Source organism: Lutjanus erythropterus, chromosome 20 (genome assembly GCF_056507025.1).
Source record: "Lutjanus erythropterus isolate fLutEry1 chromosome 20, fLutEry1.hap2, whole genome shotgun sequence".
NCBI lineage: Eukaryota > Metazoa > Chordata > Actinopteri > Lutjaniformes > Lutjanidae > Lutjanus > Lutjanus erythropterus.
The window spans coordinates 14,629,650-14,773,828 of record NC_139336.1 but is presented as its reverse complement, the minus strand read 5'-3'; the positions used below and the strand labels follow the sequence as shown (position 1 = coordinate 14,773,828).

At 38.1% G+C, this 144,179-nt stretch overlaps 1 protein-coding gene across 2 annotated transcripts; it reads left to right on the top strand.

The window, feature by feature from the left end:
* The first annotated feature begins 72,966 nt into the window (after window positions 1-72,966).
* sfswap (splicing factor SWAP) lies at window positions 72,967-133,022 on the top strand. 2 transcript variants are annotated; one of them, XM_084745521.1, is made up of 19 exons: window positions 72,967-73,252; window positions 75,661-75,824; window positions 79,171-79,302; window positions 81,424-81,500; window positions 85,269-85,494; window positions 85,720-85,820; window positions 86,855-87,005; window positions 90,727-90,988; window positions 91,162-91,314; window positions 91,493-91,586; window positions 99,896-99,965; window positions 100,777-100,880; window positions 100,994-101,123; window positions 106,719-106,915; window positions 115,712-116,088; window positions 118,095-118,226; window positions 118,711-118,851; window positions 126,079-126,151; window positions 132,260-133,022. In XM_084745521.1, the coding sequence occupies exons 1-19, from the start codon at window positions 73,053-73,055 to the stop codon at window positions 132,323-132,325; spliced, it is 2,850 nt and encodes a 949-aa protein (XP_084601647.1). In that variant the 5' UTR covers window positions 72,967-73,052; the 3' UTR covers window positions 132,326-133,022. The 2 variants fall into 2 exon arrangements, with proteins under 2 accessions (XP_084601647.1, XP_084601648.1); XM_084745522.1 differs by lacking the exon at window positions 72,967-73,252 and adding an exon at window positions 74,490-75,208.
* The last annotated feature ends 11,157 nt before the right edge of the window (window positions 133,023-144,179 follow it).

The window sequence follows — 144,179 nt, the reverse complement described above, 5'->3', positions numbered from 1 at the left end:
GCATCTGCAGATTGTTTGATCAGATTGTTGATCAAGCTTTTGAAAAGATATTTAAAAAAAAACATCCTAATCGAAATTATCCAAAATAACTTATCACACAAATTGCAGCTTCAATAACAGGGAATATTGACCGCACAGTTTTCCATTGTTCACTAACAACTTATTTCCCACGTCTAGGTCGATTACTCACTCATACACCCACATCCTTCCCCTAGCAGGGCTTATAAATTCAGACTGGCATTTGACCCGTGGCGTCGTCAATTTCTCCAAGAAGTTTGTTTGTTTACCTTTTTCCTCCGCAGCTTGGTGGGGTTGAGAAGATTTTAATTTGTTGAGCTATCGATGGTGGATGCTTACTGCTCAGACTATTGGATATCAATAACAGTCACAGTCAACAAAACAATGGAAAAGGGCTCTTATTGTAAGGTAGCACCATACTAAAGCTGTTGGTGCTATAACATCTGAAAAAAGGAAAATTTTGTCAAATGCAGAGAGACAGTGGAGGTAACAAGTCCTTCCTATAATCTCTCTAGTACCATTTTACTTTAAATCCCCCTACATAGCATTTATAACCTGTATACTATTTAAAAATGGTTTATAACACATTATGATGTAGTTGTAAACAGATATAGGGGCATTTTTAAGTTTTACTATACTGTTGTTCATTATCTGTGTATACAGCAGCCTCTGCATTTGTGAAAAATAAAGTTGCATTAAGTGATTTTGGGGAAAGATAGTTGATTGTTGATTCTCATTCCCAGATTGTCAAATACCAGCGCTAAGGGTTGGTGGCTTGGACTGACCAGGGAATGAGTGTGGGTTCAGGCCTAAAGACTGGGTTCCTAAATTGAACCAAGGCACAGACGATCCAATTTTTTTTACAACTCCTGTATCAGCTTGCTGAGTGTCTGATACACTTTAAGTTTAGTTGTTTGTTTTCAAAATAATGAACACTGTAAACCATGTAAACCAGACCCTGTTAAACTTACAAGTTAAATTATAATAAATCTTATAAATGTTATAAATGTTGGTCAGTGACTTAAGGGTTGTTGATTTAACTTAATATCCTATGGTTATTGAACATGTTTTCTCATATATAACTGAATTAACATCATGTTTATTTATTTTGAATCATTACAAAATTACCACAACATTTTTTTCAAATTCTGTCTCCTTAAATCTTATGGCATCCTGGACACTAACCTTTTTTCTAAAGTTTATTTTATCTTCACAGTGTAAGGGCACTGGTGGCACTTTTGGAAGATGCAGAGTAAGTAGCGTTAGCAGCATTAGTAGTTGTAGTCATCAAAGTGGAAGAGGTAACAGTTTCTGGCAGTGGCAACAGAGGAGTAAATGTTTAATCACATACTACACACTTTTAAGTAACACAGTCTTTTAGGTCACATTGCAGCAGTAATTCTAGATCACAAAAAGATATTTACGGCAAAATAAAATCCTGTCACCTGAAGCTTTGGCATAAAAACAGCGCCTGATGTCAACATTATAAACAAGATTAGCAGCCTATTTTCAGGGTTTTTATCCCACTCTGGAAACAACATACTGCAGTGTACAACAGGCTAACACAATATGCGTGTTTCTGTCTATGTTGGAATCAATCCAGATGTAGTTGTCTGCCAAGCTTGTACCTAGATGATGCTTTTATGTGGTGCTGGTGCTTTGGAATAATGTTCAATCATAAACTCCCATCTGCCAGCTTCACTCTTGACAAGGCCCTCAATGGTCTTCCACAGCCTCTTTGACTATGATCTACTGCTTAAATGTCTCGTGGAGCATCCCAGCCATTAACAACTTCACAGTTCCATAGCTGGAATCAATAATGCATCGTGTTTTGCTTTACCAACTCCTCCACAGCTCATTACAAAAAGACTTTAAGGGAAACGGGTCCAAGGGCAAACTGTAACACAAGATAGATGGATAGATGAAAAGGAGAAAAACAAAGAAAGAGAACCACAGAAGTAGTGGTAATCAGAGTGGCTCGCCTGAAGAGACTAGTCCAGTGGGAAAAGGGATGACTAAGGTGCCGTATTACAAGCTTCCTGTCCTGATTTGTCCTGCTGCTTTGTGCTGCCTGTCAATAAACGTCACATTATAAGAACCGCTCACACCTGCCAAGCAGCTCCTTTCATATCTCTGAGAAGTATTTTCTTTCACTGCTTGACATTAAAAAATAAGCTTTGTTCCACAAGTAGAGTATTACTTCTTTTTAATATGAAGACATTTCTATGGCTCATACTTTCCACTGCAGCAAAATCAAAATCTTAAAATCACACCTACAACCTCTTGTGAAAGGTAGTGCATCCGATAAAAACAAGTGTCCATAATGAATAGTGACCTCTGCACCACTGGACCTAGGTTGCACACGTCAGCCTCGGTTGCTTTTGGGACCATTTCATTTCACTTGTTAACCTGCTCTCATCAGTCCACTGAGCAGCATTAGAGGAATTACCTCTTTAGCAACGGTGATCCGATCAATTTCTCAGTCAAGCAAGGCCAGATTCACCTTAGAGACAATACCAGAGATGCACCCAAAGTCTGACCTGCTGATTCTGATTTTGTCTGGTTCAATTTTCTTTTTTTCCCCAGGAACAATGTATTATTGACAGAATACACAAACATTTTTGTAACTTTTCTTGAACCATTTCCTTAGATCACCCAATCAAGGGGTGTATATGTCAGATTACTTGCACATATGGGGTAACTCAGTACTTCCCTAACATGTTTTTTCATTTGTGCAACCAAAGTTAGTTTTTTCATATAAAAACAATACGTGAAAAAGTGAAATAGTCAATGTATGAGAAATAAAAATTGATAGAAATAAACATTTCCATTTCCATCAAGTGGATATAACTGGCATTAGACACTATTCAGTCAGCGGAATAATGATAACAGCCAAATTTGGGTTTTTCTGACAAAAAATTACAGCAGTTTGGTCACAAAAAGGTCAACCATGTGGATACAATGGCTGAAAGTTGAACTGCATGTTTAGAATAAAACACTGACTAAAATACTTGAAAAATGATGGAGCATGACATGGTGCAACAGCTTGTTGTAGTAAGGCTTCGCAGGATGAAAAAACAAAAGCAGAAGCAAAATTCTACTGAACTCTTACACAATGACAGTGAGACTCACACAACTGACAAATGTCCTCATGCCACACCTTCATTTTCAACCTTTGTTGTCTAATGCACCCCCATCGTGCCCTATCAGATCAGTGCAAACATGGGGCACCTGGGTAATTCAGTTGGTCGAGCATGCACCCCATGTATGTAGGCTGTGAGTCCTCTGCAGTAGCCGTGGGTTTGACTCCTGCCAACTCTTTCTCTCTGTGCTATTTCTGGCTTTCTAGTTTAATACAATTGAGTTTGTTTGTTTTCTGGACCAAATTATCCTGCCGAATCCACAGTCTTCAAACACTGAAAGTTTTATCCATTATTTACTTTTCATGCAGTGTTACTATTATACTTGCCAACTTTCCTGCCGACTCCATATTTTGACAAGAAATACTCCATAAATTCACTAGATTTCAGGAGAATAGTTTCTCATATGAATAATTTGTGGGGGCAGATCCCCATACAACCTGGTTAGATCTGGTCTCCTTATTTAAGCTATGAAGTTCCAAGGTTGGTGAGTCTGATCAACCATACTTATTCATCATTGACATCAGTACTGTTAGCCAACTATTTCAAACATTTATTAATTACTTTTAGCTATCTACAGTATTTCAACTATTTGTCATTTACTGTTTCAGTGTCATTGCTAACTTGCTAACCATAGTTTTTACTCAGAATTACAACATATCTTTAAATGACTGATTTATTGTCAGTTTGCTGGTTACTGGTTTATGATCATAAATCCATACTTACCATTTTTGGTTCGGATAACTGAGTTTGATTTGCTTTTTCTGTACCCCCCGGCAACTACAGAAATACCTCTAGGGAACGTACCCTTGACTTTCATGCATAAATGTAAATGAGCTTCCATTGATATCATTAGTTACATCTGTGTCTTCTTGCTATGACAAGTCACAATGTCTCCTGTGGTAAAGGTCTACAAGCACAGTGTTCCATTAATTACCATCATTTATTTTATACTCTGATGAAGGTTGAAGCAGGAATGTTTCAGAATTGCCCTTTTGAGCTAATGAAGTCCAGTTTGAAGTGATTGCTATTTTCCCATCTCGACTTTCTGGGATGTGCTGCCTTGCTCTTCTAAGATTGTTGTTTTTGGTTGAGCGCTCATCAAAGTCTTTTATTCACTGAAGCACACTTGTACCTCTACTGAGTCCATGCAATATATTCATGGTTTATGTAATATATTCAGAGTGCAACTGAAACCAGTTGGTATGCCGCAAAGATCAATGACTCTTTATTTGAAAAATACTGAATGCTGATGCCCACAAATTACTCAAAATACTGACTGGTCCTGGTGTTACTTGTGTGTCTGTGTAAAGGTCACATAACAAAATTGTAAATGTACCTGATCAACATGAGGCACCTTATCGACACCCTTTACTGTCACATTTTATCCTTCATCACTAATTTGTGGAAAATGACATGAAATGGTTTGTCTCTCATGGCCTGACACATGTGTGGCATGAATGACACGGAGATAAAGAAACAATTCCATTTGGTTTCTAACTTGTGCGTTTCATGAATTATTAAATGTGGAGCAGCAGTCGCTCGGTAGTCAGGGAGAAGAAATCAGCGCTCAGAGGAGAGTCACCTCAAAAAATGAATTGGAGTTCTGCTCCTAATGAAATGCTCGCTCGGAGAGGAAATGAAGGATGGGAGGTGGAAGTGGCTGAACGAAATTGAGTGTGTGACGCAGCGTGAGGAGCTTGATGCATTGGATCCACTTTTCCTTTGCCCTCTGCTCCGTTTTCCCCCTGCACGGGTGTAACATGCATGAAATTAACATACAGTAGTCTGTAGGGCAAAGGTCCAACACCAAATCCTCTGTGTGCGACAGATAAAGAAGCTCTTTGAGAATGAGGATGAGGGGGCATGAGAGGACATAATTCAAACCTAATTCAAAATGTTGGTACTGCACAACAGCTGAATCACTCACAGACACACACACACACATGAAAACCTCTTTTTATGCTTTGTTTTGTTAGTCCATGTCTAAGCAAAACAGCAGCACCACACCACATTTTGAATCAAGAATTTAAACCTGCCATAACTTCCAAATAAATTTATATATCTTCTGATAAATTACCCCACAATTAAATTAATGTAATTAATGTGTGTGTGTGTGTGTGTGTGTGTGTGTGTGTGTGTGTGTGTGTGTGTGTGTGTGTGTGTGTGTGTGTGTGTATGTGTGTGCGTGTGTGCATGCATGAATGTGTGAGCGAGTGATCAATGGACCTGACGTTTGTCTGTATAGTAAGAACTTTCAGTTTTTAAAAAATGACAGATTATATGAGTCTGGACAGATATGGATGTAAACTGCAACTTGATTGGTTGGTGGAGACATACAACTGTGAGGCAATTAAATTTTTTGACTGTTCTGTTTTATACGACCATTGACAGCTGACTTGTTACTCCTCTTAACCAGCCATTAGAGGTTGCAAATGATCAACAACCGTCTGACATCTTTTTTTAGGTACAGACAACCTACGTGGTTGTCATATTAATATTGGCAAAACTCTACTGAGTGCACTCTTCTAGTTTGGTAATAGATACAAATTAATACTTACAGAAGCCTTTCTTTAAAAAAAGTAACCAGATCAAATTAATGTTATCATCAAATCCCCTCTTGTTATCAAGCAAAGCAATCATTTTGATAATAAAATGGAAATTTTATGCGAACAACATTTGCAGAGCATGAAAACAGCATGGTAGCTTAACTCTTTTTCCATTTTTTCAATAACCATCAGTGAACAGGATAGGCCTGTTTTTGTTCACTGCCAATGCAGCAGTAAAATACAAAATAGTCTCCAAAAATGTAACCACTTTTTGATATTATTCTGACAGTTACTGCAAACCTTCAGCCATCAAAACTTTTTAGGAGAGGTCAGCAGAAGGCTTACTTGACATACCAAATGTTTTATTTTCGGTGAGCTAACTGAAGGCTGTAAGCAACAGTGAAATTCATCCAGACTGAACTCAAATAAACTGACAGAATGAATCTAATCTTATGCTCTGATGCCAGTATATTTTAAATGTGTCAGTTGTCCTGATGTCTAAACTAGGAATTTTGTACAATGTGTCAAAATACAGAAGTGATTTATCTAAACTGCTTCTTCACAAGCTGGATATAGAAATGAGTTTCGTCACTTCCCTTCCTTTCACTCACAGTGTGCATATGAGCTTGGCGTGGACAGCACTGTCTGTCTACAATGACAGTGAACATCTGGTGTCATTCATACTCCAGCTGTGAGTCTCATTCATACACAACTGCTGGTTGATGTTTCTGCCTGTAGCCTGACAGTGTGTTTCTCCTCATCCTTGTTCAGTATTATGCACATCATTTACATAAACACTTTTCTAATTCATTTCATTCACTACGTTTTAAGTGACAGTGTCCATCTGGCCGTGAGTGAATGCACACATTCAGTTTTCCAAGTGTGATTGGAATTCTATTAATTGCCTTAACATCAGGCATTTCAGCTCTTGGAAAGTCGTCCTGCATCCTTATCACCCAGTCTGCCCTGTGGTCAGTCAGCCGGCAGAAGGTCTGGGTATCGATTCAAATAACCCAAGTAGTATCAAAACTTCTCCAGTCAAATGTCACACTGGCATTCAATCCTTTTAGTAACCATATCTAGAAAAAACAAAACAAAACATTTATATTGTTTTACTCACAGCCAATCACTACAAGCGTTCTTCATAAAGAACCTTAAAAAAAATAAAAGGTATAGAGTGAAGTACTCTATAAGTGTTAGTGTAACTTTAAGGGTACTGGTATTGGTACTGGTATTGCCATTTTTTTCAATGATACCCAGCCTCAGGCTACAGGCCCAAACTGGATAGAAATCAGTTATACATGTCTTTATAAAACCTGTCAATCATAAAATTCCGCAGGCAGACACACTGCACAAATCAAGAAAAATATAACTATATAGTTATATAAAAGATAACTACCTAGCTAACATTTGATATAGAAAATTAGCGATGAAAAAAGGTGTGAACATTTTTCCCAAATTGTGAGAAATACAGGTGAATTGTGATCTTGCGAGGAAATAGGGAGATGGCGATGAAAAACAGGAATCTCCTGAGGAAATCAGCAAGGTTGTTAAGTGTGGACGCACTGAGCAAACAGGATATCTAAGTACAGGAAACAGTAAAGGAGAAAGTTTGCTGAGCTTGGCTGTAATGCATTGAGAAGATAGCTCTAATTACTATTGTTCAAATGTCACAAATACTTAAGGCATAATTATAACATGAATGTCAAACTCTTTCAAAGTCACTTTAGGGACCCAGAGCCATTTTTTTTCTGTTTAAAAACATATCCGCCAACTCAGATTAAGTCTGGCTATATTTATGTATGTGACCTGACCCAGTCTGGAAGGCAGTGCTGATGGGATAATGAACACGCAGCTGGGTGAGCCTGATCCGGTATCATGGATTCCTCACTCATAAGTGAAGACAGCAGCAAAGTGGATCCCAAATCAGTCTCAAAAGCTATTTCATCCAAGAGCTAACAAGCACAGGGCACCAGAGACGACTAGCTAGTCAGCCATTTTTGTCACCTCCAGGGGCGTGTTCTTCTGAACTTTTAATAACCTTTAAACTACCATTTGATTGGAGGTCATGGGCCTTTGGGCAGGTTGTCTCTAATGGGCTCATTTTCTCCCTTCCTCATGTTGACATTTTAGGTCTTCACATGTCTGTCACTCTGCCCTCCCTGCTGACTGGAGCCGTCTCTTCCAGCTTCAGAAGCACGGCCCCCACTGAGAAAAAGCATTTGCAGCTTCTGAAATTCAATGGCATTCTTAAGTGCTTGGACGTCATCCTCTCTGGTTATTGAATTATTTACATTTACATTTGCTGTTAATGAGTTTGTGCGCTTGATTTTTTCACATTAGCGAGTGCTGAATTAATTTATTCAGTTGAGGCCAAGGACAATCTCCCACACAAAAAGCAAACAAACTGTTATTCTGATTCATCTACAGGAAGAAAAAAGGTGCCTTCAAGGGCACATACACACACATGATCAGATAAAAAATAAAAGAGTCAGAACAGAGAGGAGAGCCAGACTGAATGCTGAATAAAGAGTAAATGATAAGACAAATGAGTCACCAAACGGTTGACAAAGTAGCCACCCACACGTCAGTGAAGACATGTGTTCTCCATGACTGTAATTAGATGAGAAATAAATTGTGTATCTGACAGGTTATCCACCCACATCTGTCTGATTAGTTTGGACTAAAAGTAAGGCTTACTGCTTGGATACTTACAGGTTCTTTCTGTGAAAACCCAAATCCACAATAGCCTCCTAATTATTTAATTGAGGGTATTATGTCCGTAATAGTCTGAAAAGTTTTATAAAATTAGTTTTAATCCAAATTTGAAATATTTAAATTAAGTTTGTGTTCACCTTTCTGATATTGGGTTTGAATTGGGCCTGATTATGCTTTGACAATTATGACAGAAATTACACAAGTAATTCCGATCCATGTCAGTTGTGCAACAAAACTGACTGCTCCTATTGATCTGCTTATTTGAGTCCAGGCCAACCGAACAATAAGAAACTGAAGCTGTTATATCGCTCCAGACCAGAGGCAGTTTTAGTCATTTTGGGGATGAAGGCCCTCCACATCCCTTGTTCTCATCCCATTTATAATTAGTCATAAAAATAAACTTTTATCTATGAACTGTTTATGTCGCAGATGATGAATTAAGCTGTCTCACAGCAGAAGGAAAGAGGCTATTCTTTCTTTGGCTGTGGTGGGTATTGTTTCTAGGTATCCCTTTTTCAGCACTACTGGGCTAGCTTCGCTTCATTTTTCATAATTGTTTTTCATCATTTAGTGTGTGAATTTTTAGAAAGACATAATTAATTAGTGATTAGTGGCATTATGTGGGGCCCTTGGCAGCTGGAGGCCAAAGGCAATTTCTAACCTTTGCCTAATGGTATGTCCCCTCTTGCTTCAGCCTCTTTTGATAAAAACAGAAATTTCACCTCACAGAACACAGGAGTTGCTGGTCCACCATTGCCTCGATCTGTAACAAGTAATGTTAGTTCAGATCCAAACATGTTAAAACACCAAAGTCACACAATAACACAAACTAACGGATCAAGGCAGGGGTGGACCAGCAACTCTTTTTTTCAAAGGATGGTTGCTTCAGTCCCCCAAAGGTAAGGCCTGTCTGGTGCCAACATAAAGCAGTGAAAATACTCTACATATAGCAACCATCCTGTTATGATTTTTTTAGGTGGTCCTTTTTTGGTTGACTAAAATACATTTTGCTGCTGCCCCTTTCCACAGTGGTCCAGAGCAGTACATTGCTCAGCTTTTGGTACCCCTGAGGGAGATGTCAACCACAACTTGATCTACCATGCCTACACAGTGTTGAGAAATGGTCTAAACGGCAAAATGATCTGGCTTGTGAATTAGGTTTAGCTAAAAAGATATATTTGCACTCATCTTTGATATTATATATGCATTTTTTCCATTTCAGGCCAAATTCCCAGAGACTTTGAAAGAGTCTTACTCCTAAAATACATAAAACTGAATACTGAATTGGGAAAAGGAAGTGAAATAACCACATAAAATTTCCAAGTTCTGAAAGCCACACATCCCACATAGCATGTGTTAGAGACTATCATTTGTCAGTGGCCATTTGCCATCTCTTGTTGTCCAATTGTGTACCTGGCAGGCAGCAACAGGACTTTGCTGTGCCAAGAGGAGGCATTTAGCCAGACATGTCCTTGACTGAGAGCAATAATGCAGCACATATGGTGATAGAAAGGATGAGCACCATTGAAGGCTGAAGAAGCCGTCCCTCTTTGGTCTGGATGTATCACTTGGCTCTGATCAAACCAAATCTCTGTGCGTACGTTTGTGGAAAAACCCCAATCAGAGAACAGACCAGAGTTAATTCATTGGCCTGGAGCAATGTACCAAGAAAGACCGAGTACACATGAAAGACACTTTTTCGCTCTGCACTCCACTTCTATTGCAAAATACTTTCGAACATCACACCCCGAATCTCAAGCTGTCCTCTCTGTTTCTTGTTTTTCATTTTTGTGCCATCGCTTTAACTTTCATTTGTATTTCTTTTTATAGGCAACTTCAGTATTGGGCACAGACTGTCGACTTCTGACCAATTATCTGCCTGGACTAGCACTAAATTTTAGTCAATTTTTTTGTCCAATTAGTGGCCAGGAACAGAGTGAAAAGCAAAAGGAGAAAAGGTTCAAATATGAGTAGTAATGAGTAGCGGTTGGCAGAGAAAAGAATAGTTTTCTGAAAGGATTTTTACTCCTTTCACTTCAGTTATGGCAGTTATGATTGGCCTGGTGCAAGATTTTTATTTTTTTGGTAACATTGATGGACTATGCATAAGACTGTCATGACACTGTCACAACCATATCATGACACCTGCCATGAAAATGAGGGACTTTTTATGAATGTTTATGACTGCTGTTATAAAGCGTTATTCAGTCAATTATGAAATTTTAGTTAACATCGCTTAATATGTCTGTATGTAAAGCTAAACAGTTTCTTTGAGTTTAATGCTGTCAGGTTGTTGTGACAGGTTGTCTTGGTTAAAGTAAAGGTGTCATATGAAACACATTGTTGTCTTGCATAATGTCACGTTGACATGACAGAGACATTACTAGCTTGATTAATGTCAAGTTGCATTAAAAATTGTGTAACTGAATCACTACTAATGACAATAGTTATAAAGATTCATAAAGACTCCTCCATTAACATGAAAGGTGTAATGACATAGTTATGATAGTGTCATGACTCTTCAATTATCATTATTATTATTATTTTTCTACAAATAATTTGTTGGCACATTGTTTCACAGTCACAAAATCAATCCAGCACAACAAACCAACTATTTCCATGTTTACGTAAAGCAAGTCTGATCTGTTTGGTAACAGGAACATCCTGTCAGACACAAAGCTGCACACACATGCAGGATTTTGAACCGCAACAAATCTCGTAATATATGCTTATAGTAATGCTGCTGTTTTGAGCAGCAGCTTTGCCCAGGTCTTATCAAAAACACAGTCGGCAGCAACCCAGCATAGAAATTAGCTGTAACAGGTTGGCCCAGCAGTCACTCAGAAAACACAAAGCCCCTTGGAAACGCAGTCACTCACCGAGGAGCTCGGCATTGTACAAAATCCTCCGCAATTTCCTTTATATCATGCCCCAAGCTGTGATCCGCTCAGTGGATACAGTGGTCAATCCATTCATTCTATCCGGTGCCATGCTGCTGCACAAGTGCCTTTTGAGCAGTTTTGATTTGGAAAAAGATGGCTTTGTTGACAAGAACGTGTTGACAGATGTTAATTTCCCCAGCGCCAGACTGCTGCTTGAACTCCCACAGGAAATTCTTCAGCAGACTTTATGTTCCTTATTACTGATAGGATTGATAAATAAGCTTGAAACATGACAAAAGAGTGGCAGAGAAAGATTGGTCAATACTGTGGTCTACTTCAATCATGCTTTTCACTCACTGTTGTGTACCACACACACGTTTGCTTTCATTCTGAGGGACATTACATGGACTTAGAGTTGTTTCCCAGACTTAGTTACTTTCTAGCACTATCACTTTGTATTTTTTAACCACTGAATCATGAAAACGGTAAGATTGTAACTGTAATACAAAAACACTAGACAAAATGAATATATAACCTGGCATTGTAGAGGAAGTAAAACAAAGACACTTTTGCCATTGTAAATACATCAGTTTTTGACCATATGTGTTTGTAATCATTCTGGAATAAATGGTCAACTAAAGAGGTATTAACACAGGATGTTGAAAAAAAACGTAAGCAGCTGGTTTCTACTCATAGCAAAGTCATGTTAAAAGTAAAATAGAACTTTCTGAAGAGGACTGGTGGGAGCTCAGTTTTCCCCCTCACATAATTCCTGTGGGATCAGAGAGGATCTGTCGCACTAAAATCCGACACTAAAAGAGTGCGCCTCAGTCATATTTCTGTATGAGCAGCGTTAAAGACCTCTGTGCACCTCCCCTTCATACACTCTTGTCTGTCATCTCCACTTTCCTCTGCTCCTTTTATTTTCATTTTATGTCCCCTTTCTCTCATGAATTCACCGGATCGCATAGCTGATATCCTCCCAGCAGCCCCGTTATCAGGACATTTTCAATGGTGTGGTTGAAAATAAAAAAGAAGTGGTTGGCAGGTTGCCTTGCTGTTGTCACCTTTGGGTTACAGATAAAAAATCCTGCAGCAGCCCATGTGACCATCAACATCAAAGTGCAAGACTTTGAGCACTTTATTTCACTGACTTTATTTCTGACTAATAGTGAAGATAACTGTTATCATTTTGAGTTCAGTCAACATTTAACCAAAAAAACCAAGATTCCTATGAAAGCACACTGGGTGCTTTATTTCTACCTCTGATGGAACCACTGAAGGAGACATAAAACTGCTCTCTCAAGCAGTCTGCATGGTCATTTTTCATCTGTTTGTTTAGCAAGACAATTAAGTTTTTTTTAATCAGTTAATGTACTGCAAATATTTATTTTGTGGTGCTGAAGCTGTCTGTATCAGACATGTGACTAATAGAACTCTAACTCCAAAGAGTATGTGTTGTCTTGGCTTATTATCTCCAACAGGCACATTGATGCCTGAATACACAACGATCTCTTGTGGTTTCGGTAACTCGAAATGTTTGAAAAACCTCGAAAGACCTTTTTTTTTTTCATATTGACTGCTGACTCCTCACTTCTCTTAACTGTCCAGGATGGGCTGCAAGTCATTACCAACTGTTAGGCTAAAAACAAGGCTTATCTCGTCTGTTGCAGGCCACATTTTGGCCTTTGTTGTGGCTCAGTAACCAACATAAAAGTTTTGTTTAAACTTAAACCACAGCACTTCAAAAACAAAACAGCATACCCACTGTTATATCACACTTGATGCCATATAGACCATATAGATCTTTTTAAAGAAGAATTTAAAAATGTAAATGACAGTTAGCAGGACATACAACCAATTATCTGTTGATCAAGACTCAATACTCTAAATATAAATATCTAAATAATATATATATATATATATATATATATATATATATATATATATATATATATATATATATATATATATTTGTAATTGGTTCAGCACTGTATATATATATATATATATATATACAGTGCAAATTTATTAGACCACCACCCAAGGTAAGGTTTATGCCACAGCTGCCCTGAATTATATAAAATAAACAGCATTGGTAATTACCAAAATCATTTTTTATGTTTCTGTAATGGTTAATACACCAGCATATAGAACCTCTTCAACCAAAATGATATTTTTAATGCTAAAAGTATTGAAGCACATTATTATTTCTTGATTAAGATGTCAAATTACATTTATTTACTTGCATTCTTGAACAGAGAGATTCATTTTAGTGGTTGAATGTTATGCTTGATTAATTTCTGACTTCCTAGAGAAGCCCAGTGGGCCGGCTCAAATTTAGGTATAAAAAGGTGAATTCAGTTTGAAATTCCTCATTCCTGTTCAAAATGGTAAAACGCGGAGAGCTCACTGAAAATGAAAGAGTCCGCATTAAAACACTTCATGATGCTGGATGGTCTCTGAGACAAATAGGAAAAGACATAAAGTGTTCTCACAGTGTGGTCAAGTATGCTTTGGAGTCAATTTCCGAGACTGGTGCTAGAGATGAAAGTTAACCGAAGCAGATGTCAGACACCTCAAGATTTTAAGTACTGGAGACAGAAGGAAGAGCACTGCTGATCTTCAGGCAGAGATAAAGGCTTCTAGATCAGAGTCTGAGAAAATCTCCAGAATGACTGATGGAACAAGGCTTAAAGGGAGGACTAGCTGCTATGAAGCCATTATTGAGGCCTGCAAACATCCAGAAACGCCTCAGATTTGCCAGGGAGCACAAACACTGGACTGTCGATGACTGGAAGAAGGTACTCTGGACGGACGAGTCCAAGTTTGAACTCTTCGGTCAGCATCGTCGTGTTTATGTCTGCAGAAAAGGTGGAGAACATGTTGATGCCAGATGCATTGCACCCACAGTGAAACACAGTGGAATGGTACGGGGTTCCATTTGTGGAAATGGCGTGGGCAAATTAGTGAAAATCGACGGTTTCATGAACAAAAACATCTACCACAGCATCTTAGTGTATCAGGGAATCCCTTCTGGGCTGAATCTGATTGGTCGTGGGTTCATATACCAACAAGACAAAGACTCCAAGCATACTTCAAAGCTGTGCAGAGATTTGACCAAGAAAAAGGAATCTGGAGTACTGGAACTGATGGACTGGCCAAGTCAAAGTCCAGATTTGAATCCTACTGAAATTGGTTGGATTTATCGTTCAGTTTATTATTTCCTTAAGTTCCTACAGTTAAGTGAACCTAGGATGCTCACTTACAATACCATTACACTATTATATGCATATTTTAAAAACTAAAATCCTACTGTGCAGAAAAACTTTGCAAATCTGGTTGCATCTGACAGAGATCTGTACTCACCCGACTCTTCTAGTTTCAAAATAACACTATCTTAGAAGTTACTTAAACTTTTTTCACATATTTTAAATTTGACCTTTACTTGTGCATTCATAACTGCATGACATCAGTGCAAATTCAGGCCTTGAAATAGATCTCGGTGAAGTGTTTTGAAGCAAAAAAGTGCTTTCTGTGCCATTTGAGAAGATGTCATGTGCTTGCCATTGCATTGCATAACTTTCCTCATCTCAGAAATGATGTATATCTTGCACCTTTGACTGCACAGTCTGAGAAACCGTCCTCTCAAGTGTTGTCATTACTTCAGTACTTCTGAATTCTATACAGATCCACTTTGAATGCTCACAGTGAAAATTCATAATTTTTAGATCACGTTTGCCCTCTTCCTGTTCTTCAAACTGGTGAATTAATTTAGAGTATGCACTGCTGAATTTTAAACACTGTGTTTAAGCAACACTTATAATCTATCTACTGCTCCCTCTCTCTCATTTTCAGTTTAATTCAATGGATGCATTAATGGTCTGACACATAGATTACATATATTAACAAAGCTGAGAAAATGAAATATATGCACTACAGAATTGAGTCACCCAGTGTTTCTACCCATTCGAGTAAAAACTCATTATGCAGCTAAAATCGATAATTAATTCGTCTCACAACATAAATGAGAAATTTGGAAAAAAGTTAGACTCAGGGTGTATTTTCTTTTTTTTCTTTCAAAGTAACATCACAGTGTTGTGGGAAGTGAAAGTCTGTCTCTTTCTCTCTCTGTAGTGGCAAAATGAACACAGCCTGGCAGATCTGCATCTGTCAGCGGATGTGAGTATTTAGTTGAAAACCTGTCAGAAGAAAAAATGGGAAAAAAACATGGTTGTCAACAACAATACCACACTGTCATCAACAAAAAAAAGTCACACATTTGATTGCATGTTTGTGTCCTGCAGTGTGAGAACTGTGGTAGATTTTCTAAAGCAGTTGTTCCCAAACTTCTTCTGGCGCACCCCTCTTCAGAAGCCAAAAAAAGTTAATTTCACCAATCAGTTATGTTTCCCTATGCTAGTTACGACACTTACAAATAAAGAAAAGTCTGCAAGGAAAAAGGAGAATTTAATAGTTACAATTCCATGCAGATTTTTCTTTTTTGACCAAAAGTAGCTCTTGTTTGGTTTGTGCAGTCTGGGCTAATGCAGAAACATTGTAGATTCCGTGGAAGAGGACCTGCCCTGTATATAAACAGTTCATTCAAAGGTACGTGTCAAATTCAAGGCCTGCGGGCCTCATCTTATATGGCCCTTGACAGCTTGCAAAGAATGTAATTTGCACGGTATAACTATGCTGCGTTACGGAAGTATGTTGTCTATAAACTTCATGTCTTAGAATCCATCCAGAATCCACAGTGTCTAGTATCTAGCTAGTAACATTTATAGTAGCAGCTGAGCAAAATGTCAGAAATAAAAGTTTATACAGAGGGACTGCAATTTAATGAGAGATGGAAAAGTAAGTGCATGTTTTTGCTTAATGGAGACAAGCCAGTATGTTTTCTTCATTTTATATTAATTTGTTATATTATATAGCTGTGCACTTTAATGCACATTTGCCAGTATTTATTCTGCTTTCAGATCTAGTTATTGATTATTATTAAGTTATTACTAAAATGAATAATAAGAATCAAATGATATCAAGCAGATATATTTACAGATATATTTACAACGTTTGAGGGAAGACATGATGCTGACTTGGCCTGGGATGAACTTGAGTTTGACAGCCCTGCTCTAAGGCAACAAAAACACAATGATTCTTATTTATTTATTTTTAACTTCTGCCATATTCTGCCAATAAATATGTGTGAATATTAAACACTGGACCTTTAAAATTAGTTGATGAAGGTTGTGCTTTAAAAATGTAATAATGAAAAAGTTACATATTTGCCTAGCTTTTGAGAGTCAGAGTTTATTGTCTTCTCATATTTTATTCAGTGCACATTTTTGGCAAAACCTCAGAAGTGCTTAAAGTTGAAACTTACTCATTTACTTGTTTATGAAGAAAAGTGAAAGTAAGGGTGAGTCTGAAGGAGCTACAGTGTTAAGTATGTTTCTTGCCAATTTCAAAATTTGAATTTATTATTATTAAATTGCTTTAATTAGGTCATGTTTTTTTCCAGCTGGAAGTGTTCTCATTGCCAAAATGTAATTACAGCTTAAACAAAACAACATGGCAGTCTGTCCACACGTATTAAATAATTAAAATCCCCTCATCACAGTAAGGTGTAAGCACCACCTTGTTTTCTTTTGTCCTGACTTAAATGTTTACAACTAATGTTGTTTGACAGAGAAAAAAGCAAATTACAGGAGAAAATGAGATATAGCAAGCTCAAGTAATCAATATAGCAGCACTGACAGCTCAGTTTGCTGCATTTTTATTATTCATGGTGGAAACATCATCACCGACATGCTAGAAAACTGAGTGGATGGGAGAAAAAGGATAGATGAGAGGAGAGAATGATATATCTGTCAGGCCAGCAGACAGCAGCCTGCCAAGTCCTGATCACCGGCTCTTTTCCTCTTGGGGGTCAATTCAAAGCCTTTTCCCTTTAGATACTGAAATATATTATTTTTTTTGGTCCAGATTCGCCACCCAACTGCCTCATCTATGGAGACTTGCCCTGGAGTGTATGCTGACACTGTTCCCAGGTGTCTTGGCTGAGCGATAAGCCTATTGGAGAGTAGGGTACCACTTCCCACCGCGTGCCAATTGTTTCCTGCTCACAGCTTATGGAGAAGGCTGTGAGCCTTTTACTAATCTGTCACACACCGAATCACTGCCGATCAGCATAGATTGAAATCTTTTTGTTTTATTTCATGTTCTCAGAGCAATTTATGAGGAATATCCATGTCACCGCCTTAGAAAATATGTGCAAATTTAATGCAACTGCTAAAAAATGAATTTGATATCTCTCAGAATCAGCAGCAGTGATGGAATATTTATTTTGATGGCAGTTTTTTCACTGTGTTCACAAGCTATGCCCTGTAGGCTCTCTGAATACATTAGTGATTATTATCCGATATTATTATCATGAAATATAGGTCCTTTATCTCTTTACTTCTCTGATAAAAAAGAGAATCTTTAATTTTGCTTTTTTTTTTACAAAGTTGTTTAAGAAATAAAAGCAGGCTAGCCTTCCCTCTGCTGATTTCCCTCCTGTTTCCCACAGCGTCACATTAAGAACATGATATCTGACACATAGATCACATTTGAGGGTAGCATTAAAAGGAACAATCAGTAATATTTTACTACCTCGTTGCACCATAACATCAGCAGGGGTTTAGTGTTGCTAGTCAGCTACTTTTCCACTTTGGCTCAACAGTCTGATCACTGAAAGAATAATTCAAAATCTAGGAAATAAATCAATTCAACCACACGACTGAAAAAGAGCAAACGCACAGTAGCACATACCCTCCTCCTCGATGGATTCACTCGGGGAATGAGTGTGTATCCCCTCTAGGTTAATACATCCACTGCTTTGAAGAGTTTGTTTACTCAAGAGATCAAAAAATGTTTTTGACCTTGATTTATATTCTTATGTACCAGGCCAAGTCTCTATTTCGTAGTTTATTCAGGGTATGTAAGTTTGTCCATCCTACTCAGTGTTTATCTACAAGAGCCCACTCTGGGAGCCAGAACACTGAAATTTGCATGTACTCTCTTGGACAATCAGGACGAGCAAGGATGAGCTAAATATGGCAGATCCTGGCGGGTTGAGCCAGAACCCCCGTGGCTTTTTCGACTGCAGGGTGCTCCTCAAAGTCAGCAGTTGTGGGATTTTCTCAGCAAAGGAGACAGTGAGAACACGATGGCAAAGACATTAACAATCCCCGTGCCACTGCTAGAGGATGTCCCTCAGCTCGTTCTTAAGACTTCATCGTTTCAGGTTTAATTCTTATCACTTGTGATGGATGAAATGGATGAAATTCTGACTGGTTAGCTCATTTGCTGGTGTCTAATGTTGGATACAATGGATAAAGCTAACCTCCTGCTGATGTCTAACACTGGCCATCTTGGTAAGTTTTTTTTTTCAAAAGGAAAATTTGGCCCAGAGCTGCCAATTTGGTAAGCATTAACCAGTTAGCAGCTTTCAGTCCGTCCCATTTTCTATCACCCAGGAAGGAGAAAACTCAAACATTAAAGGTAGAATAAGAGGATTTGCTATACTCCTATATGGAATTCCCAGGACATCAAGTGTAGACTTTTCGGGTTGCTTAAGCCTCCCAAGCACAGGAGAATAATGAGAGAATAAGAAGGGGTGGAGACGGGGTCTCTGCAGACGCAGGTGTCGCCATATACTTCTGAGAAGGCTCATGCCTTCATGCAGAAGGCATGAGCAGAACTATTTCATTTTCCCAGTCTCATTGTCAGTAATGACTCGTTTTAAACGCAATCATCCATTTTGTATTTTCAGGCTAATCATCAGGAGTTTCTGTAGGCTGCACCTGCAAAATTTATGAGCCCTCAGAAAACTCTGGATATGAATTACAAGTGGATTTCTTTGCATTCCGATGCTGCGAGTGTGGTACTTACCATGTATTTAAAATTGTCCCCACAATGAGGACATACTTATCCATGACACTTGATTGGCACGTGCTGCCAAATAATTATTATCAACAAATTATGATACGCTGAAGTGTCGGAATGGAGTAACTAATTCACTGCACGTACTCAAATTAGTTTCTGAAATATTTACACTTGGTGAATAAATAGAGTCTTGATTCCAATCTGAATGCAGAGACTAATGCCAATGTAATGAAGCAAGGGCACATTTACCCAACAAACAACTAAATTACATGGTATTTTACAATCCACAGTGGTGCTTTTTTTTAAATGAAATCACTGCAAAAGTATCAATTTCATCCCCAGTGGAATAAGACATCAAAGTAAGAACACCCAGCTCATCAGAATCTTAAAGCTTAAATCTGAAATGTTCAGCTCATCACTTAATCAGATAATGAAATTTGACCTTCTTGGACATGGTTTTGCATAAGGCTCTGTTTAAGGCTGATTAAACCACAGGAGTGTCTATTTGCACCGAGGTGAGAATAGGCACATAAAGAGCAACAGATTTGCTGTAGATGAAAACATGTAGAGGATGAATAGGTGAAGCTCAAGACTTCTAATGTGAAATTAGAAGTTAGTTTTAATTCAGTTGACTTATTTACAGTTTTTAAATCATGATTCAAAGTTTTCTGTCACGTTATGCTTAAGTTTAGGCAATAAAATGTCTTAGTTAGGGTTTAGGGAAAGATTGTGGTTTAAAGAGCTGCAACAGTTAAACGATTAATCAAGTCAAGTCAAAGTCAAATTTTTAGTTTCTTAAATATGAACTTTATGACAGTAAACTGAATATATTTGGGTTGTGGGCATAAATAGACATTTAAGGATGTCATTTTGGGCTTTGGGAAACAGCGATCAACATTTTTCACCATTTTCTGTCATTTTATAGTTGAAACAATATCAATAAATTGAGAAAATAATGGACAGACTTATCAACAATGAAAATGATCGTTAGTTGCAGCCCTTATGGTTTGTCTTTACTGATGTGGCCATTTACGCCTTTGTGTGCTTGTGTAAATAGTCACATTGGCCATTCCAAACTGGGTGCAAATAGCATCTGTCTTTAACCATCACCCCAGAAACAACAAGAACTTGGGATAGCTCTAAATATTTGACCTAATGCTTTTGACAAGACACTTCATATTACACCAACACCAACAATATCACAATTTATGCTACATTTCGTACATTGCAGAATGTAGAAGCCTGAGCAAAAGATAGATTTTATCTTTTAACACTCACTCACACTATCATTTGACACTATTTATCACACAGTGATAATGGACTGCCCTCAGCAAAGAATTGGCAGCTCTGAGTAAAAAAGAGTTTGGCTAAGTCAAACATAAGGTTTTCAATGGAAGTACAGAAAATTTCTCACCTTTATCAGCAGACACTGGTGTCAGTCATGACTAAATTCTTCTCTTCTCTTACTGTATTGCTCCCTTTCATTCATAGAAGATGATAGAAGGCAAGGTGTTTTACTTTGTAATCAGATCTCAATTAAAAGTATTTAATCCAAACTCCATTTGCCTTGATGACCTAACTGTTGGATACTGGATCTGAAAGCAGATGAAATGCAGCTGTGTGAGCCTCCACGTTAGCAAACAACCAGTTGTGTGTTTTAGCTCAACACGGGGGCTGTAAGCCTGCAGTGATTTAAGAAGGCAACTGTTGAGGAGCAGATAGCGAGTCGAGTCTTCACTTCGGTAAATATCTAAGAGCAAGTATTTTCCATTCGTCCTTTCCTATCTAAAGGTTAGATAATATCTCATTGCAGATATATCTAAAAGTAAGCCGTTTTTATTTAACCTCCTCATATCTAGAAAAGGTCAGCGTTTGGTGGATCTGGTCCGCAGCAGATTGTTGTCGTTTTTAATTTTAAGTCTCCAGTTAATTTTTGTTTGTTTGTTTTTGTTTTTAACTGGTTCTTACTTATTTTCATGTAAAGTGACACCGTGTGGCTTTTAGAGCCAGAGCAGCCAGTTAAGAACAGTGAGAAGTCAGCAATCAATGGTTGTATCAAATTATTATCCTCTTAGATATTTGTGTGTAGTTTTGTCATAATTAGTACATAAATTCTTGAGTTATGGCCAAAAATGTATTCAGTGAGGTCACGGTAATCTTAACTCTTGACCACCAAAATCTGGTCAGTTCATCCTTGAGTTCAAGTGGATGTTTGTAAAAAAATCTGAAGGAATTCCCTCAAGGTTTTTTTTAAATATTGCCTTCATGAGAATGGGACGGACATGAGGTCACAGTGACTTTGACCTTTGACCAGAAAACTATAATCAGTACATATTTGAGTCCAATAGGTCATTTGTGCCAAGTTTGAATTAATTACCATTACAATCATTAGATAGATACTGTGTAACTGAGCTTAACTTTCTTACTCACATACCTCTACTTTGTGATACTATTATGCTACGATTAAGCATTTCACATTATCCCATAGTTGCCTCTTGTGGCTACTGTAGTCGCAATTAGGTAAAAGTCTGACAGAACCTATCTATCTGAAGACATGGCCCTCTGCCTGTCTAAAAACTTAGCCACCAACAGTTATATTGTAGTTAGCACACACACACACACACACACACACACACACACAGGCAGAGCAGAATGAGAGAAGACAACACAGGATGAAGCTTTTGCTTCAGCTGCATTCACACCAAATCGAGTGTTATGCAGAGGTGTTTATTTGTTCCTTAAAGCGTAACCACTGTGAAACAATCTGAAAATAATGTTTTATTTTGTTCTCGCTAATGCTGGTCCATTACGACACATCCTGCATTTTCTACCTTTAAATACACTTCTATTGAATTGCAATTATACACCTTCTTTGTAGCAGGGAATAAATTGTGTGGATTGGATTATTGTGATCAAATACTTATTACAGTAACACTTTATTGGAAGTATTAATTGATGTAGTTTGCAGCAACTTTAATTCCTCCTATGAGGAATCCATAACTGGATGCTAGTACATAAACAGACAACACAGTGTTGCTTGCCAAATAGTGATGGCACATTTATTTGTACTGTTAAGCCTCGGATGTCATTGTTTACAGAGCTTACTTTGTGTTCTCCATCAGCTGCATTTATACCAGTCAGCTTCATCAAACAGTTGTCAATAAGTTACTAGCATTTAACCACTATCAGCATTTCTTAATAGTCAAAAAATTTCATTTGGCATCAAATCAACATATCAAATTACTGGATTCATAAACCAAAGTGTTAGTAATATTATTTACTTTAACATTCATATCATGCACCATTTTGTATTTTACAATAAGACTTGTGCTTTGTCAGTTATTAATGGTAGTAAGTCATTAGATAGATTAATCAATAGTAAGCAGTAACTGGATCTTGCCAAATAGTGAGCCCACACTGATCTATGAAAGCTGTGCTTTAACTTGTTTAGAATTATTTACTAACAATAAACCATAGATTGTCTACAAGGAAAGTCTCATTGTAAAATGGTACTAGTACATTCACATAATGTTAAGTCATTACCAAAAAATCATCAAAAAACAGAGGTTACAATATGATGTAATAATTCAAAGGCCTTGGAGTTTCTAGAGGAAATAAAACTCTGAATCTCTGTGAAAACTCATTGCAATGCGCTGTGTGTGCAACTCATACGCAAATGCACAGCAGTGACATCTGACAATTCATTGGAAAACTCACTCACACTAAAAATAAAGTTCAAACTCCCCCAAATATAAACCTCCTCCCAACCTGCTTGTTGCTGCGCGACTTACTTGATACTTGTCTGGTGACAAGCATCAGATGCTTGAAGCGAACATCACGAGCGGATAAATGTTATAAATATCAAAAAAAAATTACACTGTGAATAAACAACTTTATGTTCTCCAGGAATCTGTCAGCTGACTTTTCTTCATTACAGTCATTGGCTAAAATTATCATTATTTTTTGGGGTGTGCTGAAAAGCTTGGGGAAGCATTGAGGATTAATATTTTCAGAACGCTTCCATCGCTGACATTTTCAGTGAATATCACGGGGATGTCTTGCAGGTCTTTCACTCTTATTGCATGTCTGAAAGTATGTTTATTTATTGCAGTAGAAACTGTTTAGTGTACTTGTAAAATCGACACCTCCTTCGAACTCCACGTCTGCCTCTTCCTTTTCCTCTTTCATCTTCATCACATCCTCCTCCTGCTTCCCGTTGTCCTTGATGAGTCGCGCAGCCCCTCCTCTCATGCGACTCCCGGAGCCTTTGCTGCTGTCTAACCAAGTAAATTATAGGCAGAATTGGGAGGCTGGTTAGCATTGGAGTCAGGATCTGGGCTCGCTTGAAGACCCAGTGCACATAATTCATCAAAATTAACATCGGTTATAACTCTGTGGTACCATAAGCACTCCTAAATTGTTTGCTCTCTCCCACCGTCACACACACACATGCAAGCACACACACACTTTGTCCCTGTTCCAATTCAGGAGCAAAGATGGCGTGATATGAGGGACTTTGTTGGAGTTACAAAGTAGAGTATAAGTTATAGTCTGGCGCTGACATTATGAGACTCTCTCTTGCAAAATGTCAGACGAGCTTGATGTCAGGCAGCCTCATACATCAATGTTTCAGTGTTTATTCTCTCCAACTAAAACTTGAGACTTCCTGAACATTTTCACCCCATGATAAAAGCAATACCTCGTTATATTTAATATCTGCTTTCTCTGAGCTATGAAGATAAGGCTTTGGTATAACTTGCATTAAATGACTATACAGTAGTGGAGTGATAAGATTGCAGAAGACTGTCACTGTTTATTTTTTCCAACATTTCCGCATCAAAACTTCCCTGGCTGTTGCCCAGAGTGTTGATGTAACTTTCAGTCAGCCGTGTCAATCTTCTTCCTTCCTCACACCATTAATATTTTTATTTGACATGCATATACACTAGTGCATCTGTCATGTTGATGCAACCTCTTTGGAAGCAATTTCAAAGCACACATCCATTTCAAATAAGAAAACTGAAACTTTTCTCCATGTTTAAAGCGTGGCAGCTGAAATATTCATGTGTCATTTTACTTTAATCATTGTGGTAATGGCATTTAAAAAAAAACATGTATTCCATTATGTTGTGTTTTTGATTGATGCTAGTCGAAGATATGGCATAAGTTGTGAAAATATCGTATAAACTCCTGGAAACTGCAGGATATAGTTTTTGAAGATGGGGGTTTGAAAGATTGGTTAGCTCAAACTAGATGGCTTGGTCTTTAGAAACTATTATTTGGTCTTTAGATATGGTGACAAGGCTCAGGGTCAGTCTGTCAGTGCACCACTTTGGTCCAGACTGAAATGTCAGGCTATCCTCATTCCCAAGTCGTCAAATACAGATGTTTTGTCACGCCCTTCAGTGAATCAGACAGACTAACAAAGCATCCTTCAGCAGCTGTATGAGAGGCAACAGGCTTTCAAGTTAAACCTATGGAGACCCATCCGCGTGCATCATGTGACTTTCATCTTTCATGTGCTTCACTTACATCACCTGACGTACGTAACATTAGATACTTATTTGAAACTAAAATGTTTTCCTAAACCTTGAAAGGGCAGGATGATATGTTAAAGTTTTCCCACTGACCACTGTCATCCTGGCAACCTGCGGCTGCCAATATATTCATGCAGGTGTGTGCTAAATTCACAAAATGTCAAGAAAGTAAATATTCTTACACCCATTTTCCTTACCAAACAGAAAAATACAAACGCTCACCTTATAAATTTGAGTTTCTCTCTTCTGCCAAACTAAAATGAACTTAATTGCCTTCATCATTACACACACTTAATTCAAACTCAGAAAAACAAAACAAAAACCTCACCAGTTTACACTCCTCCAACAATCACCAACTCTAGTTTGCTTAAAGTAAATCCTTAATTCACAGAATTTGATGCAAAAATATTCTGACTTTTTTCCTCTTACTTGTTCTTCAGATCAGTGGGTGTGTAATATGCTGCTAAATGAGAGCCTGTCACTGAGTAACAATTCTCACCCGTTCTTTGGAGGCAGACCATTAATAAACTAAAGAAAATGACAAAAATTGCACCAAAAATTGCCCATAAAAGAAATCATTGATGGCCAATCACAGGTAGGCAATATATTCGTCCTTTCTGGTAGCGTCTCATACAGACACTAATGGGTACCTTGTGGATCAGTGTGAGGCACTAAGGACTATGATAAAAACAATGAGATGGGATGAAAACGGGTTGGTCTCAGTAACTACTGCAATGACTGGTTCAGACATTCATGTCTTCCTCAGAATGAATTCTAAAAAACTTTGTTTAACCCTTAACTTTTTTTTAGCACCATCATCATGTCCAGTAATTTAGTTTACGACCAAATACTTGTAACTAATGGCATTCCATTACCTATTAGCAAAGTTTAGCATGCTAACAGTCTGAAGTGAAATGGTGAACATGGTAAACATTACACCTGCTAAACATCTGCATGTTGTCATTGTACATATGTTAGTCAAATGATTAATCAAATGAAAGCTGAAAAATAACTCTGGAAGATTTTGACCTGATGTGTTGATAGGTTAGTAGTTAAGGGATCATCACAGTTATAACAGTTCATCATGAGATGGACATGACTGTACAAAAAAAATTAAATAGAAACAAAAAATAATATAAAATATATCTTTATGTACCAATTCATAACATGCTTTTCTGCTCCTCTTGTGTTTCCAAGCTTAGTTTTTTAACTTAATTATGCATTTCCAACCTTATCTAATGGAGAAAAAGACAAAAGGGGATGGAATGAAATACAAACCAGAAATAATGTGGTTATGTGTGACCATCTTAGGTCAAAGGTCACTATGGCAGCCTATGATTTTAAAAGGGGAAATTATACAGATAAACCTCAAAAACTGCATAACTTGAAATACAGAAGAATCAAGTGACCTGTCATCAGTATTACTTGGACAGTTTGAGTGTAGAATATTTACTCTCAAAGACAAACTTCTGTTCTCTTTTCTTCATTCTTTGGTCTTCAGTTCCATAAGCAGACAGCCTCAGTGCCCTGCCCTTTCTGCTCCATTTCACAGCTTTCTAAATCCACATGTAGTTAAGGTGCTCAGCCAAAGTGCCGCCATCATAAAAAACCTTTTATTATGTGGCCTTTGATAGCAAATGTGGTTCCGCAGCAGCCCACAGAGACTGAATTTTTCAAAAATATGAAGGCAGCTTTTGCTTTCATACACCGTTTGATCTCTGTGAACCTTGTGAAATGCAAGCCAACTTCATTCAAATGACAGTTAACCACTTGAGGAAAAACACCTCTGACTAAACTTCTGCTCAGTCCAAGAGATGGTGGACATCAGGATTGAAAGGAGCAGTCATTTAATCTTTTGTAGTTTGAAATGGTGCTGGCCAGGTGGTTAGGTGTCTGGGACACTGACAGTTAAAATTGCTTTGTCCATGTTTGTGACAGTCCAGTTTCCCTCTGTCTTGCAGTCACGACTGTCAAAGATATGGATTTGTACAGGTATATCTCTAAAACAACATGACTGAGTCCTTTATAGGTCTCATAAGAGCTAGTTGAGGGGAGAACTGTTGGTTCAGCAGGCTTCCTCAGTTAAGTGAATTAATCAGAGGTGAATACACAGAGCAACAGCCCGCTCACAGACATTTACTGTGCGGGCAAAGTTACGATCTAACTTTATAAAAACATGCCATCAAAAACTGAACTCTAATGCAGTCTTATTGGCCCAACAAACCGTCTTTCATGGCCACTGATCAGAGGTCTATGAGGGCTGTATTATTTATGTCCTCGTTAAGACTCACTGGCTGTAGAGTGCAGAGGGTAGATATCCAATAAATCTCTTTTTTCTATAAGTTAAACACTTCTGCTTTCTCTTCTTTCACTTGCTGCCCCAATTCCGTTGGAGTTAAGCTTGTCTCATGGCATTACATCCAAGATAAGTATACAATTTAATCATCTTCTGGAGGCTGTGGATATTCTAACAAATGTCATGACTATCTGGCAAGTACTAAAGATATATTGTTCAAGAGTTGGATTGCCAACATCCTCAAATTCACCACCAGCAGGATGAATACAATCCTGTACTTGGCCACATTTACATCTAAAGCAGAGCTGTAAACAGGGGGAAATAGCATGATAGTATCAAACAAATCATTTTCTAACATTTAGGAAATAATTAAAGAGAGCAGTGATAAAGTTACGAAAGGTGAGTCACTGATATATGCGGTAGATGCAGCCCATCCTCACCAGAAAAAATGACCACCTTGGTCAGCTGCGCCAGCAGTTTATTATGAGCATATTTCTGTTTGTTGTTAGGCAACATCGTCTACTGGGTGTAGTAATTGTGACAATTAATCACGACTGGACGGCTAAAACAAACACAGGGGTTTGAGTCTGGTGTGACACAAAAAGTCAATGTGGAGTTGTTTAAGTTTAGTTATGTGCGTGACTTCCATCAACTGACATAGCCGACATACTTCAGCTACAGCTACTCTCCACTGGTCACATATGTAGTTTTGGAAGTCACTGGCAATGGACCTACTCTATCATGTAGGCATGAGGATGTGTTGTTATTATGCCATATTACATACATACAGTACATACATACATACGACATACATGGTAACTCTGCACAACACAGCTGATATTGCTTATACATATATGCTCTGTTGTCACTGTTTTCTCTCTTTACATACTATCCCTCTGTCCCTGCAAACAACACAGATGTAAGACCACCAAATCACATCTACTAGACCTAATTCTCAGTATTTCTCTCTTTTGACTGAATGTTGTTCTTTGCTTTAAGGGCCCGATTATTTGAAAGTGAAAGCAGATTATTTGAAATTTGGTGCTTGTACAACACTTGTTTATACATTTGATCACAGATTTTGCCTTTAAAATACATACCATACAAACATGACAAATGCTGACCAAAGATTTATTTCCTTTTGTTTGATTCCTCTAACTTTAAATCATTTCATCTCTCTGGAGCCTTTTTGACCACCTTTGATTTCCTCCTTCATTACCTCTACCTTACCTCTCGCTGTTTTGTATTCTCTCCAGTGTCGGTGAAGATCCCAGAGATGCTGGAGATGTGCAGTAATGGCCTATTACAAGTCATTTCTCACACACAGTGTCACTGGTTCCCAGCTAGTCCTGTCACACAGTCACTGTGTGAATGAAGCTGCATAATCAACAGAAAATAGCCAATTCTACAGTGAGACAGTGAACACAAGACACAAATAGCACATATAAACACACACAAACACACTTGCAAGAGACAGCTCTTCTGCTGAATTTGTGAATTGGATATTATGATTTCTCTTGTGAGCCAAGTCAAATAATCTATTGAACATTCATCAGCCTCACCAAGAAAACAGAAATAAATCATTTTTATTTGCCAAATCCAAGCAAAACTGGTCATTCTAGTTCCTCAGAGAGGTCTAGGATAGAGGAGTCTGTAATACTGCCATGTACCGTTTACACTATTGCTTAGAAAGTAATATCTAAAAATGCGAGAATATAAATCTTCATGCTTGAGTGCATGGGTGCGTGCATGCATGATCAACGAACCTGAAATATGTCTGCATCTAACCTTGAACACTAGCAGATTAATAAATCTAATTTAAAAAAAAAAAAAAAAAAAACAGCTCCACGCTGGTGACAGCTGTGGCCATAGGCATTATGTTTTCAGGTCACCTCTTTCTCATGAACGCAATATCACAAGAACTCAAGAATGCCTTGAAGGAATTTCTTCAAACTTGGTGCAAGTGACCACTTTGACTCAAGAATGAACTGATTAGATTTTGGTAGTCGAAGGTCAAGGTCATGGTGACCTCATGTCTGTCCCATTTTTCGTGAAGGCGGTATCTTAGGAAGACTAGGAGGGAATTTTGTCAAAGTTGCATAAATGTCCACTTGGCCATAACTCAAGAATTCATACAAAAATTATGGCAGGGTTACACATAAATATGGTATTGCGGTAGATGCTTAAACATCTGTTGTCTGTCGGAGATCTGAACTCGATCTGAACTGAATGGAGTGACCTCTTCTAGTAATGATTTCTCTTGTTAACAAAGTCGAATATCACTTAGAACCGTCATGCGACCGCTTGAGTTTCAAAAAAACCTTTCTTGTGAGCGCGATATCTCAAGAACACCTTGAGGCAATTGCTTCAAACTTGGCACAACTGTCCACTTGGACTCAATAAGTAACTGATTAGATTTTGGTGGTTGCAGAAGGTGCTTCACCACCTTTTACATGACTGGCATCTGCACTGTACTGAGTGCACTTTCCTAGTTATGAGTTCTCCTGTGAGAAAAGTCAAATAATCTATTGAACATTCATTGGCCCCAGCAAGAAAACAGAAAGAAATGAGTATTATATAAACTGAAGCAATACTGGCCAGTCTAGTCCCTCAGAAAGGTCTAGGATAGAGGAGTCTGTAATAATGCCACATACCTTTCACACTCTTGCTTAGAAAGTAATATCTCAGAAATGAGAGAGAATATAAATCGAAAGCCCCCCACACACTTAAGAGTCTTATTAATTATTCATTTGTTTTCCCCTGTGTAAATGGAAAAGGCAACATAATCAAGGCTCGCACAGATTTGTTTAATTTAATATTGAAACCTCATCTTTACTCCGGTTGCTCTTTCTCTCTGTCTTCCCACCCACTTGGTCTCCCTCATATTTATTTCTTCATGTTTATTCTCTTTGTTTCCTCTCTCGCTATGTGACTCCCCCGCCGCAAACCCTCTCCCGTCCTCCTCCTCCTCCTCTTCCTTCCCTACACACTTTAGATGTAATTGAACTCTCATCAGCACGCAGTTCAGTTCATTTTTAATAAATAATTCACGTATTTATAATGGGTGACATCCTCCTCTGGTTTCAATTACATCTCAGCTGACTCTTTTCTTAAGGGAAGAAAGGAAAAACAAACAAAAGCAACTATTTAAAAATGTTTACGTTTCAACGACTCAGGCATCCTGGACCCTTCATGAATATATTCAGCAGAGCCTGCAGGCCACTACAGTATCACACTTACTCAGCTCTTTAAAGATTTACTGGTGATAATTGCTGTCATGCAGAGCAGGATCAAATAACAAACAGCTCCGATACCAGCGCAGAAGTGCATCTCATATCAACATAACAGAAAATTTCATCACCCATTGCAAATTAACATTACAAAAAAAACCACAATCACCTAGCTTAAATGAACATCACAAAACCCCATTATCAAAACGAATAGAGAATCAGCACTGCAGAGTAAAATTCAACTCCGCAGAAGTCGTTGCCTCTGAATTTAATTTCCTTCACAGTCCTGCCTTTATGCCTCTCCCTCCCTTTATTTTCTCAATGCCTGTTATTAAATACGCACCAGTCTGTCATTACACAGTCGTATCGATGAAGGTACATCGCGAGGCTTTATTAAAGTTCCCTCCACACTCTCTGCTCAGGTGCATTTTCTATACAAATTGGAATCTGCTGTAGTGGAATACCATTAAATTAGGATGAATAATTGCATCTCACTTTTCAGCAAGGGAATAAATGACTTTCAATGGGAAATGAACTGAATGGATAGTGACTGTACTCAAGATTTCTTGTACTTGGCACTTTTCCTATGCGCTGTGGCCAGAATTGACAACCTTTTAGTCTCATTCGATCTGAGGAAAAACCCATGTGTAGATGATGTACGTTTAAACAATGTAACATCTAGTCAAAAACTTTTTCTTTAACTGTTATACTCACCAACCACTCCCTTATTACTCTCCCAGTTTCCTCCGGCGTCACAATTCCCCTCTATTTCTCCAAATTTCCGACAACTTTTTACACCATTTTGTTATGACCATGGTGGTGTTCTTGGGGGAGGTCCAAGACTCATTGATTGTTACTTGAGACCTGCTGAAAGCTTTCAGAAAAATGATTTCTATAGAAAAGCCTACAGTACTTATTATTCAAATTGCTAAACATGCATTCACCAATATGAATACAGAAGAATATTGTTAGACATTTGTATCAGTGTAGTCATTTACTGGCATGCAGCTGACATAGAAAGGAGCTGCTCATGCCCGCTGTTTCCAGTTCTCCTTAATACATGCTTGTGCCTTGTCTCTTTTAGTGAGAGAGAAAAAATAAAGAATTCCTGTTTCTTTCAAAAGGTTTTACAGGAAAGAGCCACTTTTTTTTTCTAAGAGCAGCCTAACTAACATGCCCTTAGAAAACCATTTGTAAAATGTTCCTTTTCTGTTATTGTTATCAAATTTGAAATTTTACTAGGTAAGGCTAAAGGCTGTGGTCCCAGCTAATAAGTGTGTTATAAGTCTTTAAAAGTCACCAGAATGCAAGAGATTAGGAATTAAACACAAAACTTAAGTTTTTTGCATCTCACCAAAATAGCTTGCTTCATAACCAAAATATAAACTCAGATCTAAGTAGCCAATAACAATACAGATGAATATTTATTTATATGTTGTCAGATGACTTTATGATGTGATAAATGGTCTTGGTGCAGCAGTGAGGGGACTTTATGAGCTTCGATCCAATTCCATTTTTATTAGCGTTCAATTTCCTGAGAACAGACACCACAGAATCAATGAGAACAACTCAACTGTGGGTTTGGAACAAAGGAGGTGGCTTAATTGAAGTTTAACCTGCTGAGACAAAGCACAGTCACTGGATGATAGCTGAAATGTGCAGAGGAAAGAAAAAGAAGAGAAGATCTAATCACCAGAAGACTGGTGTGGCTGCATGTCATTTGTACATGTACTGTAAACTGTGTTTTCAGATTTTCCTACTTTTTTGGATGTACTGCGAAGGTGAAATGAAACAAAGCACACTTTTGGCTCATCTTATAATAATTTGACAGTTTTTTACACAAAAGTTGGTAGGAAACACCAAATTATACATAAGAAGAGTTTACATTTGATATGGACAAAAACATACCAACAGAAATCCTATAAAAACGTAGCAACCAATACCTTTGTCACGACAGGTCACAAGCTCTGATTTAATTTTTCTGTTTTGCTGCAGACACTTTTGTTGTGTTCTCTGGCTTTGTAGGGCAGAGTTGCACAGTAGATTAATTTTTGACAGTTTCTGAGAAGCATTACAATGTTATTCATGAATTCAAATCCCATTCTGCTGCAGTATTTATTTGCCAGCATGTAAAATGTATTTCTTCATTATTAATACACCTGCTTGACATTTCTATGTAGCCACTGTGCTGTTGTATGATTACAATCAAGCATCGCAAAAGGGCAGAGAGGTCACACTGACAGAGTACTGAGAATGAAACTGCTCTGGTTGAGGACTTTTTTTGAAAGGCAGGAAAATGTTGTGTTGACATCTACTTGGCCCTGTAATTGAAAAGAAAATAACACTGCATGTTCAACGGTACACTCAAGTCAATTATAGTATGTTAAAAGCATTTATGGAGGGAATAATGTACTATTATAGTAAAAATCTATAAAAATATTACAAAAAAATATTATAGTAAAAATCTGCAATGGTCTTTTGCTTTCATTTGTAGTAACAAAGTTGTCTCTGCCTGTCATGTACATGGACTACTGTGCTTTTACTACTGATGGCATATGGTTTATGCAATATGTTTTTATTCCATCATGGGTCTCTTAACAGTGTATCCCATTTCTGCATTTTGTTATGCATAACAACAGTTTCTACCTTATATGTAGAAACTTGTATCAAACATAACAAAATTATTCATACTTTTATTTGACAGGACATTTATTCTGTCGCGACATCATGACATTTATAAATGTTTGTTACAGTTTTGTCATTCAGTCAGTTTTGTCATTTTTAATGCAAGGTTATGACAACTTGACATTAAACAAGCCAATATAGAAACCTTAGAAGTATGTCATGAACATTTCCCTTGGCCATAAGTGAAGTGGTACCTTTTGGAATTGTCATGAAGATGTCATTAAATATTATAAAATATTATAAAAGACATTTACAGGCTATGCTCTCTTGATTAATACCAAGTTGTTATAATACATACTTGCCTGAATGACACTAAATGACAATAGGTGTCAGACATGGTTATGACAGTCTCATAACAGTCCGTAAGCACATTGCTTCAAATAAAGTGCCATAAAGTGTCAGTTTTGTGTGATCCTAACATATTTTGGACTCTTGACTTGAATCCATATTGTTGCTACAACAACCTTGTTCTGTAAGGTTACCAGTACTAATATCTTTGCTGTGGATCTGTCTTTGTGGCTTGTGATAGTCAATTTGTTACAGATCCCGTCCCATTGTGTTCACAGATAAATTGGAAAAGCCAGGGTTGACAGCGAATTGATTACTGCTTCCATGAGACCAGTTCACCATGACTGAAGCAGTTTGGTTGTGTAAAGCCAGATACTGCGAAAATAAGACAAGCCCAAGATGTTGTGACAAGTGACGCAAGCACAGAGAGGGAGCAACAAAGACTTTTCACAAAGTATTGCCCACAATCTCTGCAGCATTGGTATCCTCAGAGTGCTGAAAGACATGTGTTAATAACCACAGCCTTTTGGCAAATCCCTGAATAATTCCGGCCCAAAACACGTACTTAGGAGGAAGAAACCAAAAGATGTTATTTATAAAAAAACACTTTATTTGAAGGAGTGTCCTTATGGTGTTATATATTATATATTATAATGAAATCTTTATAACATGGCAGGCAAACAGAGCCTCCAAGACCAATGGTGGCCAGTTTGATTACAGGTTACAGAGGTGGTTTTCTTGCTGGGTCTGGCTCCTGGCACTCAGGAGCTGAGTTAGCTAATTAGGTGGCTAGCTCAATGGCTAAAAAAGCTAACTAGCTAACAGCCAGCTACAGATAACACCAGACCATTAGCTGACTTTAGTATAAAGTAAACTAGCAAACCGTTATCTGTCCATCAGGTAACTTTGTCAGCTGCATCACCTTAATAATGTACTCTGTTATCAAAACTGGACTTGCATCTTTTCAACAAGTTCAAAATGTACCTCTTTATTTGACGTTAAGGAAAATATTAATTATTATAATGTAATGTAAAAAAAAAAAATACAGCTAAGTTTCTTTAAGTTTGAAAAACTCATGACAGAGACATTGACAGGTTATGTTATCTTGGTTAATGTCGCATTGTCATAACAAAGACATTTTTGTTTCACAGGAAAAAATTGAACAACTTATCCAAAGTGTACACAGAGTTAGGCAAAAAAGTTTACATTCTTCAAATACTTACATTTCGACATATACTGCATCTTCATCCATGTCAAACACACTGGAGGATCACATCCTCTTAAATCACCTCCACCCAATCAGTCACTGATTCAACACAGAATGGAAGTATAGGGAGAGGCTGTCATCACCAATTACCTCAGAAAACAAGTCCACATTATGTAACAGATAATAATAAATTACTCCTATCAAAATCGCTTATATCACAGAACAAGTGAGCAACCTATCTAAATATATCATAAATAGATAAAAACAGGACACTTACAAGACACACACCAAACGGCTCTAGAAATAGTTAGCACACATCATAAATAGCCTGTATCAAGCAGAATTCTGTAAGAAGCAGGGCTTTTTTTAAGGCTAAAAAAGACAAGTAAAGCTATATCCCTTATTAAGATGGACTTAACATCCAGCGTCTTTGAATCTGATGAAATGTCAGAATATTAGTCTTTGAAGGATAAACACTTTTTTTGCCCCAGTCGGTGTGCTCCAGTATTTTGGGATAAGTTCTTGAGACCACAGACAGGCTTGTGAGCCATCTGAAGCTCCTCCTTTATCTAAAGACACATTTGTCTGGTTAATGTCAAATTGTCATGACAAAGACATCTCAAATATGTCAACTTTGTATTAAAAAATGACATAACTGACCCTATAACACTTAATGACAGCAGTCTTAAATATTCACAAATGATGGACCAGAAAAGCACAGGTTATTGGTGATGGCCTTGAAAAGCATTGTATAAATGCAAGCCGGTTTACCATTTACCATTACATTATTATAACAGTGTAATGACTGCTTTATGTCCACCCCTTCAAATTCAAAGTGGTACCAAAAACATTAATGATCCACTTGAGGGACCAAAGAGCAGTGCTGAAAAACTAACTAGTGCTTCTAAAACAACACAACTGAGGTCAACAAGTGTCATCAGGGGACTGTCCACTTGAGATCAGAGACAATGGCAGCTGACCGACCCACCGGACTTTGACACACGTTTTCTCATTCACACTTCTCTGCCTGTCTGCATCTCCCCTTTATCTCTCGGTCTATTCAGAGGTCTCGGTATCACTGTGAGTGCAACCTCTAATCTCTTCATCTCCTCTTCTTCACTGGTGGAACAATGTGTCCTGACAGTCGACAAGACTCTGTCCTCCCAGGGGCATAAACAGCTGTGACTGGTAACCTGATTAAGAGGTCTAAGATAGCATCGCATGTGGAGATTGAAAGAGAGGGAGAGAGAGAGAGAGAGATTGTAACAATAGAAAGAAAAGATAACAGCCAGAATGATAAATGACCGACAGCACCAGCCTTTTTATTCTTGAGTCCTTGGGAACACCAGAGTGACATTGTGTCTTGGTACACATGAATAAGGCCGGAGATATACTTATGATATACCATCGCTCCAAATGGATGCGGGATATGCGAGGCGGCCATGAAGCGCAGGGATGCATAGGGTGCATATGCGAACGCATAGTTAAAACCAAGTATATTTCCACCTTAACAGTACACGTGTGCATATTGACACACATGCTGAGGACACTTACTGTAAACCTATACAGAATACAGCACTTGCACTTTCAGAGTTTGTATTTTAAAATAGAAGGAGCAATATGTCAAACCCTAATGTTCAAAAATGACTACTGCAGTCCAAATAGCAAGCTGGAGCCATAAACAGTATATGAAATAGGTTGAATCTCCATTTAACATTCTATCTATGGTTGAAGCGAGTAGTTTGTCCCTGCCCCCTCCTCCCCGGACTCGAAGCTCAGGCAGGTTGCCTGCAGACTGAAGGGACATTGAGCCTGTTTTGAAAATCTAAGGAGTCAAAAGCACAGATAATCTACTTGAGTACAGTACAAAAGTATTTGACCATTGGTACTTTCCTCTCCTTCAAACTTACTCATGGTAATAGTATTCTTTTATTGTTTGTGTCCTCTAATTCTGCCTTGAGTGTCACATTATTATTCTCAAGGTCATGTATTGAACTGCAACAAAAATGCTGTTGCAGTGTACTTTTTATGACATGAGTTGGCCTGAAACTTCTGCTGCACAAGGTTTCAGGGTAGTTATACAATTAATTTAGCCTGATGTTCAGTATGACTGTCCATGTTTGACCTTTGGGTGAGTGTGTGTTCAGCACCATGTTAAAACAACGTCGTAAAGTGCATAACTTTAAGGTCAAAACCCTTTTTCCAGCCTTTCCGTTGTACTCATTGTTTCATCTTCTTTCTTCCTGTTTCTCTGTCTGTCTTCATGGCTCCCTCAGAGATTTAGCACAATCCCCCTCTCTCTGCTTTTCATCTTTTTTTTTTCCCGCTGCAGGCTTTATTGCGTTTTCGAGTGTTTATTAGTAAAAAGCTTCAGAGGATAGAGACCTTGAGACAAGATGGAGGTGGTAGACCAGTTAGAATGAAAGATAAATCCTCCTTATTTCAGAGTTATGAGCCTCGGCCTAGTTGGTGGGACATTTTAATTACCTAGAAGATAAATCAAAGCAGTCTGCCAGCGACATACATCCATTAATATAAGGGCAGTTTTTTGCCCTTATTTGATGTTAGAGACATTTGAGTGCCGCAGTATTAAAGCTCATTTATGCCCCTGTTTACGTATGGAAGTAGATAGAGTCATTTCAGGCAAAGTAACGGTCATACTTCCATGGGTCCTTTATGTTGGCATGGATGTTAAACAATACATCCACTGGGGGGCACTGCTTAGAGTCAAAGGTTACTCCAAAGAAGAAATCAAAAGGAGTCAAAAGACATCATTTCTAATACTTAAGGAATTTTAAAACTTCTTTGTTGTGTCCTAAGGTTGTGTTGCATGTAAATTTGCATGGCTTCACTGCTCCCACGACAAGTGGTGGTTCTGCTCTGTATCATCTGTATCCAGAAGCTTTCAGAAAACATGCAGAAATATAGACAAAATGAATGCAGAGTATGGAAAGAGGACTCTATCAGTATCTATATCTAACACTGACCATAAATGAGCCTTAACACTGATGCCAAGCTTCTTGCCAGACTCATCTATCAATGCAAGAATCTATCCCAGCTCAGGGGGCCCCGTTGAATTTTCCTCTGCTCCTTGATTTGGAGCCATTTCATTTTTAATTGACAGTATGTTTCAAGAAACACTAAATGTGACAAAAATCAATACTGACAAGTGTTAAAATTTACACACTTAGCTCAGCTCAGTAATTTGCACAATAACCAGAACTAGATTAAAATAAATATTTAGTTTGTCCGTTGCCTTAACTGTAACTCAGAACACTAGGGTTCAAAGAAATACTCCCTTCCTGGCCCCCTACTCATACAAAGAAGACAATATAAGAAAAAAAAGATATTCTCCACAGATCCAAAATAAAAAATAAATAATAATAATAAAAGACAGAAATACGATCGGTTGTTACAGAGAAAGGGGATTTAAAAGGAGGCTCTTTTAAAGGACTTTTCTGAGCTGACAGACACAAAAACTATGAGGCCACTCTCGGAAGTCTTGCTGTTTGAGCTTCAACTAATACGAAGCTACTTCATGTCTTTGTTGCACTGTTTGGCCTTTAAAATTATGCTGACATGTCAATCACTTGTGTGTATGAAAAGGGCTCATGCTGTCAAAGAGTCTTGGATTCATGGATTAAACAATTGCCTGGGCAACACTGTAACTACAGTTATCAAGGGACCCATCAGTTGTCATGACTGTGGCTACCCAACGAGATGGCCTGTTTGGCTATAAAACTAATGTTTTCAAATCCATCCATCCATTTTCTTCTGTTTTTTCCTGGGTCAGGTCGCAGTGGCAGTAGGCTAAGCAGGGTAGTCCAGACATCTCTCTCCCCAGCACTGCTTTCCAGTTCCTCTCAGGGGCCCCCGAGGCATTCCCAGGTCAGAGGGTGTTTGTAATCCCTCTGACAAGTTCTGAGTGTACCCCTAGGTCTCCTTCCAGTTGGACATGCCTGGAAAACTCCAAAAGAAGCAGTCAAGGAGACATTCTGATCAGATGGCTGAACCACCTCAGCTGGCTCCTTTCGATGCAAATGAGCAGCGGATCTACTCCAAGCTCCCTCCAGACGTCTGAGCTCCCTACTCTATCTCTAGGGCTGCACCCAACCACCCTGGAGAGAAAGCTCATTTTGGCCACTTGTATGCATGACCCCATTCTTTTGGTCACACGCAGCTCATGACCATAGGCGAGGGCTGGAGCAAAAGTCATCTGGTAAAAATCAAAAGCCTTGCCTTCCAGCTCAGCTTTGTTTTCACCACAACAGCTCAAGCATTACTGCTGACAACACAACAATCTGCCTGTCAGTTCCACACGCCATTTTGCCGTCATTTATGAACAAGACCTAAACTTCTTCACTTGGGGCAGCAAGTCACTAATCACCCAGAAGGAGCAATCCATTGTTTTCAGGCTTTAAACTTACTCATATGTAGACTTTTTTGCTCTTTATGCTAGTTTGTCATCATTATTTTGAAACACTGATGAGTGCCAAAAAATATTGATAATTCATGTCCATGAGCACAAATCAATATGTCTTTCATGACTATTTCCTAATCTGGCATGATACTGGGCTGACAGTTCAGTGTAGTTCAGAGTGTAATGCGCAGCGTCGAATTACAATCCCACACTAGTTCTTTGTGTGATAAATTTTCATTTACAATCAATCAATACCAATGCACAATATGTACTCCCAACTGTGTGCAAACACTGCATGCTTTTACTCTTCTGCCAACAATAAGATAAAATGGTGTTTCATGCTCAGCGTTTCTGATTTGTTGTAATCCCCAAGGCTCCATCCTGGGTCCCATGATTAGTTTTTCTTCCCTCCTATGAATTACATTTAGGAGCAATACTATTGGCTTCCACACTTATGCTGATGACACCCAGCTTTATCATTAAATCCTCCCACTTTTGCAGTGTTGAACACACATTACAATTATCCAGTAGACATGAAGCACTGAATGTCACAAAATGTCATGAATATTAATGATTGTAAAACTTAGGCCATCATTTTCAGACATTGTGTTTTGGCCTCAAGTTGCACAACATTGTATTCATTTCCAGAGTAGTCTAATGTAATGTGAAGCCCTCCACTAAAACATGCTTATATCTTTGTCAGCTAAGGAATTCCTGTCAATCAAGATTATGAGAGTTATTCATGCCTTCTCATCTCTGGACAAGACTTCTTCAGATCTCTGTACTCCTCTCCCTGCAAAAAGGCAAGCAACTACTTGAAAATGCTGCTGCCAGACATCAAACTAAAACAAGAAAAGTTCATAACATTGACATTATTTTTGGCTCTTAGCCTCTCCAGCTTTTTCTGAATTTTCTTAAGTCCTCTATTCTGCACAAGACTGCACAATACTATGATGCACAGTCAAAACCAAACATGACATAGCCCTACTTTATGGATGGTCCTCATCTTCCATGATATCTTGGCCAAATTTTGGCTTAAAACTTACTTTTATTCAAAAGCATTGATGCAATTCAGAGTTCTGTAAACTTTACCAGATGTTAATGCATTTGAGCTTACTTTTGTTTATTAGCAAAATTCTGTATGTTTTGTTATTTCTTTATTTTTTAAGAATATTTGGTTTGGATCTTTTCCTGATACAATTATTATTTTTTTTTTTTATTTAATTCTCCATCGTACATATTTTAGTTTATTTTTACTAAAGAAATTTTAGCAGATTAACCAATTGTAACATAATTAGAGCTAAGCTGTTCGTTAATAAGTACCAAGAGCTATTGCTTGGTTTGTACAATTAAAACATACCATGGGAATTAACTGTTGCTTCATGTCCCTCTATTCAGAAATAACCAGCAAAGCCATGCCAGACTTTTGCTGGCACAGAATACCACCATGTATTACTCATTCCAAGATCCGTCCTCTGAAGTGGTGAATCATGATTTTACACTTCAGTTGTAGAAGGGATTTTAACACTTTTATAGTTTGCTTGATGGTACGCCCAATAGTTACACGCCAGCCAAAGGTAATTTATAAATTAGCCTAAGCTAATTATTTTGTTGTGTTTGCAGGTGATCTCCCTGGCTTTCCAAACCTATGTTTTTGGCCATTGTTTGGCTTCAGCTTTGTTTTCGATTTGACAGTTCAGCTTTGCCTTCCCGGTCTTCTTGTAAGCCAACGGGATCCTGTGATGGGCAGAATGTGGCCATGCTGGACGTCCTGTGTGGTGCTGTAATGAGTCTGGAGACAGTAAAACCCTACAGTGAGGGCTCAGGGTGCAAGGGTTCCACTTCTCTGCATGCCATCATGTTAGTTGGTCACTAACTGTTGTTACTCACAGTTGCAGTGTAGTGATTTTGCCATATTATACCAATAATCAGTTGTGGAGCAAACTCATGCCAGGCCCAGGTGCAAACTACTCCACTGTGGTACAAACCATGTAATTCTCTTTTTATAGATTGGCACACAGATGGACTTCCTAACAGCCTACCAATTATAAAAGGCAACCATCTTCTTCAGAATAGCCCAGCTAGAATGAATCGGAAAAGATCCCAAAACTAACAAAGGCTGCCAATAACAGTTTTAAAAAGGTGTTGGGCACTGTTGTGGGTGTAATATGCATAAATACATAAATCAATAGTGCATTTCCAAGGCAGGAAAGCATAGGTGTAAGTAGTATAAACACCAAAGTGGCTGCCGCCCACAAACAAATATAATAAAGCAATGAGCCCACACATTTATACACACTACAATGTGCACACATGTAACATTGAAGCTTTAATAAACTTTATTCCAAGTAAGAGACTGTGTGCAGTTCTCTCTTCTCTTGCCCATGGATTTTCCTCCTACGCACCTGTCTGCAAGAAGCTGAAGGTGCGAATGAACCTTCAATTCTATTTTCGAGCCCATTGTGTTCCAAAAAGTTTTTCAGCACTCAACAGTCATAGCAGTGATCTTTAACTGGGATTTTCAAAAATGTCAGACAGCCTGGGCACACTTCACTGAAGGTACAAGTCACTGAAGGTAAAAGTCACCAATAGATGATCCACCATGAGCATTTTAGCCAGATCTCACCTGAGTGTGTTGGCTGGTTCAAATGAGAGGTGCATTAATGTTTAATTAAATACCAAATGTCCACAATGTAGTCACATTCAGTTTTATCCCATTGCATTTTTTATGCTGTTCACAAAGTGCTAATGAAGCTAAAACACCTGAGTCCTGAGCCTGGGTTTTTGCCCATACGGCCAGGCACTTCAACACTGGCAGGAATGCTGCCGAGGTCCTTCTCATACTTTCATCTGTTAAAGGTCAAATTCCATCCCATGAAAACAGTCTATCAGAGCTTGCATTACTTTTTGATGCCGCACAGAAAAAAATGAATAGGCTACTGGGATGTAACCCTACCACTGGTCTATTCAAGTACCTGCATTTTTTCAACTTTTCTTCCTTATTAAAATGGCCACTTCCTCATATATGACACTCCTCATTGTCGCTGGAGTCACCAGCTGCTTTCACTTTCACATGCCTGGCCACCCTAAGAACAACATTTTACAGTGTTGGGATTAAGAAGTCAGGAATGTAAGCTGGGGCGATGTCCTTAATCATTTTACACCTGAAAAGTACAAGTAACACTACACCTCACACACACCACAGTGCTCCACAAAGGCACTGTGACCAACCAGTGATAGCTAGGGCAGCGACATGATCCCTCACCAGCTTCCCATCCTGTAAGTACAGCCTGTGGGCCTGATGGAGCTGCAATAAGCCTTCACTTTTTACCCCATTTGTATCTTTCCATTAATTAAATTAGCAATGTGAAGCATCACCCATCCACTATAGATATGGATACATGCCAGTGTCAAGATGAAGTTTTAAAGTGCAGGCTTGAAATTTCCTTAACTCACCTTATGAACTCCTCAGTGCAAAGAATTAAGGACATCATTGAGGTAATACTAGACAAACACACTATACACAATAATAAAGTTAATTCTTGATTATGTATGTTATATGAAGTAGGCAGTTTAATGGGAGATGCCTGATGTATTGATCCTTTATCTGACTGAAGTTTGTGCAAGTTAGAATCTATGGCCTCAGCCATATTATTCAAGTATTATTATTAAAAATATAGAATCAAAAGAGTTGTTCATTGGCCAGTTTACTAGTTTTTGATGTGGTATATAAATGTGGCAATGATACGTCTACATTTCAAGGTTTTTTTGATTACTGATTGGCCATTCATCAAATTTATTTTCTTCCTATGTTGCATAAGACTGAAAGAGTGCACTCTGTGGCAGGTCACTTTCCTTTCTTTGTAAGATTGTACCTTTTTGGAAAGTTTCTTATGATTGCAGTTGTTGTGTCTCTCAGTTGTTTGAAACTTCCTATTGATGCTGTTTTTTGAAACAGTGAGCCCAAAGCAAATTGAGGATGGGATCTATAAGACATTCTTCTGTACGCTAAAACTGCTTTTTTCAGAGACTTCGAATACAAAAACACACACAGAAAACAACAAAAGGACAGTGGACCATCCAAAAAGCAAAACAACTAAAAAAAGATCCAGGAAGATGCAACAAGGTAAGGTCAGAGGAAAAAGAAGTGGTACATACAGCATTTCAAACACAAAACAGGTGTGTTTACCAGCTGTAGCACCAACCTTAAACAGCCACTAATAAATTAGATTTTTCACTATGATCCAAACTGAAAGCACAAATAATTTAAAAAGTATACCAACAAGACACATGCCTTATTTGATAACCAGCCTTTTTTAATTTAATAAAGGGGTTAATAATATAATGTTAGTGTTTAATTCTGGAAAAATTAAAGATGTTTTGCCCCACATCATAGAAGATTATAGAAGTGGTTAATCACACAGATATTTATCTCTAAAAACAAACATTTTGTTTGTCCTTCTCTGTGCCATTTACTCTATACCTGCTCCAATATACCATCAGCTCATTCCACAAACTACTAACAGTGTTCAAGAACGCTATAGTCCCACATGCTGCACAGAGCCTTTGAATCGTTTGCTGGTGGCAGATGTCCTTTCTGCCTCAGATGAAGGATCGTTCTTTGAATGGTCAGGTTTTTGTTTCAGAGGCTGTCCATCTTCTGAACCTCAGCCTTTGTCCTCTTCAGCCCTGTGCTGACACTGACTGCCACACTGTCATTGAATGCACACTTTCAGTAAGTGCTATGGTAAAGTGACCACAGTTTTAATTACCTCCTCATATTGCTTAAAGATGTCAGTTTGTCCATCCATCTGCCCACCCTTGGTCCAGAGCAAAGTATTCGACATGACCAGACTGTAAAAATGCAGCATAGACATTCATTATTTCCAGAGAATAAAACCTAAATTATGTTCCAATTTCACATTCCATGTTATTGTTATAATAACATCCATGCATTAAAATGTATGTACATGTGTTATATATTTTGTTGAGTTGTGTACTTACTCTGTTTCCAAAAGAGAAACCTATAATTCTATTCAAGATCGTGGTGCATTTCCTGCTAGCCATTGCTACCTAGTAGTAACTTCTGGGAAAACAAAGGATACACTGGACATGTAAGATGAGTGAGGACAGAAGCTGGTGAACATGATTGAATCTAACATGAATAAAACTTTAACAGTACCTTGTCCATTAACATGACGTCTGCCTGAGTCACGTCAGATAGATTTTCATCAGCTATGGTGGTTGTTTAATAATGGAGACAACTCCCATGATCCCACACCACTTCACAGCACCATCAAACTACATCTTTTGTTGTTGTTTTAATGTGAGTAAGAACCCTTATAGCAGAACTCACATATTGTGTGTTTAACTAGAGGGAAAAAATAATAAAACTGACAGAAATATGCATAATCTTTTATTATTCATACTTAGTGAATTTGATTATTCAGTGTGTTTTACACTGATGTCATACCCTGCAGTGTACAAAGAAAATAGAGAAGCTGCTCAACGCTGGAAAAGGTTAAGCACTTGAGAAGAGCTAATTTGTGAGGAGGAGGTTCTTCTGTCCAGCACTTCTGTGTCATTATGTGTGATGTAAACTGCACCCTGTTGGAGGTAATTATAATCATGGTTTTGTTGTTTATTTGTCTGTGTTTCTATGTCTTTTATGATTTTTTTGTCCACCATCCATGGTCCTTATTGAATTCATTTTTAGCTGAATTTATTTATTCATTCATTCTAAAAAAAAAAAAAAAAAAGACAATTGGTGCTTTTTACAGAAAAATAAGAACAAGAGCTTAAGTTGATCACTTCTCACTGTGACAGATGTCTGTTGAAGGGCTGTCACAAGATAGTTAAACAAACAGTGTTTGAAATCCCTTTGAATGAACTGAATGAATAATCTCACAAATCTGCTTAAGCAATTCCTGGCGTCTGGCCATGATTGGGCTGACACACTGATTGCAGTCACTTTATTTTTCTCTTTATTTCATACTTTTATTAATGTTTGACAGCCTGGTAGGTTGATTTAATGGATATTGTATTGTGTGTATTGTGTTTTTTTTTAAAGACTTCATTCTAACTCAAATAACTAGTGATTTTTCAAGGGAAAAGCACAATTAAGCAGTTAATTGTAGATTTAAAATTCTGGGTTCATGACTGTTGCTCTGCAGATGTTCAGTGGATATTAACATCAGTTGAAAACAGAAAGACAGATGCCTGCATGTGGCTAAAGGCCAACAAGGCTGACAAGCCAAGCAAACAGCTTTAGTAGCAGGAGACATTTATGAAGTAGGGATGAGAAAAACAATGGCTCACATGTTTAAATTCATGAGTGTTTGCTGTGTAAACTATAGTTTGTAGCTATCAGGAAGAATCCTGCTATAACCTCAGATTTCCTTTTGAGGGTCTGTGGTCTGTACTTTTAATGAGACACATGTTGTCTCACTTTGAAACTTAAAAGTGAGACTATTTGGGCTCTTTTTGTATAAATATTGACTTTCACTGCCCAGTGTGGCCACTGGAGCCATTTTCTTAAATCCTCCAGAAAGCAAGTAAACCATTTTTGAATGTTGATGCTGTTTGCAGTTTTCAAGCTAATACACTTATATCCCCCGTGGGAGGGAAGGACATCAATACTACCGGACCACTGACTTACAGCTCACTGACACATGACAGCTTGAGTTCTCTCTTGGAGTCAAACATCTCTAACCATGCATTCAGTGTTCCTGTTGAAGAACGACAAGAAAAAAGTTGACATTGTATGCAAGAAAGAAGAAGCCCTTTATCTCAAGTACATTGTGTATCATCTAAACTGTCGGAGAATTATGGGCACCAGCCTTGTAAACATCAAATACTGCAAGAAAAATGAAGACTCAACCTATCATTAAAGAGTAAGGAAATGACTAATTGGACTAAGGCCTTCTAGTATCAACAGTATTTGACCTGAACCCTTTTTCAGTTACTGTTCCTGTTTGTAGGAAACATAACATACAAGATTTATCCAGCCATATGTTCTGGTCTTTTTTCAGAGCATTTTTTGCCATCCTTTACTGTATGTGCCAACCTGTATATACAAGCATCCTTTACCATATGAAACAGCTTATGACAATACAACAAAGGATTTGCAGTTTAAGCAATACTGAACAGCACGTTCAGCATGAGTTTAAAAAAAAAAGTGCTGGCAAAGGCTTCTTCTGCTCTATTTACTATTTACTGGGGTAACTTATACTGTGACTATGCCCATCTTCAGGAAAGGCTTTTGGGTGATAATTTCTCTCATTTTGCATTCCTCGTTGATTTACAAAAGGGAAAACATCAGCATTTTGATGTCACAAAGTTATGCAAATGTTTTTGATTTTCTATAACATAATCCCACGATGAATACTGGCGTTTTAACTGATGTTTAATCACTTAATCCAAGGAATTAACCATTTAAAGCGCAGTGTTATGCAATTAGATTTGACAAAAAGACTCTGCTTTGTGAAGGAGCTCTCAAGGAATCCAAAAAGCAACAAGGATTCTGCTGGTAGAACTAATCCCGCCTTTAAAAAAAGGAGGAGACAGCTACAGAAACCCTGAAAGGCAAGTGAAATTAAGAGATGGTGATCTATTTTTTAACCCATCCGAACTGGGTGTGTGGTGCGAGAGCGTGCGCATGCAAGTGAACAACATGTTGGGAGCTTTAGGAGACTTGGAGTACACCTGATGAGCAGTTATTTTCATTTTCATTTAATTTTAAAAGATATTTTGACACATCATCTTTCATAAAGATGTATCACTAGATGTTTTGCCTCTGAAGGGTTCCATAGATTCCTGTGGTGGTGGTTTTAGTGGTGGAGGCTCCAGCAGCAGACAGCACTGGCATGAGCATATCAGCTAAGTGTCATGTTATAGCGGCTGTCTTGTACACCTGCATGAAAATGATTGGACATTACTTGTCTGCTGGTAGCCAAACAGCTGGTGAATGAGCCAGTGATTGTGAAGCAAGCATAAAGCAGCTGTTATGAATCAGTTAATGTAGGTATAATGTAGTGTAATTAACTTTATGCTGCATTTGTTGCAATTTATTCATATTTACCTAAATGTGATTTCTCGAGGGGACCATTAGCTGTTACATAACCTGTACAGACCACTGCATCACTGATTAAAACTGCAACTGAAAAAAAAAATGTCAGGGGTGGATGGCCTGTAACCCTAAGAGAACCTTACTTGTTACTGATTGTTAAAAATGCTGTTTTCAGAGGCAAGTATGGATTTTCTTGAGCAGCACTTGAAGTTAACTTTTCCTGTGAGACTTCACTGCAATGCAGTGCTTCAAGCTCTGCATCAGTTCCAGGCAATGGTGTCGGTGTTGTTTGACTAGATTTCTTCAATATCTTATGGCCTTCAGCAGTAGATATCTGTCCACTTGGGATAGAGATGGATATATAGACTGTGCTGATGCTACTTCTCATGGTTATGTTTTTCTTTTAACACTAAAACTTCTACACAAACCCAAACTTTTCATTACATTGTGGGTGAATTATTCATCACTAAGCATGTCGCAATATTCCAGTTTGTCAAATTCATTCATGAGTAACATCACAGCTTCTGAACATTAATTCCCAGTCAAAAACCCATTACACTTTACCACCTGCAAGTCTTAACTGTGTTTTTTTTATTTTATTCCAAAACTAACTAATTGCTGTTCTCTGGGGCAAACCTCTAAATATCTCTCACGGGGCTGCCACCAGCCCTCCTCGCAGAGGGAGTTCAGCTTTAATACCATGAACTATTAAATAAGATGCTTATTTTGTCTTCTGGCTTCCTTGGGAGGTGAGCCCAGAGGGTGCTGCTCTCCAGCTGCGCCTCTTACTTGTGCCTCCCCTTTTCCCTCCTTTCCAATTACAGTGATGGGGGTTTCTGTTTACATTTTACCATCAAGTAGAGATTGGCAGGGGCTATGGGATTTAGAAGTCGCACAGAGGGGGTTAGGGGGTTTAGATGTACTGCAGAGCGTAGAGTCAGCGGTGCTGGTTTGTATGGGGCTGCTGGTGACATGAATATTTAGAAATGTGTCTGTGAGCATCCATTTGAGAAAGGCACGGGTGGCTGCATTTGTATCCTAATGAAGGGGCTTTTCCTGTGAAACAGAGCGAGACGGTGGCTCTTGAGAAATTCTACGGAAAGCAAGGACCCGTCTCCTCGGATAAGCTGCAGGTTTGGCTATGGTATAAAAAGGAAGGTAAATTTTTCAAAGGCTGGCACCGTAAATGACTGAAAGACGGGGTTGTAAATGCCAACCTCATCACCTGCCTCTTTTGAACTCATATGGTTTCCATTTGGACATTGAAATCACACCTGGATTCCTTTTCATAATATTTCCTTTCAAACAGCCGTGGCACCCAGACTAGACCCAGTAACTCCTGACAGCCCACTCCTCATTTGAAATCTGTGAAATTTCCCAGTGTGGCAAAGAGAGATGCTGATTTAACAGCATGATTATTGCACTGTGGAGTGGTCACAATAAAAGGACACTCTAAAATGTGCCGTTTGATCTTGAAAAAACACTTGTATGAAGTACTTTCTTCCAGGAGGGCATGTTACTGCCTTAATGTTTTAATGTACTTTACTCTAGACTATAACTCAGTGTGACATGTTTGACTGTATTTGACTGTGTCCCTTAATATTTGCATTGTCCATAGAATTTGACTATGCATTTTCTATTTTTTGTCTTGAATTGTCCACTTTTACTGTGATACTTCATATTGTCTTTTGCTGTCTATTGCTGTGTCTGACAATGTCTTTTTAACTTTGCATTGTTCTGTGTGCTGTCTATTGCTGTCTTGCTTTTGGCCTGCAAAACAATTGTCCTCTGGGATCATAATAAAGTTGAAATTGGAAGTCATGATGCACTATTCTGCCCCTGATTAGCTAGTACTGAAATTGTAATTGTTTTTTAACATAAAACAGCATGATTATTGCACACCTGTGCAAAAAAAATCATTTGTGTTACTTTGACGAAAAAAGGGAGTAAAAAAAGTCTTGTGTTTATACTTTTGTTGAATGTACCATTTATAATATCACTTTCCTTTCTATAATTCTGTGAAAACGCCAGTTACATTAATACTTTATTTACAGTGTTGCCAGTTTACTGAACACACCAGCACTATACAGCCCAGTGTGGTGTATTGCAATAATTCTGCAATAAATCATATCTTGGTGAAGCCTGTGTGTTCAGTTTTTGTTGACATTGTGTAAGGGATTTATTGATACAACTCTGTAGTGCTGTAGAGCTATCTTGCAATATACAGAGAGGTATAGGCAATGTTTGTGTGGAGTGTATCAAAAGGATATCATATCAAACACATCCTGATATTTACTTTACACTGACACCGGTCAGGCAGTCAGAAGGAAGTGTGTTTATCAGCAAGTCACAATTAACTCGCCGTGATGTAACTGACAATATAGAATCAGTTGTTTTTCTGAGAGAGCCTGACCCAGTTTTTGAACCATCTCAGGCATCCATTTATAAATGTTTGATTATGCCAGCAGAAAATTTGCATTGTTCTTGTACTGTCAGATATGTAAAGACATGTTCCAGCACTGACGAGCAGCGATAATCAGCAAGGACTTAGGAGGAAGGCAGAACGGCTAGAAACTACAAAACAACACATCATCACAGCTTCATACTTCCCCAACTCTCTCTTTGCAAAACAGACAACCCATGCTGCACACATTTCTCTAGGCCTCCCCTCCTTTCTTTCTGCCTTTTTTTTTTTTTTTTTTTTTTTTAGCACAGACGAATGCACACACAATCAATAGCTGCTTTCAGCTGCCGTTCATTCTTGCGGTTCGATTTTTGCACACTTGAGTGAAAAACAAAGTCATCTTTTCATTTTGTATTCACAAGAGTGAAATTTCTGGATCCTTTAATTGTGAGCATCACATATTTTTATTTTGTGGTGATCCTTTGTCACAATTAAGTTTTACATTCACCCAAAACCTATGATGTAATGTAGAAGTAAAGTGATGATGTTTTATAACCTGCTCGTTGCAACAGAAGCTCATTAAAGTGATGCTGTGGACGGGTAGAGGGGGATGTTTGACAAGCAGTTGGTTTTGATGGCTTTGACAGGGCTGCTGTTTGATGTTGATGCATCACGGTTGGCATGGTGCCCCTCCATCAGCAGGGTGCCAGCAGAGTCATGCATGTTTGTTTGTGCGGAAACTGGAGACTCCCACTGTTCTGTGCTTCAGCTTGAAGTCGGACCTTTTCATCAGCTGACAAGCACCATTTTTCTTGTACCGCCTTGAGCCAGCTAGGAACTAGTGAGTTACAGTACGCAGCCAAGCAAGGTGGGGCACAGGATGAGGCCTGTGGAGTCTACATCTATTGACAAAACTGAAACCCGACTGCTGCAAGTGACAGATCAGGGACAAGTATTCTAAACCTCATAGACAGCACAGCCTACTGGTCATTTTTCTTGTCAGAAACTACCTTCAGTGAGCAGGGTGTCTTTGCATTTTTCAAGTACACACAAATCATGGCTTGACGCTTCACCTGAGCATGAAAATTTGAACTCTACAGTAAGACTGTCATTAATGATATCAAAAAGGGAGAAAGGCTTCATGGTAAGTGTCACAGATTTTGCCAAACATGACTGCAAACTCCATCTTAGGGTTATTATAAAGTGAGTGGGGTCAGTATTGCAATGATGACCCACTTACTGTCTATTATCTTGCCTATCACATGGATACTTACAAAAAATAATAATAATTTGACAGAAAATACTACTTTGAAAAAATATATTATTGATGTAAAAATGATGATTAATTGCTCCTTCAGAGTCTACTGTTGTGATCAGGTGGAACTTGTAATTACACTTGAAAATCGTGTACATTGTGTTTCTGGAGCAAACAGAAAACTTCCATTTCATGATGTTATGAACATGCCATGAGGGGGGCATTCAAATGGACTCATCCAGTAAGCAGCATAAACACAACACAACAATGATCAGAGCTACATCCATCAATAGTCTGTTCTTCATCATGAAGGTCTGTTATATATAGCAAAAGTCTGTTCTTCATAACAACAGCCTGTTCTTCATGAGAACGGTCAGTTATACATAGCATCGGTCTGCTATTCAGAAATCTATCTTAAAATGTCATGACTGACCAATCAGAATTTAACAAAGCTGTGTAGCAAACATACAGTATGCAGTACGCAGTATACAACTGTCTTTTATCACCTAAAATTACTGTATTGGTAAGGTAAGGGCTGATGACCAATTGTTTGTATTATTTTGAAATGCAGTAAGTGATGAGGATATCTTGATAATCTTTAAGAAGAGAAGGTTAAACATGAGGCTAATTAGCAAATAATAATAAGTAACCCCCAGGGACCTTCTTTAATATGACATTTGATGGATTATTTTGAATGTGTGTGTGTGTGTGTGTGTGTGTGTGTGTGTGTGTGTGTGTGTGTGTGTGTGTGTGTGTGTGTGTGTGTTGTTCTAACTCCCAATTAAAGAAGAATGTAAAAGCTCCAAATCCTAAAAAAGTAGTAGCCAGAAACTGATCCAACTATCGACATTCTGTTTTGTCCAGTGGTAGAATTTGTGGCTTGAGCAAATGAAAACATGCCCTGCATCAGGAACAACAGAACTGAAATGTCAGAAAATTCAGCGGAAACACAATAACACACAGCATGCAAACATACGCTGACAAGCGTGCACTCACTGCTACGCAAGCTCACATGTGCATTTGCATTTTCTGAAAGTCGCTTATGCTGTGACAAGTGAGTCACATCAAGTGACAGTTTCTAAGTTTATAAGCAGTTATAAGTGAATTACCCCTTTCATATGTACACCCAACATGTAATCTTAGTGCCTGAGAATTCATTCAACCCACATCTGATGTTCATCAGTTTTCTCATTATGATCATAGCGTAACTGTTCAAGCATTTAATGCCTTGCTCAACAACTTACGTGTACATTGCCTTATGCAGTTCTTTGTTAAACAATATCACATTAGCTCCAGAGGCTTCTGAGCTAAACTACCATCATAGCTGATGAAAGTCTGTCTGACATAATCATGTTCATGTCTGATGAATCTCGGAAGCTATTATCTTGATCAAATAATGGATTTCTCTGGGTTTCAACAGTGTTGGAAATATTTGTGATAATGTAAGTAGGCAACTCAACAAAATATATTACATATGTCTAGCATTTTTTGACACTTTAATATGAAAATGGTATATTATAGCTTTAATATTGTAGAATATGTTCTAGATTTATTTCTTTTTCTGGATTTCAATGGACGAGATACAGATTAAATTAAATACAAGTGTGCACGATTTGGATCATGGGCACCTCCATTTAAGCTATTGTGCAATGGATGTTCAGCACCAGGGACAGCGACATGGTGCTGGTTTAGCTCAGGTATTAAAGGGGAAATCCTGTCCAAATGTTCTACTTTATGGGATCATGCACCTGGACATACCAGGGACCAGTTCCCTAATTACCCTCGCAGAGGTTTTTAATGACCTCTCTATAGGAGCCAAATCTCTTGGCTCTGGTGGAGCTCAACACTGTGGGGACCAGATATGCTGAGATAAGACACTGCAGCAGTAGGTGAGAGAGCGCATGCTAATCAGCCAAATGAGCGAGGAGATGAGAGCTTTGTGTGGGGTCAGTAACCAACACCTCACTTACAGAGTCTCTCTTTCACCCAAAGCAGTGCTACTCATGAGTTGCAGAGAGCTGCAAAATCACTTCAGTTTGCAGGATCACCGCTCACTCTTTTTTATTCTCTCCATTGTGTGACAATTTAAAGTGAATATCCCAGCTTCAGAACATATTAAGTAAGATAAGTCTTATTCCTGACTGATATTTTCATGAAATATTGGTTGTAAAAGGTTCTGAAAGTCTTATTCTGTTGTGAATAATTTTTCCCACTGGAATAATGAACCCACTGTGGATTCCTCACGGGTTGCTGCACTCCTGTATACAGACAAACAGTAAGCATACCATCACACTTGGGACATGTGTCATTAATTCTTTAGGATGATGTCACAGTGCATACAAACATGAAGTAGTAGTACAAGAGAAGCTCTGGGCTGAGCTTTGGGGATCTGAGAAACTTGTAAGAGTCACATGTAAATATGTAATTGTCAGTGGTGGAAAGTAAGCACTTTTATAGCGCATTTATATATTTACAGTTTATACTTCTTCTGCATTACAGTTCAGCTGTATTTTTTACTCTACTATGTTTATTTCACAGCTATTAGTAAGGAATTATTTTTGGACTAAGTCTCAGATGTCTTTGAATTGTTATCAGTGTTTCTCGGTGTTTAATTTAAAAAAAAAATCAGGCCCTCTGTGGTCAAATGATCTAATATTTATCAAAAAAAAAAAAAAAACACAATCAAAGGTTGTAGAAATCCAATTTTATCTTTCCTCTATTCACCTCTGCTCGTCTTATGAACCCTCAGATTTATCTTGTGACCCTTTGAGGGGCCTGATGCCAAGTTTGGAAATCACTGGACTACACAGTAACAGTAAATAAAGGAGTTAAAAACTGTTCTACCTCAACAAGATACAAGAGTAAAATGCTATTGATGCATCAGTATTAACAATCTAATACTGTCATAGATAATAATATACTTTTCTTGACCTTTGATACTTTAAATACATTTCGTTGATAGAACTTTTACTTTACTGAATGCAGGACTTGTTTTGGAGTATTTCTTTGTTGTTGTATCGGTACTTCTGCTTAAATAAAGGGTCTGAAAGTTGCTATGCATCACAATGAACAAGAACAGGCATAAAGAATGTATGTGTCCTTGTGATTGTTAAACAACAAATGAGCAAATAGGCGATAAAGTAATGGAAAAAGTCCTTTTGCAAAAGGTGCAGGTGCATCACACAAAAGGATTATGATGTAAATTTTCTTAAAGCATAGCAATTTAATCCGAGAACTACTTCAGAAATAAAGGTCTTGCTCATCTTTCTTTCTTTCACATCCTTTTAAAATGCCCATCTTATAAATTTCTCTGTCTGCTGCTTTGAAACAGAACACGCACACACACACACACACACACACACACACACACACACACACACACACACACACACACACACACACACACACACACACACACACACACATCTCACATAGGAATGGAAACCCCAAACTCCTGAAAGTCCTGTGCTTGACATCCAGCCTGACTTCTCCTCATCACAAAAACATATTGACAATACGTGTCCACAAAAATCTATAGATTACATTTTGTGACTATTTCACGGAGTGCTGTCATACTGGGCTGGAAGAAGTGAGAGGAAACAAACACACAAAGAGAGAGAGGGAGAGGAGGGCAGGTCACAAAAAGATAAAGCAAGAAAGAAAATGACAAACAGGAAGAACTGTGGGACGATGTTGACACAACACCTTGTCAGAAAGAAAGAAATGAATGATGGGATGAAACTGTCAGCTGTGACAGTTCACCATGTGGTCATACTGTCAATACAACAACACATGTCCCGGCAGATTTTGTGTACCTGCTGTGATTGAGGTGAGGCAAGTCCAACTGTGAGTGTGTGTGAAGAAATAGTAATAAGGAATAGTGTGTGTTTACTGTAAGAACCCTTTACAGATAATTACACTCACTGCTGTTCATTCTTCATGTTCAATGCTTTAATATTTTAGAATACATTTTAATGATTGTGGTTGTGCACAGTAGTCTACATTTTATATCTTGAGGGCAAACAAAACTTATAAACATTTAAAATAAACTTATGTATTTTTTTTCAGTATGGTTACAGGCTCTTTTTCAAGTTAATAATACATCATTTCTAACAAGTAACCAAAATCAGGTGGAAAGTAATCGTAATCAGCTACAATATCTGTGGTTGTTCAGAAATGTTTCACATGTTTAGGGAGTACATCTTAAGCAGTTTGTTCTCTCATAGATCTTAACAAAGGATAATGAGGAGTTTGCATCTGTGAGCATGTATGTACTTATAAATATTTCATGATAGCAGCAAAGCTGGGAAATACAAAGTAGCCAGCACTCCTGTTCTGATTTGTAACTTAAACAGAATATCATTAAACTTTGTTGTATCTTTTGTTTTCTTCAAAACACATAGTTGTATATCACATTTCCATAATGCATGGCAAGATCAAGCTATTCATGAGACTTAATTACACCATCAAACCAAATTAAAATTCCGCTCTCCGTCTCCAATAATGAGAGGTGTGCCTTCCAAAAAAGCATTATTGACAACAGAAGGAACAAATTGACTCATAAATCAGCTTCTGTGGGGGGGCTGCTGCCATGTCGAGCCTCGGGGCAGATGGTAAGAAAAAAAAGAACGGGATAACAGGTGTCACAAGCGCAGCACAATTGTGTTGTTAGAGAATTCACAGTGAAAAGCAACAGGAGAACCAGGAAAAGAAAGGAGAATGTCGCCATAGTTACCAGATGGCCTCATCATACATGTCTTACATGGCTTGTCCAACAGTCAGGGCTGGCCACTGGCAAAAACACTCAACATGATTAGTGTGACCCTCTGTGACGAAAACGAGCTATTTGAGTGTGATGCAGACTTGCAGCAGAGAGAGAGAGAGAGAGAGAGAGAGAGAGAGGGAGAGAGAGAGAGAGGGAGAGAGAGAGTGAGAGCGAGAGAGAAGTTTGTGTAGACAAGCATGGGAAAAGGAGTGTGCGGATATGGACAGAAGTGTTTACATGATATAAGCCCTATTTGATCATGAATGAGTGTTACTCTACACTTCTGTGGTTTACATTGTAGACCAGTGTCTCTGTTAAACAAATAGCTAGATTTGCATTATATACACTGGTCTTCTGTCTGCTGTGTGCTTCCTCTCCTTATGAAAACCCATTTCACCACTGTAATGAAAAAAGGATTCTGTAAGTCATTATAATAAGAAACTTTCTCAAAACAATGACTTACTATCTCGAAATATGATAAACGTCTTCAAAAAATGACTTAGATAATAAGTCAAGTTTTGAGAAACTAATTTATTATTTCATGAAAGTTTCTTATTATTTTGAGAAAGTTTCTAATTATTTTTCAAAACGTCTCTCATGGTCTGTATCCTCTCAAAAAATTGACAACACACAAGGCCAAGTGGCTTGCTTACTTGCTCACTTTTGATAACTCATTGTGCAGCCATAATAACACAGGTGTATAATGAAAAACACCTCAGCTGAATTTAATGATGCATTCTTTACTTTTTAGCCAGCTTGCCAAGTTAGAATAGTGGTTGTGCTGCGTGTTTTGGGACATAAAATTTTGTGTGGGGCCACCAAAACCCTATAGCCGGCCCTGCCAACAGCATAAGAGGGTCTTTAGAGCAGTCTGGAGTTTGAGACAGACAGACAGATTTTAATCTTATCCTAAATCCATCATTCTGCTTTCATGATTCCCAAAACAATTTGAGCTGAGCAGCAGGAAAACTTTGTTAGCAGGTCACAAAACACAACTGGCAAACATTCTCTGTTTCTGCCCCCTCTTTGGATCATCAGTCAGATCTCAGACTTATTAGATGTCAAACACTGTGTGCTTAATCATCACCACTGGTCTTGTTTTCTCTGTGTCATTTTGACAAATGAAAAACGGAAAATGCAGACCTTACTTTATTCCAGTTGATTAATTTGGCTATTGCTGCTTACGCCAGGCTCAGGATTTGCTGACTGATTGGCTCCCTGTAGGCAGTAGTGATTACAGTATTTCCACTGTTTGCTCACTCATTATATGAGCATACTTCACCAACAACAGTTTATCACTGAAACCAGAGCAAACGTATAAATTAATGGCACTTTCATGTAGACAAAAGAGAAATAAGATATTTTACTCAGTCATTGTCCAAAATGCCAATTCAGTGCTAATTGGCGAGACACTTTTTCAAGCATATTACTCGTAATCCCAACCATAGCAAATAGATGATGCAGGAAAATGTAGCTACTCCCTCCATTTCCAGTAGCCCTGAGCAGATGCTGCTTCTGTAGCCTGTGGGTCCAGACAGAGCCTGGGGACTATGGTAGTTAATGTTATTCTCCTCTCCTCTCCTCTCCTCTCCTCTCCTCTCCTCTCCTCTCCTCTCCTCTCCTCCTTCCAACCCTTTCCATCCCAGTTGGACTATGGTGGAATCATATGCTTATTACTGGCATGTCTTTTTAATGCCTCCCAGCATCCTGCACCAATCCACACCAGTGATCATTTTCTCACAGACTGCGGTGGGAGGAAGAGGAGAAAAAAAAGCAGGAGGAGAAATGAGTGGAGATGGAGGTTTAATTCTTTTCATATATGTAAAATCTGTGCCAATCAGAGCTTAGGGAACAGAAGCAAGGAAAGTAACCACTTTCACAAACAAATGGCCGACTGTAGTTCTGCTACACGTTAAATTAAAAAGTTAAACTAAGTTTTACAGCAACTAAGTGGTGATTTACAAGATTTTCTAAGTTGTGCTAGTGTGTTGCATATTTCCTTTTGAAGCTCATTTAAAGGTTTTTTTTTCAAAAGCAAAACACATGTTGGATACATTTCTTACCAAATGAAACATTTGCTAAGCCTTTTTGAAGCCTTGTTTTGAAACTTGCATTATTTAAATCAGCTAACTTGTCACAGATACTTAACATGCATTATTTAATATCATGTCATGTGTCATATGTCATTTTTTTAATCAAATAAGAAATATTTTTATCCCCAGGTTTAAAATTTCACAAAAAACTGTACAACAATTAGCCGAATCATAGTCTGTAGCTAAATGCACGTGAATCATGTGACTTGTCCTGTCAGGTCTAGCAACATGCTCATTGTAAACTAGAATATTTCATTTGTGATCCTCGTGACCAGTAGCTTGAGGAAAGAAGCTGCTTTGATGCAAATGTCCCAGTACATAAAGGTACATAACCAAAATCTGATCAGATATTGCATGCTAAGGAAAGCTTATTGAATGATGCTAAAATACCACAAAAAAAGCAATTAGCAAATATGTGCTTTAGAACTGGCAGATATACTTACTAGTTAGAAACCACCTTGACTCCCACCTCTAAGATATCCTGATTGGCCTCTTCAGATCTATGATGTGGGAAATTAGCAGAGCTCATCTTTACAATGTAGGGCAAACCTCCAAGAAGTGCTCCACGCTTTGATGCTAATTTGAAATAATGGCCAAAGTGTGTAATTGCATTTCTTGTGATGCACAGCAAAAAGATTCTTTTCCATCTTTTCCATAAGGTTAAATTGTGAAAGAAGCTGCTGTTGAATGCTTTTTTTGTGTGTGTTTGTTAGTTTGGTTGGTTAGTTGGGTTTTTTTTCAGGATCACAACTACTGCAAAATGATTCATTTCATTATCAGAATTTGAATTTTATCTTTATTCTAATTAGCAGGCGAGGGTAATCGGGGAAACATTACCGCACAATGTGCTCTATAAGCAGGACATAACTCAGAAGCTTGAAAACTTTTTGGCCTTTTTTAGGCATCATCTTTGCACACACGATCGAATTAATTAAAATACAGCAAGGCTATGTTTTGGGCTGAGCAACGTTCATAGGAATGAACGAAGCCCCGCCTCCAACACTGCATCCAGTTCTACATCCATGATGTAGGGGGGGGTCAAGGTCAGGCCCGTATTGAGGCGACTAAATGCCTAAAATGTGATAATATTAGTTTGTACACAATGTACTTTTGAATTTTGAAATTACAATTAAATTACTGTTTTCATTAAATTCATTTTCCATACCAGTATTTTGTAGGTTATTTTAACTTTTTTAACTTTTTACTTTTTGATGTATTTGTGTCAGTCTCTGCCAATGCAGATTTGACACTTTAAAGAAAATGTTTACGATGAAGGAGATGCATTTTGCACATTTATAAGATCTCAAATATATGCAATATGTTTTGGTGAGTTGTCCGACACTGAGCGCTAACATAAATTTAGTTTGTTCACAAGAAAACTCCATGGGTCACTTTTAACTCCTGCAACTGCATTTGACAGTAGAATTAAAGACAATCATTTTTCAGTACTCATTAGGCCCCTTGGTCAATCAGTGTAATGTTGAAAGGACAGTCAAACCACTTACATTTATCAAAACCCAATCAGTGGTAATGCATGTGATCACTGATGAATAAACACGTGAATGGATGAAAACAGATCAATCCATGATCCCCTGTCAAATCCATCTTGGGGAACAACAAATTACAGCAACCAACTGAAGACATGATCATGTATAACAAAGCATGTGTGCTGAACAGACTGGGGTTTGAATGAGTCGCATTGTGTGATAAATTAACCAGAGGCACCAAGCCGTAGTTTGCTCTATAAGATGGAAACAAAAAGAAATGCAGGGGGATAAAGACGCGCTTTACACAGAGCAATTGGCTTCCAATTGATTGGGTCTGAAAAGGGACCTCATTACATCTCATATATGATCCATTTGCACAAATACATTGCAGCTATTCAATAGTTGTTGTTTAGAATCTTTTACACTCGGGTACAAAACAAGCTCTCAGGCCTGTCATGGGGACTTGAACCAAAGTGGTGAATTAATTCTTCAGCTACATATTCCCTACAGCAGCAGCTGAGCACAGACGCCATATGTTGGCTGCTTTATACAAACAGTGTAATAGAGTGTGGATGCAAGACAATAAATCATTTTCTATGACACTTTCAACAGGTAGCTATCTAGAGCTGTTTGTGCAGGAGGCTGCCTCCTCCAGTCTTTGTGTGTCCACAGAGAAGGTATGGTGCTCGTTTTATTCTGTACCCTCTGTACGCTGCTTCAGTCGATTAACAAGCCTTTGGTGTTAACAGACATTTTAGTGTTTTTTGTTGGTGGGATTGACTTTCTCAGGATTCGCTATTTACTGCAAAATGATGGCTTTTGAAGAAACACTGAACTCTAGCTCTTTTCAGAAATTAAATCACTACCTGGCAAAGACTTGTCTTATCAGATAGGTCTGATGTTGTGCCCACTGACTGGTGTTTCCATTAAAGAAAAGTCAGTCCAGAGTTTGGTAGACAGGATTAGGAATTGTGACATCATCTTCCCTCATAGCTGGTTAGCTACCTGGCCACGTTCATGAAAATGAATGACAAAACATAGCAATAAATATGGAAGGAGTAGACCCAGCTATTTTCAAATACAGAAATTACAAATCCACATACAGTATGTTGATCAATGTGAAAAACTATTGCCAACCCTTACCGCAGCATTTGTTTTCAACTGAAAAATACATCAGAAAGATGGATATATCTCAGCTACTGATGAGTTAAGGATGAAACAATCAGACAAGAACAAGAAGGCAGTGGAGATGTAAACAATGCCTGGCTATATGAATTAAGTGAAATGAAAGGCCAATTCAGTCTGATTATCAGGCTATCATAAGATGTGAAAAGAAAATTGAGTGTACTCAATCGAGCATCAGCCTCCAGGGCTGAAATGTGAAGCCAACACAGAAGTGCCAAAAACTGCAGTTCCTCACATGGCTGCTTGAGGATGGTTTCATTCCCCATAGACCTTCATATTTTACAGCAAAAATAATTATGTTACAGCTTGGTATGAAAAACATGTTTGGTCTTCCTCCTTCATGACTTTGTTTGTACCTCCTCACCCATTTTAAGACAGTGAGAAGGGCACAAATACAGAAATCACTCATGTGAAGTAAGCAATATGTGTAGTAGGAAATATTACTCAACTACAATTAAAGTTGGTGTACAAATACTCAGGTAAAAGTACAAGTATTCTTTTCAAAAACTACTCAGTTACTTTTAACTGTTTTTAACTAGGAATTCAATCAAAGTAGTGTCTGTTTCTCCAACACTTTACCCCTGAATTAGTTGAAAAATACTCATAAAAGTACAAGAAAAAAAAAAGTTACTTAATTACAGTGATTGAGTAATTATAATTAGTTCCATTCCGGTTATAACTTTAGAGTATGACACTGATTAAGAAACTTTACACAGTTTCCCAGGCCTGTTAATGCTTTACACCTTTTTACAGGACTCTGTGAAGGTACAACAAATACCACTAACAAAGTACTGAACTCAAAACATTTCGCTCCTATATCTGTCCGAACTAATACAAACTGCCTTTTAAAGTTGAGAATTTGCTTTCCCACTCATTAGTCCCACTTTGTGACCCTAGCAAGGGCCAGATGAGCAAGTCAGCAGCAACAGGCTGCGATGCCTTGCTTTGCCACTACTTACGTATGTTGATTAAGACATAAACTGAATGATTGACTTATCCTCCGTGATGTCCAGTATTTGAAATATGCCACTGTTCTGCCCTCCAGTGCTCTCTCTGTCAAAGACTGTCAGGCTGCCATTCCATTAGACTCCAAGCAGATGAAGAATGAGCTCTTTGCAGTGCACTGACCACAGCCTGGTCAGCACCACTGAATTGTCCTATTTGTCATTCGCTCAGGGAAACGCTCACAGTTTTCAATGATTTCCCCCCAGAATTATTCAGTTGCATCTGAACAGAAGCAAATCTCCCCCAGTATCTGTCTGCTGACTGTCCCAGTCTGGTGATCATCCTTTGACTTCTCTCCACCTGTCTCTGTCTGTTTCGCTACCTCTATTTATTTCTCTGTCATTTTCTATTTTTACTTAAGGCTTTTTTGGCAGCAGTTGCAGAGGCAAAAAGTTTATTTTCCTTTCTTGCTCTCTGTCTGATATTCTGTCTTTGTTTTGGTCTTTGAAGCATACGTTACTATAGGATGAAAACCAATTATGCCCCATGACTGATTATACATTGCAGGGGAAATTATTTGCAACAATCAATACATCTCAACAATGACTCACAGTATAAAGAGATGGCACTCCAAAGCATAAATGAAGGCCAAACAACTCTCAAAGCCATTCATAACTTTCTGTTTGTGTATCACCTGTCTCCTGGGTTTCATTAAAAGAATCTGCATTTGAATGCACTGCGCTGTTGAGCAGCTGACTTGGGAGTTATGACTGTTACTTGAAGACCTGAAAACAGCATAATTGCTATAAAATAACTGCAAAACTCCAAAAACTTCAACTACATCCCTAACAAATCATATTCAGCAACTCTTTTCATGAATGCCATGTCTATAATCCATTATAACCAGATTCATAAGACATTATAATGCATTTACAGGCTGACACTGCAACTCTACAATCACAAGCATGGCTAAATATGACTTCCATCCAGCTTTGATTCAAAATAGAGCTAAGTTTTACTCTAGTATTTGCTCTGTGATCAGAGGCAGCAGAGGGTTTGGTCTCCTGTGCAGTCACAGATACTTCCTGTGATTAAATATCTTGGACCTGCAGCTCCATGAGTGAAATGCCAAGTCTGGGCTTCATGGATGCATCTATATATTCAAGACAAGTGGTCAGGATGAAATGGGCTCCACTCCACACTAATTTAATCCTGCCGAGAGCTGCTGTCACACAGCATTTCAATTATTCATGGGAAAAGGCCACAGGAAAAGGTCAATTTACTGAAAGAAAGCCTCTATTGATTGTTGAAATGTTACCCTTAAATAGTTAATAGAATAATAAGTTTTGATCAGTCCCAAAACAAAACTTTAAAGTTCGGGTTTAAGATATGCCGCCTGGTGTGATTTAGGTAGAAGCTGATTTATTTTTGTGGATTAAGCTGATGTATCTGATTGACTCTGACTGTGGAGACCTGATGAGGCCTGATAATTCTGAACTCGAGCCAGGCGCACAAAGTGCAGGCATCCTGAAGGAAATGATATCGCTCTTGATTTTAGCATGTAATTTCATTCTGCTGAGCAAATGTGACATTGTAGGACAAAAATCATTAGCATTACTTAAGAGTCCTTGCAAAAACACTGGCTACTGCTTTCCATAAGTTAATTGAAGTTCAAATATTGGGTGGTAAAATTAAAACAACTGGATGACAACAGCACCCTTGAGAATTCTGAGCCTCAGGGTCTTAACAATTACCAGATTCTTTATTGGAGGGGGAGCAGGTCTGAGAACCCAATTAGGAGGCAGAGGCTTCTATGAAATTATGAATTTATTACCATTTTTAGGAGAAAAAAAAGATAAAAAGCTCTGCTTTAAGCTGTTAGACAGTAAGAGATAAAACACAGAAACTTGGAGAAAAGAGACAAAGATTGAAAATTACAGAAAAATAATGGTCCAGTGTAAAATCTGATTAAGAGACTATAAAAAAAAGATTAGCAAATAAATAATTCAAGACCCACACCAGTAATACTCACCTCAAATCTGCACCATCTTTCCGATACAACTGCAGTCCAAATAGAGAGTTGGAGCCATAGATTGTATATTGAATGGGTTGAATCACTATTTGATATATAATCTATGGTTGAAGTAAGTTGTTCCCACCTGTCCCGTCCTCCCCTGACTTGAAGCTCAGGCAGGTTACCTGCAGGCTGCAGGGACGCTGAACTTGCAACAAAATCTACACTCTAAGTTGATCAGTTATTTTTCTAACTATCAGCTGTCTGTCAATGTAAAACTAAGGCCGTTATTCTGAAAACAAAAGCCCACTGCTCCAAAAATACACACTCTGAAGTTGGAGCTCAGTGACTAACTACTTAATTGCCTACCAGACTCCATTAACATATTACTGTTACAAACATCTACTCCTTCTAAAGAAATTAGTATTTCTTATGACTCATAAACAGACACCAACTCATTCAGTGAGCATTTGGCATTAATTTGAACTCTACATGAAACTGGCAAACAAAAATTTCAAGGGAGAACATGCTTTTAGAACAATGCTTTTAGCGTTGTTGTTGTAAAACCCAGTATTTCAACTTAAGACATGTCCTTTATCTCATATGACATTTCATGATCATTTTAACATTTACTACAATAAACATGTTTCATATTTCTCCTTTAATGTTTATTAATTTTATCTGATAAAAGATGTTATTATTAATGTTTGTTTATTAACTGGCCCCTGCTGTCATTTTGCAAAAGTGGCCTCTGGGCAAACCAGGCTGAGTGTCCCCCTGTCCTCCACCAACAGAAACATATCAGTTAATGTACAAGGTTAAACCACTGCTGTGCCAATCAAATAAACACGTGCCCTGTGTGTAATTTGACAATTACTTTGTCTTTCAATGTCACATTTTCCTTTCAAGCCACATTAACCTGATTGCAACAGAGATCGCACACAGAATATATTAAAGTTGCAAATCTTTGGTGATGACCTAATTTACACCTGTCTTTCATGGCTTGCATTACTTATCAGTGGAAACTCATGGCTTCATGGCTGCAGCTAGACTGTATTGCAAGAAATGCTGAAGTTGTGTATAAGGGGGAGGCATGTATATATGGGGGAATTGGATTTACAGTATAAACACACCATACACACAAAAAAACAGCCCACACAGGGAGATAAGTTGCAAGATATTGATTCATCCTCCCAACAATCTTCAAATCTTTCTTTGTTTTTCATCTTCTCATCATGTGAGTTTGTGTCTGCACACACCTACGCTGGCTCAAATTTCTTTGTGTTTTTATGTACGCCCCAAATCACTTGAAGACAAATCATAAACACCTTAATGACGGCACCTTGGTGGCTAATAAAAGTGAAAAAATCTGTCTGAGGTAAGACTTAATCACAGCATTAATCACTCAGATATTGTGAACAAAGCAGATAAACAGCCCTAAAGGTGCCAAGCTCAAAATATCTCCCCGTTCGAACAAAAAAAAAAATCTTGATGGATTAGCAGGGCCTCATTTGCGAAGGCCATAAATATTCATAAATTAATTTCATACTTTGTTTAACCCCACCTGGAAGGGTTGGCTCCATGTGAAATAATGATAAGAGCCCAGGGGTCCCATTAAGCTTCCGACTAATCCCAATAAATCCACTTGCCTCTGCGGTACAATCCAACCTGACTTGTCTGGCTCCTAAATAAAAGTGACAGCTGCAGCACTGAGACATTTGTCCTTGTTGGCTCATGTCTTGTCCAAGCCGTCACTCATGGGGGGATCACCTGGATTGATTGCATGAACCTTGACGCATGAGACATGTCTGTTCTCCTCTGGGTGTGTAATACTGCATGAAGCAGGTGATAAGGAGAGTCAGAGGGTCACTTCTAACAGCGCTGTCTGACATGACAAGAAGGAGAATGGCTGACTGGGCTTGTCACTGTGTCAGTAAACGAGTCCATGTTTAGTCATAAGAATTGCTTGTTGCAAGAATCATTTCAATTTTCACGCAACCTTGTTGTAAAAATAAAGTATTATTCATATTATTCATTTTAACTTAAAAAATTTAGTGGCCGGGCTGCCTTAAAATTTTAAGTTGAGTGAAATGGAAAGACAAGTTGAGGTAATTTTGTAGTGATTCAAAACAAATAAACTTTTCTAGTCAAATAAACTTGATAATAATAAAGTGGTAACAAAACATGTCTAATAATCTTAAGATATTAAGCTGAACTAAAACAAATAACTCAATTCAAAACAAACATTCATCATGAAATCATTGAAAGCAAGCAACCATGACTTACCTTCAAGTGTATTAGAGACAAACAGCAAGTTTTCATGATATATGGTTTCTTAAAACTACAATGTAAAAAAAACGTTGAGAAAACTTTTCAAGGACACTGCCTTCACTAGATTTTTTAATATTGAATCAAACTAAAACTCATAGGTTTTGAAATAAACTGAACTAAACGTGTGAGCTCTGAACCTGATTTGTCATTATTTGGGTGAAAATTAAAATGTTGCAATTGAAATATTAAATTATTATTTCATTTCAATGAGTTTACTCAGCAATGTTTGAAATACAAATTTTGAGGGGTTTCTAAAACTCAGAGACTGAAGTTTGTCTAATTAAGAAAGTAAACAAAAGTTTGAACTGGACTCAAAAATCTATTGAAGTAAGCATTTTCTCAACTTTTTTGTTAATGCTGTGTATGAACAAAGAAAAGTCTTGGGTGAGTTTTAATTGTCAAGCAATACAAGCTGGGCAGTCTGCTATTATGCTGATCATGTTTCATGAACAACTTCATTTATTGAGCTGATTGAATTGATTGAACTTAGAAGAACTCATGTTCTTCAGTGTGAAGCGAGGATTTAGATGTGCCTTCCCTGTCAGCCGTCTGGATTCTGACATATTGTGCCAAGCATAACAAAAAAACAAAAGTGTCTAAATGTGGAGAGATTTACATTTTTCATTCATGCTGCCATACGGTCGCTTGATGCAAAAGGTTTATGGATCTCACTGTAGGGAATTGGAAGATTTACATTATTCTCCACAGAGTGTGAATCTATCTAATATGACAGTTTAATCCTCTCAGAGAATATTTGGTGGGATTGAAGAATCGACTGAATAGCATTCGAAGTTTCTTCATGTTGTTACTGCAGGTCTAGTGACCTCATTCTTAGAGCTAATTGCAGAGCCATCTTCCTCATTAGGTAGTAAAATATTACTTGGGAGACATTAATACCATTTTTTAGATATATTTTATAGTTCCACTACTCAGATCATGCAGAAAAAAATACTTGAGACAAAATCTAATATTACTGTGAGACAGCAGGTGTCTCATAATAAGTTCTACAGATTTATAGTCAAATTAAAGTAAATTAAATTCAAGCCTGACCAATGCTTTTCTTTCTTTTTAGTAAAAAATGGGGTACACAGACAGCAGAATATAAAAAAACACATAGCCTATGCAGTGATCTTCTGACTGGATTGTTTCAGAAATATAAAGACCTGTAAAGAGAATTGTTAGGTTTTTTTTTCACTCCCAGTTGTCAGTGTTGAGTCACTGCAAAGCCTTGTTACTGAGGCTCTGTAGACTGACTATAAAGAAGAGGCACTTGGCTGCATCCTGAAACTTCGCCATTATAGTTCCTTTTCACTGCTACTGTACCACAGGGTTTAACAAGAAAAATGCTGTGAATGACTTCTATTTATCAATACTTGAGGCTTGAAGTTGTAATCCTCAGGCTTTAATACACTGTGTGAATGTATACAAAGGCCCACATCAAATGAATGATGCACTAACCTGCAAAAGGAAGCAGTAGATATCGAGCTCTGCTGTTAGACCATCGGACAGGAGGCACAATTCACCTGAAAACTAGTGTAAATGTTGAAGTGTTGAGTTTGTGGCTGCATGTCAACAGGTTAATATTTTGTTGGTGCTTGCATGGCTTGCTGCCATCAGTGTGCGTGTGAATGAGAGACAAATTGTAAAGCGCTTTGGATAAATGCACCATGCTCTTCATTTTGCCATTCACAGCTCCTCTCAGCTTCCATGGCCCTTTAACCTATGAAAAGTTACATGAATAGGAGTGTGTAATACAGCTGAATGCACAAAAATATTAGAACCTGGCCTTTTGATGTAATTCTCAAACAAGACAAACAAATATTATAGAATGTAGAATTAAAAATGTATCATTTGTTCATTATTCAGTCTACTTGTGCGATGGACTGTGCTTTGCTATTTGTGGTCACCTAACGCTACCTTGCCAGTCTTTCACAGTGGTTTGCTTTTATTGTTCCGGTGTTTATGCTTTTTTATGTCTGTATACTGTGATTTGTGCATAATAATTTTAACGTTCTTTTCTGATAATATTTTATTGGAAAGAACATATGGTGTACAAATGTAACAAAAATGGAAAAGATTGTCTCTGCACATTTTGATATTTTTCCTTCAGCCCCCTCCCACCCAACCCTCACCACTGGCAATACCAAAGGTTAAAAATAAATAATAATAAATCGGTGATGGATAGGGACGGAAAAAATAAAGAGGGCACCAGCCACCACTGAAAGATGTGATGCATTTTATCACATTTTTTTCTTCTAAAGGGCACTCTGGAGGGCACTTTACTACATTTTGTCTGGTGGAGGGGGACCTTATCAAATTTTCTCTACTGGAAAGGCTCTCAGAATGGCACTTTACCACCTTATGTCCACTGGAAGACCAATCTGAAGGTCAAGTCAAGCCACACATTATGGTGTCATATATATTAACAATTGGAGAAATACATCTGTATTAGTCCATACAAAAAAAAAGCATCCAATTCAAATAAATAAAATAAATATATGACAGAAGTGGTCTTATGCATGGGGAAGCAACTGAAATTTGTTAGTGTATATTTCTATTAACATTTTATTCACATTTCTATTAATTTCTTTTTTTTTTTGCACTTTTACAAACTGTTCAAATAGCTTTTTAAAATATAATATTCTATTTTAGAGTGACTATGTCTGAAGACTACAGATGTGAAATTATGTTTTGGATTGTTCTGGGGCATTTACACCAATGTTTATTAATGTGCACTTTCCCTGCTAAATAAACCAATAAATGAAAAAAATTAAATCTTAAATGGTGTCTCCCTAACTTCAAAGCACCCTGGCAGGTACACAATGCAATACATAATTGAAAATGTAATTTCCAAATTCACTGCAAGGCTCAAACAAAACAGTCAGAAACAGTGTTGTTTTACAAATAAGAACACGAGGAGTGGATGTGATGCGCACCACTGAAATAAAATGCAATGAAAAAATTAACAGTGTTGCAGTCCTCCTGCTGCTCAATCACTAAAACATGTATTCAAGCCCTGACCACTGAGCAGTTCACACCTGGTCTTCCTCACACAGAGTCCACTGACTCCACACAAAGTGATACAACTAGTGAGAGGGAAAGAGGCGTAAATTATCCACATGAAGTGCAGGACAGCGTTGGTGCCTACCAGCCTCCAAACGGCTCTCTCACGACTCTCATGGTTGGGTCTCTGCCATCTGTGAATACAACTTGTAAAGGTATTTAATTACCACCTAGTGATTAAGAGCAGGTTAACACGATGTCTGTGAAGGTAACCCAGCAAGACCTACTGCAGCCCTTATGGACAATGTAGATGTATGTATCACGAGTGGTAATTAGGGCAAATTTGTGTTACTGGTTTTAAACTGGTCAAAGGTGAGAGCAGTGTTTATTGAGTATACCACAATATGACCTAATAAATATACAAGTCTGTTTCAGTGCATTGCATATTAATGTGCAATTGGAAGAGAAGAAGAGACTAACTTAGCCTATATTCTTCACCAACATCCACGTATTTAACCACTGCGGTACAAACCCTTTTCTGAAAACTTTAATGCCATCTGTCCTACTTGTTTCACCATCTGCTTTCACGAGTTACTCACAGGTACCTATGGACAAATTTTTAACAAAACACAGTCAGGGGGTATAAATAATTGAGGGGGCAGAGATAAAAGCTTTGTGGCAGGGGCTACAAAGCCAGTCTGCTCCATCTCCTTTATGTGACTGCAGTAATGCTAACTTTGACATGAAATGGAACTATTGTTTGTGTGCATGCAGAAAAACATAATTGCAGTATATTAATGTGAGTGGTTCTCATATTCATAACAAAATACACTATAATCTTACTATTATTCATCCACCGCATGCTATCAAGCTGACACACGTCCATTTCAGAGGCTGTGTTCAGTTGCAGTGCAGACATTCACTGGTAGGCCTTTTCCATCAACATGGAACCAGCCCATTCTGATTTGTGCACCTAATTTTGAACAAACCTGAGCATTATCATTACTTTTGACAAGTGGCAACATGTGCACTGTTCCATTAAGGTTTTGTTTGACTAAAACTAGACGAAACTAGACATAACTCTCCAGTTCTCTTCCATAGAAGCTGACATTTTGAAACTGCTGTGATGCTAATACTTTGGGCGATTTCATAAATGATATTCCCCTCTCTATGAGCTGAAATGATTCTTTAAACAAGAATAAATTAATTAATAAACTGCTCTCACTCCCATAATTTTCATTATTTACACACACTGACTGTGAAAATGTGATGCTGGGTGGTGACACAGAGGAGCAAAGTGCACCATCCAGCTAAATGAGAGTGTTTTCAGTGTCGCTGATAATGCTTTTTGAAGTGTTGCAACAACAAATTAGAGTCTTTATGGAAGTGTAGCCGTTGCTTCACTTTAACATGTGACGCGCTTAGTATGCTGCTGTGAAATGTTGCTACAAGCTTAGCTGAATTGCCACTCTGTTGTGACAACTGATCTGCGTTCACCTTGATGCACTTCACAGTCTCTTAGACAACAGACCAGAATGCAGAGTCATTTAAAATTTAATTTCAAAATAGTTGAATAGTTAATGACTGTCTTTAATGAATCTCTGAGCATCATGTAATTTCTTCTAAGTTACAAAAATGCCATTTCAACACATTCTCAAATGTTTTTTTTTTTTTTTTTTTGGTGACAGGTTTTTAAAATCATACTCATTTATTTACATTTAATGATCATAATTTACTTAACTCTCACTCGTTAATGACAATTATGCTGAAGAATGATGGGATTGTGTAACATGCAATGGTCTCCTCTCCTCATCTCTTTCAAGTGTGACTGTTATTCATGTGTGAGCACTTATTCAAACCTTTCCTCCCTCACATCTCTCCTTTGGCTGTGTAGGTCAGATACTCTGCGTAGGTTTGATCTCCACTGGGGAAGTTTGTGCTGAAAAATATTGTAGAAATAAATTTGAAAAACAGAAAATGAATCAAGAAGTTTCCAAATTGTAAAAGAGTCCATCAAAATCAGATTGAGAAACAGGTTCCCAAGCTTCTTCCCCAGTATGCTATTAACTACCCAAATATTCTTGGCTGCCTTACATTCATCAGAGAAAACAATGGACAGTGACTGCAAGTCCACCATCTGTCCTGCCAGATTTTCGTGAGAAATTATTGGTACAGAGGCATGCTTGAAATGAACATGAACAGAACTGGGAAGACTTGAAATATATTCCACCACTGATCTTAATTTACCTGTCTAAAAATATAACTGGAAATGAAACTTGATTATTTACTCCAAACCATGACAACTTAACTACTAAATTTCAGTCTAAATAAATATAGACCTAAAGCTTCTCCATGTCCACCTCTGCAGCAAAGTTGACTTTAATTTCAGGATTTATAAAATCTCTCCTTCTAAAACTTGCCCTTGGTCCCCCTGGTGCTTTTGAGCAGGAAAAATATCAGTTCAGGCTGATTAGCCTTCTCTTCACCACTCCATTGCATCTTCCCACACACATCTTTTCTCCTTCTGAATGCTGAAATAACCTAACTCAGGATGGAAGAATACATTTTATGATTCCACACATACTCCTCTATCACCTGTACCTTCTACCTCACCAGAAGGCAATAAGTCATACACGACCTACATGGACTGCGCCTCAAAAGCAAGGGTAACACTATTTTCAAAACTAAAGAAAAGGAGGATTGTGTTATTTTATTCCTTATCTAGTTTTGTTCACTAAAACTGTTACAAAACAGATAATATGACAGGCCCTCAGACAAGCATGTTTCAAGTTTCTGCATGTTGATAGGCCCATAATAATGGATGAAGTTTTGAAACATGGGAGTCCATTAACTCCAGTTACATACAGCTCACATGGTGCATACGCCTGTACCTATTGCCTCTAAATGTGCCCAGAATGCCCAGAATACACTTGTACACACGAGCTAACACTTCTCTGAAAGATACACTACATCAGACATTCCCAAACTTAAAAATGCTGCGGCCCAATTTGAAATCTGAAAATCTTCTGTTGCACACTCAGTTCTGATCAACACACAAGACTAATCATAACAATGATAAGACATAAGATATGTTCTAGTGTTAATGTGATGGGTCAGCAAATACGGTGTAACATGTTAAACACGGTCAAATAAATGATAACACATAATTTAAATCCCATGGCTTTGTTTTATTAGTTCTGATTAGCTTTTACAATTAATCTTAAATTTTTTATAATAATTTTAAACTTGTTTTCATGACCACTCGAGGCCCACCTACAGGGCAGTCACACCTTAGAAATCATTGGTCTACAACAGTGGCACATTCTTACACAGTAGGGATGCAACAATACCAAAAACTCAAGATATGATAATAGTCCATGATACAATATTTATCACAATATTAGAAAAATGAGGACTTGAAAAAAATGTCCTTTATTAAATACTAAAATCTGATGCGTTTTTTGTTCATTTTTGTTCATATAAACTGATTTCCCTCTTTAGTAAAATAAATAATAGTTGCCAGCCATGACCTAACCATGTATAAAAAAAATGGCATGAGTTGTCATTGGCAATGAATACTTGAAGTATTTATGTACAATTGCAAAAAAAAAAAAAAAAATCAGCAGTCAGTAGCAGTCCTTTTATAAAATAAATAAAAATAATGAACTATGTAATATTGCATTATATATTCACACAGTACAGTATGGTATCAAGACATTTTTTAACTGTGGTTGTGATATTAGATGTATGCTTACATTCCAATTACACAGTATGCAGAACTACACCTTATCAACATTCGCCGCATGACAACACTGTGTCCGTCTGTCCAGTTTAAAAGAATCAGATCCAAAAATCTAAAACAATAGATCTTTTTCACAGCAGCCATGTTGTTATGGAAAAATATGACAAACAAAGGTGTTACCAATGATACCTATTAAGCTTCTGGTCCATTTAGTGTAGCAGTGACTTTCCAATCAGCCAGCATGCACAATAACAGCACCCTGACTCTGTTTGACCTGAATTAAACAGAATCTTAATTAATAGCATTGCTAAAAGTTTGAGCAACTATTCCGTGTAAAATACATAAACGTATTCTAAGGAAAAGGTCTACTGTGGTACTGATAAACAGATGTAACACTGAAATGTGGCCTTAAATGCATTGTAATGTATTATTAGTTCAGTTCAGTTCAGTTCTAACAGCACAGTGTAAACGTTACTTCAATTCACCACTAACACATTCGACAGATATGAAAACGACTGCACTGGCGAAAATTCGACTCATAAAGAGAATTTCTACATTTAAATACTCTAACACAGATTAATAAAATAAATTTGTATTTATAAATGCAAGTAATTCACATAACGATAAGTTTTAATACGATAGACACATTGTCGTAAGTGCGGAGCGGATACACAGCTGCATTTACTTGCTTTCCAAGATGGCGACTGAGGGCATGTAGAATTTTGTTTTGGGTTAAAATACCACGGATTATCGTAACATTTGGACGACCTGCAAGCTATTTGGTTGTCCGAAAACCATCGCTGTACCACCATTACTATTCTCTTTTGCAATTAATTTGTTTTCACGAGTTATTTGGAGATGTTTCGTCGCGGAGCGGGAAAGAGGGACCACAACAACAAACCGGTGAAGAAGGATGTGAGTGACAGTGATAAATACGCCGACCTCTTGGTGTTCGGCTATGCCTGCAAACTGTTTCCAGACGACGAAAAGGCTCTTTACCACGAGCAGGGAAAACATCTAATCCCATGGATGGGGGACAAGAGCATCATGATTGATAGGTCGGTTGAACAAACTTAGACCGAAACATTATGCTAACCATCTATCCTGTCCGTTAGCCTGTTTCAAAATTCAAGGGACCGCTTGGAGTTTGTCTTGCAGAAGCTCGGAAATACCTGCAACTGACGACGAATGTTTTATTTCTTGCCTGCTAACTTGCTTTTGGATGTCCTGAACTGACAACAAATGGCATTTCAAGTTTCTTGAATAACATGCGAAGATGCAAATGCCTGCCAGTGTTTGCTAACATTAGCCATGATGCTGAACTATCAGTGTCCACTCAGTTGCCCATTTATTAGGCACAGAAGCTTAAAACTACTGCAGTCTAATACAACATCGATACAAATTGGGAGGACGGTTTCAGTTATTGTCATAGTCGATTAATCTGTCGACCATTTAATTGATTAAACGTTGTTTGCCTCTAAATTGTCAGGAAATTGTGAAAAATGGCTTTCAGTGTTTCCCAAATCTCAAGATGACGTCCTCAAATGCCTGTTTTGCCCACAACCCAAAGATATTAAGTTTACTCTTATAGATGAGTAAAGAAAACAGAACATTTTCTCATTTAAAAAGCTTAAATCAGATAATTTTTTTCTTAAAAAAATACTCAAACTTATTAATTTATTATCAAAGTAGTTAGCGATTTTTCCAGTAATTGATTAATAATAGATTTATTGTTGCAGCTTTTCAATCAAAAATACATTTTTTTTCCCTCTTACCTGTAGTGCTATTTATCCCTCTAGTTTGTTTTGGTATGAGCTACTATGTTTTTAAGATATTGACTGTAGAGACGTCTGCCCTCTTTCACCTTTCTTTTTATTTCTATTTCTAGGGAATAGTTACTGAAAGAAACTGCTCACAGAGATGTGTGGATTATGTTGAGTAACTGGTTCATGATTTCTGGAAAAAGGCATTCACATGCTTTTTTTTTGGCATTTTGAACACAGCAAGCTGAGTTAAATCTATATTGGTTACGTTACATTTGAGAGAAAATAGGCATCTCTATGACTAATGTGTCCAAAACTTTGCAACTCACACCCAAACAAACCAAATAGATAAATAGCACTCCAGGGCAGAGGAAAAGTATGTATTTCTAATTTTGGGATGAACTATCCCTTTAAAAATAAAGAAACAACATAATCTTCACTAAGTTAGTGTTTATTTTGCGGAGCTGTTGTGTTTGACTGTATTAGTTTGTGCTTTGTATCTCCTAAAGTGACAGTGGGGTTATTTTCAAGACAGATAGGAAGATATATAAATTTCATTCCTTTTAGACCTTTGAGATTACTTGGGTTAGCTTTTAGGTGGGCTTTGCATCTTGGCATGTTGGGAGAATTTACTCTGGAAACTTTTACTACAGGAATACTTTATGAATGGATAAAAAAGGCAGTCAAAATGGGGTATGACACAGAAGATGTTTCATGCTTTCTGTCTTTTTCAAATTGCCTTTTTTCCGAAAAACCAATGTGTACACAAAGCTGAGAAAGATGATGCAATTTTATTATGCTGTGCTGATTTTCACAGGCCAGAGCAAATTCTAACCCAGACTAAAGTCACTGCAATTAAGGTGATTCAAAATATCACTTTGAAACAGTGGTGTTTGACTCTTTAACCAAAGGTTAAATTTCCACAAAATGTGATGGAGAAATATTTAATTGTCACCTCAGTGCCGAAAAGTGTAATAAATTACTCTAACTTTAAAATAGTGTATTTAGTCTTTTGAATCACCTTGACCTGCAGTGACCCAACTTGTGTTTCATTTGTACAGCCTTTGTATGTGTGTCTTTATCACATAACCCAGTTTTTTCCCCAGCAAGGTAGGCTAAGGGGTCCTGCCAAACCCCGAATGCCAACCACAGCACCCCATTTCTTTGTCTTCATGAAGAAAACTGCAACTGAGAGGTGGCGTAGAGGGACGAACCCTGGAAAATGTCGTCCATTTGGGTTCTTACGGATAGGTATTTATGTGCTCGGGTTTGTGTGAATGTAACTTTCTTTGCAGATGTAGACGTAATGATGAGTGTTACAGGGGGGATTGAACCCTGTAAGGTAAGATGCGAGTTGCTTTGTTTATTTTTCTTTTGCTTTTTTCTTTTGATGTAGGGTTGTTGGTTTGTAAGAATGGTCCAGGAAGGACATAGCAGCAGAAAGATTGCTAGGTATCTTAGGAGCACTATTGAAAATTAAGCCCAAGGACTTAAGCATTATTATGTCGTTAGTATTTAGAGACATTTTCACAACTTGTAGTATTTTACAAGTATACTCCCTCTTAACAGAGTTACAGAGGTAGAGCATTTTTGTTGTTGTAAATTTTGGGTTTTAGGTCCCCCTCCCTTGGTAAGTAGGTCCATGTTGTGTATAAAAGTCTTTGTCCACTTCCCTCTCTCTAATCCTTTTTATCATCCAACAGATACGATGGGCGTGGTCACTTACATGACCTCTCAGAGTATGATAGCGGGTCATGGAATACATCCTACCAGCTGTCGGAGGAAGAGGACAGGATCGAGGCGCTGTGTGATGAGGAGAGGTACCTGGCTCTGCACACTGACCTGCTGGAAGAGGAAGCAAGACAAGGTGGGCTGGGTGCTAGTTCTGACACTGGCCAATCAGAATATTTAAAACTGGGGGGAAAGTTTTAACACATACACATAAAATCTTTGTCAACTGATATTCTATTCTTGAACCAATCGTTTGGTCAATGGGGAGAAAAAAAAAACCTTGTTATCTATAGATTAATTAAGTCAGCCACAGTGCACTGAATGACAGTATTTTTTAGAATTGATTTTAAAGTGTTTCTTGTAGTTTTTAAGTCACTTAATGGCCTCATCCCCTTTTATATCACAGACTCTCTCTCTGATACTCCAGGAACCCTTAGATCCTCCACAGCTGCTCTTTTGATTATCCCCAGTACAACTGCCAAAATTTTTGGTGATGCTGCTTTTAGCCATTACGGCCCAAAAATTTGGATCAGTTTCAAACGACAACTCAAAACATATCTTTAATATGGCTTCTAACCAGATATAGACTGGATCTTTTATACATATTCCTCCTTGTGCATGTATTTGAATTTAAAATTTGTTTGTGGGTGATGTTTGTCATTGTTGTGTTTTTATTTGCTACTGAATTGTATGACACTTTGAGCTGTGTTCTGTGCATGAAAGGTGCTGTATGAATAAAGGTCATTCATTCAATTTACATACAACAGAAACAGACACACACAGAAACAAAGCTCGGCGCTAGTGCAGCTCATGCGTTAGTATAAACTTTCACAAATGGCAACATAAAAACAGTTACTGTCACCCAACTACTCTGGTTATTTAGTTGGCTTCAACTGAGGCTTAACATTTGCATGGTTTCTCTTGACTGTCCTTCAATATTACAACACTAGTCTGCCATTGCAGCAGCCTGTGGGAATAGCCACATTAGCAACAACATGTTAACACCAAATTCAACAGGATAACATACAGTATAAACACTACGACATGGCAAAACTTACAGGTTTAAGTTTGAGATCAGGTCACAGACAGCCAATATCAATCTGTTATTGACCTTGAACCATAACCAGCCCTCAATGATAAAGCAGTCTAGCAGATGCTTTTGATGCTAAAATTAATGTTGTTTTAAACATGCAGTACTGAAAAAATATAGAAGTAGTGATACAGTTGACAACCTTAGGCCCATCTGTCATCTCTCATAATCATCTTTCACCCCGTCATCTTATGACATGATGGAGTAATGAGCCTCAGAAAAGGCCTGACTAACCATAAACATGCTGCTACGCCATGTAACTTGTAGTACTTAGTAGTAGAAATTCAAAGGTGGTTAAATAAGTGAATGTCACAGAAAATAAGTAGGTCGCATTTTCATGAAATAAGCAACTGACACAACCAACAAGAATATATGTTATGGTTTGTTAAATTGAATATATCTCTGTGTTGTTTCAGTGACATATGATAGTAAACATTGGAGTATTGTCACTGCTTTCCTACTTGCATGGTGTTATGACATTTCCAAATGGCTCGACACTTGTGTTTCACTGATAGATATTATTAATTCCTATCAGCAGCACTCCTAACCCTTATGTTTTAACTGGCTGATAGTGATCCTTGTAGGCAGCTGTCACATAAGCTTAATGCGTTTGAGGTAGTCAAGGTTGCAGGGCAAGTCCTAACTGAGCACAACACCATTAGCATGGCACAGGAGCATGGCTGCTGTCAAATTGAAATGCTCCCAAAACTTGGTTTATTACGGCCTTACTACTGATGTCTCATTACACTACTTGAGTTCCTCAAGTCATCCATTTCTTCTTCCGTCTTGCTGTTTCAGAGTTCATATATTCACTCTCCTCTCAGGCAGTCAGTCTCTGAATTAGTGTCCAGAAACCTTTTAATTCCAGGCCTGTGTCCTCTTTTAACTCGTCTCCCACAGAATAACACTTAGGCTAATATGACAAGCCTGTCTATACAAGCAACCGTAGACTTTAATTTGGGCGAAATCTTGATTTTCCAGGACGAATCTTCAACAGAGTGCGCACGCTCAGGTTCCTGTCTCATTAAAAAGTGTTGGCTTTGACTCAGAGGCTCTAGAGCTGCCGTTTCTATGGAAATCACTTTCGACTGTAGGGTATTTGCATCTCAGGCCTTTTACATTATAATGAAACAGGCTGTTTTGATGACAAAGCACCCTTCTGAAAGACAGACTTAATGACTGTAATTGAATTAATAAGCCACAGTTTTAAGTGAAATATGGTGTCTTATGCCCAAACTGACGGGACAGAATGAGTCGGCTAATGATTTGTGTCACACACACACTTGCACACTCACCGCAAAAGTGTCATCCCCCAGGCTGGTTTGCCCTTGAATTTGGAGGCCTGACCCCATTCACTCAGGCTATTACCCATCTGTCCACTGTAGGGACAGCAGGAAGACATTAGAAATATTGATAGTTTTAGTGAGAATTTTGCCCTTGCTTCTTTAATAAAGATATAGTTCGCCAGGAATTTCAATAGAAAGGGGTTGGTGTCTGGGGCCAAGTAACCATGTATATTTCCCTAGCAACAAGTTAAGTAAGTTCTCTTTCTGGCATTTTGTATCGATCAGTGTGCTTGTACAAGGACATGCCATCACTTCTAATAGAATATCTCAGTCACAGACAGCTAATGTTTATGGCACCAATAACATTATTATTCCTGAATAACTATCATCAGTTATTATTAGAGCACCGAGACCCTTCACAAGCAAACTCTTGAGTGGTTTGTTCATGCTGGGAACGTGATCTGACCCAGGAACAAGATGTACTCTGAAAGTTTGAGCTGTTTGGTTCCTGAGCCTGGTGCAATCTGTGTACTGTGATTTGAGTTGGTGAAATCAACATTGATCGCAGTTAGCCAGAATGAATTGAGGTGGCCTGGACTAGGCAACACAGTACATCGCTTTCTTGATATCTGGGCAGATCTGACCTTCAAGACTGTAGTCCTGTGTTTACAGCAGCACTGCCGTTATATCAGCTGTCATTTAAATTTGTATGTGATTTATTGTGATTTTTATTTTGAATAAAAAGTAGTTTGAATGGTGGTGACAATCAAAAATGCTGCTAAAAGTTCTGTGTGAGAAAAAGAAGCTGCAGTATTGAATAACTGAGTCAAGTTATGTGTTTCTTCCATCATGGGAGTACAATATTTGTTTCACAGTTTGACCATGGCTTTGTGTAGATGGCTGTGTTAAACAAATGACATCCATACAGATGGATTATTAACTGCTTAGTTATTTAAGAGAGGAAAAAAGACTATTGGATTGGTATTGGTGTCAGCAGATACGCAAGTTTCTGGTATTGGTATCATATAGCGATATTGAACCGTCTGTAATTTAAAATGATCATTAATATTGCAGTAAATTTTTCTCCATTGTGTGCTTTTCGACAGAGGAGGAGTACAAACGCCTGAGTGAAGCTCTGGCTGATGAAGGGTCCTACAATGCAGTAGCCTTCAAATACAGTGCTGACTACTATGACCCATCTCAGCCCACAGAAGAGGAGGATGCTAACAAGGAAACCGGTGAGAAGTCGCATCACTTACAAACCTTTTCCAGGAGTCAATAGTACATTAGTCACTCTCAGATATGTATGGAGTTGGTCTGTTAGTTTATTACACTCAGATATACACACACTTTGTGTAGGAATGTGCAGGTCGATTTACAGATTTAAAATTTTGGGTCTTTGATAAACCTCTTATGTCCTTGACATGATTTTGATGGCATCACTGTAAGTTTTTAGCTGCTTGACTTAGTTTTTGAACTTTTGGCTGCAGCAGTCTGCTGTGAGAAACAAAGCAGGTCTGTCTAATCCATTTCTTTCTTATTTTAACTGTTCTAATCCATGCAGCCATCTGCAGATACAAACACTCCATGGGGTGGCTGATGTTGAATTTCTGCCTGCAGAGCACAGAATAATGTTTTAAAACATATTTGAAATTTAATTTAATTCCAATATTACACAATTATTTGTAACAACTCATAAGATTTTCAGATTTTAGCCATGAATAGAAGGGGGTTTGACATTTGTGCTGCTTTTCACCTATGAACATGGGCAAAAACATTGGTTCTCATCCACACACACACACACACACACACACACACACACACACACACACACACACACACACACACACACACACATTTCTTCAACTTTAAATATTTGATGGAGAGATAGCTGGAAGCACTTTGTCCCAGCGAGAGGCCTGACAGTTAAGCAGACTAGATGCCTCTCTCTGGAGAGATTGTAGAGCGGAGTCCAGGCCAGGGTATGAATGCCAAAGCTCCAGAAACCCGTAGAAGTTGTCTTTTGGGAATAAGTCAATCAGGGTCATGTCACACTGGCTGTTAACATTTTCAGCTGATTTCAATTGGATTCCTGCTAGTTTTAGTTTTTGTTTCTATCAGTTTTTTTTCCTTCTTATCAGTAAAGTCCTTGACATCATCATAAATTCATAAAAAAAGTCCACCACGACAATGCAAATTTGTAGCCTCAGAGACAGTGTTTGGGCTGACAGATACAGAGACACATAATCACAATATTAGCCAAATCATTGCCAGTATTATGAGCTCCTGAGAGAAAGCCAAATAAGCCAAAAGGTTAATTACAGTAGAATTCATTATCTGTTATCTGTCTAAACATGACAAATGTAGGTCTTTTATTATTAACCTTCTTATAAAACTCTACACTAATTGTTACCCGCTCATTTTCATAATACACTCATTAATTTCATATCCTGTCAAAATAAGGAACTTTATTTGAATGTGCAATACACCTAATAGCTGAATTTACAGTATTTAAATTTATTTCACCTTCACTGAAATACCTGAATTCCACATATTTCTACCTGTTGGGACTATTGGCTGTCCTATTCAGCTGCGTAGGCAGACTGCTGCCTTGTCTCCCTGTATGGAGCTGCTGAGTCAATGTGTGGCTGCACCTTTGAATAGAAAAACAGTTACTTTGTCACAGCATAAATGGGAATGATGCTGGATTGCCTGTAAAAAGTGAGAGTAAGTTAATTTTTATGTGTGATGGGTTTTAGATAATATGCCACTTTAGAATTGGCAGCATTTTCCTAATATAAGTTAGTCAAGCTTGATAATAATCCTGTTATGTAACTGAAGTGGTGATTAAGAGCATGTCTTCTTTCAAACACTGTTTGGAAGGCCTTTTTATGATCACTAAATTGGAATTGAGACGTGCCATAAGATTAAGTGAATACATGTACACCGCTTTGCTTCAGGCCCTGAAAAAATCTGATTTCAAAACTTTACCCATGGTGCACCTTACATGACAAACCAAGTGCCAAGCGTTGTTTTATATGTTTTACATTAAGGAGCCTAACTCCTTCATTACAGTGCGAACTCCCTACAACATTAAACATTAAAAATGTTAATCTAGTTTCCTCTTGACCCGCACATTTTTATCAAGCGCAGAATCAATCTGCAGATGACATGTTTGTGTAGTGGATTGAATGGAGGCGGGCATGTGATGTCACCCTTTTGAAATGTTTTCAGTGCTCAAAATTAATCTCAAGTGCTCAGTTGGGAATATATCCAGTGGGATATATTTACTTCTGTTACAACTGAGTAACAAGAGTTAATCTCATTATTTTTATCCTAATGTTTCTTTATATGCACAGAAGAGGCAGAGCCCGAGGAGAGTGAGGAACCATTCGTTGCTCCCCCAGGGCTCGCTATCCCTCCTGATGTGGAACTGGTGAGTATTAAATATCCAGCTGGCTTGCAGTTTTATACACGTACATAAACACAACATATAAACATGCCTATACACAATGGGGTTTACAAAGTAACAGGAACATCTCTAGACTATAATGTAATCTAACAGGAAACAGTTTCTGATGTCACTGTCAACTAATCTCTGATTGGAAACTTGTGACAACTCCCAAATCTACTAGCCTATTGGGCTTGTTCATGATGAGCCAGGCCTGCAAAAAATCGATGTTGTGTTAACGTTCTAACAACTGCAAAACATCAGGCATGATGGGAAACGCCTATCTCTTCCCAATATAAACGCTAATTTTAGATGCTGAATCAACAACATGACGTTATATTGGAAATCATAATTTTCTGTTTAATTGAAGAGATTTTATTAGTCTTAAGAAAATTAATGTTGTGTGTAGAAATGCCTGAAACTATAGAACGGTTGGCAGTACAGGGTTTCGACTAGAAATTGTTTAGCATCCTCACACATCCCATCTCATGATTTATTTAGTCATTAGATAACATTTTAACCAACAGCTCTTCAAGCATCGTCTTCCCCTTTAAAATAAAGGGTTTATGTTTTAAAGATGTTTTCATCTTTATGATGTTAACACACTTCTGCTACAAAACGGCACATATTTGTTGCATGTAGAAGTGTACTTCCATACAAAAAAGTATTGCTTCACATTGACATCATGTCTACTGATAACAGGCAAGAATTAATAGACTGCTGCTTTATTCTGTCTGGTGTTTATGTGTCAGTCCATCCCTCAGGACCAGGGTAGGCTGCAACCACAACCTTCAATGATCCCCTTCAGCTGCCACTTTCTTAGTGTATGCGTGAAAAGGAAGACAAGCTTTAATGTTGGCATGGGCTGTGTGCATAATCAGTATAGTATATGATGTTGGGTTTACAGCAGCCTGAACACCCTTGTGCATACATACAGGGCACAACATCAACAGCACCACAGCTGCAGTATATGATATGCATATAATATTAGTGTGGACTCCCTAGATTTTGAAGGAATATCCTCTCTGAATACATTTCACTGTGGTTTATTTCTGATTATTACTTTTTAAGACTATTCTTATTGGATTTTTCATTTTACATGACGGAGAGCTACAGGTGCCATGGGCAAAGAGTAGAGGAATGACTTGCATCAAAGGTCTTTGGCCAAATTATAACCAGGATGTGTGACTGTTAACTTACCAGAATTCAGTGCAGTTTATTGCACTTTTTTGTTGATTGTTGATTTTTCTTTTTAATTAAACTAGGATAATTGTAATGACATTTGCCTTTACTACATGGTGACAGTGGTCACAACAGAAAATAGAAAATGTGAAAAGATGAGAATAACATGCAAAAAAGGTCCAGATCAGATTTGAAACATCACAATTAATTGACCCTTTGTAAGTCCCACCCCTTCTGAAACATCAGTCAACTTTCTTCTTTCCCGTTTCTTGCATTTAGATATACTATGTGTTAGGCTCATCTGTGTTGAAAAGAAAACCAGGTGTTGAAGATGGTTAAAATATGTTGCTGCGCGGCGTCCTAAAGCTAGTTTGCTAACGTTAGCAAAACAACAGCTAACTAATTTACATCAGTTGTAACTCGCTAATTGTTCCCCAGCAGCGTGCTGCGAGTACGTCTGCTGTGTGGAAGCTTCTTGAAGCGTCCGAGACAGTTGCTATCTGCAATGATTGCTGAGCCGTTGGTTTTGCAAGGAGCCAAATTGCATTCCTTCAACACTATAAATGAGCTGTCATTCGCATCATTATGATGACTATTGAAGAACAAAAACAAACAGCCACCTGTTATATTTAATGTCTGCAGCTGTCAGTGGGGCCATCACAATTAGAGAAAGCATCATAATATATTAGTTCCACTATAGAAAAGACTTGATTTTTTCTGCAATTAGTTGGACAAACATATCTGTATCAGCTTTGGCAATTGGCCAAAAAGATTTGGAAAATATTAGCATAGTGGATATTGGCAAAAATCCAATATCATTCATCGTCAGTTATACTGTCGGTTATTGGTGTGGCAACACTGTTGCTCAGTTATCAGCGTGGCTGAGGTTGTTTTCCTTGTGTGTATCACATCAACATAAAATAAGTATTATACATCCCCTTTTTACCTAATGGACAAGTTATTCAATCGTAGTGCAAAAGGCCCTTGTATGTCAGGAAGTCCTTGGCACCTTGGAACACAATAATGGTGTGTTAGTGTTGGATACTGGCATCTTTTTGGCCAGTCTCTTGAACGGTAGTATTTATGATGACTTTCATCTTGATGAGATATGTGTGTTCTTTTGGAGATTGCTGCATTTCTCTGTACTCTCTGGGTAATGACAATGATTAATCATTGAAAGCACACAAGGGGAACAATAATGAATGAATAATGGACCATTTCTTGTTCCACTGATTTCCACCCCATGTGTATTTTAAGAATTAATGCCATCACAATGAACATAAGAGTGCTTGGCATGAGAATGCTTCGGAGACAAAATGGCTTGTGTCCTTGGTATGAAGGAGCCATTCATAAACTGTGCTTTGCATCTTATTGTTATGTGCAGCAGTTAGGTTTACTCTTATCTGTGGTACTGATGATTATTTGTCACTGTTTTGGCTAGGAATGTACAATATTGCAGCTGATACCAACAATTACCTGTTTCTCATGGCCAGTACTGATATGTTAACACTTTTATATTTCAGAAAGAAGTTCATATAGGTTGAAGTTTTTGCACACCTGAGAGTAACACACCATTATTACACTAAAATTAGCATGGATATGCAGGTTTTTTAAATGTTGGTAAACCTGCTAAACATGATGAGTTTGCCGTGTATTTTTCTGATTCGAGCTGGAAAGCTAAAACTCAACTTATGTGTGTGCTGGAGGGCAGAGAGAAAGGTCTCTGTCTGACCAGATTTCAGTACTTTTGTTACTTCTAACTGATTCTCAGTTGGATATGTGTGTGAATTTACTGCTGGTGAAAACTCAACATTTCATGATTCTGCTGCTTCATGATAAAAACTTTTAGATAACAAAAGAAAGGGGGGCTTTTATTGTGAAGAATTTACAGGCAATTAGATATTTATCCATCTTTTAGATGCTTGACTGAAGACAAGCAGTTATCAGTTAAATACACACATTTAAATGAGTGCAAACTTTACATTACTGGTGATCAGAGCTGGAGTCAATAAATACCTGTGACGACTGCACAGTCTTTTGACCCAGGAATGAAGGCAGATGTACCCTTTCCTGCTGAGGACAAAAGCCATATGTTAGTTGGTGGTAGTGGGTTTTTGTCCAGTGTAAAAGGGGCTTAAGAAAGGCTAAAATGAAGTGAGCAAATGATTTAATATTCCATAGCTTTGACCAAACCAAATCTAACTGACATCACTGTTACAGCAAAAACAAAGAACAGTTCTGAATGATTTATTTTTATCTGATAAAGTGCATAAAAAACTTCACAAATATACTTTGGCTTTTATGGAGCAACTATTATTATAGCCAATGGTTATCAGCTATAATTTCATTATAGGAATAACAGATAATGATATAAGTGTCCCATTATTGGCATATAATTTAATTGCCTCAATATTATTCAGAATTTTGGCTCAAGTTTCAAGAGTTTATATAGGAAACATTTCCTGTTTTGCATATTCAAAACTTTTCTCAGAAACCAAGAAATTGATAATGAAATCAGTGACTGCATTAAATATGTTCAGTATATAATAATTTCTTTTCTTTTTTTTGCAGCCGGCAACCATCAAGACCCACAACATCATCGAGAGGACAGCCAACTTTGTATGTCAGCAGGGGGCTCAGTTTGAGATAGTCCTCAAAGCTAAGCAGGCTGGTAACTCCCAGTTTGACTTTCTCCGTTTTGACCATTACTTGAACCCTTATTACAAACACATCCTGCGAGCCATGAAGGAAGGTCGATACAACCTTGTCTCCACCAGCAAGCAAGAGCAGTCGCAGGGTGAGTTATAGACAGCAGTCAGTGAATCCTGAGGTGTTATGTCCTCGCACGGACATTAAATTTGCACTGTGCTGTAATCAATGCAGAAATATCAGCTCTGTAATACATGAGCGCTGGAACAGACACAGTAAAAAACATTAAAATGCTGCATTGATCATAATGTCAAACATTTGTTCATACATATATTCAATACTCTTTCTTCTTTTTTCCTTTTTCTTGTTGTAGACTCCCACTCCGATGATTCAGATGACGACGGGGATGGCAGTTACCTCCACCCGAGCCTGTTTGCCCCTAAAAAATGCTCTCGCCTGGAGGAGCTGGTGAAGGTAATGTCAGTAGAATTTAGGCCAGCCGGTGTGCAGCTTTACCTGTTTGATACAGTTACAACTTTACTTTGTGACACTGTCCTGTGAAAACAAGGTGTCTTCTTGTTTTTCTAAATGACTTGTGTAGCTTAAAGTGATAGTTTGGGTTATTTGAAGTGGGGTTGTAGGAGGTTCTTATCGATGGCCAGTGTACTACGTACAGTAGATTTGTTTGAAGAAGCAGTATCAGTACAGAAGCTGAGCAATGTACTGCTGTGGACTGGGTCAGCAACAAAATGTATTTAGCCACCTAAAAACATCAACATGCTAATTTTTTTCTTTTTCATTCTTTATTTTTTTTCATCATTTCATTTTTATCAGACAGTGACAATAGGATGCTCATAAAGGGGTCAAACTAAAAATGGTTATATTGCACCCTCTTATATATAATATTGGGAAAATATGCTGCAATTCTAAGATAGACGTCCACTGCCTGCCATGTGAATCACATTTATTTCCTGTTAGCGCTGCCTGTGTCTGTTATTTCCTTCTTTAATAACTATTTTCTGTTTCCCTGTCTTCATGCTGTTACAGTTTTTAGTTAGCACTTTTCATGTGCCTCATCTTGATAGCCATTAGTCTTTGACAGGGCAGCAAGGATGGAATGATGTCTTTCTAAAGAAACATAATGAGCTCCTTTTAGTAACAAGCTGTCTAACAGTTGTCTCCCATCCCTTTCAAACCATCCGCTCTAATTTTCTACTAATGATTCATATTTCATGGAGTTAAGTCTTAAATTCTGTACATCTCTTATACTGCACGGAAGAAGATTGCTGCATGAGATTATTTGCAGAGTAAGGCTTAAATATTGCAATAGATTTCACGGTTTCTGACTTCAGAGAGCTTTGAATATTCAGTGGATGTATGATATTATTACTGTAAAATGAGTCTGTCTCCTGTAATTGCATATGTGGTATGACCTCAGTAGTGTGACAGAAAAATAATGTAATGGTGTGATAGGCTGATTTTACCAAACTTGTCTCATTTTCCTTTAGCCTCTAAAAGTAATGGACCCAGACCATCCTCTGGCAGCACTTGTACGAAAAGCCAAACAGGAAAGAAACGGCACTACTGCAGTGGCAGCAAATCCGGAGGAAGTGCCAGACCCGGCTGCTTCAAGCACACCAGCACAATACACTACTGACCGTGAGTATGGATTTTTTTTTTCTCTTAAAAAAATAGATTCTTATAGTGTTCATCATATGCCAAGTCTGGTTTACTTTATTTTGTTAATTTTCTTACTTTTCCATTTTCTTCATTTTTTGTCTCTCAGCCTCGTAGGGTTGCTCTTGCTTGTCTACCACTGAGCACAGAAATGGTCTCATTTGTTAAAAAAAAACTATAAAGCCTCCGTGGCCCTACTGTGCAGTTATCAAGACTGTTTTTTTTTCTGAGATTACAATGGACCACAGAAAACTGGTGTTTGACCCTCTTTTGGACCATTTTCTGCTGATAGTGTTTTGCCGCTGCTGGTTGTTCAATACAATTTCCCACTTTTTAATGCTGACCATAGTTTATAATTGATGTCAAGGCATTTTCAATGCCTTTCAGCCAAGTAATATCGAGCTCAGAGGTGTTCTGGGGCAGGCCAGACATCCTGGAAACCTGACCTGATCTGAATCAGCTCTCAGGTGGTCCGCACTCTCGTCCACCTAAGTTCTGGGTCAGGTCAGACTTAAATAGATCTGTGTCCTTGGTCTATGCAAAATATCAGTTAGATCTGATTGAAACTGAGGAGGTGTGATAATATGAGAAACACATATTGTTCTTCCCTCTGTCTACTCTATTATCATTACTAATAGGATCCAAATACAATAAATTATTGATTTGAAAGCATCTTCATTCTGTAGAAATTGTGTATGTTGTGTTAAAGGGATAGTCACAGCTTTGGGAAAAGCTCATTACAGTCCTGTACAGAACACTGTGATACGCTTTGACAGATGCCTGTCATACAGTAATTTAAATGGATATACCTGAGTACAAAGATAAGGTAAAACCTGTACACAGCCATAAAATAACAATCAATCCTCTCAAAAAACTTAATTTAAAAAGTGTGTTTTAAAATATAACGCACAAAAAAGCTCCAGTGTCTAATTTTTAGGGAGGTTTACTGGCAGAATATGAAAGAAATTAAACTTAATATTCATAAGTGTGTTTTCATTAGTGAATATTCATCCAAAAATAAGAATCCTTGTATTTTGCAGTTTATATCTACAGAGGGTGCAGGTGCTGTTCCATGGTGTCTCCCATGTCCTACCTTATCCCAAGACAGGCAAACTAAATATTGGCCTTTCATGTTTTTTTTTTTTTTTGATTTGTTTTTTTTACTTGCGAATTTGCAGCCACCGTTAGATGCCACTTAATTTCATTACAGTAGTCCTTTAATGAGTGCTAGATCTCAGAGACGTAACAGTACTAAAAACTCATGGTACGATAATATCACAATAAAGTAGTACACAACATTGTGGTATTTATCGCTATATTCAAAAACAAAGAAAAATGACAACTTAAAAAATTGAATTATGTATGTACACTGCATTCAGTAGCAGCATGGAAACAACGAGCCACTTAGACACAGATCTTGATAAATTGCCTCATAATTATGAGCTAATTTAGAGAAAGAAATGAAAATGACTAACAGTGTACAGGCTAATGTTATGCCTTGATCATTCACCTACATATAATGTATAATATTCAGATGAAATGTCAGCCAAGCTGACATTTTTAAACTGAATGAAAATGACATTTTTAGAATGAATTAAATAAAGAAAAGACACTCCATTAAATTCATGAGTGCCTGGCTTCTGTTCATACTGTATACAGGGCCATATGCGCATCCATCAATGATGAGTCACATTCACCCTCGTACTGCCATTAAATCATTTTTTCATGTACAAGTTCATCCTCCCCTGAAACAGTTGCTTAAACGAACCTAGGGTCATTGGCCCCTGGAGACCTGTGAGTGTTTTTTTGTACATTACTACAATTTATTCATCCCTGAGAGAGTTGTGGAGGATGTTCTTTGACCTGACCTTTGCTGCAGAAATAAGACTGTTGATGTTAGTAAACTGATTGTGGATAACCCAGCCTCTTAAAGCTGTTAATATGCATTGTTGTCAAAACGGGGGCTGTTTATTTTCCTGTCCACATAGCTTTGCAAGGCCTTCTCCTGTCTTTTGAACATTGTTTTGTTCTGCAGTGCCTCTCTTCATGTATGTAATGAGGATGCTAAAGTCGTAACAATCAGAACAGCTCTAAAAACCCCAGCTAACTTCAACATTTAAGGCAATCTGTGAGATATATCTTGCAATCTGATCATCTGTCTGACCAACCATTCAACTAAATTACCTTTTTGTCCTTCCACTTACACATCTTAAGTCTTTATCTGAGCTGTAACACATGTCAAGTTTGTAAATGAAAGCTCCCACATTGGTTTTTCAAAAGAAAATTGGATGTGTCATTAAATTCAACCAGCTCAGTGACTAATGTGTTAATATCACAATGTCTCTGCTGTGACTCTGGCCATTTATTTTGTCCCTGTCCCTGTATTGCCCCCTCTTCTTCTCCTCCCGCTTTTCAATAAAGGGTCTGTGTAACACAAACCCACTGATAAAGGAGATGACAGTTTTATGCAGAGGTCACATGTTGATTTATATCCTCCTCCGTCTGCTGATTTAAATGAATAACTGCATAAAGGACATATTAAATGTAACTTACCAGGATCTGACATTAACCATGGCTTAATGGCTCATGGCCACAAAAGGTTGCTCTGTGGCCACCAAATGTTGGTGGCAACTAAGTTTTTTTATCCCCATACTGTGAGTCTTTGTGAACACAATAATACAATGCATACAGAAAACACCACATCACAATTCATGGTAAAAGTGTCATGTGTCACAGTTTGGGAAGGCTGTGGTACTGTAAGCTGTGTCAACACAAGTTTACATTTAGGCCACTAAAAACGTACTTAAGCCATCAAATTTGGTGGCTTGGTGGTCCGTTGGGGCAGTGCTTGAAAATATTGGTGTCTATCCTTTAAAAGTATTCAGAAGAGCAGGATATCTTGAAGAAAGCTCCTACTGTAGCACCTAATTATCACAGTCTGATTTAGAACTCTCTTAGTCACTTAGTTGTTACATGTAAAATGTACAGATTGCATGCTAGCCCGTACAAAAGCCCCACAAATAGCTCACATTTATATTTACAATAAGGGGAAACAAACCGTGGGTTTGGGGTCAACTTGTTGATTTAGGAAAGTTGTTGCTGTCATAAAGGGCTATATATTTGTCCAGCTTTTCCATTTATTTCTGCCTTGAAAATGTAATATCAACACAGTGATTGAGCACAAATGTGGCATTTCTGTTATTTACAGGCTCAGTAAACAAGTCTGGTTTGACAGTTTCTATTTCTAGCAGCCGGTGGCTTTTCCCTGACCTCTTGATGTTCTTCTCCAAGGTTGAAATAGAAAGATTGCCATGACAAGATTAGTAAATCATCCTTAAAACTCCTATGAAGGCACCATAATTTCACATAAAAGTGAAACAATTGTTTCACTTTTCAACTTAAGTGAATGGATGATCAACAGAAGAGCAACACCTGCGCTATAAATCATTACACCGTACAATCTATGGCCTTTAAGGTCACCATACAGTTGAATCAACAACTGTGATTGTCTTGACAAAAACTGAACATTATGGTCCTCTTAAAGCTATTATGTATTGCGTGGCTGTGGAAATGGATGGTATTATATTGTGCAGTTTGTGTCCACATGATGTAATCGATAAAAGTTTGTCCTTTGTCAGCCACAACTGAAGCATTTTTGCTTAAAGGAATTAAATGTAAGAATTTCTTCCTCATTTCTTTGCAGCGAATGCAGCAGCAATGTATTATGGGTACTACATGCTTCCCGATGGAACGTTCTGCTTGGCCCCACCTCCCCCGGGGATAGATGCGAGCTCCTACTACAACAATATGCCCTCAGCTGTCATGGCTACCCCTACATCTTCTGGAGCTATGCCTAATCTGGGAACTACACCCTCCGCTGCTGAAACTACCATCATGGCACCACCAGCTACAGCTCCCTCTCAGATTACCAGCTCTGCTGCTCCTGCTGTTGTACCAGAAACCAGGTAGGAAGTAATGGACGTCCCTGTATAATGGCATTTTCTCCTTGATAGTTTTAGCGGTAATTAAAATGTTGTTGAATTCTTTCACGTTTTTGGTATTTTGCTTTATCACAAGTCAAGTACGATGGCAGCACACCTCTCTCAGCTTGACGTCTTTAATTTCCCCCCTAAAACAGTTTGAAAGCAGAAGCTCAAGTTTCCACACAAGCACCACAAGCCATCATTCCTCCACCACCTGACATCCAGCCTGTCATAGACAAGCTGGCCGAGTATGTTGCAAGGAACGGTCTCAAGTTCGAGGCCAGTGTCCGTGCCAAGAATGATCCACGGTAAGTGTTCTTACCAGAAATAAATCTGCTGCCCTGGTCAGGTCTTACTTTTAGGAACTCTTATCAGTAACTTTCCCGTCAGATACTGCGGAACCTCTTCATCATCCTCTGGCTCGTCTTTTATGAGTGCGCACCCCTCATCTTAAACAGTATGTGTTCTTCCCTCTGTCTACTCTAGATTTGACTTTCTGCAGTCTTGGCATCAGTACAACACGTATTATGAGTTTAAGAAGAATTACTTCATGCAGAAGGAAGGAAAATGCTTGCCAGAGGTATGATATAAGCTTTAAATATGTACTGCATGTTTGTGTGTATGTGTGTCTGTTTGTATGTGTGTTTCTGCATGTAAGAGTGAGATAGATCCCCTTAACCACTTAACATTCATGTCCACATCGTCACACCTTGAGGTAAAAACCCATATTTTTGACACTTGAATGTGTTTGATACAGCTGATACAACCACTACATTGCCATGAAATTTTGCTGTGGTTCCTGGTCCCCTGTTAATGAATTCTAACAGCTATGATGACTGTACTGCCACAGTGTTATCACGGCTGGCATAGAATCATGAACGATAAAAACTCCTATCTGAAGCCCTCAAGGTTTGCCAAGTTTCACATAAGTAACAATGCTGCTGTCATGGATTCTGGTGAAGAGGACTTTAACAAAGCATTTTCACAAAGAAAGGTCAGTGTAATCAGGCTTGTATCAGTCAAGTAAAAAATAATAATAATAATTCTGGCATTACAAACCCACAGAACTAACATCACATGCGGAGCTGATGAAATTGAATAATATTAAACTCTGTGTGCACAGTGTTGTTGGACCAACAAGCCAGTTGAAAATCTGCAGGAATTTGTGGCTCTCGTTAGTGCTGGGGTGGAGAAAAACATCAAATTAAAAATCAAAACCTAGTAGAGTATGCAATATTAAAATCACCCTAACTTTTCGAGAGAAATTCTTTCTTTTAAAATACGCACTGTATTATTTCTTCTCATGATATTGTTTTATTCATTATTTGTAAGTTATATTATCTTTATTCCCATTTAATATAGTAATATAAATGTCACTACATCACCCCAGCAAGTGACCTTCATAGCTAGGAGGAACACTGCTCTCCCATTTGTCTCCTCTTATCCACCTCACAGTTCTCCGCACCTTTATTTAATTCTGTTAAACAGCTTTTGCAACCAAAGTTTAGACATGGGGAAAGATTGTCTAAGCATTCACTGCACTTACAGTCAACCTTGAAATTAGCTGCTTTTTGTTGCTGATAAGGTAGGACTTGCGTTGCTAAAATTAGAGGTATCCTGATCCAAAATATTGAAATGAAGGATGAGAGTAATGCAGAGAACAGAATGCAGAGATTAAGTGACAGAGTACTGTCAAAAGGTAGATCCAGCCCTGTTACTGCGCACTACAGCAGTGTGCTCAAAAAAACAACCAAAACAAAAACAAACCTGTCTTAACCAATCACCAAGTCTTGTTTTCCATCTATAAGGCTCAACATTCTCCCAGTTGTTTCCAGTAGCCTGCCTTTTTTTAACATCACGAAACAAAAGAGTTTGCTGCATCATTCTCAAAAGCTAAATCTTGGAACTGATTGATTGTTTGATTGACTGCCAATTTTTCACTCGTTGTTGTTTTACTTGTCCTGCGTCTATCCCTGTCTGTACTCTACACCTGCATCAAACTGAAATCCAGTCATGGTGTATGAGGGCCTTAATGAGGCTTCCCACCCAATTTGCCAACAGACGTGTAGCACTGTTACCGGCTCTTTTGGCTGGCCTAGCTCTCCAGTGGTGCATGCCTTATATGCTATTTGTTGTATTGGTTATCCAGTAACTGTTGCTGACAAATTTACTGTGGACAGGCAAAGTATGACTGTTTTCTGGGATATATTCCCTTTGGCCTTAAACAGACACTTCACCCAAAATAAAAAATACATATTTTTCCTCTGGCCTGTAGTGCTGTTTATCCATCTAAGATTGTTTTGGTGTGAGTTGCCAAGTTTTAGAGATATCGATAGCAGAAATGTCCGCCTTTTATCTTCATATTTGCTGTATAAAGAAAGAAGTTTCTACATGAAACTGCTCATAACAATGTCTAAAGGTTATCTTGAATAACCAGGCATTTCTTGAAAGGTACATGTATTTCTTTTGGGTCTTTGAGAACCACAAACTGAATACCTTGTAATTCATTCATTCATGTAGTTATATTCAAGAGAAAGCAGACATTTCTACAGTCATTGTATCCAGAACTCACACCAACACAATCTTGTAGATGGACAAATAGCATGACTGGAGGATATATACATGTATTTTTGATTTTGGGAGAAATGTCCCTTTAAGGTGTCCCAGTATTTTGCATAAAGCTCTTCATCATTTATGATTTCCTCTCAGTCTTTAAAATCATGCTTCATAAATTGAAATTTGTTACCTGTTTTTCAACATTTATTTTTATATATGCCCCGTGGAGAATTTGTTTTGTTTCTTTATATGACAGTAATGTTTGTAATAGAGACTCACGCAAGCTTTTAGTGATGGGAAGATATTGCATAAGATAATCTTGAACTATGTATCCCGCTGAAATAGCAGAAAGCAGAGTAAAAACTAGATAGAGGGCTCACTTCTACTGTAAGTTAGCCATATATGAGGTAATCACAAATATGAATGTTTAATTCAGTTTAGTCAGGAATGGCCCCTGTGTCAGTATTCAGGCGGCCCTTGTACCCTTTGAAGCAACATTTAATACAATATGGTAACTTTCTAATGATATGGAGTATATTATTATATTTCTGATATGTCTGATTAGTCAGAAAACACTTAAATGTAAACAGTTTGCGCTTGTATTGTTTTGAAACCAACTTAAAAAATGTGAACCAATCTATCATAACATCCTCTACAGAAAGGGCCACTAATTTAGCTTATGAATGATGCGAGGAAAAGAAACACATCTTATATTTTCTCTGTACCGTTATTAAAGTTTACACAAGGCACAAAATTAAAGCAGTTATGACCTCAGCTCCTTGGAAGCACAGTCTGTTTTCCTGCTAAGGTCCCTTTGGAATCCGATCTCATGACACCATTCACAGTGGATGGACATATCTGAGTTGTTCCAAGGTTTTAGAAATACAGATTTTATTTTCTTAATATATACACTTGTTTGTAGTTGAACTATACATTTTTTATAATGCAAATAATATTGGAAAATGCCCTTGTTTCAGCTTGCTCTTAAGTGTAAATACACAATTTTAACAGTTCATTTATGGAGGGCAAATTCTGCCTTTTGAATCAAGAACTTGCCAGATTGTGTGTCTCAGCTCGAATGTTTTTTTAGGTCTCCTAGCTGAGCTTTGGTGTTCAGTCATCTGTTATATTCACAGAGTGTTATATGTTCACAGGAGCCCTATCAAGCCTCTCATCCCTCTCAGACAAGGGAATTATGTGTGATTTGTGCAATCAAATAGCTCGGGTGGGAAGACAGAACGATAGATGTTTTCTTCCATCTGTACACATATATTCATGCATATGTATACGTTCATATATTAAAGGTTTGTTGAGTCTGCTTTGTATCAGAGCGAGAAGGGAGAGCGTGAGGAGTGAGTGAGAAAGTTTTGTAAGGAGCAATTTGTCTTCTGACGAATCGAATCAATTAGCTTGTCAGAGTGCAGAGGAGTGTGGCCCATTATGACACAGCGCAGACTGCTCCAACAAGCAGCTGCTCGGCTTTTCTATCAAGAAACCTGTCTCGTGTTTGTGATTGGTGCTGTGGGTAATGGAATGCAGATATCTTTGCTCTCAGCCAGTGCCATTATTTATAGTTTCACAGTTAATGAAAAAAGTGAGGAAGGTCTAAAATCAGTCAAGGCAGACAGCAGCGGGATGTGGGGCCACTGTTGCTTTGTGTAAGTATCAATAACGGCCTTAAAATCTTACAAATGTGGCACTTTTGGAGTGGATGAATAAAACTTTTATCTGAAAAAGGACCATTTTCTAAACAGCCCAGATCATCAAAACATTTGTCTGTTTCCTTTGTTGGAGAGCTCTCACATAAGATTTAGTGTGACGTTCCACCCAAATTCTCAGTTTCAAGTATCAAGCAAATTCTTTTAACAATTAAAATGACACTTTCAATTTGCACTGGCATCTAGTAGAAAACTGAAGTCCTACTCCACTTCTGGGAAAACCCTGTCATTTCATAAAACACAAAACACCAATTGTGTTTGTGTTAGCATTCAACGGCACCCGTGTGGCTTTGATGGCATATTTGTGGATAAGATGTGAATGAGAGCCTCAGAAAAGAGTTGTTTTTCGTCCAAACAAAAGTAAATCATTTTTATGCGAGGTCAAATTTATAAGAATATTATAACGGGGAGATGAGTTGACAAAAGGAGTTATTCAAATGATGTCTCAACGAGACAGTTGAATTTGTCTGCTGTCAGATTATGTTTGATTGAGTCAATTTAACACAGTTAGATGCTCTATTTTTGGCTGGACGTGCTGCTATAATCTGACAGTGACTTATTTAATTTCTATAAACAAAGACAGTGTTTATTGTTGAATTTATGTTTGAACTGAGGTGATTTAAGCTAATTTTAACATGGAGTGGGTGTAAAGTAATTCTTGAACAATTCTATGAAATGGAACAAAGCAGAAATCCCATGCACAGCAGCATAAAACAGCTGGACAGGGTTCAAATACAGTTCATGTGAATTATTCAAACTGGCTGTACTTGGGTCAATTATGTGTCATTTACATTTTACATTTCATTTTCACTTAAAATCATCCCATCATTTGCATAGCACATTTGCAAAACTCATGACTTCTAACTGATACTGGACTATTGATACTACTGATCATTTTTGGGGCTGATGTCAATACTGATATTACTGAATTAAACAATTCCGACATTTATATACCAGGCGATAATCTTAGCACAGAATCCAAGATACAGAATATAGAATGTATACTTAGACACACAGTTTTTACAGTGATCCCTTAAACGAGGTTAAAACTTGCCAAAAGTAAAGTATGTATGGCTGGATATTTTACAGTTTAAAGTAGAAATCTGTAATGTATTTACTGAATTAAATCATAAAATGACCACAATATATCATCAGAGATCAAAGAAGCATGCAAAGTTGAAATACTTGCTATTCTGACAAGAACGCTACAACTGTGATTTTCTCCTTTTGAAATTTCTATTACAGGCTGGAATAACTGTTTTTGTATGCTTGTTTCACATTAATTAGAGTTCAAATAAATGACAAAAGTTCACCGAATGAGTTTGTCTGTTTAACTCAAAGTCCAGAGTGTGTATCTTTGGAGCAGTGGGTTTTTGTTTTTCGGGGTCACAAGCTTAATTTTATATTGAGAGACGATTAACAGTTACAAACAGCTGATTAGCTTACAGTGTAGGACCTGTTGTCTCTTGTTGTTGTCGATTTATGATGTTGGGCATGTTTGGCAGTCCTGCACGGTCTTACAGTCTGCCTGAGCTTCTCCAAGTCTGGGAAGGAGGGGGAAGGGGGACAAGACTTGGGTTTGAAATCCTTGAGAAGTTTGAAAAGTGGATTTTTGATAAACTGTTTAAATTGTAAGATCATTACTTCATAATAAATCTCAATCTGACTATTAGTTAGATAAAGAAATAAAATAAGTCAGTGAACCTACTTGCTGTTGCCTTTTGCACAAAATGAAGACAAATGCACCAACACAGGTTTTGCAGCCCTTCTGTGAAACTCTGGTGCGTGTTCCCATTCAGAATGGAGTAATAATCCCTTCTGAACCATCATGTGTCTGAGCGCTAAAGCAACGCCTGCGATTCAAGGTGTCAAAGGATTCTGAAAGGCAAGGCTAAAAGGTGCGTACGTGAGCACCATCAACCTCCAACTGAGGTCTTCCCAGGATGGTTTAGAGTGAGTTTCCTTCTGCTTCTTCTCCTGTGAGCTTTGATTTTTAGAGTTTTTCAGGAGTTCTATTCTCTGGGGCCTCAGTAAAGTGCTTTCACTGTTGAAAGCTCTGTTCAATTACAGCTGAATAGGAGGAAGCTGGCTTTGAAGCATTCTTCAAACATGGTAAAATGTATCTCATGAGGTTAGATTTTTTTCCCTCTTGTGGCATTGGCTTCATCACCACTTTTCCCTTTCATTCCATCTGCAGTTTATATTTGGGAAAGTGGCTAAGAGCACTTGGTCCACAGGTATTACTACAGAGGGTTTCCTGTTATCAGGCCTATGCACACAAGTCCGCTATGAAGTCTTTGTGAAGGTACTTTGTTGATGTGAGAAGTGACAGCCCATACACCGGGATATTAGAGATCCACTTGAAGGTGTTTAAAGCTATTTAAGCAACATATCATACTGTCAGATCGGTACATAGCAGAGAAAAGTGAGGAGATCAAGAAGTAAAAGCAAACAAACTGAAATGAATTGATCATAATCAAATATGTATGGGATCGTTCATTGAAATAATGGGATTACTTACATGAAGACGTGATTTACCACCTCTCTGGGCGTCTGTAAATTCAAGGTGTAAGTGTTATAGAGATTTAATCTTACTACATTCTGCTACTGCATTGCCAAAGGCTCTTTGTTTTGGATTTTTTAAAGAAAAATAACCTTATTTTTTAAAAGAAGCAGGCAGGGTTTAAATTAATGTCATCATAGATTTTATGTCCTGTGCACACAAAAGTTATGTTTCCTGCTGTAAAGAGACAGTATTTATCAAAGTTAATAATAATGTGTCCCTTGTAACAATGAGTAAAGCTAGAAATAACTTACAAAAATGGGAAAAACAAATTAGTTACTGATTATACACCAAAGTAACTCACTTAAATAATATATATATATATTGATAAAGTGTGGTGATATATTGATAAAGTACGGTGTTTGTGATGCGTATTATTTAATTTATCACAATTTGTCAAGCAAAAATCGTTTCCATTTTTTGCACTTTGTTAGATTACACCCCCCCCCCCTTCAATTGTATTCTTTCCAGTGAGTGATGTGTTTTTTTCAGTCCAGAGTAACAGGGGTTGATGTTGGTGTAAGTTGAAGGCGAGACCTGTCAGTCATGCTCTGCGCAGCCAATCTGAAATGCATGTTAAGAGAGACCAGGATGTGGGCTCTTTCTTGGGAGACTACTGCTGTAGACAAGTTAATAGTTCCCATTGTCTGCTTTTTTTCTCACTTTCCATTACTGTGCAGTGATTGTATTTGAGTGTAAAATCTTATATTCCATCTTATAAGATTGGCACAGCTCTAATGGTCATAATGGCGTGTTAATGGTCTGCTGACATTTTATATTCTGCCAAGCTACTCCATATGCTTCCATTAGAGAGTCTTCAGAGATGTAAACCTTAAAGGGACAGGTCACCCCAAGGATTCAAGGCAGACATGTCTATATTGGCTATAGACATGTCTGCCTTGAATCCTTGAGTTCTTCTCTGGAATGTATTGGAACTAGACTAATAAAAGTAGTCAGCTTGTGGTGCTCAAAGCACCAATAGTATAAAAAGCTCGAGGGCAATGCCTCTTTACAGAAATCATGACCTGGTTACTCTAGATAATCCACAGACCTTAATGTGAGCAGTTACATGTGGGAAACTCATTGTTGAGATGTTACAGCTCAGCCGTTAAAGGCATAGCATGTAACATTTCCACAGTAGAATGTCCAAAAATGATAGACATATGTTATGTATTTTTTTGAGTTTTGCTCCTGCATTATCCCAAATGTTTCCAACAGTCTTAAAACGCAGAGAAATATATAATGTTTCAAAGTAGCGCTGCGCTTCCTGCTAGCCGTTGTTAGGTAGTCGCTAGTGGCTAATATCTTCAGGGAAAACCCAGAATATGTAGATACATGTGTCCTTCTGTACGGTAATACGGTTGCTGGTTGTAGTTCAGTTGAAAGAAATTAGTTCCTTCTTAAAACTGCTCACAAAAGGTTGTTGGGTTATGATTTCTGAAAAGAGTTTTTGAAAGTTATTTTTTTGGCACTTCGAGCATCACAAGCCAACAATCTAGATGGATAAATAACATTACAGGTAAAATAAAAATACTTTTGTTTTGGTGGAGAACTGTCCTTAACCATGGATAGAACACTGCAGATAAATAATTACAGTAATTAAATGCAAAGGTTATAGTTTTATTGGAAACCAGTGGTGCTATCATACAGTGAAGAAGTGTCCATGCCGTAGATATGTTCTTTTTTTGACAACTGGCTCTTTGTTTCTTTTGAAAACTTTTCCTGAAATTAACTTTTTGCATACACTGTAATACTGCTGTACTTCCAACTCATTATGGAAGCACATAATGTTGAAATGAAGGAGAGCAGGTTTCAGTGCAATCTCATTTTCAGTACCATCTGTCTCTTGTCAAACTGGTTTACACACAATGTTGAAACACAGTAGATCCAGAGAAAAAAATACAACCAAATTTAGATGGTGTGTAGCGATTGTGTTGCCTCTACAACATGTTATTGGTTTACTTTTTAACAATGTACTAGGAACTTGGATGCTAAATCAGAGAAGTTAACAGTGTATCTCGTCTCCCTCTGCTCTCTTTTCCCCTCATCCAGAGTCAGACAGCAGATCATGATGATAAGCTTCAATCAGACGCGTCAGTCAAAGAGTCCAAGCTAACAAAAGGTAGGTCACTAACAAAAGACAAAAATACACAGAACATAGTACTACTTTCACTTCCTCTTCTTTAGTTCATCTGTTTGGTAAATGAGATGCAAAGCTTTTGGGTGAATATATGCCTATGTAAGTATACTTTCACATGTTTACTCTTGTGTGTATGTGTGTCATATGTCTGTGTGTATGAACAGCTGCTTGTGAGTCTGTTGGTGTTTATGCTAGCAATTTCATTTGGTGACATTAGGCCTGAAATGCCTATGCAAAGATGAAAGAGTCTACTTACCACAATGCCGGCGGGACCCATAAGCATGCACATATATGCAAATTGAGGCATGCATTCACACAGACTATTGGGAAGCGACAGGTCATGGAAAACTAATAACTACTCACAGTAGTGCGCAAGCAAACTATCCAGCTTTCCATAATAAGGATAAAGGTTCTATATTAAGGTTATTTCTTTAGGGAACGGCATGATGTCTACTCTTTAATCTCCATGAGGGCAGACATGTTTGATTTCCAAAATACAAATCAATGTGACACCACTGCTCCTTAATATCCAAATAGTCGCTTTGTGGCCAACTCTCTCTTTCTCTTCCTACATCATATTTTGCCTCTTGTCAATTCTGATCCTTTGTCCACCCTCTCCTTTTGTCCCGAACTTTTTTCTGCAAGTCTAATTGCTTGCCTGTTTGCCTTTTTTTTTTACTCAGAATTTTGTCAGTGAAAAGAAGGTCACGCCACACTTCTCTATCTGTTATGTGCTTTTTCTGGATCCTTTGTGTTATCTCTAAATCAAATTTCTCCTCTTGTGCCATCACAGCCTCTTTTGCCCCCATCTGCTTTGCCATTAAGGCAAAGGAAAACGACATGTTGCCGTTGGAGAAGAACAGAGTTCGATTGGATGACGACTCAGACGAGGACAAGGTCGGGCTCAGCTTGGTCTATTCAATGCACGTAGATCGTTGGAAATATATATATTTCAGTACTTTGACATTGACACCACATGCTCACACATTTGTCATACGTCATGTTTGAAGTTGCTGGAGGAGCAGGGCCTGGAAGCTGTGATGGGTGGGGGTGACATGGCCGACAAGGAGCCTCCTCTAGTCAGTGCACCAGAAGAGAAGAGGCCCTCCCTCACTTTGGAGGAGTTGGAGGCAAAACAAGGTAACATTATTAAACAGATTTTCTCAGGATAATATTAAAAACTGTGTATCCTGCACTGCTCAAGGCACTGTCTTTATACTCAATAATGAGGCAGCACTAATATAGAAAGAATAGCCAAACTCCTCATTATAAGAAAAGAACAGACGCAAAATATATAAAGCTGCAATTTTTTATTGATTTTCAAGTTGAAAACTTGTTTTGTTTAAACTCTAATTTCCATGTTTCTTCCTGTCAGTTTGTGTATTCAGACAGTCGCCATCTCATCCTGCCTGCGCGACTGACAGAATGTTAATAAAGCATCATGAACATGACAGAGCTCCTTTATCTCAGCTCCATGGCTACTTCTTACAAGAGTGCTCGAATTTAATGATTTGTCTCAGTGTCAGCATTTAAGTTCAGTTGCTTACAAGACTCCTCTGTCACACCCACTGGCATGCTGCTACTTTCTGGGAGGGTTGGATTTGGAAGGAAAACAAAAGAGGAAGAGAGGACACGAATAAATCCATTGAGTCTCAATTATAAATTCTCTCAACAGGGTGTACCCTGCAGTAAGAGACAAGCCGTGTAGTACAGAAAAACAACAGTCATATATCTCTCCAAAGGCCTAATGGAGATGTATTCTCTCCATTTTTGTCTCTCTCATTTGTTCAGTTATGGTTGTGGAATATTATACACTGGCTCGCCATACTCTTTTCTAACCTAAAGCAATGCATCACATACTTCACACTAAGGAAAACGCGTGCAGTTATACAGGCATATTCATCTACATCAGATTCCATATGTGCACAAAAAACAATCTTTGCCCTGCAAGAGGTTTATATTCTGCTTGGTCTGATCACGATTTTTTGTTTCTGTCCTATTTAAATAATAACAAATTTAACTGAGCTAATCTAATAAGACCGTCACTTAGTTTGTGATCTTTACAATTTTTACAGAAAGCTGGGTGGAGAAAAAGACACCTCATGCATGTTAGCAATTTTATTTTTCAAGGTTACAGTCATTCCTCTAAAATATTCATGTATTCTTATGTATCACTGGCTAGTCATTACAAATGTAATAGACTTTTTTACAGGAAGCTAGAAGCTATTGTGTTTGAAGTTGATTCATTGCATCTTGTTATACTTTTACACCCTGCAAAATCAGCGATTGCACCCCCTTAGCTTCAAAAAATTGGACTGCTCTCTCCTCTTTCGTGTCTTTTTGGAGGATCACAAAGCAGCTGAAGTATGAAATGATATTCCAGAAAGACATTTTCACATCTCTGTCAGACAAAAATTTGACAACCAGCAGATGCAGAAGCAGGTGGGATTATCGATAATCCATCTGACCTGACTTGTTACCCGGAGACCAGGAAAAGACTTCTAAATCACAGGTGTAAAAAGTAAGATTTGTACTGTCATCTGACAAAATCACCATTGTATGCCCACGTGAATTGATCAATAGTAATGACTAAATGATTATTTAGACAGCTGCTGAGATGTCTGCCTCTCACTAAATTCTCAAGTCAAATAAAGCAAATGATAAAGAACAATATTACAGCATGTTTTTAGATGAATTACTTTTTGAAATTCCTATTAAATCTCTTATTACTTTGTTGCTGAAAAATTTCAGGCTTGTGTTGAACTGTACATCACCAAAATCATCTTAGTGAATTTAGTAGAATGCTCTGTCTGCTAAGCAGGCTAATGTCTTATTAAGTTAAGTTGAGTGAAGTTGTACATTAAGTAATTGCTTAACTGAAAGGGATAGTCTGGGTTATTTGGTTGTAAGAGGCACTGAATCACAGTCATTACCTATAGTAGATGGTGGTCAACCCACCCCAGTTTTGAGAAGCAGAGAGGAGTACCAGCAAGGAAGCTAAGCAATGAACCGATGTGACAGGGTCAGCAGCAAAATGGATTTCAGCTACTTTAAAGAGTCCATCAAAAAATATCAATAATAATTTAAGTGTTTGCTCTATTTAGAATATTTTCACTGCTTTCCAGTCAGACGGCCATTTCTGACTGGAAACCACAATTATATAAGGTGAATATTGCTCTCTGAGACTCCATAGGTGTAATCAGTCATATTACCTCACAAAACACAGGAGCTGCTGGTCTACTACTACCTTGATCTGTTAGTTTGTTTGTGTTATTGTGTGACTTTGGTGTTTTTAAAGGTCAGTTCAGATCCACCAAATTCACACTTGAGGTGTGTCAACTGGACTGTCAATAATTACCACTTCAGTTAACCCACACTATCTAAGGCCCTGAAAACCTATTTTTCACAATCAGCTGCTTCTTCTGCTACAAAGAATGAAAGAATGTTTACCACGGCTTAGGTTATTTCGCAGGAGAGATTTGTGTTTCTGTTTTTGTGTGTGTTCTTCTTTCTGGTTTGAGATGACTTGGGCTCAGTTGGAAAAAGATGTCACATAATTTCATGCACCAATCATGATTCAGCATTATTCAAATCAAAATGTAGTGATAGATGTGGGTTTGTGTGCTTACATTGGTTGGCTACTGTCAGTCAAATGTGATCAAACCACCTATGCAGTCCTGATGAAGACGATTAGCGGACTCTTTGAGGTAAACACCCAATTATTTAAGTATGTGTGTTTATTCTAAAATCACCTTGTAGTTGTTGCCTATTTAGTCATGAATATTTAATGTAACAGACGACTATTTAAGAAGTGAAACCAAGATCTCTTCAAATTATCTTAAACATGAGACACCTAGAATAATCAGTAGTTTGGCTGGATAGTTTAAAATGACTAGATTAAACGTTTCAAGCTTGTTCAGGCTACTGGAAAAAATCTACACAAAAACAACACCTTTTGTCCTATAAAACCTCTCTGAACAAGAAGAAACAAAAATGAACAATTGACAGAAGTACGTAATTATTCAGAGCAGTCAGCAGGCTTTTTGTTTGTGCTGTGTATTTGAAAGAGGTTTCTTCAGTGATAAAGTGATTAAAATGTTGTGTTTAGAGTGACAGGCCATAGACCAACCCCTAAAAGCTTTGCTTACTAAATGTCTATCTCTATGCTTGTGCTTGAGGTAGTATTTTCTCAAATACTTAACTGAACTCTGATGAAATAGCATGAAGCTGTCTGACAAAGACTCATGATAGAGGTGCCAGTCCCCTTGTCAGTTGTTCAGCCAAATGCCTTAAAGACGGTGTAGGTCTTTCAAAACACTGATTTCAATGTTTCATGAGGTCTCGAAGGACAGAGCACAAGTGTAGTAATCTCCCTTAGACCAGAAAGACAGCTGCAAAATAGAGCCAGGATAGATGGACAGACAGACAGTTAAGACAATTGTGCCACTTTTCAGCATCAAGGGGGCTGACAGGTCCCGTTTAGGTTCAGGGGAACAGTTTCGGAGTGTAATGTTCTCTCTCTGAGCTGACAGACGGCCAGAGAAAGAGCCTGGAAAAGCCTAATAAATAGCTGACTGAATTGGCTTTGCTGTGTGGCAAAGTGGCTGTCAGTCAGCAGGCCTAACTTGATCAGATAGCAGGAGAATCAGTGGCACACAGCAGAACGCTAATCTGTATTGATGGGCTGGAAAACAGCCACACACACACCAAATGCAGTTTCCAGTGATAAGTACATGAGTCCTTAAGGTCGCTGCAAACATTCCCCACTGGCTGTGCATGTTTAATAGTGTTGGTAGAAGATTTAAAATATATAGAGCATATTTAAAATCAATGTGGAGATTCTATTCAGATGTTAGATAAACTGTAAATACAGATATACTGTCTATTAACATAACATGTACTGTCCATCAATTGAGGTGCTCACAGAGACTTTTATTTTGCTTACCATGTGGATTCATATTTTGGGCTTTAAAGTGGTTTTAATCAATAGTTTCTTTATAGCAACTTATTAAATTACAATATGAGAACAACATTAAAATGTGAACAGGGTTACTTGTAGTGGTGAACCTACAGAGAATTATTATCTGAATGTACAGCTCTTTTCAGCTTTTAAGAGGTTTATAGCAAGTTCGGCTTATTGTTAATCTGTCCAGCCCGCAACTTTACTATTTTGGTTCACTCTCACTGCTCACATAGAGTAATTTTGGGCAGCAGCAGGCAGGTGTTATCAGTGAAAAGCCACCGTGCTCATGCTCAATACCAAACTGCATACAGACACACTTACTAAGTAAGATTTGAGATTGAAGAAAAATGAAGACTTGAAAAACTTGGTCCTGTATTGAATAATATGTTGAATGTGTACAGCATATTTAGATTGTATAAAAGTTTTTCTTTTTAACTTAATCCTGCTTCTTTCTTTAATAAAATAAAATAAAATGTAATCAGCCATGACCGAAGCATGTGCAAAAATTCAACACCGGCAATGAATGCTTCAATAATATATGTACAATTGCGAAACAAAACCAATGCAGCAGTCAGTACTAGTAATATAATAAATAATAAAATGTAATAATTAACCATGTAATATAACAGTAGATATCATCACAGTCCAGTACGGTAACAAGACATTTTTTTTATCATGATATTCAATATATTGTTGTATTCCTTGATTTAAATGATCAGTCACTTATTACAAAAATCGCAAAATCTTTTCAGCACTTTGCAAATTAAATTATATACATTTTTACATGCCTGTCATGTAAACATACTGGACCAAAAAAGTAAAGCAGCACTGTCCTTCACAATGAGTTGTGTCAAATTAGGACTCAGCCTGGCCAAGACTGTATATTGTGTGGCTGTCTGCTGTCTGGGGTACAGATGGATTCTGCTCCACTTGGCTATTGTTCACACTATACTCAAATATGATTTGCCTCGGCAGCCAGCCTATTTTTAATCCTGAAGAGATAACAGTAGCCCCAGCGGTTGCATAACTTAAACTTGTTTTCCACAAGCATTCCCTTTATACTTCACTGTCTTGTCTTGTTTTCTCCGTCATCCTGTTGCTCTTTGTACCCCATCTCATTCTTGTGCCCTCCTTACCTATCTATCCCCTACCCATATCTGTCACTTCATCTCCTCTCCTCATCTCTCAAAGCTGTGCAGATTTCCCAACCCCAATTTCACTCAGATGTCTGTCTCCTCTTCTCCACCCACACGTTCCCTCCCACTTTGCTTTTTCTGCACAATCCTTGAATTGCATGAAATTACCTATAACCAGAGACTTAGTCAGGTCTTATCATTTAGAACGGGAACTTTGTCAATCCACGGCAGTTGGAGAATCAGAGAAATGCCAGACATCACCTTAGGAAAATTACTTTAACATCTTTTCTCTCGTCTGTCTTTCACTTTTCAACCTGTCTGTTTCTGTGATATTTTTTGCTGTCTTATATTCCCATGTTTCATCTGTCTTACCTTCCTCTCCTTCAATCCTTTGCTTTTTAAGGACCACTCACATGTGGTGAGACAAAGGTTGTCTGAGTGAAAAAAAATGAGCATAATCACTCTTTTCCCCCCTTTTTTGTGTCTTTCAATTATCTTCTCCTCTCTCACAGCAATTTAGTAGAGGTATATTTAGCTGTGGTAAAAACACAAAAAGGGACAAGAACTGCAATTTTTTTTTCATCCTCATCCAACCACCTCTCTCCTGTTTTTTTACCCTCTCATCTCTGCCCTTAGCCAAACAGAAACTGGAGGATCGTCTGGCAGCTGCAGCCAGGGAGAAGCTGGCCCAGGCATCTAAGGAGTCCAAGGAGAAGCAGCTACAGGCAGAGAGGAAGAGGAAGGCGGCGCTCTTCCTACAGACCCTCCGCAGCCCGTTCGCTGGGGAGCCTGAGGCTAAGAGAGTGGAGCTCGACTCATCTACACAGCTTGAGGTATGTAAATTGATGACAAAGGTGGGTCAGTATTTGTCTTGTATTTATGCGTCTATATATTTTGAAAAAGTCACTTAACCAAAAGACCCGTGCTAAAATCATGACTAAAACCCAAGTGTTTCACCCTAAATCAGAAGCAAGTCGTGAGTTTTTCTGAAGTGTTATTTCAGTCACATGTTGGAATGGGCAGAGTGTATTATACTGCATTATCTCAAGAGCTATAACAGCGTTAATGGAGTCATGGTGTTATGAGAATGTGCGCATTTAATGACATTCCCATTAATAGAAGGTCCCTATTAATCTCTAAGACCAAACACCGGCATTCATTTAAAATACAGACATCCGTTAGGGAGATACAATATTCAGGCTTTAATAGTGTTGATGGCCCAACTTACACTGATGAATCACAGCCAGGGGAGTGTGTGTGCCTTAACACCATTCAGTAGGTGTGTACAGATATAATGCAATAACATATGCACACACTGCAGTCCTTCTGTATTAAGTGTCTCTTTCTTTGGATAAAATTTCTTGGCCCCTGATGCAATGAGTTACTTGTATATGCAGTACCGTATTTTAATAAAGATGTTGCACACCTGGCCAAAGCAAAGCTTTATCTAGAACATTTGTCCAACATTGTAATTCTTTCTCTTACCATTTAAAGAGTTGCACGGTATGTAATGTTGACACAATACCAAACTGGTTTGTATGTGAGCGCAATTTTGGACATCATATCATGGTTGCACTAAGCATGTTCTGCTTTTCTTTGTCATTTCTGATAGTAAATGAAGAGTCTTTGGGTTTTGGGGTGTTAGTCAGACAAAAGAAGCAATTTGAAGACATCACTTCGGGCAGTGGGAAATTGCAATTACCATTTTTCACAATTTTGTGACATTTTAAAGACCATTGTTTGATTAACTGTGAAAATAATCTGCAGATTAATCAATAATAAAAATGATCGTTAGTTGCAGCCATAAGAATAGGAGTAACCAATGATGTCAGAGGAAAGATACTGTGTCTAAAAGAGCTGTATTGACCAGTTGTTAGGCAACATTCAACTGAAAATGTCGCTATGTTCTAGGTCAGAGAAGATGGTTGTGTGTTATTCCATTCAAATTAAACATGTAGACATGTCCTCCATTGATTGCATGGTTCACCACATTTAGCTGTAAAATTCTTGAATATAAACATTATGACTGATTGGGGTGAAGATTAGGCTTTTTTTCTTATGTAGTTTGATAATTCATAGTAGCAGAATTACACCCTCTAATATACCCGTGAAAGTGGTCAAATAAGTACCATTTTTGTCACTACAATTGAAAAACGGAGGCTGCCGCATCAAATTGTTAAAGCCCACGCCCCTGAGTAGACCTGTCCACCCTGAGGTCAGTGACAAATTTGTGCTGGTTCTGCTCTGCCTCCTGTATTTTGTTGAACTGCGGTCAAATCTTTGATCATAGTAGACGTTCAGTAAATGGAAAGATCACATTTACTACAGATGGCATTGTAACCCTATACTGAATAGCCTCAATCTTTATGTCAGAGACGAATTTTAAACATGTTGATTGCAGATGGAATGAAAGTCTGCGTGTGCCTCTATTGATAACAGTTTTCAGTTTATGTAAGTATGCAATAATAGATTAAGAGATAAATGTCGCCGTTGTTGCTGAGGGAATATCTTCATGTACATCAGTCACAACAACGTGAATATTGGAAAGCGGCATTTAAAGGTCTTGTTTATACATCACATATCACACATTGTTGTTGAGCTGAATCTGTGGTTAAGTCAGCAGTCTGTTCTTCATGTATATGCAGCCTTAGTCCTGGGCTGTGACAGCAATTCCAATCAATCATTTCTGGGTGAAAAAAAGGAGGTGGGATTTATATGCTGGATACTTTTATCACTGTGCAGCTGTTGGCACTGGAAAGGAAACCTAGCAATGTTTTTGTTTTTTTTTGACTCATAATGTACTGTTGTAAACAAAGACTGACCCAGAGGCAGAGGGTTGAATCTCTCCCAAGATCTAAAAAGCTTTTTTGTCATCATTGTTGTAGATATGAGATTTCTTTTTATGATTATGTCCTCAATGTGTTTATGTGTGTGTTTTCTTACCACCTTAATGTTATAAGGCACTGATGGCTGTATTCATCTGTACAGCGCACTTGCACTTGGGGGCTGGGAACTTGAGCAAGCTGGAAAATAAGGAAGGAGGTTAAATAAAAGGCTTTTTTGGTTGTGGTGGGTAAAGATTTTTTTTTTGCTTGTGTTTAGAAGTTGCTAATGATAAAAATGAGTAAATGAATGAATGAATAAATGTGTTGTTGCATTATAGTAGGCCTATATTTTAATGTAAACAGAAAATAGTTTTAGTAATTATCCATTCCAAAATGTATGATTTTTTTTTTTTTTTTTACCAAGATAACTGTTTGTGTTGTCTGTTGCATTTATTGAGAGCCATGGCATTATTGGAAGATGGGGCTGGCCAATATGAACAAAATCAAGTATCGCCATATTTTTGGCCAAGTACCTCAATATCAATATTGTAGGGATCGCTGTGGTGGTTTTACAAAATATTGACACAATGAGAGTAATCATCATTAATGTGGATATCATGGCTAAGTGGGTAAAGGCAAATATTAGAACAGCTTGAACAGTCTGATTAATTCAGGAAATTGCATCACTTTACTGCAATGCAGCCTTTAAAAGCAGGAAAAGACAGCAAGCATAGCATATAACCATAGGACAACATCCGAAATCTAAAATGATATCTAGTCTCATATCTACATATGAATATAACATCAATATACTGCCCAGTCCTATTGGAAGGATATCCAACACTGCAGGAGAATAGCTGAAAGATCACTTGCAAATTTGGAGCATCGTCACAGAAGAGTGTGAGGTGGAAAATCAGCTAATGTGGCTCCTAATAAAGAAAGATAAAAGTTGCATCATAGAAAACTGCCTTTCCTGCCTATTCCTGTTTTGGTGCCCCAGAGATAACGCAGGCTATCTCTATTTTAAAATTCTCCTTTGTTAAGTTTCCTAGGAGTGCTGCTATAATGCACATTTTAAAAACCTTTTGTCTGTCATATTAAACATGAACACAAAAGGCAAGAATACTTTATAGTGTAAATCAGACACAGTGGTGGTCATTTGATGTGTAGATTCCTTGTCCACTTGATGGATGTTGCATGTCAGCTCCTCATGTGAGCCCAACCGATGCGTGTTAAGCTGGCCTATTGCCTGTTGGGCCAGGTGGCGGTGGGCAGGCTCCTGTCACTATTGCGCCAGCTCCATCACACTTCTCCAGATGTTCTGTGACTTCTGCAGTGGCCATCAGAGCATACGTATCCTGAAGGAACTACCAACATTCAGGTCATTGGCCTACTAATGAATAAATGGATGTTGTAGTTGAATATAGGGGAGGTTGGAGATTGTGAACTTGGTGTTGGTTGGTGCTCGATGTGTTTAAAGTTTAGAGAGAAAATTATGGCTATTTAGATCATCATTGGTAATTGGTAAACAGTGGACATGCCATGTTAAAAAAAAGTGACTTTACATCAGGACAGTTGGGAGTGCAGTACGTGCTTGGGTGAATTTTTGAGCAAGCGGTGAATTTTCTGGCAGCAGCATTTTTAGTAGGTTGATGCTGTACTTTGAAAGAGCCGAAAACAGAATGGTGCACTAGTACAGTATGTTGGGGCTTTAGGTTTGGGGACGGATATGAATGCTGATTCTGTGTCTTTGTGGAGTTGGCTGACTTGGATTTGTTGATGTAAGCTCTCCTTGTTTCCCATAGTGCTCATCATGTTGTTTATGCGACAGCACTGTAGTAGCTAGAGTAAGCTGTCATGGGTAAACAGAAGCCGCTGAATAAGCTCTACAGGACTCTTTCAGTCCTGTGATTCTGTAACCTTGCTGTCTTTTGGTACATCGTGATATGATGAAGGTGTTGCAACTGTTGTTTACCCCCTGCTGGGTTTCTAACAGACCAGCAGCTCTAAAATCAAGTAATTTTTAGGGCAAGGCCTTTGATAAATACATATTTATTGGGGCATCACAGCCAAAATGCAGAATACAAAGGCCAAAACCAGTAGTGCGATAACAATAAGCCATAATTACATGGTATGAAGACAAATCAGTTTGAGTATCATTAGCTGATAATTGCCCTGTTCATCCACTGTCCGTAATCAGTACAAATACACATTATTAAATTGTAAACCAAAAAATTAAACCAATAAATAACTGCAGTCAGCATCAAACTACCTAGTCTCAGACTTAGTGTTTCTGTAGCCCAGCTGTGATAAAATGTTAACATACAATATTAGCAGGTTGAATTCTGTGGAAGCCCATTTTTTGTCAGTGTGAGTAATAAGAAACTCTCTCCAAATAAGAAGTTATTATTTTCAAAAAGCTTCTCGTTATTTTGAAATAATAAGTTATTGTTTCAAGAAAGTTTCTCATAATTTTTTTCCCATCACACTGGCAGAAAAGGGTTTCCATAGAAATGAAACTAAAGCTCCCTATGAACTCAAGGGAAAATATAACACTAAACTCGTTTTAAGAAATATGCATATTAACAATTTCTTACATAAAAAGCACATAGCCTAAGTCTTGAAACACAAGATAAAAGGTGTGATATGTCCACAGTACGATTGGGAGATGGGTTGAATCCATTGCCGGTTGTTTTTTTGGGGGGGCAATAGTTCTAATTGTTATTTTATTTTGCTAATGTAATCGTCTGCAGAGTGACAGGTGCTGGTCCACAGCATGCTCTCTTCCAGCAGTGCACTACACACCCACTGAGGAGTAAGAAGAAATTGGATATGAGAATGTTTTCATTTCTTGACAATTTGGGAGTTTATTTTGTTTATTGGGTGTAGTGAATGTACGTAGCATACATAACATAGTGAGCTCGCTACAACTGAGAGTCGGGAGGATGGGAGGAGGGTGACGTGCAGAAAGTGTCAAGCATGAAGTCTTGCCGCAGCCATGTGTGACCGCTATAAGCTGTTAATATGGGTACCAAACTATAAAGCAAGAGGCTCTGCAACTCTAAAACACAGCAGAGTTTCCTGGGTATGGCAGTTTTGAATGTGGAAATCCGCTGCTTTCTTTTGAGAGCACAATAGTCAGTTCAAAAGAGGGCATGCCAAACTGGCAACATGGGCACAAAGGGCCACACTGCAGGATACTGGCCGTTTGGCTGTGGTATAATTCCTTCCCTGCAATAGAGTGTCAGTCTGGCACAGTTTGAGAGTGGAATTCTACTGATTTTACGTATTAAGTCTGTTTACAGGTCTTGGGGAGTACAAGTGCATATTTTTTTAAAAATGTATTAAGCCTTTATGGCTCAATAAGGAGCTGAGCAAAATCTGATATCTGATAATTGCCTCAAGTGATGCCACTTGACCGCCTCAGTTGGGGCTGACAACCACTTTGAAAATGGGAAAAAAAAAAAAAAAAAAAAGGGATTTGTGGAGTTTGAATGAAGTGAGCTCACCAAAACCTCTGTAGGCAGCTTCTCATCTATGCTTGAGGCTAGAGGCTCGAGGCTACTTTTACCCTTACCTGGATCTCCAGCCGAACTATTGGTGATCCAGTTGTATTGTTTGTAATGAAAGCCCCAGGTTTTAACCAGGACGTCATGACAAAGTCCCTGGCTCTGCCCATCGTGAGACTGACAAGGTTATAGAAGTGCAGTGCTAAATCTAGGAATCAGTCTTTCAAACCATTTTCAGTCATAGACTTTGCTGGCTTCATTATTCTGTTAAAGAAATGTTTTTCTGTCAGTCAGAAATAAGTAACTTTAACGTAAATACGTCTTACTGCTCCATTTATTCATGACGGGAAAGTTTCAGAACGAGCCCCAAAGCCCAGTAGGGGGAACGGGGGCACAGCTGATAATAGCAATGAATTGGAGAGTAAATATAGGAGGCAGTAAAAGTGTTCCCACTCTCAGTTCCCTCACAGGCTGCCATCACTGCTGGATTTTCAAACTGATTTTGCAGTTGAAGCCTTAATTAATGACCATTGTAAGCATGAGGGAGGCTTGCCCGCATCTCACAGCAGAGGTCCTCACACATTTTCTCATCAATTTCTTTATTTCAGCTGTCTAGTGTAATTTATAGTCTGCACAGAATGACAAGAAGTAAAATTAGGACTCTTGTTTATTCTTATCTCATCCTATGCTGCATGTAAACTGCAAATATGGAGTGATTATTACTGTGACTGTATGCAGTGTTTCATTAGGTGCTTGTTAGACTAATCTGTTATTAGTAGAATCTCATTAACTATGTGAAACTGTGTCATTCAGTGTTTCAAGTGTGGGAGATGATAATTAAGTGATATACAGATGATAATTAAGTGATATATTTATTACTGTGATTTTAATCAGGCCAGTATATGTGTGTTTAATCTCTCTGTGCATGTTTTATCTTGTGCTGCTGTAGTTATATTAATCTGATGGCATTCAGTTCAGACGTGTTCCCTGTTGAAAGTGAGAGAGAAATTTTACTGCGTGCAGCCTAGTAATATTTCCTGACCTGCTTAAAAGAGACAATACAGAACAATAATCAATAGCTAAGCTGAGGTCTTGAATGAGCACTTGGATGATTTTGTTTTTTGACAGTTTATTTTTGATGCTGTAATTAACAAATATTATATTGTTTTAAACACATGGTATTGAAATCAACAGTCTTAGTCTGAAAGGGGCTTTAGGTTACAATGGAAACCTGGAATGGGCTGTATCTGGTCCTTTAACAACTTCAGTCTGGCCCTTTGATGAATTATAGACAGGAACAAAAGTACAAATAAATAATTTCTGCAAACAAGAAAGGTTTTTTTTTCTTGTTCATCAAATTCACAGGCAGAAATGTGTGTTCACATTCATCAATGTGACTGCTCGCAGTAGAGCTTACAGCAGTTTGCACTGGCAGAATCATTGTAATTTGATTTAAATAACTTACTAACGTTCTAAGTTTTGGGGTGTTTACATCATTTGATCATTAAGATTATCATTTTATGAGTATGCTAATAAGCCCATCCATGTGTGTGGATGTCTGTTGTCAAGCACAAAGATGAGTATCTCTTGAAAGATTTAAATTCAGGAGAGTCAACATTTTTTTTTTTTTATCAAAACAAAAAGCTTCTAGGATTACAAAGGTGCTCTGTTTTTCCTCTACTTTTGATTATGTTTTTTTTTTTCCAAATCATGAAAACTTACAAGTCAGACAGGAATTGGCACATAACTTTTTTCAAATCTGTCTCTTCTGAAAAAGTTATTGATAATTTGTTTATTTTTCACAACTTTGATTGTATATCAGATTTTTTGAACATAACAAAAGTCCTCAAGACTAAAATGGGGCTTCTAACAAATAACTACTGGTCTGTTTGTCTTCTTTCTTTTCTCATTTTCCATCTCTTCTCTCCTCTCCAACTTTGTCACCCTGTCCGAACTTCCATATCTTGCCCGAGCAGGTGTGAGAGGGCAGACGTTTCCTTGGCCTGGTGTTGGGATAAGCTTCCCATATGTCAGTCCTAATTTTAAACCAAACCTCACTTCCTATCATTTCATTATCTCTCCTTTAGCTCAGACACCAGATAATGTGCAAACAGAAAGCTGTAATAAATATTCTCTGTCTCCACTTCCCTGCCTGTTTTTGGGTACTTATTGATTGTCTTCCATCATGAGCACTTTCTCTTGTTTCTATCCTGCCTTTGCCTTTGCCTCACTTGCCCCCGTCTTTCATCATCATCCTTTCCCTCTCTGCTTATTTATCTCCCTCCCCCTCCCTCTTTTTTACGCTCCACCCATTTCTTACAGATTTTAGCAGATGGGTAAGAGGTCTGGTGATTGTATTGAGGAGACTGACACTACACATTCATTTCCTTTATGTCCTCCATGTTCATTACTTATCACTCGGGTGGTCCTATCATTTATGTTAATGGTAGCATATAAAGTAAGCCATTTGGTGTCTTCCAGTGTCCTTATTAGTACCATGAATGTATACATATGTAACATGGGTGACCCCAGAAGCAATCTAAGACCCAACCCCAGAAGATAAAATCTAACCTTAGAAGATTTAGTGTCATGTTTAATCCACTGATGGACTGAAGCCGTCTTTTCAGTGAGAATCCAGCTCCAGGCCTATTTAATATGAGCAGACAGACCCACGTTGGAGTAATTAGAGGAACTTTGCGGTTGACAGTTGTAACTCAGTGTATAGCCAGAGGGCTGCACTGCGTTGTGTAACTTACACCATTTAATCAACTGAGTAAGGATTTTCTTTTTTTCTTTTTTTTTCTCTTGAGGTGGCCGGTCATGATCCTTTGCCCCCTTTTCGTGAAGTATGATTATTTATAGTACCGTGTTTTAAAATCATTTCATCATGTGTATTTTCATCCACCGCCTTCTGTCATATTTGCCAACCTTGAGACCTCAAAGTAGGGATAATTTTGAAACCAAAGCATAGGATCTGAAAATCTCCTCTAGAAAAATTTGAGTTTCAGAGACTTTGTTTCCTGCATTCTGGTAACGTTTAAAGAATGAAAATGCAAAACAATGTGAACCAAACAAGAAGAGTGCAATCAGTAAAGTACAGACCTCTGCCAGGCAACCCAAAAACAATATTTATATATATTATATATTTATTTATGTCAAAGAGGGAGACTGATGGTTTCATATAACCAATATATTGTTTTCTTTTGTCTTTAAACTAATTAAAAAGGTCAGGTTGAAATTTGACTAACCAATGCTCTCACTGATATTTTTGCTCTCTGTCCTATTCTGTCTCTAGATGCAAGAAGCCCTCCATATTCTGTCCGACCCTGCACTTCCTCAAGTGTCCTCTGCACTGACTTCATATCCTCAGGATCAAAGACACGCCATAGAGAATCAAGGGGCCCATCGCAGCAGGGAGGCCCCATCCTGCTCGTCCTCCTCATCCTCCTACACCGCTTCCAGGGGGGCAGGCAGAGACAGAGACAAAGACAGAGACAAAGAAAGAGATAGAGACAGAGAGAGGGACAGAGAGAGAGACCGTGACAGGAACAAAGGGAGGGACAAAGACAAAAAGAAGAAAAAACACAAGAGGAGGTCAAGATCAAGGTCAAGGTCCAAGTCAAAGAGCAGACACTCCCTTCCCAGTGCCTACAGGAGAGCCCGCAGGTCCCGGTAAGACGCCTTGAACACAGCTTTGTACTTTGTCCAAACTGTCGGTGGGAGGGCTGGAAATCGACAAATACCCATGATTCAATTTGATCTCAATTCAAGTTGCTGTGATTTGATTACACAATGATTGATGATGCAGCAGAATTGGGATTTACATTTTTTTTTCTCACTCTGACCACGTCATGTCAACTTCTCTGTTTCAACTACAGAACTGAGCCTTTTGTCCTTGCAGTGCTCACTGCAGCTGTCCAGTTCAGATCTTTCACCCCCAAAAATCAGAAATACGTATTTTCCTCTTACCTGCGATGCTGTTTACCCATCTAGATTGCTCTGGTGCGAGTTTTGCAGTTTTGGAGATATAAGCTCTAACAATGTCTGCCTGTTCTCAAATGTAATGGGACTAGATGGCACTCAGCTTGTGGTGCTCAAAGCACAACTCAACAACGTCTCTTTCCAGAAATCATGACCTGGTTAGTCAAGATAATTCACAGACCTTGTTGTAGGCAGTTTCATGTAGGAAATATTGTTTTTTCACAAAAGTGTGAATTTGCTCATGGAGATCTACACAAGAGGCGTCTGCTCGAGACAGCTCAGAATGTAAACATCAATGGTGTCCTCCTCGGCTGACCTGTAACCTCATGTCCACAAGCCAATGTTCGGACCGTTCCGTGCAGTGATACAGCTGCCAAATGGTTGAAAATAAAATAAATTAGTTCCTACTTTCAACTGCTCACAACGTCAGTGAATTGTCTTGAGTAACCAGTTATGTTTTCTAGAAAGAGACATTGTTGTTGAGTTGTATATATTTTTTTGCACTTTGAGGACCTCAAGCCGAGTGCCATCTAGTTCCGTTATATTTGGGAGAAGTCAGACATCTCTACAGCTTATATTTCCAAAACTCAGTATCTCAGACCAAAAGACCACTACACACTCACGGTCTATGGTTCATACAGCTTCTTTTGAAGGTATGAGACATGCAATGTGACATAAACCAGTTGCAGAACATGATGATTAATCACCCACGTCAGTAAAACCTTTAGTGCACAGCACACTGTACCCATGTGAACAAAAATATTAATAGAAAAAATAATACATCCTTCTCTTTCCCTATTCTTGCTCTTTTCCTATTTCTCTTGAAAGAGGAAGACAAAATGGTGAATTAATGAAGCAGTTGCAGAGGTAATAGAGGAATAATGAGGTAGGAATAAAAGAATGTTTGTGAAAGACCATTTGAAGAAAGAATTAACACGAGGGTTTAGGGTTGAGAGGAAGTGATGAAAGGTAGATGGAGCTGCTTTGTTTTGTGCCGTTTGTCTGTAAAGCAGTAGTGACCAGTATTGACCAGACAGCTTTGTTTTGTCACCCCAGCACAGGCTGACATTAACTCAGCTGGCCTGTCCTTTTCTGGCATTGTTTTTAGAAAATTGGTATAATTTAATGTCCGTAAAATGGCATGCATGCTCTGCATACTAGCCGGCGGCAGACAATGAATGGAGTCCAACCCTTTTATGGAAAGAAACTTGAGAAGTGAATTTATCTCTTATGTTGTCCATAAATATTTAATTCTGTTTTCTTTTCCGGCTAGTTTAGAAAAACAGTATTTACATATTGAGAGTCCATGTGATGTAATGTTTATTAAAGTAAGTCACAGGATTATGATATGTGCTTGTGTCCTGTGGCCCTGTTAAATAGTATTTAGAGTGTCTTTAGCTACCTTAATTTAAATTGTGCCACATTCAGGTCTTCGGATAGTCTAATTAAATCAGTACAAACCTTTCTCAAATTCTCCATTGGCTGTGCTTGATTTTACATGCCCTGAAAATCGTTCTGATTGCTTGCTCTATTTCTTTCTCGTGCACATTACGTATATTTGTCTCATTACTCTCGTTTCACCCTCTTCTCTTCTTGTTCTTCATTTCAAATTCATCAGCTCATCTACCGAGCTCCGTCTTGCGTAATTTAATGGCTTCTCCCCATCTTGCACTTTCTTTGTCCTCCTGTCTGACCAGATCCCGCTCGCAGTCCCCAGGGAGGAGGGACAGGAGGGGCGCCTCATCAGAGAGGAGACGTGAAGACAGAGAGCGGGAGCGCTATCATCCCAGCAGCAGCTCCAGCCTTCCCAGGGGACATTCAAGATCCAGGTAAATCGAACAGCAGGTGTCATCGGTCTGTGTTGAGAAGAGTCACGGGTCTCAACATACAGCTGTGTTTATTTTAATATTGAAAACATTGATTTTTAGACTTGTCAAAGCAGAGAGGGGCACTAACACTGCCGCAGTAAGATGTTCAGTCTTAAATGTTCAATATTTTTCATTTGGTTGTCACAAACAATGGGGAAACTTAATTTGATAAACTGACATTTTCCATATGCTTATCTACCATACAATTAGCAACATCTTAGATGTATCTTTTAGAGTAGTATAAGAAACTTAATCCCCAAATACCCACTGACAGAAACTGCACTGGACAGCTTCAACCCACAGGAATTTCAAGTAGGGCTTTGCTGGATACACGAGCACCGCCTTCAGAAAATATTCCACGCCCTTGATATATTGTGTATTCTGTGGTGTTACAGCCTGAATCTGAAATGTTTTACCTCCTGCTCTTCTCACTTTTGTCTCCTAGGTCCCCTTCTGAAAAAAGGAGGAGCTCCTTGTCAACCTCAGGACAGATGCAAACTGTGGGTTCCTCCCTCTCCCCGTATTCCTCACCCAGCAGAGTTTTGTCCCCATCAGCGAGCCCCACCTCCAGCCTGTCCCACTCCAGGTAACCCTCTGCAAGCCAGTCAATCAGCAAGATAAGCCTTTAGATTGATTTCCCAGGTCTAACTAAAAGTCTCGTCAGTAAAGAAACCAAAGGTTATTGGGAGGACTTGGGCTTAAAACTGACAACCGATAAGATTTATACAATTTACACTGAGATTCTTTTAAATGTCTTATTTAGATCAATAGATCGTTGCCTCCAGGCCTGTGAAGATTCTGTCTTCCATGAAACAAACAGAATCACTAATAAACAAACACATCTAATACTTCAGTACTTGAGCAATTGGCTATTATAGCATCCTGTCAAAACTGTGCTGATACACTCTGTCGAAGGCCAAACTCAAGATGATGTTCAATTAATTTCCTCTTTTTGACACTACAAACACTCTTGCTTAAAACATGTTTTTACAATTATTTTTGTCATGGAGTGTAAAGGATTGACAGTTTGCAAACCAAAAACAAAAGATTAAGGATTAAACAAGGAGCGTGTATCTGCTCTAACGTAATGTGCGGTCCGTAGCATACAGCTTATCTACAGTAGTAACCTGATCTAGTGTTACTTCCCAGGCCAAGGAGCATGAAGTAGCTGAATGCATTTCATTTGTCACAGGTTTCTTTGAAAAAAAGAGCCCTGTTCATAATTCCACATCCACCGAGTGGTATTCCCCCGCTGTGTGTGAGCTGGTCCAGGGTGCTACTATATCAGAAAGTAGGGTACATAGCCGCTGTGTTCTGCTCTTTATTGGATTTGGGGAAATTCACACTCTAACAACCCCAGGCGAGGCAAAGCAGCTTTATTTATGTAGCACATTTCAAACACGGAGGGAATTCAAAGTGCTTAACATGCGCAGAGAAAAGCATTCAAATGACATTTAAAAACAGTGACCAATAAAAACCATAATAAAATTAATTAAGAGAAGAGATCAAATAAAATGTTAAAATTTAGATAGAATGAAATTAAGTACTGTTACACTGCAATAATAAGTTGTAAGCTGCCCCAAATGCAACAAATGAAATGAAAGTGCAGTAGAGAAAACAATTAATCAAAGGCACAGAAGAACAGCTTCATTTTTAACTTAAATTTTCATGTGGCTAATGTTGTGCCATATTTGAGATCATTAGGAAATTAGTTTCATCTGTGTGCAGCGCTCTTTTTGGTTCTGATTCAAGGTACTATGAGCTGGTAGTTCTAGAAAGGTCTCATGTCCTTCTAGGTTTATATTCCTCATGAAGATCAGAGATGTATTATGGTCTGAAGTATTTGAGTGGTTTATAAACAAGCAGCAGCTCTAAAATGTATTTTACTAGTAACTGGAAGACAGTGTACACAAGAACAATGTGTTCTTCATTGAACTCTGCATTGAGAATGAGTGGAAGTTGTCTTTTTTGGAAGATAAGACAAGACCATTACAGTAGTCCACAGTATCTGAAATGTAGGCCTGAATGAGTTTTGTCTGGACATGAATTTAGTTATTGCTTTGATTTGACTGCTGAATCTCAGATTTGAGTCTACTTAAACGCAAAGATTACTAACTAGGGTTTTGTCTTTTTTTCTCTGTAATCAAGCCGAGCAATAACTTTCATTCATTCCTCATTGCTGCCCAGTACAATTTGTCTCGTCTTTGTTTAGCTGCATCCAGCTATTTACTTTCTCTAAGCAATGATAGAATCTTTGTAAGGGACTATATTGTTCTTGGAGAAAGAGCTGAGTATCGTCTGCATAACTATGATAAGCAACATTATTATGTGTGATTTGATGTAAATGTGCAGGTCAAATAACAGCGGCCCAAAAATTGATCCCTGGGGGACTCCACATGTCATGAGGATCCACTCGAATTGATGGCCACCAGCAACAAAAACATAGTCTCTGCCCTTAAGATATGATCTGAATCAACTGAGGACTGTACCAGATAATTCCATCCACTTTTCCAGTCTGTCAAGAAGTATTTTATGCTCCACACTATCAAAGGCTGCACTTAAGATCAAGCAGCACCAAAACTGATGTTTAACCTCCATCAGTATTCAGATGAATATAATTTAATATCTTTAATCAGAGCGGTTTTAGTGCTGTGATGATGACAGATTGAAATCTGTCCAAAAGGTAATTTACATTTAAAAGGTCATTTAATTGAATCAAAGCAGCTTTGTCAATCATTTAGCCAATAAAATGAAGATTAGAGATGAGACTGTGATTATTCATTATTTACTGATCCAGGTTGCCTTTTTTTTTTTTTTTAGGAGCGGCTTCGCAACAGCAGTTTTCAGTGATTTTGGAAAAATGCCTGATAGGAGTAAGCCATTGACAAATCACAGCACATCCATTTCCAAGCAACTGAAAACACTTATGAAAAAGGTGGTCAGTAGGATGTCAAAACGGAGGGTGGATGGATTTAGAGGCTTCATATTATCGTCCAAAATATTAATATTGATAGCACTGAATGTTGACAGTTAAGTCAGATGGTTTTAGTTGAAGTTGCTGCAGGGTGGAATGTATCTTCTATTTCTATCTATTTATGACGTTAGAGAACAAGGCCTGCCTGGCCTTCTTTATTTCAGAATCATAAACAAGAACCTTGTCTTTGACTCTCTATGTTATAGTTAATTTGAATATTATAAACTTGTTAACACATTGGTCGTCATCCTAAAAGCCTTAAAGTGAAGCATTGTGTTTGGAAATATGAACAATTAAGTGTCTATCTATCATATTGAAGACCCCTTTAAAGCATTCTTGTTTTAAAACAAGCTATTAGGAAAATTCAGTCAGCCAAAGAGGCAGCAAAAGCCTTTTCAACCACATTATGAACCTAACATTAGCTTAATTAGCTAGGTAAGTACAACTTAAAAAAAAAAAAACTAGATGGCTGACTAGAGGTAGGAAGCTGTCTGAAATTAATTACCATTGTATAAAAAAATTAAAAAAGAAAAAGAATTTTGAGTGGTCTGTCACTGTTATCAACAGTAATAGTAGTGTAGTGTTTGAACATTATAACCCAAAACTACTTTGTGGATATGAAGCTTTAGCCAGCCTTGACTGAGGTGCCCATGAAACTCTGTACCCAGTGTTGAGGGAAGAGACTTGAAGTGTTAAATCTAAAGAGCCAGAGATATGATGGCTTAGAGCCAACATCTCTCAGCTTCAAGGTCTTACGGCACAAAGACATTCTTTGCAACAAACACAATCTCTTCTGACATCTTTGGGTTGTTGGTTTGCTGTTTTAAAACATTGCTTACAGTGAAACCAATAAAGCGGCATAGATTAACTTTTGAATGCTAGAGGGCAAAATGGACAGGGACTGAAAAATTAACTCCCTACCTTGTCCTCCCTGCCTGTTCCCGAACCAAATGTATGCCCACCGTACTACGGTACTGTACTACTGGGTAAGAAGGCAACATGAAATCTTGTGAAATCCATGTGTTCAAATGACTATGGTTTTAACTGGTTTACAGAGTTTTTATAGAGTTTGGGATAGGCCGCAAACAGCGGAGGTGATGAGTTGGGGGCTTAAGTACAGCAGTGCAGCAAAGAACAAGATGATGAGAAAGCTGTAAAGTGAACTGGCTGGCTTGCGGGAAAAACAGAAATGCTGCCCTTCACATTGCATTGGATCACATCACGACAAGCAAATGTCAGGGTTAATTTAAGCAGCCCTCACATCTTCACACATATTGAGGCAATTAACTTCTCTAGAACAGGAATGTCAGGTGTTAGATTGGATTTTATCACTAAAATCGATTTGTAGGTGCCTGAATATCACTGATATGTCATGAAAGGTTCAGGTCATCAACTTAAAGCTCAAACCAGTGCTTCAACCAACAGAAGAACTGAGGGAGGATCTGGAAAGATGAGGATCAAACAGTTATAGTAAGAGCTCTAAATAAGATGCAGCAGTTGCAAGGCTTCAACTTAAAGCAGGTCTTCATCAAAGTAAGAAGAAGCAGTGGTGGTGCAGGCGGTTACAATGCCTTTGTTCTAGCTGTCTGTCATAGGACAGACAGTTTCTGGGTATTGCTTATGCCTACCCAATGCCATATTGCCACGGCATATATAAAAATAAAACACCCAATGTATTAATTTCTCAGAACATTCATTGAAAAAAGATAAATTAATTTCCTCATTTAATCCAAATGGGCTCAATTGTGATCACTGTATAAATCCATTAGTTTTCTCAGCGTAACAGTGTGTTTACAGTGTCCCCTCCCCTAAGGGATGAGGAAATCTTTTCAATACCCCAGAATTTCCGAGTGGAGGCAGATCCATGATTTTCATTTGCATAATAACTTGCCATTGTGTACTCAAGATACTTAGTGAGAATATCAGTCTTATGTTCTGCAATCCTCGGTTTTAGAGCTCATTTAGTTTGGCGGACGTGCACCAGAGCCACAGGGACATTTCAGTCTATAGATAACTGGAGTGTACAGTATAAATGACTTGGTTTTGAATTTCTTACCTATGCACTGGTGCACAAACTCCTTTGCATCAGTGGAGTTGGAGCATAGAGCACACTGCCCACACCAATAAAAGCCAAGTGGACAACAGAAATTTGGAAAAATATGAATTGATGAGATGTTTTTTTTAAGTTTTGTCCTGCTCTGATTGAAGCTTAGGATTTGGAAGGTTACTGTCAAAGAAGGAGCATTTTGATAGGGGTGTTGGTGTTTAAGTATTGTTTGTTTTTATCCCTACAGATGCTGCCTTTGAAAGGGCTGAAAATCAAACCCTTGAGAAAGTTGGCCACTTTGACTTTTTGTCCAGTAGGGAAGTCTGTGCCCACTGCTGTCATAAGCTGAATCTATATATGTAATAAAGTTCCTTTACCTCAGTGGCTTTTGACTGGAAATCATAATATCTCATACAGTTTTGACATAGCATAATATATTGTCCTATAGGGATGTTTTTGTAGTTTTTTTTGTTTGTTTGGTTGGTTGTTTTTTATTTTTTTGAGTGATTACCGTTTGCATTGTTGATTGATTGATTGATTGTTGTTTTCATTGGTGATACATGTTTCATATTATCACAAATTGGATTTATGACATCTAAAAAGTTAATATATTTAGTGCTGTAATCCATAGTGAGGCGCAAATAATCACTTCTGGCATTCTAGTATTGCAAAAAAGCTTGGAGTTCTTGAGTGCTGCCTCTCCAGATGATCAGGATATCATCAATATCTCTTTTTTTTTTTACTTTTCTTCCTATAAACCCATTATGATGCAAGCTTATGCGGGAGAAAAGGAACTTCCCATGACTGTGCCTCGTGTCTGCAAAATTTGCCAGAATATTTTAAAAAGTTAATAGAGAGAATCATCTCAGTCAAGGTCAGCAGAAGCAGGAGGCAAAACATTTTCCACTAATGGTTATAGGGTACAAAGGATAAAAGTCTGCATACTGTTAGGCTCCAAATAAATATTTTAATCCTCTTTTAGAAAATTCTCTTCAAAGACTGGTTGTAGGAAACATCAGTCAGACAACAACAGTTCAAGTTGGAGGAGAGCAGAAAATAAGCAGAGGAATCTCAGCGTCACTGGCCACCTCACAAGCAGGGAAAGTTTGAATCTCTGTGCACTGGATGCCGTAAGATGCTTTCTTGATGCACATCTCTTTTTATCCATGTCATATATAGTGCCCTCAGCAAACATTATTTGATCCACCTCATTAAAAGCTCTTACTATAAAACTGTGCTCCATATCTCATCTTTCCAGATCATGTCATGCATTAGGTTTTGTAAATCACAAAAATACACTGAGTGACCACAGAAATGGAAACCCTTCAGGCTAAATGCAATGCTATGCAATAGCCCTATTATTGCTTATATAAGGAAACTTCTGTGCTTTTCTGACTCCAGACTTTATCATAGTTTTCATAATTTTGTCCATCATTCCCATCAGCTATGACCTTTTACTCTGTAGGAGTGAAATATCTCTGGAAGGATCATTAATAAAAGCACAATATGAAAGAAGTTGTAATTTCAGTTTCACACTGTAGATGTTAAAAAATGACACATGCATATTACCTATTAATGAATCCTGTCTCTATTTATCCTCTGTTCTCTCCCAAAGTTTCCGAATACAAGCTGTTAGATTTGGAGAAGCCATTTTAAGTAGCTGGCAAATCAATACCAATGCATTTTTTAAATGTTCATTAGTCCAACTGACTCACAAAGAAATGTTTTGCAAGTTGTGAACAAAAGTTGTGTTTGCGAATCTTCGATTTGTGACTCAGTGTCACTTTTAAATACCTATCATGTTTTTCCAAAAACATTCTTGAATGATGACATAGCATGTAAATATTTTTGCTTGTAGAAGAGACAAACATAGGGGCTTCTCTTTTGTGCAGGGACAGTTTGATTGTAACTAGCAATTTCATGCTTTGAAAAGCATTGTTTTTGTCCAGCACCGTCCAGCCTCGCTTGTGTATCAGCCAGGTGATGCCCCTTTTTAAGACAAGAATGCTTTTATTTCTTTAATTCTTTTGCTTTTTGTCCACTGGATGTAGTAATTGGCCTGTCTTTTCACAGAGCACAATTATTAGAGAGCAGCACCATTCCAGGAGGAGAGTTTTTTTGTTTGTTAACGTTCTGCGTAGCCTGCGTAGGTGGCTCACCAGTTCAATGTGTGTGAATGGAGCTGCTTTCTCTCAGTCTGGGTTTTGAAGTTTACTTTCTACAAATGATGGAATCAGAGCAGGATGCCATAATAATCCCAGGTTATGTATGTAAAGGGTGTTATATGTATGATTGACTGACATACACAGATACACACATTCCAAATACTTCTCCTTTTTATTGTGCTGAAGCCTACAAACGCCAGAACATCAGCAGCAGTCTGTTTTGCAGTTTCTTGTCACCTGTTGTGTTCAATCAACTTGATGCACATGACTCTTTCTATTTTAAAAATCCCTCGATAAATTATGAAGTGTGAGACGGTAGAGAGATTAAAAGCTTTGGACAGAGCCATGAAGTCAAATTTGAGACCCGAGACTTTGGCGCTTTTGCTGTTTGTCTGCATGATTATATAGTTGGCTGCGTTTGACATTGTTGATGCGGTGGTTAGTTTTTGCAGGTCACATGCCATTCCTCTCTTACCTCGCTGTCTATTTCCTCTCCTCTCCTTTCTCCGGCTCTCGGATGCCTGTCCAACTTTGAACATCTCAAAAGATATCATGAATATTGTATAGCTTCTCCCGTTAACATGATTGGCTTTCTTCTCTCACTCTCTCCATCTCTTCTCTCTACAGGGGCGGTTCTCTGGAGAAAGACAAGGCGGTGTCCTCATCCATAGTATCCTCTGTTCAGTCCAAAATAACTCAGGTATTGTTCTTTGCTTTTATCCCAAATATGTCCTCTACTGAACCTTAGAGACTACAGAATGCAAGTTCTGAGTGTTCTTCGTGTCCATCATGCAAAGAGAATGGATGGAAAGTGCTGTTTATTTTCTCAGACAAAAATATAGTCTTGTTTTTGACCCGGACCTTCTTGGGGAACTTGAATTGAATCTTATTCCAGCTACATATTCTGCTTTATCGACTATTTTACTGAGATTTACTTGGGGCTGCATGATATGGTAAAACAAAAATGATATTCATAATTATTTTGACTGATATTGCGATTGCAATATGATTCATTATTAGTGGGAATGATCCTTTTTGCATCACAGTTTTTATTTTCACTGACAAAAGTCATGATGACACAAAATCAGGATGATGTGACATTTGTTGGGGTCTGTAGCAAACAAGTTTTCTTACATCTGGAGAACAAAGCTTCTAGGTCAGGACATCTCTGTAGCACTACAGTACTTCATTACAATTCTGTTTTGTCACACATTTTTTCCTTTATCCAAAAAAATGCAGCTTTTCTAATTTGGACATTGCAATTGGCCATACTGTAAATTCAATAATAATTTGATAAATTGTGCGGCCCTAGATTGAATTAACATTTTGTCTAAAGTCTCTGTGAAGCTCACAGTGCAATCAGCTGATAGTATTTCCTATATGGTTTATGTATTAGTTCTTCTCTACTACATCTACAAAAGTTTGCATTCTACAACTTAAGCAGTTCATCCTGGCTAAAACTGCACTTGCACCCCTCACAGCCTTTTTTTCCAGTCTGATCTTAAAGGCATAGTATGAAACATTTTCTTAAAAACAATGTATACACATAATCTCTTTTAATCATCATGTATGACCCATTAGAAATGTGTGGGGGGTTTTTTGTCATTTGTTTTTTTGTTTTCTTCATTATTTTGCTGTGCTACACTTGGGATCAATGCAGAACATTGGTATTTGACATCCTGGCATCTTTCTTGTGTGTTTACGACCAGTTTGGACAAATCCCACTGGTTCTACCTTTAAAGCAGCTATAATCAATATTTTTATAACAAGTATGACCATGCCAAAAGTATGCCCAAAATTACACTTATGTGGTTGTTGCACAAGCAGATATTGCAGCATTAATAGCCGCTCTTCTGGGAACGCTACCCGCAAAATTTTGTAGCCTCTTTGCAGAGTTTTGATCCTGTTCAGCCACACAAGCATTAGTGAGGTCTGCTACTAATGTTCAGTGAGAAGTCCTGGCCCATGATCAGCACTCCAGCACTCATACCTTCCTGATATTTTATTAGAGTAGATGATATTATGGCAGTATTTGTGTAAATCTTAGTGATGCTTTTATCACAGTTAGGAAAGAAGACACACTCAGGAGCTCTGCTTCAGTCATGAAAAGCTGCATCTTTTATTCACTGACAAACTCAAACCTACACTGTACAATTACTGCCAACTTAACTCGTCAATTGTTACACACTCACTGCGATACACCACTCTGACCAGTCTGTTGTCTGCAGTGTTTGCTGGCTCACCTTTATCATTGGGACTAAATCCAAAATACTCACAAACTTGCATTTTTCTTTTTTAGTAGTCCTGTAACTTTATCAGTATTGTTGGTAACACCTGTTCTCACACCAATAGGGCTGCCATCAAAGAACATCCATTTTATGCCCTGACTTTTTTTTTTCCTTAATTGGAACTGAGGATCAAAGTACACACAAGGATGCAGTGGCTGTATAGTGTACTGAAAAGGAATGACTGGCGCCATACATTCTCCCTGCTCTTCTCCCTGTTTTACATTATAATTTATGGCTGCCGTCACTCTGCTTTCTGAAATGCACCTAAATCAAATGCATGCACATGTACCAGGTCTGTAAGAAACATATGCTGCGTGATTGTAGAAAAGCTATAAGAAGGATATATGATGGGAAGAAAAGACAGGAAGGGAAGAAAAAGTTGCAGACTTATTTTTCCTCTGTCAATTCATAGGACGTTTGTGTTACTGCACTCTTGAGTGTTGTTAAACGAGCAAAAAGGCCCCAAAGTGCTATCAATACTGATGTGAGCTGCAAGCCAATGTTCGCTTCAATCGGTTATGATTTAGACACAAAAGTCACACACTACTCTGTCTTCAGTTTACTGCTTTTTATGTGTTTTTGTCTGGCCTGCCTCTTTCCTCCAGTGCTTTCATGCGGTATTGAGATATACTGTTCATTTACTCAATTTTGACTGCTATGGAAGCATGGAGACGCATCCCTCTAGACATAACTTCAAAATCACTTAACTTGATTTGTTAAAAGCCGAGTCAGTTCCAAGATGAAAGACATTTCTGTCTCATGACTTAAATTATATGTGCTTCTATGCATTTTGAGCATAGATCACCATCTTTGATTAACAGTCCTGAAGTGTCATTAATTTCACTTCTGCTAATCTCTACATTGCATGAAGTGATGCAATATTTTGATGTATTGATTCTTACGCAACCAGTTCACAACTTAATGCATTAAACATGGAGACTAGGTCCCAGTGTGGAGGCATTGACAATAAATGTGCTCTCTAGCCTCAGTTATATCTCGTAAATAAAATATTTAGCACTGGAGGTATAAAACGTGGTACTGGAACAGTTATACCCACAGTGTTGCACTGGATGTGGAGAGGCTGCACTGCAGCCAGAATGCAGGAAGCACTGGGAGACGTGCTAATGGAGGTCAATAGAGTGTGAATGGAGAGGCAACACAAGCTTTTCTGTGACCACTGCTACAGCTTACACAGAATTTGAAATGTATTCTCTCTTCTGGCCATGAGCCACTGTGTGTGTGTATGTGTGTGTGTGTGGAGAGCGACAGAGTATGTGTCCAGTGTTTACTCACCAGATGCACCGCAGATAGAAAACCCCACAATTTATCTCTTCTCTTTCATCAGCATCAACGTCTTTCTCATCATGTCACACAAACAAATACAGTTTCTTCTCTTGCCTTCATCTCAACATGCCAACATTACATAGCTCATGAAAACATGTTGTTTGCTGCTGTTGCAACATGCACAGATTCACAACCACTAACTACTTATACCCCATCTGTGATGTTTTACAAACACATCTTGAATAATTCAGCACATCCTCATCTGCCTAATGGTCTCTTCTTCCCTGAGGGTGCCTGGTTGCTATTCGCCTCATCCCGTCTCTCTTTTTTTTTTTCCTGTTTGTCGTTGTTCCCCTGTTTTCTGTCCCCTCCTCTGCTCTGCTGTGTTTGTTGTTCTTTATACTATCTGATCTATCTGCTTTGCGCATGTTAAGAGTAGCTTTTATACTTTTATTTTGGTCTGTTTTGATTTTATTTTTACTCATTTTGTATCTGTAGCAGTGCGTGTTTTTGTTCATTTTCGAAAGTTAAGGAAAGGCTGGGTCCAATCTAACTTGTCTTCAAGACATGATAACAGATAAAGAGAAAAGTTGAGCCGAAGTTATCCCTGGCAAGTGTGTGAATGTGTGTGAGATGGAGAGGAAGCTCAAGATGTTGCACAGCTCCCTCAAGACATTCCTAACAATAAATTGTAGTGTTATTGTTTGACCCTGCAGTGTGGCCATGTTTGCAATAGGAGGTCTGGGACCTTGTGCATTATGACGGGAACACAACTCCAATATTGTTGTCAACCTTGAATTGTATAAAGATAAAATTAATTATTTGTTATATTGAAACACATTTCCAACTCACACGGAACAGGTTTCTCTAAGTAAGTCACTTACTGTAAGTGCGTGTAATTAACTGAAGGATAAAAGGGCACGTAAAAGTGTAAGTAGGTAATTTGAATCCCATGCAGGAATGGTGGACTGCGCCACTGATAATGTAAACTATTATATAGAAGGCTATTTACAGAATGTGACACTGAATGACTATTACTGAAAAAATACCAACCATAACTGGTATCCAAAAAAGGGGTTTGATTTCTTTAAATTTTATTTATTTATTTATTTAATTAATCTTTATTTTGTCAGGCAGTCTCAATGAGATTTAGAACATAAAACACAAGAACACAGTGAGTAAGCAGAACAATACAACTGAACAATAAAAAGGAATTCATAAAAACAGCCTTGTGGCTGAGGGATGCCTAAGGTTAGTTAATTACTGGATTGTGAACAATACTGTGTCTAGTTTTTAATAATTTAAATATAGTTAGGGATAGTTTGGATTTTTTTAAATGGGGTGCTATGCAGCACTTATCCATAGTGAGTGTATAACCCACAGTAGATGTCAGTTGACACACCACCAGTTTGGAGAAGCAGATGTTTGCAGAAGTACGGAAGCTAAGCAATGTACTGCTGTGGACACAGTCAGCAGCAGTGTATTTCAGCCACCTAAAAAAAAAAAAAGACATAAAAAAATGTTCCAATTACAGGAAAATTTACCTCATCAAATTTAAATATGCCACTGCTGGCTCACTGTGTTGCTATAACAGGTCTGTGCAGAGTAGATTGTTTCTCAGTCAGTGGTCGGTTTGGATTATTAATCTGTTTTCAAATGTAATCTTGTATTTATGTTTTATCAAATGTCAGATCATATCAGGAATATTTAGGTTAACATCCAATGTATTGTTTATTGGATTTTTTTGTTGTATGTGGGTGCTTTTCATTGTTGTGTAACCATAGCTGGCTACCCCATGTGTGACAACTGTAATGTAACTTATGATGATCTATTCATGTAATACGATTTTTGCCGTACTCTCATTTGCCAAGACACATGCGGCTGACAAGAATTTAAAATTAGTTTGAGCGACTTTCCACTCATTTGATAATAATTTGGAGCATTGTTTGTTTGTCACATTCTGCGAACGCACGTGTGTGTGTGTGTGTGTGTGTGTGTGTGTGTGTGTGTGTGTGTGTGTGTGTGTGTGTGTGTGTGTGTGTGTTCGGATACACCAGGGTTTAGAGAGAAACAGCCCTTTGAGTGATTTGATATGACAGCTCCTTCCCTCTGTGATTACAGCTGTTAATTTGTCTCATCTGTCAGGAGAGCTCAAGGGTGGATATTTGTCCATGCGTGTATGAATCACTCTTGGGATGCAAATTAACACTTCCTATTCAGCAATACAAGCTTTGTGCCCCCGGTCATCAAAATTTCCATTTTTACCTGAAGAGGGAACAAAGGGAATTTGGCATCTTGGCAGCTCTCTACTTTCTGCAGTCTACTTTCTATTATTCTGTTTAGTCTTATTTTTCCATCTACAGCTTTCTGGAAATTCTAGCTGGTTTTTTTTTAACTACTATTGGCCTATTTACATAATACGTATACTGTCGGCCACTGAACAGGTCAGTTGCTGAAATTGAGGATTAGGTGCCTGTGGAGGTAATGCAGCTAATTCTTATGTCATTCATTCATTCACTAAAATAAAGATCATTATTAATCATAAACATGAGGTGGAGGTTGTGAACTCGTGAGAGAAATATCTAGGTCTTTCTTCCACACTCTTTCTTGAGGAGTTTGTTGGCAGCCAGAGGGACAAAATCATACAGGCAGGGACAAACAAAACAATGTGCTAAAAACATCTGCAAGCTGCAGACTGCTGAGTTGACTCCCAGAGGGAACAGCATTACTAGCAGCTCTCTTACACTATAGGCAGTAGCTTAATAAATAATGACAATAATAATAACAGACTGTTTTTTTTTTCATTGAGAAGCTGTAATCCTGTTTGTCAGTTATTTGAAGATAATTTGCTCACTGCTTTCCCCTCAATACTTTCAGTGTACGGTATCGGTCCTCAAGTTATTGACTCAAGATTAATTGGATTTTTTCCAAAGCATTTCTTTATTAGTGGAGCGCAAAAATTAAAATGGATTTAAGTCTAAACAAAATAGAGAATGGGTATCTTAGGTGACACTTTAAACAGACAGTTCATCCTGAAATTAAAAACAAAAAAACATATTTTTCCTCCCACCTCTAGTGCTATTTATCCCTCTATTTTTTTTTTTTTTCAGTGTATTTCTGTCATAGGTAATATGTGTTTCAGCGAGAAAGTAAAAAAAAGAAAAACGATTCCATAGTGTGGATATGTAGTACATTAAACTCAACTGTTTCTTTCTGTTTTTGTCTTCTGTTGTCAGGATCTGATGGCCAAAGTGCGAGCCATGCTTGCCACGTCCAAGACCTTCCAACCTCCAAATTCCTAAAGACGACATGGCTTCCTACTTGCCATGACAACCTTGGCCCATCGGCAAGCGGCATTCTCCGATTTCCCCTAGATTTATTTGGCCTGGATCTGTTTCATCCCAGTGTTAACCCTTGATTTGTCATCTCATCTCGATTTGAGCATCAACAGATTCACTGTGGCTACATTACGTCTTTTACAGCCTTTAAGAGTGATGTAAAGGCGGACATTGAGCTGGAATATCTAGCGTCACGCCTGACCTGAGAAAACAGCTCATCAGCTGAGAGATTGTATTAGCAGTTGACATGTTTTGGTTCAAGGAGAATCAAATGTGGAAATAATCCATATATTTTGCATCCTATTTTAAAACACCCGACTTTTCTCCCACATTGTGACAGTCATTTTTTGCAGCATTACCTAAGCTGCTGGAGGTCTGTATTCTCTCCTTCTATGAAGGGCTGTGTTTTGATAATTTCAATTGTCTCCTCCCTCAGCTACTCTTCTCTGCTGTTGTTTTGTTTTCCCTCTTATGTCCTCCCCCAGCTGTCTTTTGTCTCCAGCACTTCATCCTTCTACTTGAGGGGCCGTTTTAATTTTCTTCTCTGTCCTTCAGCTCTAGTGCGTGGCCTTCCATTTCTGTTCCTGGTTTGTACTGTAATGAATTTAATGCAGAACAACTTTGTAATCCAGACTGTCAATAAAGTTTCAATTATGATTTACTTGTGGCTCGTATTTATTTTCTTTTGTACCGTAAATTTTTTTGTGTGCGTAAGTTGTGCCAAACTTGTAAAAAAGATTAAACTGTTCAGGCGCCGGTTTCCTGATCATAAACTCCATCATGACGCACCAGAGTCTCAGCAACAGACTCAGTCCTCCCCTTCACTGTCCTTCATTTGGGGTACACTGATAAGATGGAAGAAATGATGTTTACTTCTTCCATACCTTTACTTCCATTGACTGCACTAAGTTTAGTGTCACTCAGCTTTGCTGATAAACCTGACACCTAACTTTTGATTGACTGATATCCCTTGGGTGTCTGCTGCTGAGATGCCACCTGTGACCCTGTGCTCAGATAAAGCAGGGCACAGAAATTGGTAGTAGACTAGTACAAACTCATAAGGGATTAAATTCTCAGAAAGATAACCCTTTCTAGGCCATGCAAAGTCTTAGTGTCAATATTAGGAAAGTGTAAAATTCAAAACAGGAAACTAATGAACAGACAAAATTGTGACGTGGTTCTTTCTCTCCACTCTCACTTTAAATTTTGCTACAGGATGCTGAATATTCTGGTGCTGTCCTGTTTTGGTTTAAGACAGCACTAAGAGTAAACAGAGCACTGCAGCATCCATCCATTTCTTTATCATCTCTCCTCCATCCAAGTTCTAGAGGTCTGTTAGGTCAGGGTCAGGTCAGAGAGCTCAGTAGATTTATGATGACATAGCCTGACCTAAAGATGAGTCAATACATCATCTAACAGTTGTACTGGGCTTCTATATAATGTTAACCTATGCCTGCTATAAACTACAAGACATATAAAAGATGTCAGTCTGACAACCTTTCACATGTAAAGACAATTTGTCACAGAGGTTTTAGTTAGAGAGTAAGATTTTGCAAAGACTGGGAATCTAGAGTCACAATTTACAAGACTACAACTGGAGTATTTTGGTTTTGTTACTACTTGTATTTTTAGCAAGATGTCTGTGAATTTATTTCCCATTATACTGATTGTGAATTCTCGCTTTCCTTACGATTAAGTATTGTTTGACATTTTTACATGTGTCCTCCAATACAAATCGAAACATATACTATATCATCAATTTGATCCTAATAATTGCAAAATCTCATATCATCAATCTAATATTTCCTATCATAAACCATTTTTGAAAATGAGGTAAAAATGAAAATGAGTGTTTTTGTTTTGTATGTTAATGTTGCTGTTTGTCAAGAAAATTCTGAAAAATAAATAAAGCTTAATGGTTATGTTGGTTGCAAGAAGAGATCAGCAGACATGTAAGAAGTAGATAAAAAATAGAAATATATACCAAATAATCACAAAGCCAAGGGCATTGGTCATTTGAAGTAAAAACAGATCTACAAAGGCAGTGAGAGGAGCCAGTGAACTACTTACAGATTTACAAGATCAAGCTAACTATCTAAATATTTACAGTATCAAACTTATTACTTCTGTGTTTTTTATTATACTTTTACAGATTTATTGATTTTTTTTTTTTATATGTGACACCTATGACTCCATATAGGAACACCTGAGTTCTGCAGAGAAAGAGTCAGAGTGACAGAAACTCACTTTCACTTTGAAGTCTTCATATACCAAGAAAGTTTCTAAAAGTTTCATTGTAAGTGGACTCCCTCCTGCAGCAAGTGTGTTCTCCTGTCTGTCACAAACACACACACACACACACACACACACACACACACTGACAACCTGCATGCAACAAGGGAGCAAGAGGTATCATTGAACTTCACTCTTGGTATGAGCCAAGACAATAATATTAAACATATTTGATTTTATTGGAACGTCAGGACAGGAACAAGACTGACTGAGGAGACCTCTGACTGAGTTTTATGACAGCATTACACCAAACAATTGCAATGAAGGCAGCGTGCCTCAACTCCAGCAGGACTCTCATGATTTTACTCCGACACTGGACATTTGTCCGCAACAGAGAGATCGCATCCAAAGTCATTAGATGTAAGCCTGGCATTAGAATGTCTCAGGTGCTTCTGATTGATTCTGTACAAATATGAGTGAACTATATTTTTCATGAAAACTGAAACGCAGAAACAGCCTAACTGCAAGGTACAGCGGTGCATCATCATCGTCATAGCAATGTATTCAAATAAGGTCGCCGAAAAGGGGCATATTGAAAGGCGATTCCATCTGTGTTCTTTTGTGGGTTTTCCAAATGGAAACACTCAGTAAGCAGTGATGTAGGTTAGGGCGCTGATACCCTCCCCTCCATCTACCTAGGGGGTTCATATTTAGCAATATTGTCATGCAGAAACATACACCAGGTCACAGTGAAAAAGGTTTTTAGAATGGCGTATGAAAATAGGATTTTCACCCAAGAACTCTTTGACCAAAATTTGAATGTTCACATTGAAATGGATAAGGAACACTACTAGGACGGATGTTTCAAAAACTAAAATAAATAAATATAATAATGGACCTGCGCTGTAAGAGAAAAATGTTTTTGTTACTCTATATCTGGGGTACTATAAAGAAAAAACATGAAAGAATCTGAACTGTAGTCTAGGGCAAGAGAAATTATTTTTGATCCTGTTTGAATTTTGTAATAAATTCAAATAAATAAAAGATAATTTTTCAAGTCAAGAAAGCCACATTTTCCAGATCACCAGCAATGAGTCATATGTGCTGACATTGTGGTACCTGTACAACAACCTTGTTGCCAGTGTCAGACATCTGACACGACACTATTGACTACAGAATACCAGAATGAGCACAGCAGTCTCCACTTCAGAGGAGTTTCAGTTGCTTGGGGTCTACCTCACATATAAGCTGACATTGAAAGAAGAACAAGAAAGTCTGTGTGCTCCTGCCCTCAACACCTTTTACAGGTTCAATATCAAAAGCATCCCAACTGCTCCATTGACCCAAAGGCACAACAGAGAACAGTTCAAACCTCTCACTACTGCAATAGTCAGTTTTCCATTTCACCATCAGGGAACTCTACGGGAACATTAAGACCTGTACTAACAAAGTAAAGAGCTGCTTTAAGCCTCAGGCCACTATAATGCAGAATATCCCTCCCTACTGACATAAACATCTGACACAAACACAGTTGGATACTGATGTTATGTTTTTTGCAACATTATTTTCCCCCACTGCATTGACTTGTTGTGAGTAACCCACTTGGCAAGTTAAAATTTCATTGTTACAGAAATTCATACAGCAGTATACTAAATCCAGCACAGCACTTGGACTCTAATTTTACTCCCTTTTACCATGATTAGATTTCACTATTAGACAAGCCCGTCATTAATCCCATACTACAGTATTATGTAGGGATGAGATGATAAACCATGATAAAATTTACACTGATTAGTCTTACCATTTAAAATTTGATGATTGTGATAACCATGTTTGTCTACTGTGCTTTGAAAAACTCATGGTCCAGCATCAGCTAAAGTTAGCAACAGTCTCCCAAACACACAAGCTGCACAACATGCAGCTTGGCTTTGTTTTGCATCCACAAAAACACTTGACATAACAAAGGATATAAAGAGTTTCACTGTAAAGAGAAGCTAAATTGTTTCAGTGTGTGCATCAGGACTTTTTTTTACCATTCTCAGCACATTTCAACAATATAATGATATAATAATTATAATAAATGCAAATAATAATGATAACCATGATAATTTTGGTCACATAATTATGAGTTTTCCTACTATTGTATATTCATACAATGTTAAATACACACCGTACACTTGAACTTGGGCTGCTGCCACGATTCGTCTTTAATTTGTGAGCTGAAGGAAACAAGTGTAAATGTCAAAAAGTTGTTTTCCAACAACTTGGCCTCCTTAAATTTTTGCCTTCTGAATTTTGGTCCCATCACAGCACTCAGAATGAACACTGATTCTTACTAAACGTCTGTCTGTTCAACCTGATTTTAGTCATAGACTCACTCCAGACAGAGTGGACACTGGGGATTGGTTCCTGTTTTATTCTAAGACTAGTAGGGCTGCTTTGTTTGCACTACCAAGTAGAACGGTTGGACACAACAGCATGAACAACAGAGAAATATAATGAACTGAGTGTTGTTTGAGATTATGTAAGTCTTGTGTTACGTTACATTTCTCCAGCTGGTGAACAAAATAACAGACACTGCTGAATATAATATGCAGTAGATGGTTGTTTTCTTAGTAAACCATAAAAATAAATACATAGATAAATAAATAAATAAATCATATACTTCATATAAAGCAGTTATTCATATAAATGATTAAAATAATACTGTATGTTGTAGTAGAAATTAGTAGTAGAAATAATTGCTAATGACAGTTTCCCAACCATGACTCAAAAACCATTGATTTTGTCTGCAAATGCAATTTTGCCCCTGGTGGAGAGAAGTAGTAAATTTGAATTAGATTAGTGGTGAATGAGCTCTACAACAACTGTTGTAGAGTCTCCTCACAGCAGTGAAATAGCAGGAAATTAGTGTACTATTATGAAAAGAACTGTGGAGTGGAGATATTTTTCAAAAGCTCTTACTTCTTTCTCCGCAAATGGGACTTAAAAAGACAAAAAATCAGTCAATAATCTGTTAAATTTAATTAAATTTGTTAGTCTACGCTGGACACAAACACTTGCAATTAAACAGGGGCGAAATGGACTGGAAGGAAATTGGTACTCTACTAAAATAATTCATCCAATTATATGACAGATTTTTTATTTACTCCCTTATAATAATAGAAAGTCTAGACACAGCATTATTTGTTGTCTTGAAGGAAAAAAATATTGGCAGTCAATAAAAAGTATAAAATTTGGGAATTAAACTCATTCACAACAAAATTAAGTGAGCTGGTAGTGTGGCATGGCACAGTGATCCCAGCAGTACATCTGTTGATCACCGTAGTCACTCTCATAAAATACACACACTTTAATTCTTCTTTCAGTCTAATTCTGTCAAACACTCAGACTGGAAATACTGCAGGGTGGACAGAGAGATGTGTGGCTCCCACTAGGCGATACCACCTGAAGGCTGGTGTCATGCGGCGCTGTCCCTGACCCACTGATGCAGTGTTACTCTATCAGACAGCCATACTGCACAACAGTGACATTTTAGGTAGACAGCAGCAGACATGACCACCTTAAAGCTGCAAGTTGCGGTGGTAATTTTAGAGCCCTTGCTTTACTTTTCTCCCCGTGCGTCTCTGCTTTGAAGGGATGGAGCCGAACATGTTATTGAAAAGGTCAAAATGAGGTACAACCATTCTGTTGCAAGCCAACAGCAATCTTACATTTGCCAGCAGCTTTTCTTTGTGCAAGGTTTCTTCAGGGCAAACTCAAAGCTTCTTTATTGATTTCACACTGGACTGTTAGGTAACTGCAGAGCTGTTTTTAAGTATTTTAGAGCAGGTCCGAGTGAAGTCTCAAGTCATTTGAAACAAGTCCAAGACATCAGCTGAAGCACATCGGTGAAGTACGAGTCTCAAGTCAGGTTACAAGTCCTTGCGGGCAAGTCACAAGTCAGGTCTGCGGCCCTTCATGCAGAGATGAAAGGTCCCAGAATACCATGCATATGGTACCATGTACCCATTAGGTTGCTATACATCTTCAGGACGATCATAATTTAAAGGGATAGTTCACACCAAAATCCAAAATACATATTTCCCCCTTTACTTGCAGTGCAGTTTATCCATCCAGATTGTTTAGCTGTGAGTGGCAATTTCTTGGAGATATCAGCCGTAGAGATGTCTGCCATTTCTCAAATATGAAACATGAATAATGGAAGTAGATGGCACTACTCATGGATGAGAGGTTTGTGCTCACGACAGTGTAGGATGTAAACAATAATGCCGTCCTCCCCTGGCAGGGCTTTGACCTCTAGAGTAGATGCACACTACCCTCTGCACGGTCACTACATCCGCCCAGGGTGTAGTTTGAGAGAAAAAAAGTAGTTCCTATATGAAACAGCTCACAAAAACTGGCCACACTGCCTGTTTGAGGAGTGTGTGTTCATCGTGGAACCTCTTGTTTTTAATTTTGGTGTACATATTAACAGGTTAGAGCAGCCACACAGATCGTGAAAGTCATCTAGAGATCCAGCATCTCGCAGCACAAATAGACAGTGAAAATGATCTTTTGATATCAACATTATTCCAGCAACATTACATCTTTTATTACAGTTTCAATGTTTATATCTGTAGACTATGTCAGAGACTTGAAAAAAGGTGAAGGGCAGTATTTTTCTGGTTCTTCCGTCTCTCTCTCTTTCTCTGAACAAGGGGGTGGGGATCTCAGCAGAAAGATCGGGCTGGCAGTAGCAGCACCACAGCAGCAATGCTGCCTGTGTGGTCACCAAGGCAGTTCAGCGAGTTACCCATCATGCATAGGTACACACTACCAGAGTGACATGGACCTTATATTCAGGGGAAGGCAGACATCTCTATGGCTGAAAGCAGAAAAGCAACTCACACCAAAACACCAAATCTAGATAGATAAATAGCCCTACAGGCCAGAGGAAAAATATTGATTTGGGGGTGAACTGTCTCTTTAATCTTTACAACAACATATAGTCATTGCATCATATTTGCATTACAGCTGCAAAATATATGTAGTCATTGTGAATGCAGGCACGGCTACAAAAATAATCCTGTCAGTGTATCCAACATTGGCAAAGCAAAGATAACAGCATAATTTCTAAAACGTGCTGACTATGAAACAAGAAGTAAACTATTAAGGGACTCATTTTATTCAGTTCATTGATTTTCTTAATGTGGCCACACTCTTGGATAACAGGCCTAATAAACAAACACACAGGTTATGTTTCTCTAATAGCTTCTCTGGTTTATCATTCACCCTTAAAAAGTGGTCTCTCATAGTAATGCCCTCGGAGGAGATTGTCTTCAAAGTTCCCATGAAGTCAAAATTGATGCTTAAGAGTGTTCGCCAATGACAAAAAAGTAGTTTTGTAGATATTCTCAGATATTTTTAATTATATTTTAGAGTTTGACCTGTCCTAGAAAACGATTTGTCAGTTTGTGTCCAATGAAATGCTTTCTCGTTCATTATACCACCAAGTGGAGTGTTTGTGGGCTTAGTCTACAGGCTTTAGTGTACAAAAACACAACTTTATTCACTGATTTGAGTTAAACTGGATCATATTTTAGGGAGATAATATTTTCTGTCTTCGCCTCTGATGTCAACTCTCAGTGATTTAACTAAAGAGTTTGATCATTGTGATGAACACACAGCTGTAGCTTACATAGCCACAGCTCATAGCCTCAGAGACCGAGTAGTGAGGTCATTTACCATGTTTGTTGATGAAAAGATAACTTTACTTGTTGCTAATGTAACTTAACTAACTGCTGGTAGCTTAGTTCGCCATGACTTGGCCCCAGGGTGCTGGGAGCCAAACTAAGGAAGTAAACCAGCTCAATGTTGTAGCCTGTACCGACTCTTCAAACTTGCCTCCCCTGGTCTCTGGAGCTGTTTCAGTCCCAGTCCATCTGTATGGAGCTGTGGGAGTCTGTGAAGAGTTAGCTAATAACTCTTCTGCTATATCCATGAGCCATTTTAGTTGCATGGTGGGGGAGTGTAATGCATATTCAGTGCTCTTGGCTACTGTCAGTGCCAATTAATGCTTGTGACAAGTCCCTCCCTAGTTGCCTGATTTACAGTAAAAAGTTAATATACGTAGTGTCCTGCAGGAATAAGTTCTAAAACCCAGAAATGAGTTAGCATTTTAGCACTTCTGGTTCTCTCATCTCTTCGTTCATCTCTTCGGTTTTTTTTAAGTGGGTTTTGTGTTATTTGAGTGAAATAAGGACTGTGGGTGACACGAGCATAAGAGACTTTCGTGTTTTGTTCTACAACATAAAATACGTCAGTAAATAACTCCACTCATGAATTTTGAATCTTTTCTTTAAAAATGCAGTTGCTAACGGGTGGCTAAATGAGACTGCAGCGGTTGCCACAGACATTAAACATCATCATGCCGAACACTAGTCAATTAGTGCGGGTGATGTTAAGTCATGTGACCAAGGTGTGGTTCATTTATAGCCTAATGTTAGCTTTTTATTTCTGGCAATTGTATTTACACTTCAAAAGTCATAAAAGCGGTGTCCTTTATGAAGGCTGATTGAAACTGAAAAATCCATTGGCTTTTTGTGGAAGGAACCAGAGTGATACTAACTACTGGATTGGACCATAAAAGTACGTCATCCCTGCAGCACTCTGCTAGCTGTTTCATGGGAACTTTTAATCTGCCTACTACAAAGAACCTTTAGCCTAAAAGACTGCTTTGAACCAAGGTCTTAAATAATTTAATGAGCAGGTGTTTTCAACCAGCTGTCATAAACAAAACACCTGCTTCTAAATCACTAGATTAAATGCAGCAGCATTCTTGAAGGTTTCACTAGAGACAGGACAAGAGTTTCCTGCTGTGTGTGAATTAACGTGGTCTGACTCTTTATTACATTTAATTTTGTGTCTGAGGACCCATTGATGGGCTTAAATGTTACATGTGAAGTTTTGGTGGTTATTTTACACTATGCATGGCATCATTGTAAGGATTTTTTTTAACTTGGTCCTTTATTTTTAAGAGTGTGCTTCCATGATCACAGATTTGATCACATTTGGGCAAAGAAGACCTTGAATAATACAAAGTTTCTTACCATCCCTGGTATAACATACAGATGAAAAGACATCAATTGTAATTTTCAATATTTTATATAAATGAGAAACACCTCTATGAATGACAAAAGGGAGGAACTGGCATATAAATAAGGAATCTGGGAGCCATTATTGGATTAATTTATATGCCAAATCAGCTGCAGTGTGTGAAGTTAGTCAAGTCTTACAGGACGAGTCCAAGTCTCATCTCAACAGTACAGCTTGGGAAACATAGACGGACAAATCGCACCTTTACGTGTTGACAGGACGTTGTACAACATAGATTAAAGGTTCAGACATGTTTCTCCATATTATAAAACATTTGTAATGGATGGCAAAAGCTGTTTTAAAAATGAATCCATCTTTTGGTTTATGACTGCAGAAATCTGTTAGACGAGGAGCCTCTACAATACATTTATGAACTGATAAATAAAATAAACCACATTTTCTGGCATTATTATTATTTTTGGCCTTATTCCTATCAGCAAGTGACTTGCCTTGATACTGTATGACACATGGGTCAAAAATTCAGGCAGCAGTTCATCTGGCCAATCCAGTACGTGTGAAAAGACACTTATTTTATTATTTTTTGCCCTTTATCTGTCTGTACAGCTGCAGAGGCTTTGATAAGGCAGGCGAGTGATGCCTTATGCAGCATTTTTCAACGGGTAATTGTGCGCTACCACTGAGGAATAGATAAGTATGAGTCAAACAGAGTCTACTGAGAAAGACTTATATGGGGGATGAGCCTGTAACCCTTCATTACCAAAGCAGATACTCTTACTCCTTCTAAGCACTTATGAAGTTAGTGTAACATTCAGCAAAATGCTATGGAAACGGAGGGGGGTATGTCTTAGCAATGGACAAGCAAGGTAATCCTGACCTCTGTTCTTTTATTTGGGATCTTAAGTGTCACTTTAACTCAGTTAAAGCCCCTCTAGAGTACAGCATAGATGAAAGTAATGGAAAATATGAAGTGGCATTGGCCATGAGTTCAGGAGTTCTACTTCATGAAATAAGGAGTAAAGTTTGACAGTATTCATGTCCAGTGGTGGAAGGTGTCTGCTAAAAACATGCTGTAGTTCAGGTCAACAGTTTAACTGTTAAATCTATAGCACAGTATAGACCTTTTTCCCAGCAGACATTTTGACATGAAACAGTAAGGTAAACACCGGTGTTACCAGTGAAAAAAATGTCCCTTTACTAGACAAAAACACCCGCCACTCATTGACAACTGGCTTTTGTCTTTAGTGGGAAAGGGTACAATTGGCACTCATTTCCAGGCCAAATGACCCCCTGAATATTTATAGGCTCCAGCTTGGATTGGCAGTGATGGAAACATGACACCTGGATAGACACGCTCATTTCTGACCTTTTTCCAGCAGAGGCAATAAAGGCTTGTTGCCTCTATTGGTAACAGTGACTCCTCTGCCCCTTTTCCATACACATGTGCAGGTTTGGCTTGACTTGGTTTGACGAGATGCGTCAGCCCAGGACGCCAGAGTTTGCACCCATATGAAGGTGTGTATTTAACACGCACTCATCTTGAGTTAAGCAGCTGTATTATTTTGTTATCTAAAGCAGCAAAATCAGGAAATGTTGGGTTTTCATGGGCAGTAGTTTAACTCGACTCCTATCAGCTGAAAGTGAAGATGAAACAGTAAAACAAAGCAGTTACCTGAAAGTACAAACAGTGATACAGAAGAGAAACTAAACTTCAAACCAGAGATTTAGTTAGACGCCACAAAAGTACTGAGAGATGAACACACAGAGACATTTAAAAATGTCCTTATCTCTGCTGTCCTGCACACACCAGGCTTTCCTTTACTATTACCAAATGTTATGGGACCTTAATTAGTATCATTGGTAACACCTGTGTTTACCTTACTGCTTCATATCAATGTGGCTACTTGCTAAAGTAAGCTGTTCGCTAGCAGTTAAACTAATGCAAACTGTTGAAAAGAACTAAAGTTATGGGTTATTTTGTAATGAACACTTCCCAATGGCTAAATTAATATTTTATACAGTATTAACAATGTAACAAATTAATATGTTTAAATGAAAGTGGTTGCTTGTAGTGAAGGACCTACACAAAATTATCGCCAGACTCAGCTTTATGGAATGTGTCAGCATCTATCAGCTCATTTGTTGGGGTTTTACTTTGTGCAACTTTGTTGTTTTGGTTCAGTCTCATCTTACTCAGTGGTATTGTTTCCATTAATTAAGCTGCTGTCTTCAGCAAAAATGCTCTAAATCCACCAACTGGATGACAGACAAAGTTAATGATGATAGATGGCAAATATAGTGGAGCATTTAGCTGCTAAAAGTGGCAAACCAAACAGAGCTAGAAGGACAGTGAATATTGGACTTACATTCACCAGGTGGCCTGAAAAGCCAGATGAATGCTAACATTGCCTACTGGATGTGAGGAAGAAGCAAATGTTTACCACATTGAATTTGAGGTTGTATGTAAATCTTGTTTGCAGCTTTTTGTCCT

Excerpts from the sequence above, each read along its gene's own strand:
- sfswap (XM_084745521.1), top strand. The coding sequence starts at position 73,053 with ATGTTTCGTCGCGGAGCGGGAAAGAGGGACCACAACAACAAACCGGTG. Across the intron at positions 73,253-75,660 it reads AAGAGCATCATGATTGATAG|ATACGATGGGCGTGGTCACT; the intron begins GTCGGTTGAACA and ends ATCATCCAACAG. Across the intron at positions 90,989-91,161 it reads GCTGTTGTACCAGAAACCAG|TTTGAAAGCAGAAGCTCAAG; the intron begins GTAGGAAGTAAT and ends CCCCTAAAACAG.